The sequence below is a fragment of the Hordeum vulgare genome, chromosome 3H (genome assembly GCF_904849725.1).
Source record: "Hordeum vulgare subsp. vulgare chromosome 3H, MorexV3_pseudomolecules_assembly, whole genome shotgun sequence".
NCBI lineage: Eukaryota > Viridiplantae > Streptophyta > Magnoliopsida > Poales > Poaceae > Hordeum > Hordeum vulgare.
In genome coordinates, this window is record NC_058520.1 from 317,744,858 (window position 1) to 317,889,036 (window position 144,179).

Consider the following 144,179-nt stretch of genomic DNA (forward strand, 5'->3'; position numbering starts at 1 on the left):
CCTCAATTCCTACTTAGAGTTGCAAATGTGAGAAAAAGCACCGGTATCAAATACCCAGTAGATACTACGAGCACTGGTAAGGTACACATCAATAAAAAGTATATCACATATACCTTTGACGTTGTCGGCCTTCTTATCCGTTAAGTACTTGGGGCAATTACGCTTCCATTGACCGGTTCCATTGCAATAATAGCACTCAGTCTCAGGCTTGAGTCCTTTGTCCTTTCTTTTTCTTCTTCCTGGCAACTGGTTTACCGGGCGCGGCAACTGCTTTGCCGTCTTTCTTGAAGTTCTTCTTACCCTTGCCTTCTTGAAACTAGTGGTCTTATTAACCATCAACACTTGATGTTCTTCCTTGATTTCTACCTCCACAAATTTCAGCATTGAATACAACTCGGGAATAGTCTTTCCCATCCCTTCCGTGTTGTAAGTCATCACAAAGCCTTTATATCTAGGTGGAAGCGACTGGAGGATTCAGTCAATGGCCGCATCATCCGGAAGTTCAACTCCGAGCTGAGTCAAGCGGTTGTGCAACCCAGACATTCTGAGTATGTGCTCACTGACACAACTATTCTCCTCCAGCTTACAGCTAAAGAACTTGTCAGAGACTTAATATCTCTCGACAGGGCATGATCTTCAAAAACAACTTTCAGCTCCTCGAACATGTCCTATGCTCCGTGTTGCTCAAAATGCCTTTGGAGCCCCGGTTCTAAACTGTAAATCATGTCGCACTTAACTAGAGAGTAGTCATCACTCCACGACTGCCAGGCATTCCTAACGTCCTGGGTTGCCGCGGGAACGGGAGGATCGCCTAGCGGTGCATTAAGGACATATGCCTTCTTGGAAGAAGTGAGGATGAGCTTTAAGTTACGAGCCAAATCCGCATAGTTGCTCCCATCATTTTTCAGCTTGGTTTTCTCTAGTAACGCCTTGAAGTTGAATGAGACATTTGCGTTGGCCATTGGATCTAGGATATTTGAAAAACAATTTTGGACTAAGTTCATGATAATTAAGTTCATCTAATAAAATTACTAATGAAATCCCACTTAGATCGACATCCCTCTAGTCATCCAAGTGTTACATGATCCATGTCGGCTAGCCAATGTGCGATCATCACGTGAGATGGACTAGTCATCGATGGTGAGCATCTCCATGCTGATCGTATGAACCATACAACTCATGGTCGACCTTTCGGTCTCCCATATTCGAGGGCATGTCTGTACATGCTAGGCTCGTCGACTCAACCTAAGTGTTTTGCATGTGTAAACTGGCTTACACCCGTTGTATGTGAATGTAAGAATCTATCACACCCGATCATCACGTGGTGCTTCGAGACAATGATCCTTCGCAACAGTGCACACTTAGGGGAATACTTATCTCGAAATTTTAATGAGGGATCATCTTATCTTTGCTATCGCCGTTCTAAGCAATAAGTTGAAAAACATGATAAACATCACATGCAATCATATAGTGACACGATATGGCCAATATGATCTTGCTCCTTTGATCTCCATCTTCGGGGCACCATGATAATCATCGACACCAGTATGACACCATGATCTCCATCGTTGTGTCTTCGTGAAGTCGTCATGCCAACTATTACTTCTACTACTATAGCTAACTTTTAGTAATAAAGTGAAGTAATCACATGGCGTTGCATCTCATACAATGAATGAAGACAACTCCAACGGCTCCCGCCAGTTGTCATACTCATCGACATGCAAGTCGTGAATCCTATTACAAGAACATAATCAATCTCATACATCACATATGTAACATCACATCCTTTTGGCCATATCACATCACCTAGCATACCCTTCAAAAAAAGAAGTTAGACATCCTCTAATTGTTGTTGCAAGTTTTACGTGGTTCGTTAGGGTTTCTAGCAAGAACGCTTCTTACCTACATGACAGCAAAAATGTTGATATGCCAATGCTATTTACCGTTCATAAGGACCCTCTTCATTGAATCCGATCCGATTAAAGTGGGAGAGAGAGACACCCGCTAGCCACCTTATGCAACAAGTGCACGTCGGTGGAACCAGTCTCACGTAAGAGTACGTGTAAAGTCGGTTTGGGCCGCGTCATCCCACGATGCCACCGAATCAAGATAAGACTAGTAACGACAAGCAATTGACAAAATCAGCGCCCACAACTTTTGTGTTCTACTCGTGCATAGAATCTACGCATAAAACCTTGGCTCGAATGCCACTTTTGGGAAACATAGTAATTTCAAAAAAAATCCTACGTCATGCAAGGATCTATCTATGGAGAAACCAGCAAGGAGCAAAGGGGTAGAGCATCTTCATACCTTTAAAGATTGCTAAGCAAAAGCGTTGCTAGAACGCGGTTGATGGAGTCGTACTCGCAGCGATTCAGATCATGGTGGATTCCAATCTAAGCACCGAACAACGGCGCCTCCGTGTTCAACACACGTGCAGCTCGATGATATCTCCAATGCCTTGATCCAGCAAGGAGGGAGGAGAGCTTGAGGGAGAGCTCCGGCAGCACGATGGCGTGGTGACGGTGGAGCTACGTGGCACCCCGACAGGGCTTCGCCAATATATGGACCCTGAACTTGTCCAGGTTAAAACATAATGTGTGTCATGTGAGAGCCGAATATGTTAAAAGGAGAAACCATGGGTTAACGTACCTGCTTCACTGAAGCATTACTTGAACCTGATCAGCCAGTCTAAATCGCCGAGTGCCATTGAGCCGTCTTACCATAAAGGGTTATTACACCCATCTATATCAGGGCATGACTAGAGCCTTGGAAGCCAGTCTCCCTACCGAGTCTCACTGAGACGACCTATTAAAACTGAATTGTTGCCATTATATGGTATTACCCTTTCTAGGAAGGATTCAATGTTTTATACCGGCTCATACAGAGCGTCCGGGTTAAAGATTCGTTGCCTTACGATGGCGAGATAAATTACAATAGTGGAAAATTTTAGAAAGGCGACTTATATGGACCCACTCGTCTTGACTTCAACAAAAGCCTGGACATAAGAGCATTATTTGAGTCATATCTTAAGACATTGGCAAGTTCATATGCGATACAAAGAGCTTAAAACATGCACAAAGCCATGGCCTGGACAATCGGTTTTTACAACTCAGAATATTACAAGGCTCCATGGAGCCCAGGATCTTGGACAAAAGTTCATCAAGAATCAGTAAACATCACCGGCTGTCAATTCGTCCAAGTTAAGCTTCAAGCTGATGTCTCATTCAAGGCGCCGCCAGGTCATCTTGTGCCTAGACTTATGGTTCTTGGATATGAAGGATGTCCATATCCTAGTTGCAATGGGTAAAGGCGTGGAATTCCACTTCTTGATTCAAGATGGGGGACGGGGCAACATCAGGGCCAAAGAGATCAGATTCACTGGTTCAAACATGGATGGCTGCACTCTTGTGTTGCTGTCATCATAAGCCGCCTAATATGTCTTCAGATCGACACCCTCAGCCAATCGACAAGAAAATATATGAGATGCCTTCATACAATGGGCATAATCCTCCTGGGTAAAAGCTGACCAATCATCTTTGAGTTGAGGAAACCCGCCAGCTATCTCCTCTCGGTTAAATTCTGATGCATAAGCCAAAGCCCGACTTGGAGTAGCTATTGCCCCCTTACGGGCGGTTGATTTCTTCATTCTTCAATTTGTTTGGGAATCATTGAAAGGTGCTTCAGCACGTCATTGATGAACTTGACTGGCTCTTTATCCCCCATAACAACCTTGATAGTGAACAAGCTCCCAGCATACAATTGCTCAGTAAAAATATAGAAAGCTTTTAGCTTAAATATATTGTTGTCTTGAAGATTACGATTCCGAAGACTTGTGAATCATTCAAGCACATAAGTCGCCTAGCGGGTCTTCGCACAAAGTTTTGCTTGTACAAAGGTATCGTAAGATTCATCAAGAAAATTCTTACCAAAGACAACTTCAGTCATCTACGAAATATGTGGTCTGAGACCCGTGAGCTCTTCAGTAACTGGCTTCAACTTACCTTCGGCGTCTTCCACACGTTTAATCAAGGCGGCTCTCTCAGACTCGATAGATTCTTTATACGCCTTGAAGTCAACTTTGATCGTTTCAATTTCTTCACAAGAGGCCTGAAGTTTCTCATCAATTTAGGCCCGGGTGTCTCGTTGCAGCGCGAGATTCTTCCTTATACAGGCCAATTCTGAGTCAGCCAGACTTACAGTTTCCTGTACAATCAAATTCAAAAGTGGATATTAGTCACATCTAAGCCGCTGGCAAGGTGCATAATGACGCTCGGGGCTGGCATGGAAATTATTACAAGTCTCAAGTAGATTGCAAGCAATATACTTGCCACTTGGGGCCTAATGCATATCAGTTTTTTTATCGTATGAGAGACCCGACTCATCTCCAAGTAAGATGACTCAGCCCTTTGGGGCTACAGGTTCTGAGCATTTTCAATGTGGACCAATATTACAACTTGTGCAAAGGATAAGACCCGGCTCATTATAATAATGACCCGGCCCTTGGGGGCTACAGGTCGAATTTTTACAAGTCACCATGATAAGACCCGACTCATTAAAATAATGACCTGACCCTTTGGGGCTACAGGTTGAATTCTTACAAGTCAGTAGGATAAGAGCCATCTCATTATTCTCATAATGACCTAGCCCTTGGGGGCTATAGGTTGAAATCCTACGTCTAAGCACCAACTCATCTTCAAGAAGATAAGCTGGCCCTTGGGGGCTACACGAGTCTTCATTCACGTTTCCATTTTATCAAGACCCAATTCATCTTCAAGAAGATAACTCGACCCTTGGGGGCTACATAAGGATATATGGAATGCAAGATTAGACTGGACCTACCTCAAATGTCTTCTTCATCATGCCCACTAAGCTGGCTTCCATGTCCCAGCTTGTGGAGAGGCGGCTTAAATAACCAGAGTGAAGTTTGTCAAAGCTGAGTTTGTCGATATTGGGAAGTTCAAGATTAACCTTTTCTTTATCAAGCAAAGGCGTATCAGTTTTGGAGGAATGCTTGGTCAACACAGTGAACACTAGAGTTGTGTGACCTGTCCCAGTAATAACCACCCCTTCCTCATGATAAGCAGCGTCTTTGGTTGTTTTTGGTGGACATGGCGGGTTACGAATAATCTTCACGCTATTTTCCATGGTCAGTTCAATAGCACTTACCAGTTTGACATGTCGAAGCGTGTCATCATCTGCAACCTGATGAGACTCAGGGGGGTCAGTAGGAGTATGAACACGAGTTTCACGAGTAACAAGTGGTGGAGTTGGCCACTTTCTTTCTCTTGGATTTGGCCCTATAAAGCAAAGGTATCATATCAAGATATATGCAAGTGTTAAAATTACATAGCAATATTTGCAAGCAAAAATGCATGAGTTACCCTGGATTGATAATAAGGGGTGGCAGCTTTGACACAGACGAGCCACCCGATGAAGGTGGTGACCCCTGATAAATTAAATCAAAAGGTTTAAGAGGCTGTTGGATAAGACTAGTTTTGGGAAAGAAAGGGTTGGACTATCAGGTACCTCTTTCCATCGTTTACGAGTGGTCGACTTCTGAGGTAAATCAGTTGCAAGGTCATGTGAGGTGCTTCGAGTCTGGCGCCTTGGTGTACACAAAGTCTTCTTCAAAAGGAAATCTGGATCCAAATAAGCTTCCGGGTGAGACAAAGGTATTTTTCTAACAACCCGCCTTGGTGGCCTTGGAAACGAGAGATCCGATTCAGAGGAGATAGAATTTACCTTAGCATCTTCGTCCTGGCTAGCAGCTTCATCATCCTGAGACTGAAGGTGAGTTAGCAAGTCTAAGTTAAAAACAGTTTAAAAGTAAAGGATGTACCTCAGATTGATTATCAACAGTGTGAGACTCATCCATAGCCTCTATGGTCGCCTTGTTTTCTTCTTGCTTGGGGTCGCTTTAGGTTTCTTTCGAGTGACCTTTTGTTGTTTCCTTCTCCAAAATGGAGAGTTTGGATGCACACATTTTGATAAGACAAATATTTGGAAAGATGAAGAGTCTTACAAGCAAAGTGAAAGATATCAAGGTTGATTACCTCATAAGTTGGGTTCTCAGTGTAGAAGGCCTTTAGACCAATTTTATTGCAAACCTCCTTCGGTTCACCCAATAGCTTCTTCACTGTATTGTTCACGTTGCTCGGATCAAAAGTGAGGTTGTTGAAGCATTGTGCATTGTTTAATTCGCCATCATATTCACACATTAAGGCGCCATGCTCGCTCAGGGGTAAGATCCGCCAGGACACCCAACATCAAGTCAGATCAACTCCAGTTAACCCATTAACTTTTAAGGCTTTGAGATTGGACCAGACAAAGGCGAGATGGCTACATTCCTCTGCAGATGCCAAGTCAAGAGGAGAAAGTCCATGCGAAGGCGTTCTACTCTGAAACCCGGTAGGGGATTCTCGTTTGCAGGAGATGTGTTCTTGCAGTAGAACCAGATTTTGGACCATCCTTTAGGATTACTAGGCAGAAGAGCGGCAGGAATACCATAGTTTCTTCGCCTCTGAATTGTGACCCTGCCAAGTTCTAGAATAGGTCCGTTAGCAAACTCTGTCTGGCGGTTGAGATAGAAGAGCTCTGTGAACAATGGGACAGTAGGCTCCATTCCCATATACACCTCACAGAACACTTGGAAGTGGCACAAGTTGGATATGGAATTGGGAGCCAAGTCTTGAGGGTAGGTTATAAAAGTGCAATACGTACCGGAGGAATTTTGACCCGGGAGGAGAGAATCCTCGCTCAAGAAGGTCCGGAAAGACTACTACTTCTACTTCACTGGCTTGTGGTCGTTCCTCCCCAGAGGTGGCTCGCCAAGCAATCTTTTCTGTAGGAGGCAGAGCCCCTAGTTCCACATAATTTGTGAGAGTAGCCTCAGTAACTTGTGAAGGCACCCAGTTGCATGAAACATGTTTGGCCATGGCAGATTAGCCAAGGAGAAAAAGCTCCAAAAGCATAATTGGCGGTTTATATAAGAAGAGGCAGCTTATCCTAAAAGCTAAACAGTGTGATCAGACTACAAGGTTCCTAACGGATTATGGCTGAATGACATGATAAGTTACGGATGAGCCGTTGTTTATTAAGTCACTGTTTAAATAAAACCGACTTACAGATGTGGCGGGTTATGGTCGCAACAATGACCCGGCGATATGAAGGGGACTCATAGCAGTTCAAATTATCTGTTTTTCTACTAAGTCCAGGACAAACAACTTTCTACCGAAGTGTCTAATATTACAGATCTACAAAAGATTCAAAAAAGGGAAATATTTACTAACCCTAAACAACTAGGTATGAAGCAGAGTGATCTTACTAACAGATATCAAAGGAAATATATAAAGCATTATGAGCGAAATGGGGCAACTAAACCTACCGCCATAATACTATGGCCTAATATTATCATGATGGGTGAAGGTGGATGATAATAGAAAGAGCATATGATAAATGCTGACGAACTCCTACGAACAGCTCAAACCTAATGGAGATCAAGGTATGAAGAAGAAGTTACCTGGAGGATTGTTGACGACGGCGTAGATGACTAGCTCCGTCTTGACGGAGTGAGGGAGCGTCGTGTTCCTGGAAAGCTATTGACCGACAGAGGAGAATGGCGGTGACAGCAACGGCGTGATGATCAGACGAGTGCGTGCGCTAGAAGATGAGGGAAAGGGTAAAAATTAAGGGACCCCTCGCGAGTATCTAAAGGCCAAAAGCTGAAGTGTGACCAACACGTGCGGGAATTAAGGAGGTGCAGTAAATTTCAGAGTTAAAGGCGCCTTGATTTTCTGGCCAAACGGATAGATATACAGACCGTTATGATGGCATCACTGAATCCCTATAAGTTTGGGGCGGGTGACGTCACTGATGAGCAGGAAAAGAAAACAGAAGATGAGCCGCCAAGATCAGAGATGAAGGATATTGATATGAATAAATTCAAATCAATCTAAGGCCTAATGTTGGGGAAATAAACCTGCTATATAACATGCCCTATTGGTCCATGTCATTATTATGGCAACTCAACGTTTTTGGTAAGATGAGCCATGACATGCAAGACTAGAGGCGCAAGGCGGGTCACCAAGATGAGCCCGTTGGCAGCCAAGGACATGAAGATGGCGACTTAAGGTCCACGAGGTAAAAGGTCACTCGGAGTTTCCTTTCTTAAGGAGCAAGGAGAGTTAGACACATAACGGGTCACGAATCATAACATGACCTAGACTCTTGTAAACCTAGGGTCTCGACATGTATATATAGGTGAGTCTCTAGGGACGATAGACTTAAGTTACAATCCATCGATAGCTAGGTCAAGCGAATCTGCTCCCTTGTAATCGATTTCATCATCGATACACACAAACTAGGACATAGGCTTTTACTTCTATCGGAGGTGCTGAACCGGGGTAAACTCATCTCTCGTTCCCGATCAACCGCTTTGAGTCACCATGTAGTTGCAATGGCATCATCACTAAGTCCTTTCAAGAGGACATTTGTCATGACAAAACCACGATAGTTAGTGACATCTAGATGTCTCGTGCTAGAATAGGAGGGTCAAGTCTGGGTGTAACTTCCTGTCGACGGGGAAGTCCTTGACTTCCTTAAAGGAGGTGATCTTCATTCGCAGGTGGTCTTCATCCTTGAAAGTGTTGAAGCGAGTCAATGTAGGCTTCTTGATGAGATCTTCCACTTGGCTGAGCTATCCGGGTACGTTTTGTAGTCATCTTCTGCCATTTGTCTTCTTCGTCATGGAGGCATGTTTTTGGCGTGTCTTTGAGTGTTTGGTCTTCTAACCTCTTCATAGCTACTTGTGGAAAATTTTGGGTTCAGTCTCGTCCCTAAGACTAGCTTAGAGACTTTGTGTTGAAACAGATCCTACCACCTAGGAAAGGTTTTGAAGGGGTCCTAGATAAGCTAACTACCCAAAAGTATAGATCGGCCAACCAATCCCCACGGTCTGCAAGTGGGTAGAACCACTCTTGACAGGTTTTCCAACATGATTCGGGCGGGATCACGTCCTTGATTGGACCAAAAAGGGGCTAGTAAAGAAGTCACGACACTCGACCACTCCGTCCGAGGCTTCCCAAGAGAGTATGGAAGTCATGCTTATCGTAGACCATCAAAGAGGTGGGTGAGGGGTGGTATCGACTTCTCGGTTCCTTCCTAGTCAGGAACTGATAGGTGACCATTAACAAGGGGATCTTTAACTTCTCTTGATGTCCAAGGGCTTCATTGTGCTTGAATGTCGGTCCTCCTTGACATGGTCTAGCTAATGTAGCTGGCAGAGGAGTGGTGGTTGACTTCTCTTTCTTATTCTTCCTTGTCATGGTTTCCCAACCGTAGTGGTTCTTCATCTTGCTTGGGTCCAACCTTAGTTGGTCCAATTTTTCATATCTTATCATCCACTCAGAAACACGGTATCATAATCAAGACCATTGGACTATATCCAAGTTACTCCGAACCATGTAGTCTCACTTAACACTAGCACACTATTATGACCACCTATTTAAATCGAAATTTCATGTTCGATGAGAATTTCTACTTGCTACTCCAAGTCATTATTGTAACATCATCACCCCCTAGAAGCACCAATTGACATGCCTCACTTGTGATCATAGTGAGCAAACACATTACAATCTTGATCTAGCACTTGAACTGACGATGCCATAGGTAAGATTGTTTGCCGATATATGACTAGTAGAGAAATGGTTGATATGACTATAATAGATGCCTTCGGGATATAATTAAGCCGCTTCGGTGGATTACGAGATTTTCCTAATGATAGGTGAACTTGGTGGATCAAGTTGATAGAGTAGCATAACTTACTTCTCGCTTGAGTACGTTGGATTTAGTAGGAAAATTACGATCACAAGCTCAAATTCTTGGCAAAATGATAAGTTGACCTTGTCAACTAATATTTACGATGGGTTGCTGATGTTACAATAATGACTTGGAGTAGAATGTAGGAATTATCGTAAAACATAAGATGTGGATTTAAATAGGTGATCATAATAGAGTGCTAGTGCTAACTAAGCCTACATGGTTCGGACTAACTTGGATTTAGTCCAATAATCTTCATTATGATACAATGTTTCTCGGTGGATGATACGATAGGAAAAATTGGAAATTCTCCGGATTTATTTAAGGATCTATATAAGCTTAACGTTGGAGATTACCTCGTCCTGATATTGGCAGTTCGCGGATATAGGGAAATAATAGTCCTTCAAATGATTTGTGGATTGTAGGAACTCTAGGAGATTTTGAAGAATTCCACTGATATTGGATTAGTAATAGTAATGTCCCATGTAATGATTGATGGTATTGATGAACTACTGGATTGAATTCATAGGAAGGAAACATCCTGGGTTCGTGTATTACATGTTTCCTTAACCTAGAGGTGTGGTACCATAGACATCGAATAGGTTAGTTGAGAACTTGGATTTGTAGTGTTTTATTCAAGCTTAGAAGCTTGTATGCTCCACCTGATGGTTTTTATATAAGGATACACGTGAGGTGGTCAATGACATGTGACAATTTGATTTAGTCCTTCTCTCAAAATCGTGGGAATGTGAACATCATGAGTGGTGTTGGAGTCGACTTATATGAGATGATACCTTTCATGATATAGGATGATTTCTGTTTGGAGAAATAGGTAGTATTATTTGCATCTAAGAACTGTGCTCAAGAGTGAGATGATAGACGTTCACTCGTGTGCTAAGCTCCTTGAAACCTCGAAGCATTACTTAACCATAACATGGTCGGATTATTACAATAGGTCTTGGCTCTAAGTCGTTAGACCATGGCCAATACTCCACCTTAAAACCACCAATCATGTCCATGACGAAGGAGGACACAAAGGAATAGATTAAGTTGGAACACATACCCTTGGACAAGTGACCATCCAGAACAAATGCCCGCTTCTCTCACAAATCCCATGAGCAATGTGTTTATATGATAATTGGGGAACTATGTTGTATCCCCCGCAGATGACATGCTTATTTATCCAAGAAGAGTAAGGACACCTTAGACGTATTGGGATAAATCCCCTAGAAGCACCAATTGCCATGATTCTCAAGTGTAAGGTTTTACCTTGAAGAAGTTGGACTCCTCGAAGCACCTTGCCCTATGATAGAATACATTCTCGTGGTTTCCCAACCGTAGTGGTTCATCCAGTCATAGTTGGTCCAATTTTTCCTATATCATCATCCATCGAGAAACATGGTATCATAATCAAGATGATTGGACTAAATCCAAGTTACTCTGAACCATGTAGGATTACTTAACACTAGCACTCTATTATGATCACCTATTTAAATCCAAATCTCATGTTCGACGAGAATTCTTATTTGCTACTCCAAGTCATTATTGTAACATCATCAGCCCATCATCAATATTACTTGCCAAGATAAAGTTATCATTTGGCCAAGAATTTCACCATGTGATCATAATTGTCTTACTAAATCTAATGTACTCAGCAAGAAGTAAGTTATGCTACTATATCAACTTGATCCACCAAGTTCATCTATCATCAGGAAAATCTCGTAATCCACCAAAGGGGCTTATCCTCAAGGCATCTATTATGGTCATATCAACCATTTGTCTACTAGTAACATATCCTCACACAATCTTACCTATGGCATGTAATGTGTTTACTCACTATGATCACTAGTTCCATGATGAATCGAGTGTTAAGCAAGGTTGATTAAAGCTCACTAGTTCTTTTGTAAACCCGTGAGATAAGCATACAGTTAAGGGCTCGACCGGTGTAAATCGTAAGGTCTAGACTTGTCTAGGGGATGATTACTAATCTTGAGTGGGAAAAATATCTTCACTGAGTTGAACTAGGTTGCGTAGGTTGTTGCAAAAATTCCTCAGTGCTAGTTGTTTGTCTAGGTGGATCCCTGGTGCATCTTGTCTTGGTGGTGTTCAGTTGATGAGATGGGGAGAGGGAAAACACCATAGAGGGGATGCCATAAAGGGGGTGGCATAGTGCAAGTGCAATCAAACAAAGGCTAACACATTCATTAAGATAAGATAGGCGGCATAGTTGCGTACATCTTGCCTAGGGAATAAGTGCCACTTAAACCAAATCACAAACAGATGAAAGAAACAAGCAACACACAACACGGTTTCATTTGACCCATCAGAGGGACTCGACTTCACATGGGGATACACGACTCATCCTACTGTAGGGAGTTCTCGTACTCACTAGCTATGCTCTGCCTCATGTCTCGGAAGAAAGGACGCTTAGTCCTGAGTTCCAAGGTTCTCCTCCTGGTTTCTGTGGGTATGTTACACTCAGTTACTTGTTTGGGCACCTAATGAGATGATGCTGAAATTCACCCCATCCAAAACATGTGATGGGAATCCAGATGTTGTTATTCGACGTTGAGTTATGACACCAGTGGTTTGATGTTGGTCCCCTACGTGGTCGTTATGGAAATCTATTCCTATGCCTTCTCCGTGGGGCTTGATTGCAGGCTTCCTAAAGTTCCTCAACTTGTTGCTTTTGGTTGGCGATGTAGACCTGCATGGCAGCAATTTGTTGTTCTTGCTCGACCACGTTCTTCTTCTCGAGGCAGTGGATATGTAGGAGAAAAGGAAAATACTGGCGGGACTTCAGGAATTCTTTAGTAAGGTATGAGAAGGTGATCTGCCACGTCGGTGGAGCATATGTGGAGCTTCAGGGTTGGGTTTTCGTCTCCTGAGAATCCATACTTGATAGGGGATCCTAGTCCACTCTTGTTAGGTAGGTAGCGGGTAGCCTGTTCTTCCTTCATTTTCGGAGGCGATCTCGAAGACGAAGCAGGGAATCGTAGGCTGCATGCTGAATAGCCATGGCTCTTGTTGGCATAGGTGGTCCAACAAAGAACAACCTGTGGGGTTGTGTCTTGTGTGGGACAACCACCTTGGCATATAATTCTGTTCCAAACTCTATGTTGTCAAGTTCGTGTAGGGTATACATCGGCTCCCAAGGATAGTGGCATTGCTGGAGGCAGTTTCTTAGGAGTGGTGGAAATCCGGTCATGAGGAGTCTGAAAGGAGCGACGACCATCTACAAGATGGTCAGAGAAGGGTTAATATAAAAAAGGACGCGGTAAGTATGAAAGTCTTTATAGCTGGACAGATTAGAAGGGGAGAGAAGTGTAATATGTTTTGCAAGTGATCTAGGGGTTTGGAGGCTAGTTCCTGTCCTAACTAGCGTCCATGGTAACTAAGGGCTTCCTATAGTCAGGATCGCTCTCATACTAGCTCTCTGGGGACCCTGACTCGTAAGTCGTGATCACCAAATGTACATGCATGGTGATCCGAGAGATCAATGCTCAGTAAACACACAGAAATTGAATAACAGGTGTCTTACATCCATTACGTACTGGTTTACTCAAATATGGCCTTTTATGGCCGAGTCTTCACAAACTCGCAGCAGAAATCTTCAATGATAGCATGGACCCATGCCATCTACCTTTACCCTACATGCACTCTGACTGGGAAGTGTACTAGCTCCCACGTACGTCACGAAGGTACACTTCATTATATCTTGTGCTTTCATGCCTGGCCAATAAAATAACAAGTGGCAAGCCAATGAGTACTTTATGTACTCGCAAGCAACCCATGTTTGGAACAAGGCAATGACAACGCATGAAATAACACTAAGTAGGTAAGTTCCAGAAAGCTAATTTTGAGGGCAATGACAAGTTCAATCAACTTGTAAATGCATGCGTCATGGGGTTGCAGATATCCATATGAACAAGTTAGAGATATCAATATAAATAGGGCTTGAACATCTCATGTGCGATCATCATGTCAAGTGATGTGATTTAGGGACACCTCTCCAACGTATTGATAATTCAAGCCATGTTTGCTCATGTTTACAATACTTTTATATGGTTTTGATGCACTTTATATGATTTATTTGGAACTAACTTGGACTAATGCTATTTTGAGCAGAATTACCATGGTGTTGTTTTAGTGTGTGATAAATGAAAGTTCTCGGAATCATCCGAAAGTTTTTAACAATTTTTGCTGACGAAATTATCAATATTGGAGCAAAGAACCACCACACGGGAGCCAACCTTTGCTACAAGCCAACAGGGCGCCCCCCTAGGCCACACCCTGATGATTTTTGGGGCCCACGTGGCTCCGTTTGGCGTGATTCCAACGCTAAAAAATCCTTTATATACCAGAAACCCCAGAAATAAAGAGAGAACTTCCGATGTTCCACCGTAACTCTTTGTATCGATGAAAACCCATCTGGAGCCTTCCGAGTACCCTGCCGGCAGGGAAAATCATCTCAAGTGGCCATCTTTATCATTCCGGCGGAGGCCATGACGAGGAGGGAGTAGTTCATCATTAGGTCTGAGGGTATGTACCAGTAGATATTTGTTTAACCTCTCTCTCTCTCTCTCTCTCTCTCGTGTTCTTGAAATGGCACGATGTTGATGTATCAAGGGCCTTGTTAATCTTGTTGGATCATATGATGTTATTCCCTTGCTACCTTGTTGTGATGGATTATATCTTTCCCTTTAAGATCTCGTTATGCTGGATTGAATATTTTGGTTTGAGAACACTTGATTTATGTCTTGCATGTGGATACCTGTAGTGACATTGGGGTATTCAATCGATAAACTTGATATATGTTATGGCATCAACTTGCAGATTCCGGTGACCTTGGGGATCTACACATAGGGGTTGATTGCACGTTTTCATATTATGTTCTCCAATAGAAATCTTAGGGTGCTCCTTGAAGTTCTTTTTGTTGGATTGAATATGATAGATATGAAATTGTTTGATGCATCTCGCATAATTTACCCACGGGTACTTGAGGTGACATTTGAGTATCTAGGTGACATTAGGGTTGATTGATATGTATCATGGGTGTTATTCTAGTACGAACTCTAGGGATGTTTGTGACACTTAGAGGAATAGCATAAAAGATTGATCAGAAGGAATAACTTTCAGTTGGTTCTACTACCTACACCAATTTCATCTTATTGTTGTGTCACACCCCAAAAGTTTAATAATATTTTTATGAAATAAAATATCGCCTAGAATAACTATTTTGAGAAATAACTTGCATCATGACTCTTTTCAAAGCCTATTTCCAAAATCTTTTCTTTTCAAATGGCATTTAAAAGATCATTAGTCCTTGCTTGAGATCCTTTTAAATTCTTTATTTGATAAATAGGGGTATTCTTTTTATTTTGAACATGTTTATTTAATATCTGAATTTCTAGGTTTTCAATTGATTTTTGAACCATTCCTTTTCCCTAATTTATAAAATTATTTCCCAAGTAAATATCTTTGAAAATTATGTTGGAACCTGAGTGCTTGCATCAAAACATTTCTTTTCTTCTAACAAATTCATTGGACATTTTCTTCTTAATATTTTTGCCAAGGTTTCTTTTATCCAAAATTGACTATTATTTACCTTAAGGGCCTGTTTTGCACTACAACCTTTTGACAACAACTTCTAAAATTTCTGTAAGAACTTGAAGATGACCTATGATGTCCCTGGATCATAGTTTTGTAAAAACATATCCAAGTGTTTTGGATAATTTGAGCACATTAACTTCTTCTCTATTCTGTCCCCAATTGGACTTTGTACTACAACCCCTAGCTATAAGATTTCAAAAATTCTATAAATATTTGGGGATGTCAAGTAATGCATGGGATTCCCTTTTGATGCAAAAGCCCAACTTTGTGCTTTGGAAAAAAATAGGGAACCCTATCAAACCCTTAAGTTCCAAAGATGGGATATTTTCGTCCATGTTTTAATAATCTCCAAAATTTGTACTAACAAGTTTGTCCTTTGATGTAACTAACTTTTCCACCTTCACTAGCATCTAGAGATACTCAAGGCTGGAGATTATTGTGGACAGAACAGACCATTTGATTCCTCTAGCAAGTTGTCGAACACTTGGAGTTCATAAGCAGAATTGGCATGAGTGTTAGTCTCCACGGTGAAAATTATTTCAGTGGCCAACCAGTGTGTCCCTCAGCCCCCTTTCATTCTTCAGCTTGGTGTTGTGTAGTACCGTAGGCAGTGGACACACCTGGCATGCTCTCGCATTTCGTCGAGCACTTGTCATGCACGCCTAGAGCATGCCCAGAGCGCATGTTTCGCACGCGCGTGCCCAAGCTGCGGCATCCACCTGCTAGTGGGCCTTGGCTAGTCTCGAGAGCCGCACAACGCTTGCCTTACCCGATCGTTGGTTGCCTCTTGCATGAAGTGCTGAGAGCAGCCGCAGTGCTTTCCTGGGCGGCATGCTCCTGATCCGTACCACATATGTCGGAGCCAACACCGCCCAAGCCACCTCCGGCCACTAGCTGCTCGTGGTCCCTCCCATGCAGCATTCCCTTCTGCTACTGCTATCGTTCTACTCCCTCCGTTCCTAAATATAAGACCTTTTAGAGATTGCACTATGAACTACATACGGATGTATATAAACATATTTTAGAGTATAAATTCACTCATTTTGCTCTGTATGTAGTCTTTTAGTAAAATCTCTAAAATGTCTTATATATTTTGGAACGGAGGGAGTATGTCGCTAGCCTGTCCCTGCTAAGCCCTGCGGCCGCCCGTGTGTGCATGAGCCATCGTCAGCACCTATCGCCGGCGTCCCTATCCACACCTGTCACAGAACCGAGTTAAATCGGATATAAGGAGCCCCGAGCACTTCTAGCACCTACAGCTATCCCTACACAGCCATAAGAAGTCCCCCTCGCCCCAATTTCAAGTGGGCCACCCTCTTCTCCTGCCGCTGACAGATTCAACCACTGCCGTCCTCCGGTGGAATTCGATCAAGCCAGCATAGACCAGTGCCCGTTTCCTTCTCCTCTAGCTCCGTGATGACCCTAGAAATTGTTTTCCCTCCCAGCAGTGCCGGAAATTGTTTTCAGTTCTGCCCGAGCTTTCCTCCACCATGGAGGAAGGGCTGCTCAACCTCGAGCTCCGACGCGACCTTAGCCTCCGAAAATGGATGTGGCACCTTCCCTCGAGCATGTGCATAGCCGGAGCACGTCGTGGAATGCCCTCAGTCACTGGCAATCGACGTCGGAACTCGCCCCCAGCTCTCTATCGTCGCGCAAGTAGAGGAGGGATTGTTGATACTTGGCCCCGCTGGCGCCTGCCCCCGAAGTGTGTTTTCCCCTTGGGAAAATGTGTGCCTGTGAGTGCGCCTTCCCTGCCTTGATAGCTTATTTTTACAAAATCGTTTTCTTTTCTGATTCTTTTAAAAATAGATTTAAACAGGAAATTAAACTGGCCACAACTTTTTATTTATAACTCCAAATCAACTGATTCTTTTTCCTACCTATCTCAAATTTCCTCTAGTTTATTTCAAGAATTATTTCAAAGTATACAAACAACTTTTATGTGCTGTTTTTTATTTGTGTGTTAATTTAGATATTTTACAAAATAGGATTTGGAGAGAGGAGACTCACTTCAAGAATTTGTGGTGCGCATCACCCTCCTCAAACTCCAAAGGCGAGCATCTTGAACTCTGATTTACGTAAAGTTGTGTGATGTTGTTGTGGTACATTGATTGCGTGATTTTAGGCTATATTGATAAAAATCTCGCTTGTAATCATACCTTGCATAAGAGCATGTGATGGATATTTTTGTCGTTAAGTATGTGGAAGGCAAGTGGTGAGTGGGTACTGCCTCATGCCTCGTATGCTATGTTGGTCTGGAAAACCTGGGAGTAAGGTGCGTCGTGGTGGAAATGAGACCATGTCCTCACAGGTCATGGGACGAGAGTGGTGAGTGAAAGCATGTCAGGGTGCGATGGTAGTAACCCTGAGATAATTCCTTCAGCAAGAAGGTGTGGTACTAACCCTTGTAGGAAAATGTTAAACCTCCTAAGTCGACCATAGATTGATTCTTGTCTATATGTCACCTTACACATCGTACTGCCACACAGGTCTTTCCGAGAGGGAATATGGTCTAGTAGGTGGTAAACCTATTACCAGGTACACACCAAGTAGAGAGGCCGGGATGAAGGTATCCATGGCCCTGGACTAGATCTAGTAATCCGGTCAGGGGGCATGGGTGTTTCCTGTCTGGGATCAAGAGGGAATGGCCCTTCCCTTGTAGCGCGCGGTATAAATTTGATCCCATGCTAGTCGACGTCGGAGCCTCCCCATTTTATGTTTTTCCCTGGCAGCGTAGTCCAGGTGAAGCCGGACTTTGCAGGAGTAAAAATGGGTGTGTACTGGTTCAGAGAGTTTACTTCGAAAATACAGTATGCGGGATTAATCCGAATGACTATTGGAACCCAGGGGTTGTGGTAAAGAGTAGACCATCTGCAGAGTCAAAACTATTCGAGTAGCCGTGTCGACGTTCAAGGACGACTGGTTGACTAGTCGAGTGTCGTTCTTCGGAAGAAGTTAAAGAAATGATGAGTCTAATAATGAAATATGGTGGATGATTATAGTATTATTTTAGTGTGGACATATCCCTATGACTATGTTTGGTGAATACCCCTGGGGCGGTTCTACCTCCTGGATATTCAACATTTAGTATTGTTTCTTATAAGCCCTATATGTGGTGTCTCTTAGACGCCCGAATCTCGCATGCTCATTATTATTTCATACAAGCCCTTTCTGTGGTGTCGCTTAGACGCCCGACTATGGCATGTTTACTATTAATATAAGCCCTTTCTGTGGTGTCGCCTAGACGCGTGACTGCGGCATGCTCGCTATTATTTCTTTTAAGCCCTTTCTGTTCTGTCGCTTAGATGCCCGACTGCGGCATTTTATTATTAATATAAGCCCTTTGTGTGGTTTCGCTTAGATACCTGGTTGTGGCAACTGTTATGACTTGCATGTGAGCCCTTTAGGTGGTGTCGCCCCGACGCCCGACTACGGCACACATGTTATTACTTATTCATTGTCACCCTTCCTTGCTTGTTTATACAACATTGGTGGAAACCGCTTATCTGCATGAATGCAACAGTGAATAAATTTGTATGGCATGATAAAGTATTTAATGGATTGTTCATGCATGTGACCTGCCTTACTTATCTATTTTATTGATGTTTGCGAGTGCATTCCAAGTACTCACTAGCTTGTCCCTGGCTATTGTCTTGGCCAGGTTGCGTTTGAAGAGGAGCACGTTGCCGTCAACCCGGAACCTAGGAGTGCAGCATAGCAGCCTTGTGAGATAGGAATTTTTCCAGGTCAGTGGTTCCTTTGGTAATGGAGTCCCATGGGCACTGGAGATTCCTTGAGTCGCTTCCGCCGTCAACGTGACTGTCCAAACCAATAGACCTTTATCGTCATGTAACCCAGATTTTGTATTTTTCTTGGATGTTCTGTATCAAGTGAGTGTCTACTAGCTAACAGTATTCCTCGGGCTAGTGAACACAAAGACCTGTTTTCTAGAAATTATTTTCTGAAAAACCGGTCGCCACATGTTCTCCTCTAGATAAGAACTTTGGAGTGATTTTTTGTTGCACGTCAAGGGATGATCATATGATTCGAGTATGGTAGCATTGTTGAGAGATTGCACTACTGAAAGTATGAACCCTATGCCGTATTACCACACATTTATACACTTTTTTTCTTTCTATTTTACACTTGCTACATTGCTATTTTTGTACTTTCATATTACAAAAACCTATATCTATTATCCATACTACACTTTTATCACCATCTCTTCGCCGAACTAGTGCACCTATACAATTTGCTATTGTATTGGGTGTGTTGGGGACACAAGATATTTTTGTGTTTGATTGCAGGGTTGTTTGAGAGAGACCATATTCATCCAACACCTCCCACTTATTGATAAACCTTAGGTCATCTACTTGAGAGAAATTGCTACTCTCCTACAAAACTCTGCGCTTGAAGGCCCAACATAGTCTACAAAAATAAAGTTGTGTCGTAGTTATGGAGCTCTTTTCTCGCGTCGTTGCCGGGGAGGTGAGTTATTGATGGTATATCCTTAGACGTTGCAACTAAATCTTTTATTTATTGTTTGTCACTATTTTGGTTTTATAAAATAAAATTACAAAAAATGGAATTTAGGTTGCCTTATTTGCTTCGTCTCTATAATATCTTTCGTGAAAATGATGGTTCTGATTTTTTTTGCTCAATTGCTAGAGGAAGAATTTATGAAAATTGAATTCTTTGATGATCCATGATGCTAATGATATGCAAAGCCGCAAGGTTGGGGATGCTATATTTGATGAAGATGCTATTTTTAGTCCCCCAAGTTTTGATGAGCAAATTTATTATGTTGAAATCATGCCTCCTATCTATGATGATTATTGTGATGAAATTTATGCTATAAAGAATAAGGATAACCATGAAATTTTTCATCATGATTTAAATTTTCACATGGATTAGATCGATCAAGTATCTCTTGATAGTTATTTTGTTGAGTTTGCTCCCACTACTATGAATGATATTTTTTTTATTGGGTGGGTAGTAATAAAAAGTCTATGCTTGTGCAGCATGGAAAGAATGCTTTATGTGGTAGTTATATTGTTGAATTCCTTCATTATTATACTAAAAATTATTATGAGAGAGGAACATATGCTTGTAGGAATTGCAATAATATCAAGTTTCCTCCCTTTGCGTTCAATGTTTTGAAGTCATGCTTGTTTTGCCTTCCTATGGAAGTTGATTATTGCTACAATAAATTCTTTTCTTGAAAAATTCCTATGCATAGGAAGTGGGTTAGAATTAAATGTTCTTGTCTTGTGATTACGGATGCTCTCTTGCATGCCTCAATTACTAATTTTTATACGAGCATTATTGAAATCATCATGCCTAGCTAAAAGGCATGAAAGAAAAGCGCTTGTTGGGATACAACCCGAGAGATTGATAGAAGAGGTGTCTAGAGGGGGGTGAATAGACTACTTGCATAAATTAAAATCCAAGACTTTTCTCAATTTAATAGTTGGCTGATTTTACGAATTCTAACAAGTCTAGTGCACCCTACACATGCTAGTCAACAAATATGGCAACGGAAAGTAAAGAGTTTGCACATGTAGTAAGGAGTAGTGTTTAGGAAGATCAAACGTGATGAAGTTGGCACGACAATTTTTGGCATAGTTCCGATAGGTGGCACTATCGTACGTCCATGTTAGTGGAGATTTCAATCCACGGAGGGTAACAACTGCGAGAATCCACAGAGGGCTCCACCCACAAGGGGTCCATGAAGAAGCGGCCTTGTCTATTCCACCACGGCTTCCATCCACACACGACTAGCCTCACTCACGATAGATCTTCACGAAGTAGGCGATTTCCTTGCCCTTACAAACATCTTGGTTCAACTCCACAACACGAAGTAGCCGGCTCCCAAGCGACACTAACAAATCTAAGAGGCACTACCCTCCAAAAGGTAATAGATGCGGTAGAACGATGAACTCCTTGCTCTTGCGCTTAAAAAGATAGTCTCCTCAACACTCAATCACTATCTCTCAGATTTGGCAGGGGTAGGAGAGATTGATCTTGTGGAAAGCAAGTTGGGGAGGCTAGAAATCAAGGTTCAAATGATAGGAATGGAATCTCTTAATATCTACACATGAGTAGGTGGCCCTCTCACAAAAAAATGGATCTGGCAAGTGTAAATGTGTTCTCAGTGCTTCCTCTGCGAATGAGAGGTAGGTGGAGGGGTATATATAGGCATCCCCAAAAACTAACCGTTACAACATTATTGCCCAACTCGGTGGTACCGAGTTGCACTTTTTGTGTAAGATTATTGGTGATATTTCTCCCCTTTATATAGTTTATTGGAAGCTTTGATATTCCCCCCTTTGGCATTAATTTCCAAAAAGGTCAGAGGGTAATGGCTGATTGAGAGAAAGGGATCCTTTATACTTCTCTCTTTGATAAGGGTTCCTTGAAAGTTCTCCCCCTTAGATAGTGGGAAAGGGTTCATTGAGTTTCCCCCCCCCTTTAATATGAGTAAGAGTTCCTTGAACTATCTCCCCTTATGTTAGGGATCCTAGATGATTCTCCCTCTTATATTGTGGGATCATTGAGGTTTTGTCCCCCTAGAGAAGTTTTCTCCCCTTTAAATTTTTTGCTAAAATATCTTTTTTTCCCAAAATTTTCAATAACATCTTAGAAGGAATTGAAACTTGGGATCATTATCTATCTTTCTCCCCCTAAGGCAAAATTCTAGAAAATATCTGAAAATTAAAGGCAGTGATAATATCAGAGTCACCGAGGCGATATGGTTCGGTAGAACCGAGAATGAAAACAGACGTCTGGGAGAAATCGGTTGGACAAAGTTTCCAAGATCGGTCAGACGAAGTTGTAATGAAAATCAACTCCTTAACTGAAAGTAGATAGATAATAATCTAGAGATTATTATAAGATACCAATTGTGAACGAAAAGTAGCACTAAATACTTTTTTCTGGAATATATATACATACATTTAGATGAGAGTTGTATGGTTCCAAGAAATTATGTGATAACAAATGTGCACCATACAATAATCTTCATCTAGATGTGGGGCGGTGACTAGGTCACCTATATTAGAGTATTTGACTTGAGGAGTCAAACAAGAATGCTTGATCATAGGTCATACTCATGATTAAGCGCAAAATGGGGTTACCATTTTTTGATTAATTTTTTTATGTCTTCATATCACTTGAGTTCCTTTACATCATTACTTGGTGCAAAGCTTTATCAAGGATATGAGCACATACCTTCAAATGATGTTGATGACGTGGCATGTAGGAGAACTTGTTGTGGACGATCGAAGTTGATGAATATCATCTTGAGTTGGGTGCTATCCTTATCGTTTTGGTTCACTTTTCACCTACGATGGTTTATCATGCAAGGAAGAACATAATATATCCAAATGTCATGAGTGAATTTCATTATCATATAATTGTCAAGGATATGATTTTGTTGTCCTCCATCTCCGAAGAAGGGATTGTTGATACTTGGCTATGTCAAGATTGCTTTTGATGTGAGTTGATGGAAATCTTGTGAAGTGTAGTTCTTCCAAGTACCTACAAAACATTAGTTGCAATACGAGAGAGCATAGTTTTCCAAGATATAATATGGTATCAAATCAATGGCATCAAGGAATTGACAATCAAGCTCATGCCCTTGCATGCACCTGAGTGAGTCTAGCTGAGGTTTGAAGCATCAATGATGTTCAACTTAGTCCTCAAATGAAAAAACAATCTCATCAAGTGGTTTGGTAAAGATATCAGCTAACTGTTTGTCGGTATAAACATGCTTAAGATCTATATCTCCTTTACCAACATGATCATGGATGAAATGATGTCGTACTTGAATATATTTTGAGTCATCCATAGTAATTGCGCACAACATGATTCGGCGGCTATATATTCCCCTTCAGGAGTAGATAAAGATTCCGAGTTTTGTTACTTGGATGACCAAGACACAAGACATCTTCCAAGAAATTGGCATGTACTAGAGGTGGATTTTCTATCAACCTTTGTCTCTAGCATAGTCCGAGTCGGAATATCCAACAAGATTAAAAGAAGATCCCTTGGGATACCATATGCCGAAGTTTGGTGTATGTATTAGGTATTTCACGATTCTTTTTACACCCAGTAGATGACACTCTTCAGGTGCCGCTTGGTATCAGGCACACATGCAAACACTCAACATAATGTCAAGACGGGAGGCATATAGATATAGCAATGAACCAACCATTGATCGATAAACTCTTTGATCAACCAGTTTGTTCTCCTTAGTGAGGTCAATATGTCCACTAGTAGGCGTGGCGGATCTCATACATTTGCACTCTTGCATATTGAACTTCCTAATTAAGTCCTTGGCATACTTGGTTTGAAAGATAAATGTACCTTCTCCCGATTGTTTTATTTTCAATCGAACCAAGAATTTCAGCTCGCACATCATTGACATCTCATATTTCTCTCACATCAACTTTCCAAACTTCTCACTAAAATGGGGGTTAGTAGAACCAAAGCTAATATCATCCACATATATGTGGCATACAAATAGGTCTCCATTATCTCTTTTAGTGAATAAGTTTGCATCAATTTTACCAATCTCAAAACCCTTTTCGACGAGGAACTTTGTTAAGCATTTGTACCAAGCTCTAGGGGCTTGTTTAAGACCATATAAAGCTTTATGAAGTTTGTAAACTTGATTAGATTTCTTAGGGTTCACAAAGTCGGGAGGTTGTTTGACATAAACCTCCTCCTCAATTTCACCATTTAGAAAAGCACTTTTGACATCCACTTGGTAAAGAGTAATATCATGGTGATTGGCATAAGCGAGAAGAATGTGAATAGCTTCAAGTCTAGCAACGGGGGCATAAGTCTCGCCATAGTCCATACCTTCGACTTGCGTCTATCCTTGGGCTATGAGATGCGCCTTGTTGCGTACAACTTGTTTACCTTCATCTTGCTTGTTCCGAAACACCCATCTTGTACCAATGATGTTGTGTTCATCTTCGGGCTTTTCAACAAGTGTCCACACTTGATTCCTCTCGAAGTACTGTAGCTCTTCGTGCATGGCATTCACCCAATCCGGGCCTTGAAGGGTTTTTTCTACCTTCAAAGGCTCAATGCTAGAGATAACAGAATAATGCTCGCACAAGTTAGCTAAATGAGATTTAGAGCGAGTGATTCTCCCGGTTTGTATGTCAACAAAGATTTGATTCAGCGGATGATCTTTGTCCACTCTTGCTTGAACTCGTGACAACTTCTTCTTGTTGGATGGTGGAGCTTCTTCATCGTCATCGTCTTGCATATTGTCATTAACGTTGTCAACTCCTACAAGTGGTGGTGAGGAAGGTTGAGGTGGATCTATACGATGTACTTATTCTCTTCTTCATCATGCCGTGTACCGCTTGTGGATGCCTCCATGTCGTTTTCTGGTTCGCCTTGACGCGAAGTAGGAGCTTCCACTTGAATTCATGAAGTACTTTCGTTCACCTCCATGAGAGAAATCTTGTCGATAAGTAGATCTTGGATGGCTTCCGATGGTTCCCTATCTCCTACATCATTTGGCAATTGTTTGACTTGTGAACCATTCGATTCATCAAACTTGACATCTACTGTGTCTTTAACTTTTTGAGTGTAGTTGTTGTGGACACGGTAAGTGTCGTGGTTCTGTCACGGCAGATGTCCTCGTGAAAGGACTTAAATATGGAGCCATTGCAACTTGGTGGCGACTCGAAGGGGGTGAGCAAAAGCGAGCCTCAGATTTACCCAGGTTCGGCCCCTCGTGAGGAGGTAAAAGCCTATGTCCTGCTTTGTGTGGATTAATGGTGGTTTCGATTACAAGGAGGGCGTAACTCGCCTGACCTAGCTCTCGATTCTCTCTAACTCTCCTCTGCTTTTCCCCGGGACTCGCCTTTATATATAGGTCGAGGCCCTAGGGTTCACAAAGTCCTGCCATGCTACTCTTTGTGGCTTTCCTTATCTCTAAGTCGCCGTGTCCTCCGCGATCAGGAGCTCTCTTGGTAATCCATCATCCGCACGATCTCTTGAACCGCCATACAGCTTCTGGGCCACGGGACGCGCGTTGAATGGTAAGTCGCCCCTTTTATGACCCGGCCCACTAGGGGCGGGTTATCCGCAGGTAATATCCCCAACATTAGGCCCCAGATTGTCTTGAATTCATTCATGTCAATAAACCTTCACCAATTTGGAGCGACTCTTACCATTTCTATCTTTCGACGAATGATAAGTCGCCACCCGTTGTAATCTTATCTGACCCGCGGTGTAATATTTGATAACATCACCTCATCCCCTTAATTCCGGGGTTTTTAGCACCACAACCATCAACGGATCATTTCCTCCAGAATCACCTATCTCGAAAATCTAGGCGCCATCATCGCAGTCTCTGACTTGTCGCCTCGATCTCTGCCTTGACAACCTCGATTTCTATTCCTACCCTTTAAATAACCATAGGAGAAATGGGGGGGAGGAAGCCTCATCACCTACCTCCATCTCTCCCTCGTCTTCCTCGCGCTCTTCCTCTTCGAACACCAGCACCCCGGCGTCGTCATCGGATCCTGGAGCTCCTCCATCGATCGTGGTATTCCGAGCGCCAAGAAGCACGACGTTTTGCGCTTTCGTCCCCGGCACCGATGTCCTTTCCCCAGGTACACACATTCCCTTATTAGGGTTAAGCCGAGAACACCATGACCATCGTTCCTGCGAGCTAGCTCCGTGAGGCGACGAACGTTCTTTATCTGCCTTAGATCCACTTCATACCTTCATAATAGACTTTAAGCAGTAGCAAACTACGGCCACTTTATCGCGTCTTTTTGTTAGCTTCAGCCTTCATGTCGTAGATCCAATGTTGACGCTGCCTTATGCTCATAACTTTACTCCATTATTTCTAACAATATCCCTTTATTTTGATCCACTCGTAGATCCATAGTTTACTGCCCGTTTTCAGAAACATGTTTGCTCGTCTCCCGAGAATATGCCTAAGGAAAAAAGCACCCCTGAGGGTCGCCTTTAGCTCCAGGTTCCATAGCGACTTAAATATATCACCATAGCTATGACCCCTCTCTTTCCAATTGAAGGGCGAGTTACAATACTTCAAAGATACTTCCATGAATCGCCCGAATAGTGGGTTATGATGTATGTCACCCATTTGGCGAGTCACCAAATCCTTTTCGAACATACTGTAGACCCATACTGGCGAGTTAGAATACTTCATAGTTGTTACTGAACCGCCTCGTTCCTCTCTATTTTGTAGTCATGGCCATTTCGAAGTGCAACTGGTTACCAACAAAAATTGATGATGCCACTCTCCGGAAGTTTGTTAAGGCGGGTCTTCTCGACAATAAGGAAACCATTGGTTGGAGAACTGCCCCGGGCGAGTTGAATCCCAATCCCAATGTAGGAGAAGTAGTCATCTTTACCGATTTCCTTGAATGAGGTTTTAAACTGCCCGGGTCAAAGTTTTTTCGAGGCGTCCTACATTTCCTTAATGTTCATCCTCAAGATCTCGGACCCAACTCCATCAGCAACCCATAGTTCCATTATTTTGGAACTTCTTCCATTTGAATCGCCAGACCGAGTTTCCCAACGGTCCCAACCACGAGCTTGAAGGAGTCAACATTCAGAGATGCCGCAAGCGTGGATTCCCATTAGTTCTTCTTCCCAGCCATCCTAAGGGCTTTGCCAAGTCATGGCTTTACTACCGGGACACGTCTCCACCCGGCGAAAACCCACTCCCGGGATTCAGAGCAGATCGCCTGCCTATGGACTTCAAACTGCCGAGAAGCTCACAGAAGAAGAAGAGTTAGAGTTTATCCCCATTTTCTCCGAGTTAAAGTCTTTGACCAACAACGGGCTCATTGGGATTGATCTGTTCCGCTACTGGGTGGAGTGGAATATTCTTCCCTTGAGTCGCCGAGATGGGCTGATGTATGAATATGATGGTACGGTAGACCATCCGAAGTGCTTCAATTGCAAAAGACTAATGGAGAGTGAAATTGTCGGAATCATCAAGAAACTAACGGGTGAGACTTTGGAAAAATGTGCCAAGATTGGGCTTAAGGCCTTCTGCCGCTCCAACCCAGTGCCGCCAGTAAGAATCCAAGCCGCCTTTCGTTTCTCCATACTTATCAATGCTCTTGGTTTGAAATTTACTTCTATTCACCAGAAACATGATCCATTTTGGTGAAGGGGCCCCAAAGTGACTGCCCAAAATACCACCAAGCTGCCACTAAAGAAGAAGAAGAAATCACGCAAAGGTAAAGCCGCCGCCAGAGATTCATGTGTCGTCGGCGAGTCACGACCTGACGATGAACGCTCAGAGGTAAGACTTCCCTTCACTCATTATATGTGAATTCTGACTTACGCTTATACCATGCGTCTTTATGTGTAGGGAGAGGACAATGAGAACCAAGATGATGCGGTTGAGGTAATTTTTATTTCTTCCAACTCACCTTCTCCTTCTCCTAGACCAGCCAGGCGGATCTGTGGAAAAGTGCCCTTGTCTCACCCATATGCTTATATTGACCCTGATTTCCTTTTGAAGAAAGCAAGATATACCCCCAAGCGCAAGACCCGTAGTCACTCTGGCGACTTAATCTCCGGACTGCCTCAGAAGACAACCGGTCGGAGACGCACCAGCGAGGTACACTTCTGTTTTATCATACCCTTTCTTGTGTAAAATATGACTCGCCACTTCTTTAACTTCAAGCCTTTGTTCTATCAGACTTCTCCCCCTACATCTAGCGACTCGGCAATATCATCTCTCCCGCCGATGACTCGTGTACAAGGGTGAGTATCTTTTTTAATCCCAATTTCTTCTAAACAACGATATGTGCTTTTAATCTTGGTGCCTTTGTCTCAGAGCACAAGCGAAGAGAAGGAAAACCGGCGACATATCTTCTGCTCCCAAAACAACTGACGCCTTAGGCATGAGCACCTCTGTCCCAGAGATTGATGAAGAGCAAGCGGTGGCTCATGATATTCCTATGGACGATATTCCCGATGTCCGGGATGACTCGCCCGTAACTTCGAAGGAAACTACTGACAAACTTAACCCGCCAAGCCCTCTCAAGGCGGCTGAAGATCCAAATGATGTCATAGTCACTGGTACTGGCTACTCCACTCCTCAAGTTGCAGTACTGTCCAATCATACCTCCAAGGACTCTCGTCCTTCTCCTGATCAAGATAGGAGTAAATTCAAGCTCCCCCAGTATGAGAAGCTGGAATTCGACCAACTTTGTTCTGGCTTCGCATGTCATCTGGAGAGGGGTTATGAGATGAACACGAGCTTGATTTAACTTATGAGGGTTACACATGAGGTACGTCTACTTATGTATTTTCCTCCACCCATTAGCCTTCCAAGGGCTGGCTCATCTTTTGAAAGATGAGCCGGGTCTTGAGTATTGTTAAAATCTTCAACCTGTAGCCCCCAAGGGCCGGGTCATCTTTTTTGAAAGATGAGCCGAGTCTTGAATATAGTTAAGATCTTCAACATGTAGCCGCCAAGGGCCGGGTCATATTTTGAAAGATGAGTCGGGTCTTGAATATAGTTAAAATCTTCAACCTGTAGCCCCCAAGGGCCGGGTCATCTTTTGAAAGATGAGCTGGGTCTTGAATATAGTTAAAATCTTTAACCAGTAGCCCCCAACGGTCGGGTCATCTTTTTTGAAAGATGAGCCAGGTCTTGAATATAGTTAAGATCTTCAACCTGTAGCCCCCAAGGGCCGGGTCATCTTTTGAAAGATGAGCCGGACCTTGAATATAGTTAAGATCTTCAATCTATAGCCCCCAAGGCCTGAGTCATCTTTTGAAAGATGAGCCGGGTCTTGAATATGGTATGATTTTGAAGAAAATCATACATTAGCCCCCAAGTATCAGGAGCATTGCTTGCAGTAATGCTGAAACTTGTCTCCCCAAATTTGATGTGCAGGAATTTGTGACCCAGACTGAGTCGGTTTTAGCTGACTTAAGGAAAAATCTGGCTGAACAACAAGATGCACAATCTGAGTTGGAGAGGAAATACCGCTTAATTCAGGATGAGCTGGAGAGGATGAAGGCTGACCAGCAAAATTTGAGAAGAAAGTCAAAGCTGACCAAGCCGCGATTCTTAAGCGTGCTGAGCAGGCTGAGGAAAAATTGGAAGCAGCCCAGCAGGAGCTTTCCGGCTTAAATAAACATATTTACAACATGATTGTCGCTATGTTTGGTAAGCGTTAACCCTTGAGTGTTGAATAATTAATCTGGTATCAAAACTTATCAAATACTGACGTGCCCTTTGTAGGTGCATGAGCCGCCAATATTCCAGACGACTGCATGCTAAAGTTAAAAGCTATATATACCTTCGATGAGCAGCTATACACCAGGGGCGTGCTGCCGATTAAGGCGGTGATGGGCAGCAAGGAGCCAGTCAGAACCATCAAGCACATGCTCGAATATCTGTCCACATTGCCTCCTCAGATAGAGGAACTGAAAAGGTCATCCACTCGGAAGGAAGTCCTGAACACCCTAAGTCGGTGCTTAGCCTATGCCCCGGAGCTCAAACCAGAAGAAATAGCCGCAGGCTACCCCGAGCTATAGGATGACGGGTCAGAATTCACCGAGGTGGACTACCATCGAGTTATCATAGAATCTCTCTTTGCGGTGACTCAACTGGCAGCCAGCTTGGATTTGAGTAAATACCAAGCCACCTATGACGAGAAGAAAAAGAAGGTGACGCCTCCCTCATACGAAACTGCTAGCTTGGTTCCTCGCCGACCCAAGAATCCTTTTGATGTTGACATGGACCTATCTATCTTCCTTGATGATGAAGATGAGTTCGTTGCCCTGTCCAAGTGTAATTGGAAACTGGGCGACTTACGAATCGAAGGCGGAGAGAGCACAAGGCAAGGTGACTCGGCGGCGGCTTGATTCGTCCACGGATCCTTTCTTCACTGGGGGATGACACCCGTTTTGGCCACACGAACCATGTAATAGCTTTGTTAGATTTTGTGGAACAACAATCAGTCAGTAGTACCTTTTGATGGAACCCTTCTGGAACCACTTTTATTCCTCGAATCTATGCATGACTCGCCTGCAAATTTGATGAACCAGGGAATATCATAATTTGACAAACAAGTTTTCACCTTATGTGTTAGGAAAAACATAAGCCGAATCAGTGAGTGCATGGTAATAGACCAGCCCCCTGGATTAGAGAAACAAATAGATCAGCCCTCGGGTTATGGCAAAAAATAGATCAGCCCCCGGGTTATGGCAAATAATGGGTAAAAAATGAGTCAGGGCGAGTTATATTCAAAAACCGACTAACAGATATTTAGGAAACCTTGTGATCTTGCCATCAAGAAGTAAAATTTTATCGACTCAGTGAGTTACGATAGGATAAGACGAGTTTGCAAAACTCTAGTGTTACCCTTCGAAAGCTTTTGCAAAAAGCCTTGTTGTTTTAGACCGGCTGATCAGGCGCGAGTCAAGCTTCCGTGAAGCAGGTTCAATGAACCAATGGTTTCTCTATTTCCCATGTGTGACTCTGGCTGGTAACTTTTATGTTTTAACCAAGGCGAGTTCAGGGTCCATATAACGGATTGACTCGCCCTGAGTACATAGGTCCATGTGGCGACTTGTTCAACACATAGTCCAGTATAACCATTTGTAATGCGGCAATATTTCGCTAGCCAAGAGGGTATTCAGGCTGAACTCAATGAGTGGAAGTCCCCAAGTGACCTATGATTGCAGAAAAAGTCGGGCATAGGATCATAGAAGCATATACGCTATTACCGCGAAACGACTAGGGAACTAGTAGCCCCAAGTAAGCCGACTTAATTCTCAAAACCACATAAGGTGCCTATGTTTGAACTGTGCAATGTGGCTACGTTGGTCCTATTTGGCTTTATCAAAACCCGGTTTTGAAGTAAGTGCAGCATGGCAACTTACGCTCTTTGACCTTGATAGCGTCCATGTTTGGACGACTTATAGAACAATAAAGACTCATGATTTCAAAAGCTGAAACGACAAATTACCCCGAAATTCGTAGGTGTCGGCATTCTTGCTTTCATAATTCAAGGATTACAATTTTCTGAAAACTGGTAAAGGAAAGGCGAAGCTCATGGCTCTAAGTGTAGTAAGGCCGCAGATGGGCTATGTTCCAGGGGTGAGTTGTCTCAGCCTCTGGAGTTGCCGATCTGGGCGAAGATCCACCAAGTAGTATGAGGCATTCCGAAGAGCCTTGCTGATGAAAAACGGTCCTTCCCACGGAGATGATAGCTTGTGCATACCAGTATGATCTTGAATCAAACGGAGCACCAAGTCGCCTTCTTGGAAAGTCCGGCTCTTGACCCGGCGACTGTGGTAACGTCGCAAGTCTTGTTGGTAAAACGCCGACCGTGATGTGGCTAAGTCACGTTCCTCCTCTAGGGCATCCAGCGAGTCCTGTCGCGCCAGCTCGTTGTCCTGTTCCACATAGGCGGCGACTCATGGGGAATCGTGTTTGATGTCACTTGGTAGCACCGCTTTTGCTCCATAGACCAGAAAGAAGGGAGTAAAACCCGTGGAGCGATTTGGAGTTGTCCTGATACTCCATAGTACTGATGACCAACTCCTGCACCCAACATCCTGGAGTACGTTCCAAAGGTACCATGAGCCGAGGCTTAATCCCTCGCAATATTTCCTGATTCGCCCTCTCCACCTACCCATTAGACTGGGGTTGTGCAACCGCGGAAAAATCAAGCCAGATATGCTCTCGTGAATAGAACTCTTGCATTGCACCTTTGGATAGATTGGTACCATTGTAAGTAATGATACTATGAGGATATCCGAATCTGAAAATTAGTTTCTTCAAGAATTTGACGGCCGTATCTGCATCACAGCTGCTAACAGGTTCCGCCACCACCCACTTGGTAAATTTGTCAACCGCCACCAATAAGTGAGTCTTTTTGGTGGAAGACAGTTTGAAAGGGCCAACCATATCAAGCCCCCAGACTGCAAACGGCCAAGTGATTGGAATCAACCGCAATTCCTGAGCCGGCACATGCATCTGGCGTCCAAATTTTTGGCAGCAGTCACATCGGCGAACTATCTCCTCGGCGTCTCCGTGAGATGTCATCCAATAGAACCAATGTCTGAAGGCTTTAGAAACCAAGGATCGGGACCCGGCATGATGAACACAGTCGCCCGCGTGAATGTCATTGAGGATCATACATCCTTCTTCAGGAGAGACGCATCTTGGAAATACCCCCAAGGTGCTTCGTTTGTGTAACTTACCATTGTGTATGACCATGGATTTACACCGACGGACGATTTGGCGAGCTAATAACTCGTCAGCTGGTAACTCGCCTCTGGTGAGATATGCCATGTAAGGAATCGCCCAGTCTGGAGTAGCGTGAAGAGCCTCCACGAGTTGAGACTCGGGGTCCGGTACCGCTAAATCTTCCTCTGAAGGCAGTTTTACCGAGGGGTTATGCAATACATGCAAAAAGACATTGGGAGGAACTGGCTTACGTTGTGAACCGAGACGGGAAAGAGCGTCCGCTGCTTCGTTAAGCCGCCGGTCGATGTGATCCACTGGATAACCATTGAAGTGACCCGCTACATCTGACACAACTCGTCTGTAAGCCGCCATCAAAGGGTCTCATGAATCCCAGGTACCAGAAACTTGTTGTGCCACCAGATCTGAATCGCCCAGACACCAAACTCGCGTGAGATTCATCTCTTTGGCGAGTCGTAAACCATGGATCAAGACCTCGTATTCCGTTGGATTATTGGTACATGGGAACATGAGCCGAAGGATGTAGCAAAACTTGTCACCTTGAGGCAAAGTTATAACCACACCAGCCCCAGAGCCTTCCAATTGCCTGGACCCATCGAAATAGATGGTCCAATAAGTAAGATCGGGTCTCTCCTCCGGGATTTGTAACTCGGTCCAATCATTGATGAAGTCCACGAGTGCTTGAGATTTGATGGTCGTCCGAGGCGTATATCGCACAGGATGGGATCCAAGCTCGATGGCCCACTTAGCAATCCGTCCAGTGGCCTCTCGATTCTGTATGATGTCGTCGAGGGGGGCGGAACTGACGACCGTGATTGGGTGTTCATGGAAGTAGTGCTTTAGCTTTCGACTCGCCATAAACACCCTCAAAACCAGCTTCTGCCAATGTGGGTAACGTTTCTTGGAGAGGGTGAAGACCTCGCTGATGAAATACACTGGTCGCTGGATCGGATACTTCTTTCCTTCTTCCTTCCGCTCGACAACTACTGCCATGCTGACTGCCTTTGAATTGGCTGCAATGTACATGAGCATAGGTTCCTTATCTGTCGGAGCGGCCAACACTGGCGGGTTAGCTAATTGCCGCTTCAAGGCTTCAAAAGCTTCGTTGGCTTCGTCCTTCCAAACGAAATGATCGGTTTTCTTGAGCAACTGATAGAGAGGGATGGCCTTCTCCCCAAGGCGACTTATAAAGCGGCTCAGAGCTGCGATTCGTCCCACCATACGCTGGACCTAGTTAACATTGGCTGGTTTGCCAAGTGAGGTAATTGCCTCAATCTTGTCCGGATTGTCCTCAATGCCACGCTCCGATACCAAAAAACCGAATAACTTCCCCGCAGGGACACCAAAAATGCACTTGGTGGGGTTAAGCCTCATCTGGTAAACGCGCAGGTTGTCAAATGTTTCCGTGAGATCCTCCAAGAGCGACTCTTTTCGGTGAGACCTGACCACGATGTCATCCACATAAGCATGGACATTACGGCCTATCTGGTTGTGCAAACAATTTTAGATGCAACGCTGATAAGTCGCCCCCGCACTCTTGAGCCCAAACGGCATGGACACGTAACAAAAAGCTCTGAATGGGGTTATGAAGGATGTCTTCTCTTGATCCGCCACCGCCATCCTGATCAGATGGTATCTTGAATAAGCGTCCAAGAAACACAGATGTTCACAACCCGCCGTCGAGTCAATAATTTGATCAATGCGGGGAAGGGCGAAGGGATCCTTCGGACAGGCTCTGTTGAGGTCAGTGTAGTCGATGCACATGCGGAAAGTGTCGTTCTTTTTTAGCACCGGGACCGGGTTAGCCAGCCATTCAGGATGGAAAACCTCGATGATGAACCCGGCGGCAAGGAGCCGGGCTACTTCCTCTCCAATCACGTTACGACGCTCTTCATTAAATCTGCGAAGGTACTGTCGAACTGCCTTAACTTTAGGATCAGTATTAAGAAGGTGCTCAGCGAATTCTCTCGGTACACCCGGCATGTCAGAAGGTTTCCATGCAAAGATGTCTTGATTCTCACGGATGAATTCGATGAGCGTGCTTTCCTATTTGGGGTCGAGACCCGCCCCAATAGTGAACTGCTTGGTAGAGTCGCCAGGCGTAAAGTCTATAACCTTGTTGTCGTCCGTTGGTTTAAACTTGAGGGGCGGATCAGAATCGACGGTCGGCCTCTTGAGCGGCGTCATGTCCGCCGGGTAAACATTAGATTGGTGAAACATGAGCTCCTCAGCCGCGCAAGATGACTCACCATAAGCCGCGTCTCCTTCTTCACATTCTTGAACTATCTTCCTGTCGCCGCTGATGGTAATAGGACCCTTAGGTCTGGGCATCTTGAGTTTGAGATAAACATAGCATGGGCGGTCCATGAATATGGCGTACGCCGACCATCCAAACAACGCATGATAGGAGCTCTTGATTTTGACCACTTCGAACAGGAGGGACTCGCTCCTGCAATTTGACTCTGTGCCAAAATCCACGTTAAGTTTAATCCGCCCAATTGGATATGCCGACTTACCAGGGACGATGTCATGGAAGACTGTGGATGATGGCAGGAGGTCTTTCTCCAAGAGGTTCATCCACCGGAAAGTGTCGAAATATAAGATGTTGATGCTACTGCCCCCATCCATGAGGACCTTGGAAAGGGTGTATCCTCCGACTTGGGGAGCCACCACCAAAGCCAAGTCGTCGGGGTTGTCTACTCGGGGGGATGGTCTACCCGGCTCCAGGTTATGGGCTGTTCAGACCAGTGAAGGTACCGGGGGAGTGCCGTCTCAGCTAAGCTGAAGGTTCTATGCTTCACCTTATGATCACGCTTGCAGGTGTTGGTGGTGAACACGTGATACTGCCGCTGTTCAATTGTTTAGGGTTATTCTGAAACCAACCACGATCTTCCTGCCGCTAGGGATCCCATTGCGGGGATGGTTGCTGGAATACTCCTGACGAGTGGTACTGATGATTGTGAACTTGGTACTGCCCAACGTTGGGTTGTGACCCGCCTTGCGGTCCCGGGTTAGGAAAACCACCGAACGGAACCTGGCACGACCCGGATGCGCCGGGTTGTTCCTATTGCTGGCCCTATTCACCACCTTGGCCTCTCGTGAGCGCCTCGGCCCGGAATTCCTGCATCATATAACAATTTTCCCAAGAGTGAGTCGCTGGTCCCTCCGCCGTGGCATGCTACGGACAAGGGCCTTTGAGCATCTCGTGATAATTGGGTGGTTTCTTCCCACTAAAGCCCTGCTTTTTCTGGCGCGAGTTTCCGTTGCCGGTATTAGTATTAGCGTTAAATTCTGTAGGACCCTCCTGTTGTCTCTTTTTTTCATGCCCGCCATGATGGTGGTTGCCCCGGCCCTAAAACTGAGAATGGCCCTAGTGTAACTCGCCCTTTCTGGCGGTACAAACTTTGTCATCGTCCTCCCCGGGATCCTTTGTGTCGTCCGCCTCAGTGTACGTAGTAAGGGTATCCATTAATTCGCCCATGTCATGTACTTTCCGTTTTAGCCACCCTAGCTTTAGTACCAGAGGTTCGTAATGGCAGTTCTTCTCCACGATCAACACCGCCTGAGCCGCCGAGATGCCTTCTGATGAGTGAATAACTTCCGTGACTCGCCGGGTCCAATGATGGGCCGACTCATCCGGCCGCTGAACGCAGTGCTGTAAGTCGACAATGGTCATCGGACATTTGCAAGTCCCTCTGAAATTCTTGATAAAGTACTCCTTTAGCTCCGCCCAAGTTTTGATGGAGTTGGGCGGCAAGTTTTTCAACCACGCATGTGTCGTCCCTTCGAGCATCATAGTGAAGTACTTAGCGCAAACCACCTCGTTTACGTCGAGCATGTCCATTGCGAGTTCAAAGCTCTCGATCCATGGCCCTTGTTCGGCATTTGCTCGTTGCGCAGAATTGGTGGAAGACATGACACACTTATGTGCTTGCCTCCGCTGTCCGGGGGCGCGGGAGGCGACGACGTGTAAGCCGGGTAGACCTGACCCGCCAGGTTGTTGTCTCTATCTGACGCGCAGCTCGTGCCGCATCCACGATATCTTGAGCTCGCGTGTCGGGCATCCCGAGCGGGTTAGGTTGAGGGAGTCGCCGCGGTCCGTTGGTTACCGCGGGTAAGTCCTCGTGGCGACTCCTGGTGTGGCTCGCCTGAGGTGTGGATTGCAGTCAATCGAGGCTATGAGAGTACTGCGTGTGCTGGACCACGGCCGTCTTTAGCATCTCGATGGCGTTTCTAGCCTCTATCTCGGCCGGGGAGTTTCCGTAAATCGGAAGGGACTCCAAGTGGCGGGTTGCTGCCAGCACATTGTCCACGGGATTCGAGAAGTGACCCCGTGGCGTCTGGAACCGAGTCGCATTGTCATCCATCTGTTGAGGCGGTGGTGGATTGGGCAGCGGAACCGGACCTTCCCTTGGAACAGTTTGTAGAGGCCCATCAGGACCCGCCCCGGGGGTGTGCGGGGTGTCGAAAAGGCGAGTTGGATGTAAGTCGGTCGGGATTCGCCCATGGTGCCTCCTTTGGTGAACGGCGTTGGACACATGCTACTATCTCTCGAGCCGCCAGCCTTCGGTGTTCAGCCGCTCCGTCTCTGCTGCGATCGCGGCCTGCTGCGTCTCCACCCTAGCGGCCTCTACTTCCATGTCCCGCTGCGCCTTGGCCATTGCCTCCCGCAGCTTGGCTAGCTCGGCGTTGACACACTCCTGATTCTCGGACGTGACGGTGGTTGCCATGAAGCTAGCAACTTCTACCGCTAGTTCCGCCATGGTTTGGGCTGGGGGTTTGGACGTTCCATCAGTCTCATTATTGCCAGTAGGATTTTGCTGAGGCTGCGCTGACCCCGCCATGTAGATGGCGATTTGTTGGCGGGACCTCTCAAAGACCTCAGGATACATTGCCAACGACAGCCCTCTGAGTTGTCCTTCCTAGAGAGGGTCGATCGAATCTGTCTCACCCAGGGATGACTCACCATCAGAATTGACGGGGGTAATCTCCTGGACCACCACTTCGTCTTGTACGACGTTTCCCTGTGTAAAACCGACGAAACCGTGGCGACTCCCGTCCCGCCGTGTGATGGGGAGGGCGTACCTGGCCGGCTCGACGATGTCGGTGGAGGTGTTCGGCTCAGGCACGGGGTCCCAATCATGCCGATGAAGACGTTGATTTTGCCGAAGGGGACTCGGTAGCCAGATTCGACTGAATCGGCTTCTGACTCCCACAGCGAGTTGTCGATGTAATACTTCCCACGGCCGCTCTTAGTCATGATGCCGACCACATAGCTTTCTAACCCCGGTAGGTCTCCCTTCGAGAACTCAACTCCACCGTGCGCTAGCCCCAGGGTGGGCGCCAAGTGTCGTGGTTTTGTCACGACAGATGTCCTCGTGAAAGGACTTAAAGATGGAGCCATCGCACCTTGGTGGCGACTCGAAGGGGGTGAGCGAAAGCGAGACTCAGATTTACCCAGGTTCGGCCCCTCGTGAGGAGGTAAAAGCCTACGTCCTACTTTGTGTGGATTAATGGTGGTTTTGATTACAACGAAGGCGTAACTCTCCTGACCTAGCTCTTGATTCTCTCTAACTCTTCTCTGCTTTTCCCCGGGACTCGCCTTTATTTATAGGTCGGGGCCCTAGGGTTTACAAAGTCTGCCATGCTACTCTTTGTGGCTTTCCTTATCTCTAAGTCGCCGTGTCCTCCACGATTAGGAGCTCTCTTGGTAATCCATCATCTGCACGATCTCTTGAACCGCCATGCAGCTTCTGGGCCACGAGCTCTCTTGATAATTTATGAAGTATTCATGTCATGTTTATCTATGTTTACAATACTTTTATATGGTTTTCATGAACTTTATATGACTTATATGGAACTAACCCGAACTGACGTTGTTTTCGGTAGAATTACCATGGTGTTGTTTTTGTGTGGAAAATGGAAGTCCTCGGAATCACCCGATTTATTTTTATAATTTATCCTGGAGGGAATAAGAAATATTGGAGCAAAGAACCACTGGAGGGGAGCCAGTTGTGGGCCACAAGCCAACAGGGAGCCCCCTAGACTACGCCATGATCGCTTGTGGGGCCCATGTGGCTCCGTTTGATGTGATTCCAACACCGAAAAATACTATATATACCAAAACCCCAGTAACAAAGATAGAACTCCTTCTCCGTCACCGCAAGTATTTGTATCGATGAAAAACCCATGTGGAGCCTTTCCAATATCCTGTCGGAGGGGCGAAATCATCTTCGGTGGCCATCTTCATCATCCCGGCAGAGGCCATGATGATGAAGGAGTAGTTCACCCTCGGGGCTGAGGGTATGTACCAGTAGCTATGTGTTCAATCTCTCTCTCTTGTTCTTGAGATGGCACGATCGTGACGTATCAAGGGCCTTGTTAATATAGTTGGATCATATGATGTTATTCCCTTGCTACCTTGTTGTGATGAATTTAATCTCCACATTTAAGATCTTCTTATGTTGGATTGAATTTTTTGGTTTGAGAACACCTGATGTATGTCTTGCGTGTGGATACTTGTAGTGAAATTGGGGTATTCAAGTGATTCATTTGATATATGTTATGGCATCAACTTACGGATTCTCGCGAGCTTGGGGATATATGCATAGGGGTTGATTGCACAATTTCATACTATAGAAATCTTGGGGTGGTCCTTGAAGTTCTTTGTGTTGTATTGAATATGATAGATCTGAAATTGTTTGATGCATGTCGCACAATTCACCCAAGGATACTTCATGTGACATTGGATTGTCTAGGAAACATTAGGGTTGATTGATATGTATCAGGCGTGTTATCCTAGTATGAATTCTAGGGCTGCTTGTGACACTTATAGGAATATCGCAAAAGATTGATCAAAAAGAATAACTTTGAGGCAGTTCTACCACCTACACCAATTTCATCTTATTGTTCTCCGACAGATAGGAACTTTCGAGTGATTCTTTGTTGCACATTGAGGGATGATCATAATATTCTCTTATGTTAGCGTTGTTGAGAGAGTGCACTAGTGAAAGTATGAACCTTAGACCTTACTACCATGCATTTATACAATATTTTTCTCGCTGTTTTACACTTCCTACATTGTTGTTTTTGTATTTTTAGATTACAAAAATCAATATCTACTATCCATACTACACTTGTAGCACCATCACTTCGTTGAACTAGTGCAGGGTTGTTTGAGAGAGACCATCTTCATCCTACACCTCACAAGGACTGATAAACCTTAAGTTATCCACTTGAGGGAAATTTTCTACTATCCTACAAAACCCTGCGCTTGGCGGCCCAACAGAGTCTACAAGAATAAAATTGTGTAGTAGACATCACCTAGCTCAAGTACATTCTTTCACACACACACACATACCAAGTTTTGTAAACAATGGAGGTAGCCTAAGAGCAGTCATCCAACTATATTTGACGGTGGACACGGCTATTCGAATAGTTTTAAACTTTACCCACAAGACTCGGGAAACTTCTGTGTCAAGCCACGACTCACGGTATTGTTCATACCCGAGGTAAGTACCCGAACAATGCCTTTCCCATGACGATACTAACAAAGAGTCCACTCGTTGGTGCCATCCCTTGATGACCCACAAGTGTAGGGGCTCTATCGTAGTCCTTTCGATAAATAAGAGTGTTGAACCCAATGAGGAGCAGAAGGAACTGACAAGTGGTTTTCAGCAAGGTATTCTCTGCAAGCACTGAAATTATCCGTAACAGATAGTTGTGTGATAAGATGATTCGTAGCAAGTAGCAAGTAATAATAGTAACGAAGGTGCAGCAAAGTGGACCAATCCCTTTTGTAGCAAGGGACAAGCCTGGACAAACTCTTATAGGAGGTAAAGCGCTCCCGAGGACACATGGGAATTTCTGTCAAGCTAGTTTTCATCATGTTCATATGATTCACGTTCGCTACTTTGATAGTTTGATATGTGGGTGAACCGTTGCTTGGGTTCTTCCCTTACTTGGACAAACATCCCACTTATGATTAACCCCTCTCGCAAGCATCCGCAACTACGAAAGAAGAATTAATACAAAGTCTAACCATTGCATTAGACTAGTGGATCCAAATCAGCCCCTTACGAAGCCACACATAAACTAGGGTTTAAGCTTCTGTCACTCTAGCAACCCATCATCTACTTATTACTTCCCAATGCCTTCCTCTAGTCCCAAATAATGGTGAAGTGTTATGTAGTCGACGTTCACATAACACCACTAGACGAAAGACAACATACAACGCATCAAAATATCAAATGAATGCCAAATTCACATGACTACTTATAGCAAGACTTATCCCATGTCCTCAGGAACAAAAGTGACTACTCACAAAGCATAATTATGTTCATGACCAAAGAGGTATTGAATATCATTAGATATCAGAACATATGATCTTCCACTGAGTAATCCAACTAGCATCAACTACAAAGAGTAATTAACACTACTAGCAACCTTACAAGTACCAATCGGAGTCGCGAGACGGAGATTGGTTACAAGAGATGAACTAGGATTTGGAGATCAGATGGTGCTGATGAAGATGTTGATGGTGATGAGTCCTCTCCGATGAGAGGAGTGTTGGTGATGACGATGGCGACAATTTCCCCCTCCGGGAGGGTAGTTTCCCCGGCAGGACGGCCCTGCCGGAGCTCTAGATTAGTTTTTCTCAAGTGCCGCCTCGTGGCGGCGGCGATTCCTCCCGAAAGCCTCCTCTTGATTATTTATGGAACGAAACCCACCTTGTAGCAAAATATGGGAGCCAGAGGGGCAACAGGGGGCCCACAAGCCACCTAGGCGCGGCCAGGGGATAGGCCGCGCCTGGCAGGCTTGTGCCCTCCTGGTGGCTCCCCTCTAGTACTTCCTCCGCCCAGTATTTTTTATAAAAATCCAAAATAATTCCTCTTTGATTTTCACGGCTTTTGGAGTTGCGCAGAATAGGTATCTCAAACTTGCTCCTTTTTCATACTAGAATTCCAGCTGTCGGCATTCTCCCTCTTCATGGAAACCTTATAAAATAAGAAAGAAAAGGCATAAGTATTGTACCGTGAAGTGTAATAACAGCCCATAAAGCGATAAATATCAACATAAAAGCATGACGCAAAATGGGCGTATCAACTCCCCCAAGCTTAGACCTCGCCTCTCCTCAAGCGAAAGCCGAGATCAATAAATATGCCCACATGTTTAGAGATAGAGGTGTCGATAAAACAAAATACGGACATGCATGCATCATGATCATAATTAGAACAACAATATCGTCATATAATCTCTTATGCTGAAGTGAAAATTCCTTCACGAAATAAAGTATGGATCAAGAACCTTATTGAGAATTAACAACCAATAGCCTTTAGTCATTGAAGCAATTGCAATTTATCATAACATCGGAAAGAGTCTAATAAGAGCTTGTAAAGCAAATCCACATACTCAATCATCCTTTCGTCTTCTACAATTGCTAAAACTCACGTGGTACTCATGAGATCAAAGTTTCAGTTGGACATAGAGAAAGATAGGGGCTTATAGTTTCGCCTCCCAACTACTTACCTCAAGGGTAATGTCAACAACAATAATTCATGAATACTTATTTCCAAGTTGACATATGAATATAGATCTTTCCCTAGCACATGACGTTAGCCAAGATAAAGGCGAAATAAGGAACTGGTGTCGACCACCATGACTCTTTTAAGGACTAAAGTAAAGGTACAAGATAGGCCCTTCGCAGAGGAAAGCAGAGGTTGTCATGCGCTTTTGAGGTTCGGATGTGTGACCTCTTAGTGTGAAGAATTGTCACTTTATATTGCCTCTTGTGATAAAGAACTTTATTATGGAGTGTGTTGCTTTTATGTCTTCCTCATCACAGGTTCGTACAAAGCTTATTTTCCACACACTAATAGATCAGACATATTTAGGGAGCAATTTTTATTGCTTGCACCGGTGACAACTTACTTGAGGGATCTTATTCAATCCATAGGTAGGTATGATGGACTCTCGTGGCAAAACTGGGTTGAAGGTTTATGGATGCACAAGTAGTATCTTTACTTAGTGCGGAAGTTTTGGTTGATAAGAGGTGGACGCAAGCGTCACATGTTAAGGTATCTCTAGTCATATAACATTGTTCAGAACCAGGCAAACATAATTCATTATGTTGTCTTCCTTGTCCAACATCTACTTCTAAGCATGTAATAGTTTAATGAGTGTTCACAATCATAGACGGTGTCAAAGATGATATATTTATATGTGAACCTCTCTTTCTTTATTACTTCCTAGTAATTGCAACAATGACCAAGATCTAAGTTTGTCCACCTACAACAAGTTCAGTCAACATTCTTTTTATATGTGAAGTCATCACTTCCCATAAGATCATTACATGATCTTTCATGCTTTTGTTCTCTTATTATTCTTTTCTTTAGATCATGGCATGAGGCAAGGCCCTTAACTAAAACAATCTTTATTATATGACTCACGAACTCGATTACATTGGGGGTGACACAAAGCAAAACTCAAGCCTAGAACACTAAGAACTTTATTCTACTAGAGAAAGATAAAAACAAAAAGGATCGAACTAAGAAAAAGGTAAAGGAAAAAGATGTGATGGTGATACAATATCGGGGAAACTCCCCCAAGCTTGGCACAAGCCAAAGGGATTGCCCATACCCGTGCTTAATTGTCTTCCTTCGAAGGTCATTGTGGTGGAGTTGTTGCAACCTCGGTTTGATCCTCCGTCTTCCAAGGCATAGGTGCTCCATCATGGAAAGATGATCGAGTCTTCGGAATCCTCAAATCTGCAGCCAACCGTATTGATTTAAATCTATACTCATACTCACAGTTTTGGTTCTGCAGGTTATAGATCTGGGCTTGAAGGTGATCAATTATGTCATAGAGCCTGGAGAGGTGCTTCCCGATGTCGTTGGCATCGATCTTGTGCTTTTTGGTGAACTCCTGATCATCATGTGGTTGGCGTTGAGTCCGCGTTCCACCATCCCTTGGCACTTGAAGACCTGTTGCTCCATTGCTTCGAGCCTAGTCTCCAATCTTCCGGTCTTCTTGGGCCCCTCAACATCACAGATGTGCAGCACCCCCTCATGCATCTCGACAGATTGTGGGTGTTGCAGCACTCCCGCGAGGTAGGGATTGATGACCTTCTCGAATAACTTGTCCTTCAGAACTTTTGCGGATGCCATAGCGATCTAGATCTGTCTGCACAGCAGCTCGAAACAAAAATAGAGGATATTTGTGTGATACGAGGGTCAGACCTGTCGGGAGAATATATAATGAATTTTTCCCGACCAAAAGGAGTACTCCGAAGAAAACGGAGTCCGGGAGGCACAGGAGTTGCCCACAAGCCACCCACGCGCGACCAGGGGGTAGGTCGCGCCTGGCAGGCTTGTCGCCTCCTCATGCACTTTCCGGACTACTTTAAATTTTTCTATTTTTCTAAAAATTCCAAAACAGAGAAAAATTGCTACTAGAAAAGTTTTGGAGTCGGTTTACTTACAGAATCACATACCTCTTCGTTTTTGGAGTCTGAAACAGGCTGATAAATATCCCTTATGTACTCCTCCGGAGTTATGGTATTAATAACATTGCTTCCAATATTTATGGGAGTACGTGAGATATAATGCTTGATTCTTTGCCCATTTACCACTCTCGGAAAATTACCTTCAGTGTTGTTGATCTTGATGGCACCGGAACGATATACTTCCTCAACAATGTAAGGACCTTCCCATTTAAGAGAAGCTTGCCTGCAAAAAATCTTAAACGAGAATTGTATAGCAAGACATAATCACCTACAATGAATTCACATTTTTGTATCCTTTTATCATGCCACCTCTAAACTTTTTCTTTGAACAACTTGGCATTTTCATATGCCTGAGTTCTCCATTCATCAAGTGAGCTAATATCAAATAACCTCTTCTCACCAGCAAGTTTGAAATCAAAGTTGAGCTCTTTGATTGCTCAATAAGCCTTATGCTCTCGCTCAAGAGGTAAATGACATGCTTTACCGTAAACCATTTGTATGGAGACATGCCCATGGGATTCTTATAAGTTGTTCTATAAGCCCACAATGCATCATCAAGCTTCTTAGACCAATTCTTTCTAGACCTATTAACAGTCTTTTGCAGAATTAGTTTAATCTCTCTATTACTTAGCTCTACTTGACCACTGGACTGAGGATGATAGGGAGATGCAATTCTATGGTTGACATCATACTTAGCAAGCGTTTTACGGAAAGCACCATGAATAAAATGTGAACCACCATCAGTCATCAAATATCTAGGGACTCCAAATCTAGGGAAAATAACTTCTTTAAGCATCCTAATAGAGGTGTTGTGATCAACACTACTAGTTGGGATAGCTTCTACCCACTTAGTAACGTAATCAACAGCAACTAGGATATGAGTATACCCGTTGGATTTTGGAAAAGGTCCCATATAATGAAAAACCCAAACATCAAATGGTTCAATGACAAGTGAATAATTCATAGGCATTTCCTAACGTTTACTAATATTACCTATTGTTTGACATTCATCACAAGACAAGACAAACTTACGGGCATCCTTGAAGAGAGTAGGCCAATAGAAACCTGATTGCAATACCTTGTGTGCAGCTCTATCTCCCGCATGGTGTCCTCCGTAAGCCTCGGAGTGACACTTCTGTAGGATCGGTACCTGTTCATGCTCACGTACACAACGTCTAATAACACCATCTACTCCTTCCTTATAAAGTGAGGATCATCCCAGAAGTAATGTCTCAAATCAAAGAAGAATTTCTTCTTTCGCTGGTATGTGAAACTAGGTGGTATATATTTGGCAACGATATAATTTGCATAATCAGCATACCACGGTGTACTACGTGAAGCATTGATGACACTGAGTTGGTCATCACGAAAGCTATCATCAATAGGTTGTGGGTCATCAGGAACATTCTCCAACCTAGACAAGTTATCTGCTACGGGGTTCTCAGCACCCTTCCTATCAACAACATGCGAATCAATTTTTTGTAGCAAGAGGACCCATCTGATAAGTCTAGGTTTAGCATCTTTCTTTTCGATGAGATACTTAAAAGCAGCATGATGAGTGTGAATAGTAACCTTGGAATCAACAATGTAAGATCTGAACTTTTCACATGCAAACACGACTGCTAAAAATTCCTTTTCAGTAGTAGCATAGTTTCTTTGGGCACTATCTAGAGTTTTACTAGCATAATAAATAACATTCAATTTCTTGTCAACTCTTTGTCCTAGAACAGCACCAACAACATAATCACTAGCATCACACATAATTTCAAAAGGTAAGTTCCAATCAGGTGGTTGAACAATAGGTGTAGTTATCAAGGCCTTCTTAAGTATTTCAAAGGCTTCCTCACAATCATCGTCAAAAACAAAAGGAATATCCTTTTGCAAGAGATTGGTGAGAGGCCTAGAAATCTTAGACAAGTCTTTAATGAACCTTCTGTAGAAACTAGCATGACCAAGGAAACATCTTATACCTTTGATATCTGTAGGGCTTGGCATTTTCTCGATCGCATCAACCTTAGCCTTATCGACTTCAATACCTCTTTTAGAAATTTTATGTCCTAGGATGCCTTCATTAACCATAAAGTGGCACTTCTCCCAATTCAAGGCAAGGTTGGTATCTTTACATCTTTGTAAAACTCGATCAAGGTTGCTGAGGCAATCATCAAAAGAAGACACGTAAACGGAGAAGTCATCCATGAAAACCTCAACAATATTTTCACAAAAGTTAGAGAATATAGCCATAATACATCTTTGAAAGGTAGCAGGTGCATTACATAAGCCAAAAGGCATACTTCTGTAAGCAAAGGTACCGAAAGGGCAAGCAAAAAGTGGTTTTCTCCTGATCAGATTGTGCAACAGGTATTTGGGAGAAACCAGAATAACCATCTCGAAAGCAGAAGTGTGTGTGTGTTTAGACAATCTTTCTAGCATTTGGTTAATAAAAGGCAAAAGGTAATGAACTTTCCTAGTGGCTTTATTCAATTTCCTAAAATCAATCACCATCCTATAGCCAGTAATAATCCTGTGTGGGATCAATTGATCTTTATCGTTAGGGACAACGGTAATACCTCCCTTCTTAGGGACGCAATGCACCAGACTTACCCAATCACTATGAGCAACAGGATAGATAATACCTGCTTCCAGGAGCTTTAGTATTTCTTTTCTTACTACCTCTTTCATCTTAGGATTTAATCTCTGTTGATGATCGGCAACTGGTTTGGAATCAAGATCAGTTTTAATTTTGTGCTGGCATAGAGTGGGACTAATGCCCTTAAGATCATCAAGAGTATATCCAATAGCAGCACGGTGCTTCCTCAGAGTTTTCAATAATTTCTTTTCTTCATCCTCTGAAAGGCTAGCACTAATAATAACAGGATATATCTCTTTTTCATCAAGATAAGCATACTTAAGAGTATCAGGTAGCTGTTTAACCTCGAACACAGGATCACCCTTTGGTGTGGGTGGATCTCCAAGCTGTTCAACAGGCAAATTATTCTTAAGGATAGGATGTTGTTCAAAGATAACTCTATCTATCTCATTCCATATGCATATGCAAATATTATCCATATGCATATCATTCTCATGCTCAAGCAAATATTGCTCTAAAGTATCAGTAGGAGGCACAGCAATAGAAGCTAGGGCAATAATTTCATCCTTACTAGACAATTCTTTTTCATGAGGTTGCCTACCAAACTTGGACAAATTGAACTCATGTGACACACCTTCAAAGCCAATAGTGACAGTTTGCTTCTCACAGTCAATATGAGCATTGACATTATTGAGGAAAGGTCTGCCAAATATGATGGGACAAATGCTATCTTGTGTGGTAGAAAGAACGAGAAAATCAGCAAGATACTTAGTTTTACCACACAAGACTTCAACATCTCTAACAATTCGCAAAGGGCAGATAGTATCTCTATTGGCAAGCTGAATAGTGACATCAATAGGTTCCATCTCGACAGGTGCAATCTCGTCTTTAATTTCATCATATAAAGATTGAGGTATTTCACTAACACTAGCACCCACGTCACATAAACCATGATAACAATGATCTCCTATCTTAACAAAAACAACACGCGTGCCAACAACAGGCATATGTTTGTCTCTAGTATGAGGTTTAGCAATTCTAGCAGCATCTTTACAGAAGTGAATATCATGGCCATCAACATTGTCGGACATGAGATCTTTGATAATAGCAATGCTAGGTTCAACTCTAATTTTCTCACAAGGTGTAGGTGTTCTAATGTAGACCCTACGTATCACAGTTGAAGCTTTAGAATGATCCTTTATTCTAACAGGGAAAGGTGGTTTCTCAATGTAAGCACTAGGAACAATAGGATCATTATAAGCAATGACTTTCTCTTCAATTGGATGGGGTTTAACTACATTGACTTCTAAGGGAGGATGCTATTTAAACCACTTCTCTTTAGGGAGATTAATATGAGCAGCAAATGATTCACATAATGATGCTACTATCTGAGAGTCAAGTCCATGTTTAGCGCTAAAATCACAAAAAGTATTTGTTTCAACAAAGGATTTAACGCAATCAAACTTAAGATTCATACCTGACTCCTTACCTTCATCAAACTCCCAATCTTCAGAGATGCGTTTAATTCTTTCCAATAAATTCCATTTGAAGTCAATATCTCTCTTCATAAAAGAACCGGTACAAGAAGTGTCAAGCATGGTGCAATTATCATGAGAAAGCCGAGCATAGAAGTTCTGAATAATAATTTCTCTCGAGAGCTCATGGTTGGGGCATGAATATAACATTGATTTAAGCCTCCCCCAAGCTTGAGCGATACTTTCTCTATCACGAGGCCAAAAATGATAGATATAATTCTGATCACGATGTACCAAATGCATAGGATAATTTTTTTGATGAAATTCCAATTTCAATCGGTTGTAGTTCCATGATCCAGTATTATCACATAGCCTATACCATGTCAATGCTTTATCCCCAAAGATAAGGGAAAGACCTTCTTCTTGACCTCATCCTCCAGCAAACCTGCAAGCTTAAATAAACCACAAACTTCATCTACATAGATTAGATGCAAGTCGGGATGTGATGTTCCATCTCCTGTAAAAGGATTAGCCAGCAATTTCTCTAGCATACCCGAAGGAATTTCATAACAAATATTTTCAGTTGGTGCAACAGGTTGAGGAGCAACTCCTTGTGCTTCCATTCGAGGTGAATATACCCCGAACAAGCTCCTCAAAGGATTAGTTTCCATATTGACAAGTGACAATAAATTTCAGCACACTATATAAATGTTTCCTTACCAAATTCCACTTACCAAAGGCGCTTCACTCCCCGGCAATGGCGCCAGAAAAGAGTCTTGATGACCCACAAGTGTAGGGGATCTATCCTAGTCCTTTCGATAAGTAACAGTGTCGAACCCAATGAGGAGGAGAAGGAACTGACAAAGTGGCCCAATCCCTTTTGTATCAAGGGACAAGCCTGGACAAACTCTTATAGGTGGTAAAGCGCTCCCGAGGACACATGGGAATTTCTATCAAGCTAGTTTTCATCATGTTAATGTGATTCGCATTCGCTACTTTGATAGTTTGATATGTGGGTGAACCGCTTCTTGGGTGTTGCCCTAACTTGGACAAACATCCCACTTATGATTAACCCCTCTCGCAAGCATCCGCAACTACGAAAGAGGAATTAAGACAAAGTCTAACCATAGCATTAAACTAGTGGATCCAAATTAGCCCCTTACGAAGCAACACATAAACTAGGGTTTAAGCTTCTGTCACTCTAGCAACCCATCATCTACTTATTACTTCCCAATGCCTTTATCTAGGCCCAAATAATGGTGAAGTGTTATGTAGTCGATGTTCAGATAACACCACTAGAGGAAAGACAACATACAACACATCAAAATATCGAACGAATGCCAAATTCACATGACTACTTATAGCAAGACTTATCCCATGTCCTCAGGAACAAAAGTGACTACTCACAAAGCATAATTATGTTCAGGACAAAAGAGGTATTGAATAGCATTAGAGATATGAACATATGATCTTCCACTGAGTAATCCAACTAGCATCAACTACAAAGAGTAATTAACACTACTAGCAACCTTACAAGTATCAATCGGAGTCGCGAGACGGAGATTGGTTACAAGAGATGAACTAGGGTTTGGAGATGAGATGGTTCTGATGAAGATGTTGATGGTAATGAGTCCTCTCCGATGAGAGGAGTGTTGGTGATGACGATGGCGATGATTTCCCCCTTTGGGAGGGAAGTTTCCCCGGCAGGACGACCCTCACTACTAGGAAAAGGGCTGTAGATAATATAGACACTAATGGCGCACCAAACAAGTGGTGCGCCACTACTACATAGCAGTGGCGCACCATGTTGCACCATTAGTGTGATGGACACTAATGGCGCACCACACACACGGTGCGCCACTACTAACAAACTCTTTTTTCCAAAAGTACTAATGGCGCACCGGCGCAGAGTGCGTCATTAATAGTTTAACTAGTAATGGCGCACCACTCACCTAGTGCGCCGCTACTATAATTTTTTTTTTTTTGCAAAACTACTAATGGCGCACCTCTCTGGGATGCGCCATTGCTACAGCTCTGACTGAATCCCCCATCACCACCGGACAGCTACCGCCGACGCCTCGATCCCTCCCCCTCCCCTCCCCTCCCCTCCCCCCTTCCCTGACGCAGCCGCCCCCTCCTCACCGCAACATCGGTCGCTCCCCCCTGCCGCCTCCGCCCCGTCCGTGATCTCAGGCCGATTGGAGGTACGAGCTTGTTCAATTGCTAGCATCCATGAATCGATCCCCCTCACACAGATTCCTCTCCCCTCCCCTCCCTCAACCCCACCCCCCAAAACTCAGGCACCATCCAGCACCGGCCGGTCGCGCAGGACCCAGCTCGGCCAGCTCGGCGGAGGGAGGATGGGGGGGCCGGGGGCGGTGAAGGCGGGCAGCCGACCGCCATGGCTGGGGCTAGGCGCGGCAGTGTGCGTGCAGGTGGCGGGGGGAGCCAGCTCCACCTTCGCGCTCTACTTGCACGCCGGTTCTGCAATTCTACTTGCATGCACCGGCAGCGGCGGCCTCCTCCAGGATGAAGAGCCCCAACCAACATTTTTTAAAGAACCCCAACCAGATGCCCCCTCACCGGTTCTTCTTGCCGCCGCCGCTCTCCTGAGGACGGACGGAGGGAGGGAGAGCTCCTGCTGCTGCTTCATCCTTTCCCGTGAAGCTGCCGCCTCTTGCCTGAGGCAGGGGAGGCCATGGATCCGGGCGCCGATGACGAGGACCCGGGCTTGTGGGACGTGTTCCGGCACTACGACGAGCTCTACTTCGTGATTGGATGGATGCCCTGTTTTTCGTGATTGGATGGATGCTATCAACACTTGCCCCTCCGAGGATCACGTAGTTAGTATTCTCTGGCAGATATGTTCGTAACCATTACAGACCACTGATGATTCTGGCTTTTTCTTGCACCACCCTAATCTGCAGAGACCGAGAGGTGGCTACTGTATCACAACTACTCATGATTTCAGTCAGGCTAAATCCTGCAACATACAGGGTTTTTTGTGGAAGGTACTACGTACTTTCCACGGTTCTCTTTTTAGTGTTTTCTTTTGTGTTGTTAAATCTCCATCTGGTTTACCTCTTACTGGCATGTTCAATGTTTGAAATTTCAGTGTGAATCATGTGGCCATACACTTGTGAGGGCCAAGAAGCTGAAACCTCCATCTGATTCCTCCTGTATCGAGAATGTTAGCGAACATCTAACCTATGGAAACATGCCTTGGCACTGGCACAGGTAAGACTGCATAAATTTACCCAGACAAATAACTCACATTCTTGATTGTACGTCACACTCTTAATTGTTTTCCTCACACAAACTCGATAAGATATACCACTGAAGGCTTGAACTCTGGATGGTTCGTTACTTTTTGAAATTTGCCTCTGAATCTGTTAGATGCAGAATGACGTCTCAAACTCGTAACTAGATGCATGTGCCATTTGTTTGTTATTTTTAATACTCTCAAAGCCTTCTGTTTCTAGATAATATCTACTTTCGACTAATGTTTGCATGGTGAACTTTGAAGGTGTATGTGTTGGAATAAACTTCAAAGATGTATTGACTGATATTATTTTCTGCAGCCACAAGATGGATTGTGGTGGTACATATGTGCTGACCAAACCACCAGTGACACCACAAAAGATGGCTCTAAAAGGTACATGTCACTATGTCAGAACCAAGTAGGAGTAGTATCTAATACGCCGTTGGTTATGAGCTCTAAGCTAACCATAACAAGTATAGAGGTCAAATTTGGCTATCGTGCTTTAGTGCTACTGTGCAACTTGCACCAGAACCAGCAGAGCCGACCCAGAAAGAAGGCGACCAAGGCATAGCGCTGCACCGTGGGCTACATCAAAGGCATAATGGCGTAATACACCTTCTGCTGATATGGCACACATGTCGCAGGAGCATTCAAACACGACAAGTGGGTCCCACCTATCGGTGAGATAGAGGGGCATGTGTGTATGATAGGGGGTCCCACCTGTCATCGTCCTCCTCGCTGTAGGGAGTAAAAGGGCCTCACCGCCGTCAATGTGGGGCCCGGGGGGAGGAGTTGACGACACTGTTGGCCTCGGGGTGGAGTCGTTGATCGGGGATCGTGGGAGTTGGTCACTAGGGGTTCCTGAGTGTAACGCCTAAGATGTGGTCCTATCCTTATTTTGTCTCGAGGGCCTCGATGTGGATCATTTTAATGAAGCTACGGTTAATTAGATATGACACAAACCGTTTAACATGGTATTTGCACAAATTAATACAAACAGCAAGTTGAAACATTTTAAACATAGCTAAAATGCCTTATTGTCAATCTGCACAAAATTCTGAACATTTTTCATATATAAAACATTTTAATCCTATGCAGTGTTAATTTTATATTAATATTTTATAAACATGACATTTTCTGCAATTAAAAATGTCTAAGTTAACTAGAGAAATTTGAAGACACTAAAAACAACAACAATGGGCCGAATCTGAACAGTGCATGGGGCGGAAAATAACTATCTAACGCTCTGGTCCACAACATAGTATACATTGCCTACGGGGCACAACCCATCTTCACAAGTGAGTGGTGGATAGCAAATACCTCGGGATGGCAATTTTATCCATGGATCCGGATACCCATGGATACCCACCCCGGTTGGGAGGGGGTATGGAGCGCATTTCTTCCCATGGATTTATGGATTTGAATACCCACGAATAGCCGGGTTGCGCACAGTTGTAAGTTTTGCACCATGGATATCCAATTGATACTCGTATGACACATGCTTCCTTATGGTAGTGGCATTAAACTAAGCAAATGTCCAACCCCAAGTCACTCGGGGTCACAGAAGGTCAAAGTCCAACCCATGTGTCCTAATCCCCCACATCTCTAGTAAAATAATTATTAAACCTAATTTTACTTAATGAACGATGATGAGTTAATTTGATCTTTGGGAAGGCTTCGTGATGATTTTTATATGACCAGGTAGCTCCATGGGTATCTGGATACCCAATGGCTTTGGCATGGGCACAATATTTTCCCATGGATGCTTTGGTGGATGGGTAGAGGGTAGGAAGATGGGTCATGGGTAGTATTTGGACCAGCTCCACCCGCTCCAAATCTGACACATTGCCATCCCTACGAATACTTCTCATGGGCGTCTAATAACAAGTATGAGTCCATGACTGGCTCGCGGGCTTGCTGCGGAGCCAGGCGTGCCTTGGGGCCAACATGGATGAGATGTTGCAGCCCACGCGTGACCGGACACTTGAGCAGCTAGCCCCTGGTCAAATGGTGTGGCTTGGTCCTCCCAGGAACAGGGCAACAATGACAACAACATGGCAACATCGATGGCTCAATCTCCAGCGAGGCGGCGGCCTCTGGTGAGCTGGGATGGCAGGGCTGGCCAGAATGGGTGGATCAAGGCAGATTAGGTGATGGGACGAGCGCTGGCGGTGGCACAGGGCAGGCGTGGATGGGCGACCATCATCCATTTCGAATTCCTGCGAGAGGAATGCGAGGGAGAGAGATTACATGGAAGGAGAGATAAAAGTGGAAGGATGGCGAGGCGCCAGTGGGGCAACATGCTTGAGGTCGGCATCCGCGGCTTGGGTGACCGGCCTGCGAGGTCGCGATGAGGTGGGGTAGCATGAAGGGAGCTCGGGCTATTCTCCTGGGGCTGGAGGCATACACTCCTTGTGGGACTGCGCACGGGAGGCGGCTACGCGGTTCGGGCTGGGGCCGGGCCAATATGGGCCACAGTGGGCCTGGCTTTGGAGGTAGGAGGAGGAGCCGTGGGTGGCAGCTAGGGAGTGGAAAACATGGATAACGAGGCGGGTCCATCTAGGGTTTCATTTTAGGTAGGGTAGGGGTGCTTATTTTGGCTCGAGGGCCTCAATAGGGATAGAAGCGAATCTTGTCGTTTTACAAGAATGGATATCGTCAAAAGTACATATAAAGAGGAGATGAGTATATATCATGCCCTATGTTTTTCCTTATATTACTAGGTTAATATAGCTCAAAAATTAGGACCAATTAAATCTTTTGTGTGTGCTTGTGATGCTTGACTTGATTGTGTTTCTTTGGTTGATTGTGATCTAAATCACAAAAATCCTCCTACTCTAAAAACTCATCTTATTGCTCCAAATCTTTGCCCAATGACCATGCCATGTGTATAGGACCTAAAAAAAATTTCACAAAATATTATGTTAACCAAAAAGGATTTATTTGATTTAATCTTTCAAAAACCCGTGAATCGAGGTTTGTACTACAAGTCATCATATTAGGAGAAATGTTTTTCCCAAAATATTTTATTTGGATCCTATTATCAAAAAGACTTCCCAAAGCCACAAAATTATTATTTTAAAAAATATTTTTGTATTTTAATTAAATACCTTTTTCTGAGGCTAGAAATGGTGTTTTATATGAAAAATAATTTATATGCTTCAAAAATATTTAAGAAAATTTAGGTAAACTCAGTGGTCATATATGTTCCGTATATAAGAGTTTCAACACATAGTCATGGTCAAAATATTGGACAAAACCCTCCAAAACCTTTTCTGCTTATTTCAGGCATTAGAAATATTTCTATAAGAAATAATCTCAAATAATTCGAAGAAAATTCTAGCAAGTCACAAATGATTAATGTGTCGATCTCACCAACTTACATCTCAATGCAAATTAATTTGATTCCCAAAATATTCCAAAACCTTCTTTGTCTAGGATCAAATTTGAAAGACTCTACATTGCCAAGTTTCCCAATTGATCCCTAACTTTTTGGGCATTCTAATCACCAAATAATGGCTCCACACCAAGTGGTGCATTAGGTGGAATAGTTTTGCATGACTAGTTCTACAGAAACCCAATTTTGCCCATTGTTAGGTTTACCAAGTTTACATTGGATGGTTCCTTTAAATAAGCCCAAATTTGGTAATCCCTCTCATTTCTATCCCCATTTGACCCTGTTAAATATCATGGCCAGTAATCTTTTACCTTACCCAAAACAACATCACACACCATCCGGTGATTTGGTAAAAAAACACATTTTGACCCCTTCCACTTTTCTCCTTACTCTCAAATTTTTACATCAAATACAAGTTGATCCCTTTTACCTCGAGTAAGCTTTGCATGGCCTTGGCTCAATTATTGGTGTGTGAAAACCTACTTTTACCCCTTTGGACAACAAAATTCTACCTCTCTCCCCACTTTGCTCTTATTCTAAGGAACCCCACAACATCCAAAGCCTTCCCCAGATAGTTTACTCCTTCCTCGACCTCCTACACACAAGTGATCGCCTCCAAAATGCTAGTGGCATATCGTGGCATGCGAAATGATTGCTCTGGAGCGAACCACAATGCGCATCCGCACTGTATCCGCCGCCATCCAGTGCCCCGACAACCTTGGGACTTTCCCTCACGTTGCCCGAGGTGCCCTCGATGTCCGGAACACTCCTCCCAGTCGCCCCCATCCTCTCTCTTCCTCTCTCCTCTCCCTTCCGCACTTGCTGAGCACCGCCACCACGGCCAACGAGGAGGTTCCACTAGTGCAGAAATTCCTAGCTATGATGTGGCAAAAATGGCCTTGCTGGCGTAGACACCCGACACCACCAATATCGCGCCATAGTTAAAAAATACTGCTGGCGTTTGGCCCTATGCCAACAGTATTTGGAATACCTATGGCATCAAATTATGTTTTACACCAGCATTGTGATCTTTACCTATGGCGTCAACATTATTCCTACGTCAAAAAATCTAAAAAACATTAGAGGCGAGGTAACTTGTCAGTATGCCATTAGTTCATTCGAAAGCATGAGAAAATCACTCCCACAGCAATGGGAACACGAACCTTCACATGACAGAATAAGTAACAAGTAAAGGCATTCAAAGACATTGAAGATAACTATGTAACATCGTACATAGTGCTTAAATAATTAGTTAAGCTAGATAGCTAGTCAAGTTATAATCTACAATAATACAAACATGTAGCAGATTGAGCTAGTAGTATTGTAGAACCAACAACATAGGTAGCTGACACAATTTATTACATGTGGTGGATCATTAATGTATTTCTTTGACGGATCCGCAACAGACACAGGACCGTCAGCATCAAGACAGTGCTTCCGAAGGTTAGCTTTTATCTCCTCCGGGCCGGATGGTGTGTCGCTATGAAAACCCTGGCATGGTCGATGACATCCTTGTTGAGGATGGTAGCAAACTTCACCTGGACGCGTCTGAATTCATCTCTGTTATTTCCCCGGCTAATTTCCTCCATTTTATTCCCGTGTGCGATGACGTCTGAGTTCTTTTTAAGGCGTTCTATCTCCCATATGTACTCCTTCATGTGGTGGACGACGTAGTAGCCATCTATATCACTGTTGTCTGGCTGCTGCATGCAACAAAAGTTTGTTTTGTGGCCGAAGCATACCACATTAATTTTGTCGAACTTTAAATATCCATCACTGATCACTCCTTCCCATCTGGTATACTTAAAAAGTGCTTCATCCAAGAACTTTTTTTATGTCTGTGTAGTCTTTTTTCACTATCCTCATCGAATCCAAGAAATAAGTTTTCGTGAACTTCAGGGTAAGAACAATGAGGACACAATGTTCTCGATGTAAAAAAGTCGAGATGTGGTTTTATGTGGAATCATGCACAACGAGATTGTACAAAATAGTAATCTAGCTATACAAAATGACTTACTTTGGATAGTACGGCACGAGAAGGCTTGTCGGTGCTCAGGGCGGTTGACATTTATCTCGTGCATTAGGTAAGGGTCCACTACCATGACATCGTTGTTAAGATCACATTTGGCAGTGTAGGCAGTATTGATTGCACATAGGCGTACTAAGGAAGAACTAACCTTCATTAGATGGAACTTGTTGAACATGTCTTTGAACGACACATAGTATATTTCCGTGGGGAAATCATCGCACAAACCAAGATTTGGTGGCACCATAACTGAAAAAACGGGGCTAAATACACCTTCAATAGAGAATGCATACTTCTCCCGACATAGAACAGTGTCATGCAGAATCCTCAATTCTATCTGTAGAAGATCGTTGAGCTCATTCGGAAGGATGGGATCACCTGGGAATGATAATTACACCATGCCCTGTGTGGTGGCACCTATGTGTTTGGTGGCGTGCAGTCCTCACTGAACAGACTATTCTGGCAAGGAATAACACATTCATTTTGAACCAACAAATGAGCTAGCATGGATGAGAATGGTTCGACATGACCACAAGACATAGGCCCATCAAGATTGCACTTGCTGGCAAATGATTTCTGATATTCATCAATCATGAAGTATCGATTTATAAGTAGATTTTCCTCACTGCCGAAATCCCCACCATTGACATAGCCTTAACTGTTGACAACCACATTGTCGTTGTCCTAACCAACATGCACATTGTCGTTGTTACTAACTTCTGGTTGAATCTGACCCAAAGGAGATGGTCCTTGCCCACATGTGTTGTCATTGTTGATCTATTGCGCGGTTCGGGAGATTTGAACGTTTCCTAGCCGATTTTGATTCTTCGGCACTACATTGGCCAACCTAAGCATCATGCAAGGGTCAACTGGCTATCCGCACCCGGAGGTTGTATCGGAGGAGAAACCCCTTACAACAACACACAACTCAACTTTGAACACCCTCTCTCGCATCGGCACTCCATGCATCATTGTATCTTTTGGGCGAATGATCGACCCAATTGCAACTTTAACCAGTTCATCATGCACATAAGCTAAGAGACTACATGGAGTGTCTTCCGTATGTGCAGCATCCATTGGTGATGGGTTACCAATGAAAGAGACACACGGGCAACTATCCTTTGGGTAATTTTGGATGACAACGTTTCCCAGTTCATCGTTCTTGATCCAATTCTTCACGCTCTCGATTATTGAAAGCAACATGGCTTGGGCGTGGGCTTGTTTTTGAAGGGCAGTGTTTGTTGTTCTTGATCCAGTGTTTGTTGTTCAATGCTCCGCTTGTTCCATGTGCTTCTCTGTTGTTGCAGCTTGCGATCCTTGCCAAGGCTAATGTTGATCGACTGATTAAGAGGAGTGTTCCACCTGTCCGACGACCCTTGCGAGCTCTGGGGTTGTGCATGTTGCCTTGCCAATTCTTATCCTAGTTTCCTTGTTTGGTGGTTCGCGGTAAATTCTCTTGTCACGTGATCATAATGGTACCGCCCCTTGACATAGTTATATTCGTGGGGGTCCTTAAATTGTGGGGGTCCTTAAATTGCGTGAAGTGGTTTGGGATGCCCTTTGATGCAAGTGCAAGATCCTGCTTGCCCCATAGGGCCTTCTTCCCAATAAAACCTCGGCCATCGAGTGTGTGGTTACTTAATGTCCTTGATACCATTTCCTTCCCCCATAACGACTGGGCCATCACCGAGTTCTCTTGATTTTGAATCTTGAAAATGTTACGATCATCTACACCCATGGTAGGCCACTTCTGCTGGATCTCGGAGATATCTATGTTGGGTTTCGCTGCAAACTCTTTTCTTGCTGCAGTTTTCCAAGAACTCAAATTCTTCGAGAACTTATGGATTGCATGGTTTTTTACCTGATTCTTTGGGTACTATAGATTGTCATACTCGTCAAGAAACTTGAATCTTGTGTGCACCCTTCTGAGGAGTTTCATAGATTAGCTTTGTCAATATCCCTTAAATTTGTCTCGTTAATGGAGGAAACTTCTCAAAGGATGACACCTAGGGACTTGTCGTAGTGAGCAATGGCTTCATGTGGACTAACAGGCTCACCAGTCTCGATAACTTGTGTGACGACAAGCATGTCGGTGCTGATAGTATTTTGGCTCCTAGGTTTCTAGTGCCACTTGGATGTTGAAACATGCTCATTCACCTCAACCTCTTCCTCGGGAGAGTACTCGTCAGTATCCTCTTCATCCGTGCCCTTATCAGGATTACTCTCCGCACCAGGAACACTTGCATAACCACTGCCTATCACATAGAACTCATTAGGACTAACCTTCCCATGATCATAATCTTCCAGGTCCTGGGCGGCCATAAATACATCTTCACTGTTTGTTGAATGTGTCGAAGAAGAGTCGGCCATGTCGTCCGTTTGATTGGACATCTACAAAAACAAATATGACATATACTTATTAATTAATAAAAAAATACAAATTTTTGGCATGACCTTTGCTAAAAATAGGACATATTGGTTGCCAGAAATTTGACGAAACAGAAATTAATCAACATTTCGCCAAAACATTGCCAACACTATGCATTCACTAGAAACAATATACACATTTCCATCGAAACAAAATTTCAACCACATACATACATTTCAACCACCTACATTTCCTCAAAATTTCAATCATTCTGGCGGAATCGAGGTGTTGGGGAGGTCGGCAGGAAGGGCGACGTCGTTGGGGCCGACGGGGGAGGGAGTAAAGAAGTCGTGGGTAGGTCGACATTGTTGGGGCTGGAAGGGGAGGGAGTAAAGAAGTCGCGGAGAGGTCAACATCATTGGGGCCGGCGGGGCAGGGAGTAAAGGCGGCGGCGAGGTCGACGCAATTCCGGAAGACTGGAGGGGAAGATGGGCGATGGCTCGGAGGAGGTAAATTAGACACGACGAGGTCGAGGTGGATGGGGCCGGTGACACGAAGGCGGCTGGGGGCAAGAACGAGGGTGGTGGCGGCAACACGAGGAGCGGTGGGTCTAAGCGCGCGGAACGAAAGTGTTGCTGCGAACATTCCCCCCCCCCCCAAATTGGCAAAGACAAGGGGGAAATAGCTATGGTGTAGGCAATGTCACCAATGCCATAGGTATCTTTTCTATGGCGCAGGTGACGTCACCAACGGCATAGAAATTTTCCTTCCAAAATTACGTACAATTCAACTTTCAAAGGTGAATATAAAAATATAGAATGATAAAATATGCTCAACACAAAAATGTTAAAATACGGATAATTATTACATTAATATTATAAAATATAGTCGAATGCTACCGAATTAATAATAGATAGATAAAATCAACTACGACGTTGTTTCTTGATTTCTCTTGCTTCTGCGGGGACTCTAAACGGAGGTTTCTGCATCTGACGTGCTTCTTTGTCTTTTCTTACACTTCCCTTTCCAAATAAAATTATATTCTTCTTGATAGATGTCAGATTGGTCATACTGATCTAGATCTTCCTTCTGCTTTGACAGTTCTTTATCCTTGTGTTCTTCCTGCTCATCGATGTGGGTTTTGTTGAAATCGGGGCTCCGCAGACCCAAGGAAAGGTTCGAACACTAGGGTGCACTTCCTATCCATCCCTCTTCAGCCTCTCAATCACACGGTGGCCCTATGGTAGTGCGAGCTAGGCACACGAACGAAATCACATGATAATTACCTAGGTTCGGGCCACCTCGCGATGTAACGCTACGGCAGACGAACTAAATCACACGACAATTACCTAGGTTCGGGCCACCTCGCGATGTAAAACCCTACTCCTGGTTGTGGTGGGGTTGCTTGAGGTGCAAGACAAGTACAAAGGTGGGTTCTTGCCCTTACCCAAGGGTGAGGTTGGATCCCCTTCTATGGAGGTCGGCCTCTCCTATATACTGGCCTTGGTCCTCTTTTCCCAAAAACATTGGCAGGAAGGGTTGCCACAACGACCATTGTTTGAAAGGGGGCAGGACTACAGTCAGCCATTACAAAGGTGGTCTTCACTTGCAAAAGCTTCTCTTTATGTTGCACTGGTGGGCTCGGGGGTGACCTATGTCCTGCGGACCCTCCAACTTTAGTCTCCTTGCATCGCACGGGAAAACCGTGGGAGTCCCTTCACGTGCATGCCAGTTGTCCCATCTTACTCCGCACGGAAGGAGAAACTCTCTCCGTATGAAATTGCTAGCAACGCTCATGTGCCGCCTGCGCGACCTACCTCAGCCATGACAAGGAGCTGGGCCACAGGACCCGACCAAGTCGCCCTCGGCGGGCTCGCTTTGCAGGTGCCTTAAGAGAAAACCTTGCGACGGACGCTCTCCTCAGGCCCTTGGCAACGATCTTTAAGTGCTCACCTCACGAGGGTCCTTTTCGCCATGCGCCCCGATGGGCCTAACCAGGCTTACCCTACCACCTCATGCCCGGGGCTGCAGGACGACGGTCCTGGGTACCCCCGGTCCCATGGGCCCGACAGTAGTCCCCGGACCCGTGTTGAGTACGACTCCTCCTAACGGGAGGGGCGATGCGACGTGGGCCCCAACTGCTTGCGGGCCAGGGTTGATGCGTGGCGTCTGACACGACGTGGGGCCCTTCCTTCCCACAATGCCGTGGGAAGTGCTCCAGGTGAACCGCGGCAAAGCTCATGAGCAACGCCTACCATCATTGCTCCTTACTGATGCCATCCACTCATGCTGCCCCACGAAAATAGTTGTTTGGGAGAATGAGCCGGCACAAGTTGGAACCGCCCATGGGCCAACCATGGCACAAGACGCACAACGGGGACGGGTCGCCACTACTCCCACGATGCCTTAGGGGTCGTGATGATGGTTATAAAACGTCTGCACCCGGGGCGTGCCACCACACCGCCTCTTCCTTCTCCTGCGTTGTTCCTCCATCCTTGTGTGAAAGTTTCCTCCTTTCTTCCCCCTCTCATTCCATGGCGACTTGAAGGGGCGCTCCGAGCAACGAGGCGCATGCGGAGCTGTTAGGGCCTCGGCTGGCCCCACAACGATGATGCTGGGCCGCGAGCGATGAGTAAGTACACTACTACTGTTGCTTCTTCTCACGTGTCTTGCTTGGCCTGACATACCCTAACCGTTGGACCTTTCAAGGCGCCTAGGTCCGAGAGGTGCCACGTGAGCCCGCTGGGGGCGTCTCGTGCGCCGCCTTCTCGGGAGGCCTCCTCCTCCACGCACGGCCAGATGAGGCATGTGGGACCCGCAGCCCCCCTCGAGCGCCAACTAGGCCTTGGGACCATGCAACCCAACTTTCTATGTCTAACCCTCATGGTACCGGGCGCGAGGTGGCCCCGGGCGATAGCGAACCTGCCCGGCAGGAGGATCGCCTGCATCTTAGGTGCGAAGCACTCCAGGAGGAGATGGTCGTGCTCTCGACCGAGCTGAGGGATGCCTAGGCCACACTTCAGGACGCCCACACGGGTGACGAGGGTGCCAAGAAGGAGAAGGTCGCGCTCCAGCCCCAGATTGAAGAAGTCGTTGATGCCATGTAAGCGACCAAGGACGACGCGGCACATGGTGGATGATGGAGGCACAACGCGCCAAGCAGTTCGTCGAGCTCATCCTTCGCGCAAACGGCACGTTGTGTAGCTTCATCACGGATGCCCCGCCTCTGCCCCGCGTTCATGTCGATGGAGGCTACCTTGACTTCGTCACCAAGGTGGTTGAGGCGCTAGAGACGGGCGTCTCCAAGGTGGACGATGATATTGAGTCTAGCACGCAATCTCCTAGGCGATGCGCTGACGCGTGTCTACTCGAACCTGTGCCGTCGTGACCCTCCGTTCGATCTCCCCCTCTTGACGGAGCCGGTGCCCGAGGACCTCTGGGGACCCCTCAAGGACGAGGTGCACGAGCACGTGGAGTCCCTGGTGGAGTTGTTCGTCCGAGCGGAGACCGCCGAAGCTAGCGGCAGCCCCGACACCGGGGCCCTCGAGGGCCACGATGAAGATAGCTCCTCCTTCGCCTAGGCTTCCCTTTTCTTGGCTCGGGCATCTAAACTACTTCGTGAAGGAGTTGGAGGATCTCATACCCCTCGGCTTGTGACTGCAACTGGACGGGTGTTGCAATGGGCCGAGCTGGGTGCCAACGCAGTTGAACTCCCTCGGCTTCTTATTCCTGAGGCGCGGGTGGAAGTTGGTCACCCTCGCCAATGCTTGCGGGACGGGCACATCCTCCACTTCAAATTTGATGGGGTCGCCACGCTTTTTGTGAAGGGCTTTGAGAGCGCTAGTGGACGCCGGGGCTGCTGGATGGAGGACAGCAGGGGCGGCAGTAGTGGCTCCTCCACCACCGATGGCAGTGGCAGCAGCCCCTTCTCCGGCGGTGGTGGGGCGACAACGACCCCGATGACTCCCTGGGCGCCCGCATGAAGGAGGAGGTGGACTAAAACTGAGCGCGTGCATGCCGCCAGCACCGGTGTCTCCAGCCTTGGTGCTTTGAGGGCCCGTCCTTCTTTTTCTTATGCCGTCTTCCTTTCCTGCAATGCAACACGCTGGCCTCTCAGGGCTTGTAAGAAAGATTATTTTCTCCAGAGCTTGAATCGGAGGCTATTTTGATTTGTAAATGAACTTCTCCCCGTCATTTTCCGCCAAACTCGGGTCCATCCCCCGAGGCGTAACGCCCACCTCGCGATGCCTCGAGAGTTTGTGAGGCCTCTCGAGGAACCCTACAGGGTAACGCCTTGGCATGTCGGTGTGCGTATGCCTTCCGGTGCCTGGTCTTCGCTTGAGGGGTTTATTCCGTGCCCTTCATGAGGTGGCGTGCGCATTGGGTTTGACCGCAAGCTTGGGCACGACCCCCAGGCCTCTTACGTCGTCACAGCGACCCCAGGCTAAGGCACCATGCCCAGCCCCCGCGAGCGCGAGGCCTAGGGCTGGATGGCAGGTGCATGCCGTGATGGCATTTCCTTTCCATCGTCGTTGTTTTCAAGCAAGGTATGGGGCCTCCGCTGTGCGCGAAAGTGGCGAGGGAAAAATGAACCAAAGGAATTCTGAAAAATCGAAGACCAAAACTTTCATTCAAAACCCAACGCTTACCTGTTTGCGAGCGCCAAAAAGGGGGGTGCGGCTGCTGCATCAACACGGATCAGCCTGGTGGGATCAAACGCGGATCAAAGAGAAAGGCGAATGAAAACGGCTGCCGTATTCAGTACAGGTCAACCTTAGAAAGAAAACAGTGTCGTATTCGGTATGGTTCAACCTTAAAAGAAGTGTGTGACTCGCAAGGCGTCTTTTTTGATCGATCCCAAGTGCGATGCAAGGGCTTTCACTATGGTGTGGGCATATTCGCGGTTCGACAGTCATTCTGCCAGCACAGAGCATAGGGACTTCAACTTGGACGTCGGAGGTCCCTGCACCGCGGCCATTGCATGGCTCGTCATGGGGTTACGCATAGGAGGCACGGGCATTTACAGCCCCCTTGTTATTACGTGAGCATCACGGGCGACGATAGTGGGCGGATACCCCATGAACAAGGCTCGGGAGTTCCTAACCCGATCTTCAGGTGCGCTCCTGAGGCCCTAACCTGAGTGTCATTCATACCCAACGTACCCCCAGGAGCGTTGTTGCGTGCCCCCAAGGCCCAAGTGTGAGTGTCGTTCACACCCCGCGTGTATGAGGGAGCACGTCATCACGAGGATTGTCGTGTGGAGACGCGAGGATCCAGTCCAGCTCCGAGTCATGTCTTCTTCGCCTCATGCGTGCCGTCTTGTTGAGAGGGAGCGAAACTAAGGACTTTGGCGAGATGGCTAACACAAGTGGCCAGCCGGTGAGACACAGATCAATCACTTAGATTTTCCGACGATGTGAGGACGAATCCTGCACAAACGCCATGTCTTGCCCCTCACTGTTAATCCTTCATTTGCCGATTGCATGGGCGCGTCATCCCTCGATGGTGTCGGAGCATCATAGCTTAAAGTACAAACGAACCATACCATTTCAAGCGAAGGTTAATCGGGTTAATATATATTCGGAAAATGCCAGCTTGAGGTGAGACAAAGTACATGTTATAGCCCAAGTCAGGCAAACCAAAAAATCCTTGGCGGCCACGCTGCCCCGGACGCATTGGGCCTCTTGATGACGTGTATTGCCAAGGCCTACCGCAATGGGAGGGGAGGGCGACTAGTCCAAGAAGCCGAAGCACCTCGCGAGGACGACTGCTGAGGCACCAAGGGCCCGCGGGGCCCGGCCCTTCGCCAAGCGCCCGTGTTCTCACATCGTGCTATTCGCCAGACCTTGAATGATGATCCCCTGTGTCCCTGGTATCCCATGCCACGCTCGCGGGTTGAGGCGGTCCTCCATGCGATTCAGGCGGTCCCCGGGCGGGAGCCCCCGTGCCCGGCCCGACGAGAGCGTCGGGCGCAGCCTCCTATGCCAGGGGGAAATGCGAGCTAGTCGAAGGCGCGAGGCGCGTGGTACATGTGCCTTCCGCGGCTCTCGTGGCATGTGGACCTGAGAGTGGGCCCGATGGTGGGCCACGCGCATCTCCCGGGTAGATTCGCCCAATCAGCAGTCTCTTGTGCCATGGGAGCGCGCGTCGTCGTGAGCGGCGAACTACGAGTTGTCCCTTTCGGGCATGCCCATGCATGGTTCTGGTGGGGTCCCTGGGCTGGCCACTAAGACCCGGAGGAGCAAGAGCACTGCGCTGGATGCGTCTCGCACACGGGTGGTGAGGGCATTTCGCCCCCCCCCCCCCGCTTGTGGCGCTAGGGGACGAAGCGGGGCGTAGAGCGCTAAGGCCCGGCTGGCGATGGCAACATGCCCGACGATGTGGTCCGCCCAGACGTCATACCCTCTGTCAGTCGGACGGTGGCAGAGCAACTCGCCCGCCATAAGCAGCGCGTCCGCGTGTTCAAATCTTCCACGCGAATGCATGTTGCAGCGTCTACAGCGGGGCACGCGGTAGAGCGGTCGCCCTCCAGCGTCGTGTTCCATGGCGAGCCTTGTTGCCCGTAGGTGCCGGCACGAGCTGTGGTCATGTGGCCGCCATGCCAGTAGCAGCCGCTCGACGCTGAGCCCCCGAGGCGTGCGTACCGAGTGTTGACCATGGAGCCTGTGAAGCCGATCAAAACTAGAGCGGGAGGGCGGATGCGCACCCCTACCTGGTGCGCCAAATTTCATAATCGGGGCTCCGCAGACCCAAGGAAAGGTTCGAACACTAGGGTGTGCTTGCTCTCCAGCCATGTTCAACCTCTCAACCTCACGGCGGCCCGACGGTATTGCGAGCTAGGGAGAAAAACTGAAACGCACAAGAGTTACCTAGGTTTGGGCCACCTCGCAATGTAAAACCCTACTCCTGCTTGTGGCGGGATTGCTTGAGGTGGAAGACAAGTACAACGGTGGGTTCCTGCCCTAGCCTGGGTCTGAGGTTGGATCCCCTTCTATGAATGCTGGGCCTCTCTTATATGGTGGCCTTGGTCCTCTTCCCCCGAAAACCTTGGAGGGAAGAGTTGACACAACGACCATTTTACGAAAGGAGACATGATTGTAGTCCACCCTGACAAAGGTGTTCTTCGCCTATAAAATCTTCTCTTCGTGATGCGCTGGTGGGCGTGGGGGTGAGCTCCATCCTGCAGAGCCTCCAACTTTTGTCTACTTGCACCGAACGAGAAACCCTTCGGAGTCACTTCGGGTGCACACTGGCAGTCCCATCTTACCTAGCAAGGAAAGAGAAACTCTCCTCGTATGCAATTGCTGGCACCAATCATGCGCCGTGTATGCGGCCTGCCTCATCCATGTGAAGGAGAGGGACCGCGGGACCTAACCAAGTCGCCCTCGTTGGGCTCGCTCCATGGGAGCCTCAGGGGAAAACCTCGCGACGGACACTCTCCCGAGGCCCTTGACAATGATCTAAAGTGCTCGCATCGCGAGGCTCGGGCCCTCGCAAGGGTCCTTCTCGCCAGGCTCGTCGATGTGCCGAACCAGGCTTATCCTGTCGCGTCAAGCCCGGGGTCGCAGGCCGATGGGCCTAGGTACCCCCGGTCCCATGGGCCCGACAGGTTTCATTTTTTGAAACTTTCTTCACACCTTCTCACTCATCATCATGTACCGCCCCTTCGACTTCGACATCCTCCTCTTCCTCACTATGACTTGTCCACCATGTGTAACCAGGCATGAAATCATATTTCAACAAGTGCATCTTCACATGACCAATAGAAGGGTCAATCAAAACTATGTTTTTTTCACTTCCTACATGGACATAATATTTGTGTTTCCCATTTCCGATTCATATCTTCCATCGCGAGTTTGAAGAATCCATTTATAGTTTGTATATATATAATACATATATATATACATGTTAGCACTCCAATGTCACGAGAAAAAACTACATGCGTTTTTTCAACACCATTTTGAACTCCTGTTTTTAAAACGTTTCTCGGAGCGAGGCGTATAATATACCCTTGGATTGCTTCGGAAAATTTCCAACTTTGTCATGTTGAACATTTGTCGAGATTCGTCGCGGGTCGAGAGCCGTTTCAAAAATGGTGGCCGCATGACGGGCTGTAGGGTGCGTATTTTCATGATTGTTTCTAAACCGCTTGTCGGAATGAAGAAAACAATATGGCCTTGGAAAGATATCGTCAAGCCGCATCTTTTTCATGTAGATTACTCTCTCTAATTCCTTATATTTTGAGAGTAATTTCAAATTTACTAAAAATGGAATTCTGTTTTTCAAAAAAATTGATTTTTTCGTAATGTTTTTTGATGCAGTTTTTAAACAGTTCGTCGGAAAAAGGCGTATGATACGGTGTTGAAAATCTCTGGAATAGATGCAACTTTCTTATGTTGGCCATATGTTGACATTCCTCGTGGTTTTAAATAAATTTTAAAAACGGTGTGGCTGCCTACAAGTTACAGGAAACATATTTTCGTAAAATTTAAAAAACCGTTCATCGGAACGATACAAATGATGCGGTGTTGGAAAGATACCGACGAGGCGCATCTTCTTCATATACAACACTCTCTCTAATTCCTTACGGTTTAAGAGCAGTTTTGAAATTACCGAAATGTGAAATGCGAATGACACTATATTTTCCCAACTGCATGCTCAACGTTAGTGCACTACATCCCTACCAAACGAAACACGTCAATGTCACGAGAAAAAACTGCAAGCTTTTTTCGACACTGTTTTTGCTCTACCTTTTAAACTGTTTATCGGAATGAGGCGTATAATATACTGTTGAATTGCTACGGAAAATCCCCAACTCCATCATGTTGAACATATTTCACGATTCCTCGCAGTTTTGAAAATGGTGGACGCATGACGGGCTGCAGTGACCGTATTTTCAGGATTTTTTTCTAAATCGCTCGTGGAAATTACGCAAACAATATGGCACTCGAAAGATATCGTCAAACTACATTTTTTCCTGTAGATTACTCACTCCAATTATTTTGGGTTTGAGAGTAATTTCAAATTTACTAAAAACGGAATTCTGTTTTTTAAATTATATGAATTTTTTGGTACTGTTTTCGATGTAGTTCTTTAACCGTTTGTCAGAACGAGGCGTTTGATACGGCATTGAAATGTTGTGAAATAGGCGCAACTTCCATATGTTTGTTATTTGTTGAGATTTCTTACGGTTTAAAGCAATTTTGAAAACGGTGCGGCTGCCTACGACTGGAGCGGGCATGTTTTCATAATGTTTTTACAAACGCTCGTCGGAACAATGCGAATGATACGGCGTTGGAAAGATATCGCCGAGACCCATCTTTTTCATGTATAACACACTCTCTAATCCTTACGGTTTAAGAGCAGTTTTGAAATTACCGAAATGCAGACAATCTTTTTTTTGCGACACCAAAATCGACGCGTGAACCGCATCAGTGAACCGCATTAGAGAGAGGAACGCACTGCTTCAGACCGGAGACCGCACTGCATTGAACGGGTAAGCGATCTGCATCATTTTAATTTTTGAGACGTAAATTCTCTCAAACGAGAAAAGGAACTTCATGTTTTCTTTTGTCACACGTAAATTTTCCCACGCGAGAAAATGTACTGCACTTCACATCGGGTGGAAGTGGAACCCATTAGTTTCTTTTATCGGTACATGTAATAAAAACTTACTTCTTTGAGATGTTTTGCTTTTGTTTAACTTCTTTTGTAAATTCATCTAGGCTACATGATCAATATTAGTGAGCAGCATGAATGGGACAAGTGGTCTAGAATAAAATTACATTGCATTAACCAGCAACATTTCTTTGAATATTTTATCAAACAAACGATCCACACAAAACAACAACAAGAGACTGCATTAGCAAGCTAACCAAACTACACACGCATTTTTTGCTTTGGACCACTGTGTATGACTGCTGATGACGCTCATGAACACATGAACACAATACATCCATCCATTATTTTACATTGCACGGGCATTCTTCGCGAGCTGCACATGTAGGAGCATCTATGGAGTGTAGGTGCACTGGTGTGCAAGCACACACTAGCGCACTGCACATCGACGGGCTGCGGGCTGCGGGCTGCACATGCTAGAAACATGGACTAAGATGCGACCTCCGGGAGCATGGACTGCATCGTTGTTCACGGAGGCATAGAAGGCGGTGAACTACAGTGGCGCGAGGTGGGAACTGCACGCGGCAGAGGCAAAACAGCGTTGTCCCGACGACCTCACCTTGATCCGGCGACCACCTCTAGCCATCGCCCATCTTTGGCTTTAGGTGCAGGTGTGCGGCAATTGTCGGTTATATGCCCACGAACCGGTCATCCCGATGGATCCTATTGGTGAGAGGCGGACTGATCTGGTGGCAGACCCACGGCGCGTTAGGTGCTCGCATGCAGATGGCAGGCGAGGCGGCGGTGGCGGTAACCGGATCCAGTTTCGGGCCGCCGCACGTGGGAGGTTTGGTGACGGCACGTCGTGCAGGAATTGACCGGCGAGAGCGGGCGCTGCAAGGCTGCGATCATTGGGTGGCGTCAGCTGGGCCATCGGCGAGGAGGAAGGCGGCCCGATGTGGTGGCAGGGATAGCAGGGGAGAGATGTGTCTGCGGGTGAAGAGGTGGAGGCGGACATTCGATGGAGGGTAATGCGGGAGCAAGCAATTAAGAGGGTGCTTGGATACGTTTTAGTCCCATGACTAAAAGTAATGAGACTAAAACTTACTAGCCTCCCCCATGCCTGGATCCAACAACTAAAGAGACTAAAATCAAGTTAATGAGCATTTATTATCCTCCAAACCCTCCATTCCAGAACTTGCATAAGGAGTTAAATGAGGAGAGAGAGGACTAATGCACATTTTAGTAGAGGTACCTCTCACTAAAAGATTTTAGCCTCAAGACTAGTTTTAGCCTCTCTTTATTCAGGGGTGCTTGGAACTTTAGCCTCTTAAAGAGACTAGTTTTAGTCAGACTAGTTTTAGTCTCTTGGATCCAAGCACCCTCTAAGCAATGGCAGTGAGAAATGTGACAGCTACGATTGAAGAATGAAGGTGTAGGACCGCAGTGCGCCAGCAACGGTAAGTGTGACTGTCAGAGTTCCTGATGGTGCGACTGCACAACAGTGGTAGAAGGCGTGGGGGATTTGGGGGTCGTGGGCTCTGACCGTGAAAGGTGGGAGGTGGATCGGGGGTAAGTGGGTGCGGGATGAGGGGATGTGGGCGGCAAAATTGACAAAAATGACCCCTGGGGGAAAGAACTCACGGAGTGACCCCTCGGGGAAAATATGTCACCCGGCTGACCCTTTTGTGTGGCGCCCGACACCTAGGCGCCACACTACACTGTGTGATGCCTAGCCGTTCGGCGCCACACCCCCTGACCACCTGGCAGGGAGGGCCCACCCCCGAGGCCGTGTGACGCCTAAGGCTCAGGCATCACACATTGTAATGTGTGGCGCCGAACGCTTAGGCGCCACACATTGACTTAACTGGCCACGGGCTAGCCCCCCTCCCCACCCCCTCCCCATTCCCCTCCTTCATTCAAACAAAAACAGCAACGGCGGCAGCTGTCTCTCTTCGAATCCCTAATCCCCTCCCCCATCTCCTTCAGATCTGGTGATTTCTTCCTTGGATTGATCCCCCAAGGTAATCTCCTCCCCCATCCCTTCCGTTTCCCATCCTTTTATCCAAGTGTAATAGGTTTTTGTTGAGTAGATTGATTTGAGTAGATTGATTTGAGTAGGTTCTTAGGATTTGACTAGTTAGGATATGAGTTCTTAGGATTTGAGTAGTTAGTATATTAGTAGTTAGTATATGAGTATTAGGAGTTAGTATATTAGTAGTTAGTATATGAGTATATGAGTAGTAGCAGTTCATATTAGTAGTTAGTATAAATAGTTAGTATTAGTAGTTAGTATTAGTAGTTAGTATATGAGTATATTAGTAGTAGTAGTTCATATTTGTAGTTAGTATATGAGTATATGAGTAGTAGTAGTTCATATGAGTTCTTAGGATTTGAGTAGTTAGGATATGTAGATTAGTGGATTAGTAGATGGGTAATTTTTTGAATATGAGTATTTTTTTGTGATTTGTAGGATGGTGTGGCTTCTGAATAATGTTTATGACGTTGAACACCGGGCCTATTTCATGTCGGAAAAGAAAATGGTAAGTAGAAAATGATTAGTAGATGAGTAATTTTTTGAAAATGTAATAAGCACTTGATATCTTCTTCTCCTATCTATTTGCAGGAGCTTACGCCCTTGAAGATCCGGTCTCATAGGGCATCGTCTGTAATGCAGTACGATGAGCGGTACACCCCATACATCGAGATGATAGGACTCCTTCCATTCGTGCCGCTTGTGAGTCGGTCAACGCCCAATCTGAACGCTGCGGCAGTCACAGCACCTATTGATCGTTGGAGGCCGGAGACATATAGTTTTCACCTCCGGACCGGAGAGATGACGGTTACTCTTCAAGATGTTTCCATGATCACCGCACTTCCGATCGAGGGAAAGCCTCTTTGTATGAGCACTGATTCCGAGGGATGACGGCAACAAATGGAGGCTCTTATTGGTATGTCGCCGCAGGAGCCGGAGGTAGAAGATGGAGGGAAGAAAGATAGAGTCCCGGCCGGCGCTCCTTTCACTTGGATTGCCGCGAACTTTGCTCATTGTCCTAAGGACGCAGATGACAAGGTGATCCAGAGGTATGCTCGCGTGTACATGTGGTACGTTATCTCTAGGACTATCTTTGCTGATGGCACTGGCAAGAATGCTTCATGGATGTGGCTGAAGGCGTTGACTGTTTTCGACAACAAGATCAGCTGGGGATCGGCCGCACTGGCTTACTTGTATCGGCAGGTAATAAATTGTTAGTATTAGGTACTCTCTGTTATCTTTTTCTGCTAAACTGATGCATGTTTGTTGTTACTTGTAGTTGGACGATGCTTGTCGCAGGACGACAAAGGACGATGGAGTTGGTGGTTGTATGCTTATACTTTCAGTATGGACCTGGGAAGGCCTACCTGTTGGACGCCCTAAAAGCTCACAGTGGAATACCTGGGATGACCACGGCAACCCTGTACGGCAACCTACATGGGCTTACAAGTGGGACTTGGTATCGGAGGTGGCAAGCGAAGTGAACCTATTGTACAAGCAATACACCAACGAGATGGATTCGCTTACCCCCGAACAGGTAAGATGGTTTCAGAGTTGACTTCCAGCTTTTATGTTGTGAGTAAAATGAATTGTGCCTTTTATGATGTGTTGTAGGTGGAATGGCAGCCATATGGTGTCGGGCCAAACTTTGGTGATGCACACACGTTCGAGCTCAATCCACTATGCATGCAGGAAAAACATCTTTGGCTAATCTGTTGTTCCCTTATATGCAATTGGGCGGTTGAGTTTCATCTCCCGCATCGTGTGATGCATCAATTTGGGTTCTTTCAGCCACACCCGCCGGAGTGGGTGGACACGGACACACAGCTTCACAGGTAACAAAAAATAAGTATTGATTAGTTTTGTTCTTAGTGTTGAGCGAGCTACTGATGGGTTTTGTTAAAAGCAGGTTGGATAGGAGGAGGCAGCGAAAGATCAAGGATTCGCATAAGCATCATAAGAGCTATGTCATTATGTTCGAGCAAAGTGTGCAGGCAGCTTCGAGCATACAACGAACCTAGTACCGCCAGCATTGTCCGTTTGCGTTCAACAACTACCTAAGATGGTTTTAGGAGAGTACTCGTGTCGAGATTTGTCCGCCGGCTTACGAGGAGGACATATTGGAAGAATCCACTGAGTACGATGCACTTGCCCAAGGCCGTTACAACAAGTTAATTCACGAAGGGTACCAAACTTCCTTCGTCCCTGTCCTGAACTTTGTGGTAAGTGTGCTCACCTATGTTAAGTATGAATGCTAGTACACCTATTCACTTGCATGTCATTTTCTTGTGATCATAGCGCAAAGAGGTCAAGAAACAAGCTGATGAGTCCGAAGATATTCTAGAGAAGACACCTGGAGGAAAAAAAGGAGAATCTGCACTTCGTATTTTCATAAAGGTGTTGTGTCATTATTATTATTTTGCCCAAGAATGCAACATACGGTACCTTATATATGTCATTTATATTTGAATCTAACAGGAACAGGGCAAGAAGTTACGGCGCCTATCCAACATTTTAGGTTGCCGTGACCCTGAATATGTTTCACCTTAGAGATCCGGTTCATCCGAAAGAAATACTCTAGACGATTCAGCTTCTTCGGGCGCTCGTATGGACGATGGTGACATTACCTCGGTAGCTAATACCCAAAGAAATACTGTAGAGGATGATGTTGACACTCCTGAGGTATGACATAGCCATAAAACATTTTGCACTTTCAACCTTCAACTTTGAACCTTGAACCTTCAACCTTCATATGTATTAGGTTGCGGACGGGATGACGTTGAAGGCTTTCCAACGCTCCGCTTACATGTTGAAGCCTAGGAAGGAATTTAGGCGGTACTCACCGGATGATTATGCGAAAGGAAAGAACCCGGTCGCCGTGGGCTCTCGTTTGTCAAGTATGAGAAGCATGGACGATGAGGATGACGATTACGATGACGATGAGTCGGATGACCCAGAGCAATTTGTAGTTGCGAGAAGAAAGAAGCTAGTTTCTAAGAGGGGACGAGGACCCAAGATGTGAACCGGAGCCATTTGGAGTTGTGAAGCATTTGCACTTGTTGGTGTTGAACCATTTACATTTGTTGTGAACCATTTCGAATTGTGAACCATTTAGTTGGTGTTGCACTTGTTGTGAACCATTTTCTTACGATGATGATGATGCTGTCAAAATATATGCTTTCAATTTCTGTCAAAATATATGTTGTCTAAATATATGCTGTCAAAATGCTGTATTGCTGTCAAAATTCAGCTTCCAGCAGGTTTTCACATGTATGGCGCCCAAGTCTTAGGCGCCACACATCTGCAACGCCCAAGGCTTAGGCGCCACACATGTGAAAACCTGCTGGCATCTGAAAGCACACTATTTCCCGCCACCTTTCCCTCCTCCGTTCCCGCCAAAATTTCCACGTCTTCTTTCTCGCCAAAATTTCCACGTCTTCTTTCCCGCCACCTTTCCCTCCTCCGTTCCCGCCAAAATTCCCACGTCTTCTTTCCCGCCAAAATTTCCACGTCTTCTTTCCCGCCACCTTTCCCTCCTCCGTACCCGCCAATATTTCCAGTCTTCTTTCCCGCCACCTTTCCCTCCTCCGTTCCCGCCAAATTTTTGACGTTTCCTTTCCGGTCTATAAAATGAGGCATTGGACTGCCTTCCTCCGTCATCCAGTCTCACTTGAGAACACTACCACCGCTTTAGTCAATATGAGTTTGCCTTGCTCGGATCAAAGCATCAGGCCTAAGAAAATGAAGAGTGCGAGTTTGCCTCGGGGGGTGGAAGCAGTTCAATGTTGGTGCGGTGATCTCTGCAAGGTGAAGGAGGTGGAGGATTTTTCAGATTGGTTGGGCATGAAGATTTTCATGTGCGCCAATTATGAATCTGATCCACCCGAATCTATTTCTGCATACATCAGGCCTCGGGTATGCTCAAGTCATCCAGATTATTGTTTACTTGATATTATTGTTTACTTGAATCTGATCCATCTGGTAGTCTCCTCCTCCTCTCTGCATGTACTATCGTTGGATTCACACGGAAATGCCGGACTGGGCGGTGACCGAGAATCGTGAAAGAGGTCGCCGTGCATGGGCTAGCTGGGACTTGGAAGAGCGCCGCGAGAAGGCTGAACCAGAGGAGAAAGTAGCGCAGAAGAAAGAGTGGGAAGAGTACTGTGTGGAGCAGGGGGCTTTTCTTGATGAGATGATAATGAAAAATCAAGAAGAGAAACTACGGCTGGAGGAGGTTTACAGACAGTGGGAACAATCCCGTGAAGCTGAGAGGGAGAGAAAGAGAGGAAGAGCTCGTGCGGCCAAGGCAACAAAAGAAGCCAGTGATGGAAAAGGAAAATATCCACGTTGGACTCAGTAGATTTCAAGAAGTTGTATGAGCAAGTTGTATCTTAATTTCAGCAAGTTGTATCAGCAAGTTGTATCTTAATTTCACCAAGTTGTATCTTAATTTCCGCAAGTGGTATCAACACTTGAGAAGACTAAGATATGGATAAGGATCAACAGAGTCTTGATGAAATGAGAAACATAGTCTTGATGAAACAGAGTAACAAAATGCAAGACATATCCTCATGAACATAGTCTTGATGAAATGAGAAACATAGTCTTGATGAAATGAGAACAAAGTGAAACTAAGACCAAGATATCAGCAGTTGAGAACATAGTCTTGATGAAAGGAGAACAAAATGAGAACAAAGTGAAACTAAGACCAACATAGTCTTGATGAAACAGAGTATCAGCACTTGAGAAGACTAAGATAAGGATCAAGGATGAGCATTACTCATCAAAAGAGTATCCAAGTTATGTGGTACTCTGTTTCACATGTGTGGCGCCTAAGGCTTAGGCGCCACACATGTGAAACAGAGTAACAGAAAGTCGACATTTGGGATGCCAGTAGGTTTTCAATTGTGTGGCGCCTAAGCCTTGGGCGTTGCACATGTGTGGCGCCTAAGTCTTAGGCGCCACACTATTGAAAACCTACTGGCATCCCAAATGTCGACTTTCCGTTAATCTATTTCACTTGTGTGGCGCCTAAGCCTTAGGCGCCACACATGTGCAACACGCAAGGCTTAGGCGCCACACATTCTGGCATGCTGAAATCTGCAGCACATAGTGGTCGAGGAGTTCAAATATACATCACAAATATGCACAAATATACAACACAATAATACTAGAGTTAAAACATACAACACAAAGAGGATGGAGTTCAAACATACATAGGGTTCTTAAAGAACATACGTCCAAAAGTGCATACATAGTGGAGTTTCATAGTAAGAAAGCATGCAAGCGAACAAGGTTCAACAACACATAGGGTTCAACAACACATAGGGTTCGAAGATGAAAGCGCGCATGAGAATAGAAGCATCCGGCTCTATTGGGTCGAGCAAGGCCCCTTTCCCTTCTTCTTCTTCCTCTTCCTCTTCCCTTTTGCGCATTTTTGAAGCCTCTTCCTTAACCCTCTCCGTGAAGTGTTGATGCTCCCCTCTCTCTTTGCTGCGCCCTCTGCCCACATCTTCTTAAAGTTAGCTTCATATTCTTTTTTACGTTTCTTTAGCGTCTTCCTGTCATTCTCCTTTATCCTAGCCTCATAGCTCCGGCGCTCAAGGAACATTTTCCACTCCTCATCCATCTTTGCCTTATGCTCCTCATCCTTCTTCTTTCGCGCTTCGGCTACATCCTCCTCTCTCAACTTCTTTGCAGCCCTCTCCATCAACCGCTGCTCCTCACTGGCTGCATCCTTCTCCTCCCCCCACTCCGCTTTTGCCTTGTTGGGTTGGGAAGCGGCCATACCTACAAAACAGGCATCAAAGCACATAGTTAGTAAAATAACACACAAAGGAGCATGAAAAACAACATGATAAAGATAAGTCAAATATGTTACATACGGAAATGGTCCTCGTAGGTATCCACGCATACCAATACTAGTAAGTCCACCACCTATCCCACCACTGCCTCTAGCAGCACCACCACCTATCCCACCCCTGCCTCTAGAACCACCATGACCTATCCCACCCCTGCCTCTAGCAGCACCCTTGCCTCTACCACCACCACTGCCTCTAGCACCACGTCCTCTTGTAAGCCCAAGTCAGCTAGGAACATGTTGAGTAGGAACTTGTTGAGTTGTGCTTGCTTGACCCGTCCCTTGTTGGCTCGTGGTTCCTTGACCCGTCCCTTGTTGGCTTGAACTTGGTTGGCTAGTACTTGGTTGGCTTGACCTGGAATCATTGTTTTTGGACTTCTTCTTTCGCGTTGTACACCTTCTTGTGTTGTGCCCTGTTACACCGCAATCTCCACAATGTGATCTCTCAGTAGGCTCTTGGAATTGGTTGTTCCCCATTTCTCTGCCACCACCATGGCCCCATCCATCCATGTCTCCTCTAAAACGCTTTGTCTTTCGTCTTCCCAGTTTCACAACCTTCCACTCTGGTCGGGCCATAGTTGTACTCCATGATACTCCGGCCATTGTGATTGGTCAAAGTATGGTTCAAATCTAGGAGCCCATGTATGCTTCGTGCTCATGATCGAGAACTCGGACTCCCTCACGGTTAGTGGATGGTTGACGTCCACATTCCTACTACAAGGTGCCGTGTACAAATGCGAGCATGCGAGATGAAGCAACCTTGGCCTCCCAAAAGAGCAATCACACAAGGATAAAGATACCTTGAAAGCCCTGTTTCCGTGTTGCTGGCCATCGTTTGTCGTTCCTTCGGGCTCATTCACTTGGTATGTCCAATCCTCGTTGTTGTACAGAGTAGCCGTTTGGGAGTCAGCCTTCCGTGATTGTAATACCATCCATTTGTCAACCTTTGGTGGAAACTGGTACTTATACTTTTTCTTGTTCTCTCCCGCAATCTGATCATCTGTTTCTTGCGAGTACTTTAGAAAGTATGCTCTCAACTTGTCGAATGTGTATTGAACTATTGCCGTCACCGGCAACGCACGGACACCCTTCAACACCCGGTTGAAGCATTCTGCCATGTTACTTGTCATTTGACCATATCTTCGGCCATCTTCGTCATAAGCTCGTGCCCACTTGGCCCGAAGTTCAATGTGCCTGTTCAGAAACTCAAGCCCACCTGCATCAAGTTTTTTGTTTACAAGCAAAGCATTGTACAATCTTGCAAATCGTTTGTCCGAAAATGCTTGACAACAATCTTGAAGATCATCCGCCAACTCCTTGCTACCACATGCCCGGTAGAAGTTTGCATAGAAATGCCTCATGCACCATCGATGATGCAAAGGAGCATGGCCGAGAATGACAATGTCAACCGCGTTAAGTATGCCTTGATGGCAATCCGATATGACACATATTTCCCTCTCAAACGGTAATACTTTGGTTCTCAAAATATGCAAGAATCATTCCCAGTTAACATTCTTCTCTGCCTCAACCAAAGCAAAAGCCAAAGGCATCAAACGGTTATTGGCATCACTTGCTATTGCAACCAACAAAGTGCCCTTGAATTGTCCGGTCAAAAACGTGCCATCGATGGAGATGACAGGACGACAGTGCTGGAAAGCCCTCACACATTTCTCAAATGCCCAAAATGCACGGCCAAATACGCGGACCCTATTTCCATTGAGAATCCTTGTTTTCTCCCCATACGGCTCGACCATATGAACCATGCCCGGGTTAGTGTGGGCAATAGCTCCCAACAACCTAGGTATGCGGTTGTATGCTTCCTCCCAATCACCATACAACATCTTGAATGCGACTTGCTTTGCTTTCCATGCCTTACCATATTTCACCTCGTAGTGAAAGAGGGCTTTCACAAGGTCTTGTGCGCTTTTTATGCTCATTGTAGGAAGAGAGGAGATGGAGTTGGAAAGCCTATAAGCGATGAACTCGGAGGTGAGTTTTCTATGGCTTTGCGCCGAAAGGGCACCATCAACCCTCTTGCCTCGACACATGTGAGGCATACAACTGACAATGTTCCATCCTGGCCCTCCTTTCCATGGTCTTGCACGGACAATCCAAGGACACCCTCTATCCTCACATGCAACCGTGTAACGCAGCTTCATGTTTGAATGAACAACTTTGTGTGGCCTATAATGCGTAACAGAATATTCATCCAACCACATCTTCAGTTCAAAGAATGTTTCGAACTTTGACCCCGGCAAAATAATATTCTTCCCATGTGTGTCCCGATGAGAAGGTGGCCTAACTCCAAACAATATGCCTTCGCCTCCGTCAACCACGGCTTCATCCGCAAGGCTAAGATCCTCGAACAATGGTGTCCGATGATCACGCTTTAATACCTTCGTGAAAGCTTCAGCCTCCTTTGCCGTGAACCTTTCCTCATCAACTTCTTCATTGGGACCCTCATCGTCAGACTCAGAGGCATAGCCACGTGAGTACGGAATAGAATGGTCCATTGTCTCTTGCAAATTATATTTGTCCAAATCACCAAGATTGTTGTCATGAAGAACATTACCATCATTCTCATCATCATCGTGCTCATCATTAGCCTCTACTAATGGTTCATGTTCAATGTTGACCTCTTTGTTGGCCTCATCGACACAACAAAGAGGTTCAATGTTGGACTCTTCGTTGATGGGTGCAGGAATAGCTTCAACAATCGAAGAGGCAACCCGGTTCAAATCCAACAAGTTAGGCACATTTATTTTGATGGCAAATAACTCTAGAGCCTTGTCTAGTGATTCGGCCACCGTATCCTTGTATGCAAGCCAACATTGCTCGGAGTTGACACGCATGGTCTTCTAACGAATGTGCATTCCGAATCCCACATTATGCCTACCATCAAACTCAACTACATCACTAGGGTCCATCCAATTCAAATCCTTTCGGACTTGTTCCAATAATTCACCATAGCTAGGACACAAATCGAACACCATGTCAAGCTCATCCGGGTCCGGATCAATATTGCCTTTTAAAAAGGCATCCTTGTCCACGTGATGAACATAAACACATGTTCTTCCCATCCCTAAACAACAAAACATAGAACTTTTTTTATAAGCAATCATACAATTACAATAACCCTAGCCTAACTTCCAAACAACCATAACCCTAACCCCATCATAACCCTAACACAACCAAACATCCATAACCCTAGCCTAACCATAGCCTAACCCTAAAACAACCATAATGCGAACATCCAAACAACCCTAATCCTAACCCCATCATACCCCTTATACTAACATACAAACAAATACAACAATATCATATACATCCCACATTTCATGAAAAACTAGGGTTTCCTCAAATTTGCAAAAAAAAAAGACCACAACAGATTTTTCTTTGGATGAGAATGAGGGGAGAGGTGGGGATTAACTTAGGGGAGTGATTGGACAACAAATGCCCGATCCAAACTTTCAGATTTGGTGATTTAGAGAAGGACTTGAGGGAGGGGCCAGTGGCTGGGAGAGGGGGCTGGGGGAGGGGAATGAGGCGGGGGTGGGGAGGGGGTGGCGGGGGGCTGGCCCGTGGCCAGTTAACTTAATGTGTGGCGCCTAAGCATTCGGCGCCACACATTACAATGTGTGACGCGTGAGGCTTAGGCGTCACACGGCCTGGGGGGTGGACTCTCCCTGCCAGGTGGTCGGGGGGTGTGGCGCCGAACGTCTAGGCGTCACACAGTGTAGTGTGGCGCCTAGGTGTCGGGCGCCACACAAAAGGGTCAGCCGGGTGACATATTTTCCCTGAGGGGACACTCCTTAGTTCTTTCCCCCCAGGGGTCATTTTTGTCAATTTTGCCGATGTGGTCAGCATTTTCCCCACTAGCTTTGTGGAGTTCGACGTAGAGGAGGCAGTTGGTGCGGCGGCGCAGAGGAGGCAATTGACGCGTCGGCACCATTCGGACGATGGTGGACCACGGGGGGAGAGAGAGGAGTGGGTGGTGTGGAGAGGATAAGGACGGGTGGTGTGGGTATTTTTATTGGCATTTGTAATTTTTGGGTTGCAATGCGGTCTGCTTGTGGTGGATCAAGTAGTACAAAAGTGTTAGGAGAATAAGCGTGGGTGTTAGCAGAATAAGGTCTTAAGAAGTGTTATTAGAATAGACCCACCCTATATATATATAGCTCTCAAATGATCCAAGCAAAAGGTCGTCGTTCGTCTATTTGTATACACACATAAAAGAGTACCGCTATCAAGAGATTGACTATGTCATTAACGAGGTCGGGCTCACTACCTATATATATATATACTTATCGCGTTCTACATATAGGAACACTACCATAATATCCATGGACCCCTCAAAGTATATCTATGGCGTGCCATCCATGTGGCATGACACAATTACGGTGCATAGTGCTGGCGTAGGAATTTAGGCTACACCAACAATAATATGTGAAAGATGAGAGCACTCGGGTCCACATGCATGTGACGTTTGGCACAATTTCTATGCCACCACTATGTTTGTAGCAATAACATACAAGTTTAGCCAATGCCAGCACTATTCGGGAATATTAGTTCTAGCTTTGGTGTGAAATGGCACACCACCAACACGAGTTGTGGCTAGCTATTTATCCACTAGTGTTCACACACGCGGTCCCCCTGGCCTCGCCTTGCCCCCCTCTCACTATCAGCACCCTGGAGTACCCCTATAAATGTTGTACAACAGCTCTAGTCACCTCCCATAGCCTCCAGGGCCGTTGTCACGGACGTTCGCGAGCACCGCCAATGGCACACCAGCGCCGGACTATTTAAGCCACCCCATCCTCACTCTTTTCCTTCAATTGGCCCCCAGTACCCGCTCAATCGACCTCTAGAGTCACCCGAGCAAGGTCCTAAGGCCTCTGTGCTGAGGGTCGAGCTAAGCGCTGCCGCTTCTGGTCGCTGGTGTTCGTGTGGTGAGAACCCTCTCCGCCGCTTCTCTACGCCGATATGGAACCCCCACATCCCCTTGATCTGTCTCCCCTCTCATACGTCATTTTGTAGTCCAGATCGACTGATTCAAGATCCTCCTAACGCCCCTTCGACATGGTTGCTCATCGTCGGCGGTTCCATGCGCTCTGGTGACCAACTTCGACGCCACCCGGATGGCGGCTCGACCCTAAGCATGCTAGTGCCCTCCTTTTGCCTTGCGTGCCCCGTAGAATCACCGGTGAGGCCCCTCCCATATCTGTCCCAAGGAAGAAGATGACGGGTGCGGCTCACCCGTCATCCCTTCCATTCCCTTTGTTTGACTGACAAACGGGGCCTACCCATCAGGTTTGAAAGCGCGCCCCGGCGTATACCTCTTCGGGCGGAGACGTCTTCCCTGAATACATCTTTGACGTGTCTCCTTCGTGGAGGTGTGTTGTACCTGGCCAATTTCCTCTCGGCTTGCTCAGCTCAGTCAATTTAGCGCCCACGATGCAAAGTAGCATTCCTCTAATTTTTATTTGTCCAATTCTTGCAAAAATTCCACATACTTGAATATTGATCCAAATGCAATGATTCCAACTCCTATAATTTTCTAAAATCCCAATCTATTTAATGGTGCAACTTCCTCATTTTTCCATCACACTTCCATGTACACTTCCATAAAATTTGAAGACCGTTAGGGCCACTTTGCAAATTCATAGAGAGCTCAAATCAACTCCAAATGGATTGATCCAAACTCCTAGATGTCTATAAAATCATGTAATATTTATCTAGTTATGGTTAACATTTTTCCTATGATATATTTTGGTTGAACCAAATAAATAGCCCCATTTTCCATTTATTTCATCTTAATAAATTGATGGGAAATTCATAGCAACTCCAATTTCAGTGAAATCACTTTCTAAATTCTTCTAAATCATACCCTAATTAATATGTACACCCACTCATTTTTGTAACAAATTTTCTGTAGACTTCTTATAGGATCATCAATTCCTCCATTTCCACCACTCAAAATCTCTCGTGATTCAAATCCAGTAGAGCAACTTTAGGTATTTTTCTTGTGACCAGAGGTGTCGAAGAAAAATAAAACCCCTATTTTAGAAGACTTTTAATTCTCTGCTTGTTGTATTGCTTATTGTGGGTGGTTCCGATGATAGTTGGCGAAGTAGATGAAGTGCGTGGAGTTGGACTAGAACCTCATGAAGACCTAGAAGACTTTGCTGAACCAGACAAGGATCCCTTTGAACATGTCTAAGAAACCATTTTATGCATAGCATATATGACTTTATTCTGTTGCATTAAATCATGATGAATCCGTCACCACCATGGTGGGTTACCTCCATTACTTTCCTCGTTGATACTTCCACCGAGCATGACCCTACCTTCATATGAGGGTTGTGCAGGGTGGGAACGAGTTACGATGCTAAGTAGTTGCTACACAAGCGGGGTGATAATATGCAGGGTGTTGGTAAAATAAATGATTTCAAATACTTTTCGCAAACTCCGTCGGGTGCCAATAATGCCCGAGGGATATGGTGTTGAGCTAGGTAACCACTTGAGAAAGAATTGGTGTACCAAGGCAAGTGACTGTGTTGTTTTTGAAAACGACTAGATATAAGATCTTCTAACCAACCCAACCTTAGATGTGCGACCACGATACTCCTTCATGGGAAGGGGCCTTGTTGATTACCTTGGTCGATGCTAGAAGAGAGCCCGCATTACTAGTGGTGAGAGGGACATAGTTACTATCTTGATACGGGGTCTTGCCAGGTAGGGCGACCATGGGATGTTTTTGCAAACATCGGGCACACCGTTGTGTCCCCTCACGGATGGTACGATCTGGAGCGAGTCCTGTATGATGTACATCACGAGGATGTCAGCCAACCAGTGGACTCTTTGTTTAGTGTCGTCAAGGGAAAGACAATGTTCGGGTGCTTACCTTGGGTATGTAATATACCGCGACTCGTGGATGACATGGAAGTTCCCCGAGTCTTGTGAATATAGCGTGCAACCTCTGTAGAGGGTAAAACTATTTGAATATCCAAGTCCATGGTCATGGACAGTTGCAGGTTGTGCTTAGACTATGCCCAGATGTTTTCACAAACTTCATGGTGTGTCTGCGAGAAAGATGATACTTGAGCTAAGTAACATGACTTGACATGATAATTAAACATGAGATGTTCAACCCGTGCTTATATTGATATATGTAACTTGTTCATATGGATATCTACTACCAGTTGATGCATGCTTTTAGAAGTTAGTTTCAACATGTCATTGCACTTGGTACATTCAAAGTAGTCATTGGCTTTCCACTAGTTATTTCATGGGCGAGGCATGAAATAACAGGATATTGTGAAGAGAACCTTGGTGACGTACGTATGATCTAGGACGCTTCTCAGTTAGAATGCATGCAGAGTTAAGGTAGATGCCATGGGTCCATGCTATAATTGAGAATTTCCGTTGCAGATATATGAAGCCTTGGCCATAAAGGTAATATTTGAGTAAAATAGTATGTAATGGATGTAAGACTGTTGTTATTCAGTTTCTGTGTGTTTATGACCATTGATCTTTGGGCTCACTATGCACGTACATTCGGTGATCACGGCTTATGAGTCGTGGTTCCCATCGTATAAGGAATTGTCTTACACTCGCCACAAGCTAAATCATGATCATCTCAATACAAATATCCATAGAAATCATAATACATAAAAGTAGGGTCCAACTAAGAACGTGATCAAATGATTAAACCGACATCCATCCTTGCTAATCCCAGGCAGCCATCCTGGAACCCATCCTATTATCGATCAAGTAGAAGAATAACTCCAAATCAAACAAGCATCATGTTCATGTCAAAGCATAGCTTTACCTATACCTACAACTATTGTTGTAGTAATCTATGAGCCACAGGGACTCAACAATCTCATTTCCAAGGGTATCAAGACTAGCAGAGCTTAATGGCTGAGGCATGGTTAAGTGGTGACGCTGCAGCAAGCACTAAGCATTTATTTGAGTGACTAACTTATGTGTACAAGAATAAGAAGATTGATCTACAGATAAACTGGCGTGAACTAGTAATGATCAAGAAGTTATCCTGAACACCTACTTACGAGTCAATTGTAACCCCAGCATGTTCTCTTTCCAAACTCCTTCGAAAAGAGATGGTCACGGTTGGTGTATTCCATTTGAATTTACTTTAAGTTTGTTATGACAAAATGTTAAACATATTTCCAAGTTGACACATAATAGCGGGCACAACTCTTAGTAAGATTTAACCCTGTAGGTATGCTCCAACTCATCCATCACAAACTAGCTACAAGTTGCGTTGAAAAATGTCAACTTCTAGATAGCCCAAGGTATCCTTGAAATCCAAGTGCACAAGACATTCGAGAATGGTATAACAAATCCAGCAAGGCCGTCCAACGTGTCGACAAGCCCGATAGTTGCCGCGTATCTCATTCCGAGGACACGACCAGATGGGTGACACTATGAGTAGAACCAAGGCACGAATTTCCGAACGGTGGCCCTGTAGTCGGACCGTTTCGGACGAGCACCATCAGCACTTGTCCCGTATTATGCTGAATTAATCTGTGGATAGCACTAACTCCATATGCTTTAATAAAGATGTTCAGTATTATTATGTTGAGAAAATATAATACCAATGTTGGGCCTTGCCGGAAGAGTTGTATACCAAGACGAAAATCAAGGGAGTCCCCATAACAACCCCAAGCATGTTAGGAGTACTCAGTATGGAACCTAACACCGGTACACAAGTAAATAGGGTGGAAAATTTGGAACAAAACACCAAGCAAAAGGACAAGGCTTCCACCTTTTACCAAGTCTATATGTGCATTAAATTAAATAGCAATAATACTGTGATATCCCAAGACATTCATGTTGTCACATGGAAACAACTTGCACGTGCAACTAGCAATGCTATAAGAAGGGCTCAGCAAGCGGTAACTTAGCCAGACAATGGTTTGCTGGTAAGGTGGAGGTTATAGGCTTATCATGGCATTTTGGGAGGCTTAAGAGAGAAGTGGTGGGCAGCGAGACATAACGATAAAAACGAGACAACTAGCATGGTAATGATAGTAGTGGTATCCTGGGAAATATTTATCTTGTGTGAGATCCCGCTTAGAAGAAGAATGAATCCGTGAAGTAGATGAACGGGAGTAGTCGAACGAATCCTCACACTCCGAACACTTTCAAAACTATATCGAGAAGAAGCAATCGAGAAATAATAAATGACATGGTAGACACCACAACATGTAACATGATGCTTAAACAAATATGATGCATGTCCATTTAATTTATGCATGGCATGCAAAACACAACATCAAATTATACATGTTAAGTGAACCTAAATTTGCAACGAATTGCATATTGATGGAACTCCACAATCAATTCATTTAGTTGACTCCCTTTTATGTACTCATCAAAACTAAATGTTGTTTAACATGGGTACTCATGGCCTAAGGTGAAGATGGAATAAAGAAATTTAGATGGAGAAGGAGAGCATATGCATAACACATTCGTGACTCTCCATAGTAAGAGAAATGTGGTTAACATAGTTTTAACTAAACAATCATTTTAAATGTTGTTAATCATGGCAAGAGGTGAAGCACAAATAGGCTATATATCTAGGCAAGTTTAAATGACGCCGGATCAACGAATAACAATTCCAGAATGTCCCCATATATAATTACCGAATTAGTTACTGTTTTGCCTAGAACAAAATTTTAGCGTTGTTAAAAATCAAAATAAATGCCACCATGTTAATCTACATGTTTTTCAGATCAAGTTACATATGTGGATCATTTTAATCACACCTACGGTTAATTAGATATGACAGAAATCATTTAACATGGTATTTGCACAAATTAATACAAACAACAAGTTCAAACATTTTAAACATGGTTGAAAGTGGTCTCTACACAAAATTCGGAACATTTTCCCTATATAAAACATGTTAATACAATGCATGGTTAATTATTTATTAATATTTTAAAAACATGGCATTTTCTATAATTAAAATGTCCGGGCTAACTAGAGAAACTCGTAAACACTACAAAAACAATGACAAGCCGAATCTGAACAGTGCACTGGGCAAAAAATAAATATCTAAGACTCAGGACCATAACATAGTCCATGTTGCCTACGGGACAACGCCCATCTTCACAAGTGAGCGTTGGATAAAAAATATGGCTCATGGACGTCTCGTAAAAAGGATAAGATGGGCTTGGGGTGCTCACCATGGGCCAAGGCCCGCTCGATAACGCTGGGTGGAGCAGGCTGTCGGATGCCATGGCTGGCTTGCGGGGTTGCGGCTCGGGCTCGGGTCCCTTGGGCCCGACGGGGGTAAGTTGGCGCAGCCGAGTTGGATCGAGCGCTCGAGGGCCTAGCCCTCGGTCAACAGCCAGGGCTTCGTATTACTAGGAACCCTAGTTTTAAAAACTGGACCGGACTAGCGGTCGTACTGGAAAAAACTGAAACCGGCAGCCTCATCGGGTTTTTAAGCTAATAAGACCGTTCTGCAATCGGACCGAAGAAAACTGGTCAAATCAGCCGGTTTTCTGGAAAACCAATGAAAAACCGGGTCACTAAGCCGGGAAAAACTAGGAAAATATTTTAATAGGAATTGGGAGAAGTAGGATTCGATCCAAGGTTGTGTGAGCAATACGCGAGGCCTGCCCACGGCCCTATAACCAACTCGGCTATCCTACTTTGTTGTTCACTACATGAAAATAATTTTATTTGACCATTGTGTCACACTATATTAGCACATATATTACTCAAACATTTCTTATTATTTTCCTAAAAAACAACAATCGAACCGGTAAACCGACGGTCCGACCGGTAAAAACCAGAACCGACAACCTTTCCGGTTTGATTTCCGGTTCGGTTCTTTAAACTATGCAAGGAACATGGCAACAATGACAACAACATGGCAACAACGGAAGCTCAATCTCCGGCGAGGGGGTGGCCTCCGCGGAGCTGTGGCGGCGGGGTTGGCTGGAACGGGCGGATCTGACCGGATCCGGTGATAGGGCGAGCGCTGGCGGTGGCGGTGGCTCGGCGCCGGCATGGATCGATGACCATCATACATGGCGGGTTCCTGCGAGAGGAACACGAGGGAGATATATTACACAGAGGGAGAGAGATGGAGCGACAAGGATGGCGGGGCACCGATGAGGGCGACCTGCGGGAGTTCGGCAGCGACGGCTCCGTCGACCGGCCAACAAGGTTGTGAGGAGGCACGCGGCACGAAGGGGGCTAGGGCTCTTTACGCGGGGATGGAGGCAGACGCTCTCCTACGGGCCTGCACATGGGAGGGGACAGCACGATTCGGGCCTTGGCGGGTCCCATCTGGGCCATGGCAAGCGTGGCGCTGGAGGTGGGAGGAGGAGTTGTGGGTGGCACATGGGGAGTGGACAGCATGAAAAACAAGGAGGATCCGTGTGACAGCCCGAGACCAACGCTCCAGAAGATTCCCCTTTTATTCCGTTGCTGTCGTCTGATTATTTGTTTGTCGCATTCATCATCGCATCATGCATATCATCAACATTGCATTGGCACTTTGTTGGCGCCAGTTTTCAAAACTTGCATCCGTTATTAGTTGTCGGTTCTCTTCATTTTTGTCGTTGACCGTTTCGAGTCCAACCACACACGCACACGCTCCCAATTCATTGGCACCCATATCTCGTCGAGTTAACAGGGCCGGAACATTGTCGTGGCATCGTTTCCGTTTTGCCGCCATGATTCCCTTTCGTTCGCCGTGGCGACACATGCTTCATATCCTCTTGTCATGTTTTCATAAACTTTGCATGCATGTTGCATTCATGGCATAATATCCTCTGTTCCACATATCTCTTAAGTGTAGCTCCGTTCAATGTTCTTTGTGTTAACCGGCTAGTATGTTGTGTAGAATCACATGCTTCAAACCTTGCGATGCTTAAGAACATTTAATATTGCGTGTAAATAACGAGAGTGAACTAAATAATTAAATGTGGAGTTTCGTCAATATGCAACTCATTGCATATTGATCTTCACTTAATGTGTAGCGTTATTGTTGTGAATAGCCATGACATGCCTTCCATAATTGAAATGGGCATGCATCATATTAGGTTGTGCATCATATCGTGCATCTGCCGTGGTGAATATCGTGTGTTGGTTCTTGTTTTCGGTTTGCTTCGCCTCGATAGAGTTCCGCAGACGTGTCGGAATGTGAGGATCCGTTCGACTACGTCGGTTCGTCTACTTCACGGAATCGTTCTTCTTCCAAGCAGCATCAGAGGCAAGATGATCATTTCCCTAGATACCATTAATATCATTGCCATGCTAGATGTTTTGTTTCTATTGCTATGTCTTGATGCCTACCACCTGTCTAACAAGTCTCCCGACATTGCCATGAAACCTTCAACTATTCTACAACCTAGCAAACCACTGATTGGCTATGTTACCGCTTGCTTAACCATGTGTTAGCATTGCTAGTTGCATGTGCCGTTGCTTTCATGTGATAACATGTGTTCCTTATTATATCACCATAGTAATTGCTATTTAATTTAATGCACCTATATACTTGGTCAAAGGTGGAAGGCTCGGCTTTCTAGCCTGGTGTTTTGTTCCACCTTTTTTGCCTTAGTTTCGTCTACCGGTGTTATATTCCATTTTGAGCGCTCCTAACACGGTCGGGGTTGTTATGGGGACCCCCTTGATAATTCGTCTTAGTTTAAAACTGGTCTGGCAAGGCCCAACTTTGGTACTACATTTGTCGAATAACTAATGAATCACATAGGGAGTAATTAACCCGAGGAAATTCAATCAACCCCTGGGCCAGTGCTCCTCATGAGTGTTGGTCCAACCCAGAGCAGCTTATTAATGCCCCCCGGGGCAACCCGGTGTTTAGGCGTGGTAACCATAGCTCATCCATCGTGTCCTAAGAACGAGATACGCGGCTCCTATCGGGCTTGTCGCCACGTCCGGTGGCCTTGCTGGATTAGTTTTACCTTTGACGAAATATCTTGTGCATTGGGATTCCGGTGATCCTTTGGGTTATCTTAGAGTTGAGGTGTTCCACTAAGGAATCCGAGGAAATCACGAGTTTCATGATCGAGGCTTTATATGTGGCTTGTGGTAATTTATGATGGATTTGTTGGAGCATCCCTGCAGGATTTAATCTTTTGGAAAGTCATGCCCGCGGTTATGTGGCAACGTGGAAACTTTGTATAACATCCGGTTCTAGACGACCTGAAGTAAACTTAATTAAAACTTTCCAACTGAGTGCGTAATCGTGACTGTCTCTTTTGTGAGATCCTTCTCCGATTGAGGACACGGTGGGATTATGTATGGCGTAAGTAGGTGTTTAGGATCATTCATTTGATCATCATTAATTCATGCCTGTTATGCGTAGCTCATCCCCCTCTTTTATTCTTGTACTCGTTAGTTAGACAACTCAAATAAATGCTTAGCCGCTTGCTTCAGCCTCACCACTTAACCATACCTCACCTATTAAGCTTTGCTAGTCTTGATACCTTTGGAAATGAGATTGCTGAGTCCCTCTGGCTCACAGATTACTACAACACCAGTTGCAGGTACATGTAAAGTGATACTTTGACGTGAGCATGATGATTGTTCTATTTGGAGTTTTTTCTTCTTCATCTTCATCGATCTAGGAAGGGTTCCAGGCCGACATCCTGGAATAGCAAGGATGGACGTCGTTCTTTTATCGTTTGTTTTCGTCCATGGTCGGACCCTCCTCTTCTACATGATGATTGTATATGGTTGTATTAATGTGAGCTTGATGTAGCTTGTGGAAAGTGTAAGCCAACTTCTTATACTCATCTTTTCAGTACCTGTACTTGTAATGATAACAATTCTTGTGAAACGACGAGATGTGTTTCTATCCATGTCGAGGCCCTCACGCCAAAATAAGGATAGGATTACATCTTGGGCATTACAAATTGGTAACATAGCAGTACCAACCTAGGAGCCCCCTTGAATGATCGAACTTGGCCGAGTCGGGTCTAGTGAAAAATTGCTTTGTGTCTAGTTATATATCGGAGAGTAGGATTCTTTTTCTCCTCTTCTATGCTCTGGTTAGTAATCTTGAAGAAATAATTTTAATTGTACTCCTCTTCTCACTCAAAATATTTTTAGGATCACACGGATATTTTTAGAATCTATATGATATCGATGTGACACAGTTCTGACTTGGTGCTTCGTGCTGTGTTGATTTTATTCCGGGGAGTTGAGCTCGAGGGGATTCTTGAGCACATCATTATCATTCAGATTTCTTAACATCTCAGGACGAAGGTTGTTCGAAATTTCTTCAATACTAATAGTGGCGAGATAAGCCCGGCATCCCTAGTACTAGTGCTTAGAGTTCGGGGGTACGGCCATACTTAGTATCGTTGTGATTACGAGGGTCTGAGATAGATGAGGTTCAGAGATTCTGGTTATGTGCTAACGGATGTGATACAGTGGACGGCTAGTGTTATTGCTAGGAGTTGAGCGATGGATTTTACTCCTTGTATCCGTGGACCCAATTGCATGACCAGAAAATTTCGGGAGTTCTTAGGTGGGAATTCAAGTAATTACTTATAGGACAATCTTCCTACAAATGCATGCTGTGAGGTTGGGGTTTGACATCTAGTGGATTCGTTTGTTCATGGACATCTTACAGCGGTTCTCGTTTTGTCTTAAAGAGTCCTTGTAGCTTGCTATGACTCGGGGGGTGCTTCGTATGTCGTGTGCACTGCCTTGTACATGATGGCTGCTGTAGGATAGAGCCCGTGTGATCCTTTCCACGAAAATATCGAGCGGAACCTCGGCCTTTGTTTTGTTGGAGTATGGTAATTCGAGTTGCTTCGATGTAAAGTGGTGAATTTATAACTTTCCAATAGGTGTTCTCATATTTTTATGGCAATGCAAATTATTTTCCTCAGTCTAGTTGTGTTATCAATTCTTTTCAAACCGGAGTCGTCGTGTCAATTGTTTTCCAAACAGTGTGCTTCTCTTCAAGTGAATTCAATCTATCCTATCCGATATTCGCAAGATCAATCTCTCATTTGTTTTCGCAATTCGTCACATTTGTCCCAAGTTGTCTTTGTTTTTCCCCGCCCTCTCGCCCTTTTTTCTTCGATGATTTAATTATCATCCAAGTGACTTCTTTGCATTCTTTCTTCCGCTATCTTCTCTCCTGTGTTGTAACTGGTGATTCTTTTAGAAGATTCTCAGCAGTTTTGAGTTCATCATTCTTCATTCTTGTTTTCTTCTCTAGTGGATTCAATTCAAGTTATAGGTGTTCATCATATCCTTTTCATCCTTTAAATTATTTCCCATGTTTGTAATTCATATCAAGTATTTCTTGTTTTCATCTCTCTCTATTCTATCCGGAGTGTTCAAGATATCCCAGAGTTTCTTGTTTTCAATCCTTCCAATTAATTTGAGGTGCTTACCTCATCAAGTTTTCATTTGTACGGGTGCAATATCTCTCTTTCCAATCAATTGTTTCAACGGTGTTTTCTTTTAGTGGGCCCATAACCCACATGTTTTCCCACGATCTTACCTGGCTCTTCTAATCTTTTCTGGAGATCCCAAATTCTTTTTTAAATATGACGTAAGACTGAATTCCATCAGTCATATTCCTTCCTCAATGTCAATCTGAATTATTTCATCATTAACTCAACTTTTCATATTCTTATTATGGAGTGTCTTAGTTATTCTTATGGTGTTCTCCTCATCATTTTCAGCTTGGAAGACCGAAGGAGTGTTTCTCTCAAATCTTGGTCCATTCTTTTGAAGATTTTCATCTCATCTTCGTGTTATCTTCTCAATTGTTTCCAATCATGAGTAATCCTTTCTTGCTATCCGGTGCATTTCAAATTTGTTTTCATTCTCGATCCTCCGAAGGCCATCATTTCAGAAGATTTCTTCGTTCTTCGCTTTCATCTTTCATTCTAAAATTCTTCTCAATTGTTGTTCCTTTGTTCGTTTCTCAATTATTATTATGCCTTGTTGAAGTTTACTATTAGGCGGCTCAAGATCTATTCATTCTCAAGGTGTCCTTCAAGATTCTTGTGGTAGTACCTCAAGTATTCTATCTCTTGCATTTCAAAGTGCAATTCTTCCTCCTTTATCCTTTGAGGTGGTGTTATAGTATTCTTGTTAGTGAAGGAGTCTCGAAGAGAATTTGTTTCAAGAATGGGATAAGTAAACCCACCGATTCTATGATCATGAGATATTTTCAAACCCATGGTTTCTTCATTGAGCTATCTTGGTTTAGATTTCACCTAAAGCTTTTCCTAAGGATTGTTGCTTTTATGGTGATTATTTTTTATCCAAGTTTTCAATGTTTCCTCTTGGTGTAAGAAGTTTTTATATCTTGTTGCTCTCAGTCAATCCTTGTTTGTGTTAGTGGCTGGTTGTCAACTCATTTTTTGAAATGGTTTCGATAAGCCCGCAACAAGCTTGTTCTTTTCGTTGTTGGTTTTCCAACAACTCCGTTCGATTCTTCTTGTAAGGCTGCTTATCAAATGCAATTGTGGTAGTAGTTTGCATTTTCTCCTCCATTTTCTTCTTCCCAATGATCTAGTTTCTATTCTCTTGTTCTAGAGTTGTTGTGACGTTGCTCTTTTTATATCAATCATCATGTTCTATGAAGATCATGTTCTCTCCTTGCTTGTTCAAATTAGTTAGTTTGTTGTGAATCTCTCAAGATCTCTCCATCTTATCAAAATTTTATCTCAATTTCCTACTAAAGTGCTGCCGAAATTTTGTGTGAATTCTTGCTTTTTTCTCATATCATTCTTCATCTCTTTGCAACCTTCAAGGGTCGTTCGTTTCAGTCGTTTGTCAAGAACCGACTAAGTTTTACCTCTTACTCTTTCTCCTCCTCTTCCCTTTTCATTCTTAGATCTTGGGGCGAGATCTCTTGTTAGTGTAGGAGAGTTGTGACAGCCGGAGACCGACGCTCCAGAAGATTCTCCTTTTATTCCGTTGACGCCCTATGATTATTTGTTTGTCGCATTCATCATCACATCATGCACATCATCTGCATTGCATCGGCACTTTGTTGTCACCAGTTTTCAAAACATGCATCCATTTCTAATTGTCGGTTCTCTCCGCTTTCGTCGTTGACCATTTCGAGTCCAACCACACACGCACACACTCCCAATTCGTTGGCATCGGTATCTCATCAAGTTATCGGGACCAGAACGTTGTCGTGGCATCATTTCCGTTTTGCGGCCATGGTTCCCTTTCGTTCGCCGTGGCGACACATGCTTCATATCCTCTTGCCATGTTTCCATAAACTTTGCATGCATGTTGCATTCATGGCATAATATCCTCTGTTGCACGTATCTCTTAACCGTAGCTCCGTTCAATGTTCTTTGTGTTAACCGGCTAGTATGTCGTGTAGAATCACATGCTTCACCCCTTGCCATGCTTGACAACATTTAATATTGCGTATAAATAACGAGAGTGAACTAAAAAATTAAATGTGGAGTTTATCAATATGCAACTCGTTGCATATTGATCTTCACTTAATGTGTACCGTGTGATTGTTGTGAATTGCCATGCCATGCCTTGCATAATTGAAAAGGACATGCATCATATTAGGTTGTGCATCATATCGTGCATGTGCCATGGTGAATATTGTGTGTTGATTCTTGTTTATGGTTTGCTTCTACTCGATAGAGTTCCACAAGAGTGTTGGAATGTGAGGATTCGTTCGACTACGTCGGTTCGTCCGCTTCACGGAGTCGTTCTTCTTCCAAGGAGGATCACACGCAAGATGATCATTTCCCTAGATACCATTACTATTATTGCCATGTCAGATGTTTCGTTTCTATTGCTATGTCTCGATGCCTACCACCTGTCTAACAAACCTCCCAACATTGCCATGAAACCTTCAACTGTTCTATGTGTTAGCGTTGCTAGATGCAGTTGCCGTTGCTTCCAAGTGATAACATGGGTTGCTTATTATATCACCATAGTAATTGCTATTTAATTTAATGCACCTATATACTTGGTAAAAGGTGGAAGGCTCGGCTTTCGAGCATGGTGTTTTGTTCCACCTTTGCCGCCTTATTTTCGGCTAAGGGTGCTACATTCCATTTTGAGCGCTCCTAACACTATCGGGGTTGTTATGGGGACCCCCTTGATAATTCGTCTTAGTTTAAAACTGGTCTAGCAAGGCCCAACTTTGGTAATGCATTTGCCTAATAACTAATTGACCACATAGGGAGTAATTAACCCGAGGAAATTTAATCAACCCCCAGGTTAGTGCTACTCATGAGTGTTGGTTCAACCCAGAGCAGCTTATTAACGCCCCCTCGGGGCAACCCGGTGTTTAAGCGTGGTAACCATATCTCATATGTCGTGTCCTGGGAACGAGATACGCGACTCCTATCAGGTTCATCGACATGTCGGACGGCCTTGCTGGATTAATTTTACCTTAGACGAAATATCTTGTGCATCAAGATTCCGGTGATGCTTTGGGTTATCTCAGAGTTGAGGTTTTCCACTAAGGAATCCGAGGAAATCATGAGTTTCACGGTCGAGGCTTTCTATGCGGCCTGCGGTAATTTGTGATGGACTAGTTGGAGCACCCCTGCAGGGTTAAATCTTTCGAAAAGCATGTCCACGGTTATGTGGCAACGTGGAAACTTTGTTTAACATCCGGTTCTAGACAACGTGAAGTAAACTTAATTAAAACTTGCCAACTGAGTGTGTAACCGTGACTGTCTCTTTCGTGAATCCTTCTCCGATCGAGGACACGATGGGGTTATGTCTGACGAAAGTAGGTGTTCGAGATCATTCATTTGATCATCATTAATTCACGTCCGGTATGCGTAGCTCATCCCCCTCTTTTATTCTTGTACTCATAAGTTAGCCACCTCAAATAAATGCTTAGTCGCTTGCTGCAGCCTCACCACTTAACCATACCTCACCTATTAAGCTTTGCTAGTCTTGATACCTTTGGAAATGAGATTGTTGAGTCCCTGTGGCTCACAGATTACTACATCACTAGTTGCAGGTACAGGTAAAACAATACTTTGACGTGAGCGCGATGATTGTTCTATTTGGAGTTTCTTCTGCTTCCTCTTCATCGATCTAGGAAGGGTTCCACGCCGGAAGCCTAGGATAGCAAGGATGGAAATCGTTCTTTTATCGTTTGCTTTCGTCTGTAGTCGGACCCTGCTCTTCTACATGATGGTTGTATATGGTTGTATTAATTTAAACTTGATGTAGCTTGTGGCGAGTGTAATCCAACTCCTTATACTCATCTTTTCAGTACATGTACTTGTAACGATACCCATTCTTGCGAAACGACGAGATGCGTTTCTGTCCCTGTCGAGGCCCTCGCGTGAAAATAAGGATAGGATCGCACCTTGGGCATTACAATACGGTTAGCGATTCATTTTAGGCAGGGTAGGGGGTGCTTCAACAGGAAGGGGTCTACGTTAAGGGGATTTGCACCGTTTTCAGACCATCTAATCGCAATCGAACGATTCCGGTTGCGGGTGTAGGCTAGATAGGCTAGGTTGAGCTGTATAGATGGGCCAGTTTTAGATAAGAGAGGGAACTTTGCGGCCCGTAACATGTTTTTGAAAGACCGAAAACGTCCAACGAATAAACCGGCTATAGTACCGCTATAGGTTTAACCGTTCGGGTATCAAAAGACGTACGAATGCGAAAACATTTGGCAAGCGGTCTACCTACCCTATATTAAGACAACACTCCAACTTACGACCCATTCCAAGAAAGTTTTATACACACTTTCAAAAACAATAATTTACAATGTCGTGGACGCGTGCGTGTGTGGTTGGTCATAAAACGGTCAATGACGTGAACGGAAAAAATCGTCGACTACGACAGTTGCAAGTTTTGAAAAAATGATGGCAACAAAGTGCTGATGAAATGCTCAAGATGGTAATAATGCGATAATGAATGTGGCAGACGAATAAACCACACGGGAAAACTGGAAATAACTAGAAGGCATCTGGAGCGTCGGTTCTGGGATGTTACACTAAGTCACCGGTGCTGAAGAGTAGGGGCGCGGTGCTTCGGACGAAGCTCAATCACGTAGCGCTTAGCTAAAATCAAAGCTACACTCGTGGTATGTTTTCAGTGCAGACTTCCAAACCCTCACAAACTCGATCACCCGGCGATCCATAATTGACTATTGGATGCTCTAGACCATGATGCCTAGCCGTTTGGAGGATACACAGTCCTCAAAGGTAACAAGCGTCGGTTCCACATAGGAATAACTTCTTAAGTGATGCTCAATCAATTGGGTTTTTGTTTGGGTTTGGTTTTTGGAGTATTTCTTCACTTGATGATTTTCACTCGAAGACTCTGAGGAATTTGGGTTGCTCTAAATGACTAATGTCAGTTTCTCTTGGAGCAGACAACCAGCAAGTGGTTGTGGGGGCGGCTATTTATAGCCTGGGAGCATCCGGGCATGATTTGACATAAATGCCCTTTTATAATATGACCATTGGGTGGATAAGATCTATGACAGGTGGCGCGTGGCATGGCAACGGTCGGAACTTTCAACAATGGAAGTCCTCATGTCTCTCATAATCATCACTTTGAGGCTTTGGTACATTTAGGCTTGGGTTGAGCATCATGAGGAAATTTGTTCCGTAGTTTTACCTCAACCCCCTTTAAAAGTACGGTGTTCCTATGACTCATGTGTAAAGAAAATGAAACATAAATAGTAAATCATCACGCTCCAAAGTCTTCAGAATGTTTTCTTTAGAATACACCGAATTCCTCATCTTCAATATCTTCATGAGGAATATCAATCTCTTCGCAATTTCTTCGCGATCAAAGTCTTCAAGGAATGACCAAAGTCTTCACCCGAATACATTCATTTTTAGGGGTCCATATTCCTCGAATAACTCAAACTCCTTAGCGACTTATAGAGCATGTGTACACTTACAAATATATCAGTCTCTTAACCTATATGTCTTCAAACAACCAAAATCACTAAGGGGCACTAGATGCAATTACAATCTCCCCCTTTGTGGTGGTTGATGAAAAATAGGTCAAGTTTTCAACGGGGATAATAATATAAGATATAAGTACCGAGTTTGAGGAATCTGAAGTCAAGATACAGAGAAACTCCCCCGGAAGATGTGCATATTTTGAAGAATTTGCTTTGAACAGCAGACGCACATTGATGATTTATATCATGGACTTCTCCCCCTATATCTTGTGATTCATGTATGCATTTGACATATAGTATGAGGAATTAGAGATTCATGATGAAAAGTGGTGTCTGACGAATTTTAGCATGCATGCATTAATTAACTTTGAGGAAAAAGCATGCGAGGGGAAACGTTCAAACGTATTAGAACACCATCGGGCTTAAGTTACAACTCATCACATCAAAAATTCAGAAGAACCAAGAGTTTGTAACTTAATAAAGTTTATAAGCCCATAAATAAATCCCGCTTGAAGACTAACTCTCACGTTTCTCCCCCTTTGTCATCAAGTGACGAAAAGGGACGAAAGTGAGGACTAACGCCCATGAAGAATTTCACTTGTGTGTTGAGGAAGAGCCGCGAGCAGTCTTCGAGTCAGACTTCCTTGTTGGGCCTGTTGCAGTATCCTCAGGTTCTTCATCGGAATCGACAGTGCATAATGAAGAAAATGAGCTATCCACCAAGTGAGGAACTGGAATAGACTTAAATTTCTTCTTAGGTTGTATGACTAGTAAAATGCGCGAGAGAATTCCAATTCTTCAAGTTCCCCCGGAGTCTTCAGGTGAGACATAATCGCCCAAGTGCGATCAAATACCTCACGAAGATAATAGTGATTTTTCTTCACAGCATTCTGAGTCTCGTTGAGGGTTTTCACAATGGAGCCAAACTGGTGTTTTACCCACTTGTGATTGTGATCGACTTTTTGGTGAAGACTGAGGAGAAGCTCTCTATTAGTGATCACACTTGGGGCCGTTGGGCTTGAAGGTTCTTGAGTGGCAGTGTCATCATATGAGGAATAAGAGTCAGCCTTACGAAATTGACCATACATGGGCCGATTTCCTTCATCAATCACTGACTTGCCTTTGCCTTCAACTGGTTCAAAAGATTTCTTGATGACTTTGATATGCAGCAGATAACCGAGGTCATTCTGAAAGTCAGCTTAGTAGTTGATGGCAGATCTATTCCTGATGAATCTCATGATCCAAGGCGCATAAATCTTCAGCTCAAATGGTGACAAAGCATTATCGGCGAAAGTCCTCAAGAAGAAATCATGAAGATTCATAGGGATGCCATGGATGACGTTGAACAGGATATTCTTCATGATGCCTACAACATCTTCTTCACTGTCATGTCCTTTAATAGGTGCGAAGGAATATGACAAGATCTGTAGACAGTTCTGGGCTCATACTTCAAGTTCTTCACCAGGAATCTTGTCCTTGGAGGTTGGCCCTGAGCCAAAGGTTTCATGAGTACTTCCATGAGCTTATTTGGCAGTTCCCTTTCATCATACATTATGACTGCATCTTCTGAAGGACTTGATATTGGAAGAGCTTGAAGCAATTCTGTGGCTCGAGCTTTGTAGTGAGTGTGCTGAGTCATACAGTCCAAGACCCACGTGTTGACGTCTTTGGGGTGACGTGAGATATGCAGTGTGGCATAGAATTGAAGAATTATATCAGTATTCCAGTCCTCGATATATGTACAGAATGGCAGTAGCCCTGCTTCATGAAGAACATTCAGTACTAGGGTGAAGCAAGGAATTTCCTCCATGTCACAGTGAGGAATGTGGGTGTGAAGAAATATCTTATTTCTTCCATAGAGCACAGAAGCATAGTAGTTGAGTTGAATTTTGCTCCAAAACTTTCTGTGCCTGATGCGAAGCCTATCATAGGGATTTTTTCCTGTGAAGTAGTGACGTTCATCATAACAAGCTTGTTTCCGAAACTTTGGCCTCTTTGAGAAGGGCTGATGAGGCTTTGGTTGAAGATTATGCTGCTGTTCATTTTGACGAGTTGTGGCCGCCGCAATTGCAGTTTCAGGATTTACCACTATAATTGTAGTTTCATCATTTTGAGCAGGAGCTTGTTTTTTTAGCTTGAGGAATTTGTTGATCCGGGGGAGCAGATGCAGTTTTTGGTGCTTTAGTTTCTTCAGCTGATGCAGCTGATTCTTGGTCTTGTGCTAATTCCTCATGTGAGCTCTTTTCATCAGAGCCAGTCAGAATCTCAGTGCCTACAGGAGTCTGAGAAATTGGAGCTGTTATTAGCGAGTTTGGATGAGCCTTTTTCCAGAACTCATCATGGATAATAGGTGTGTTGCATCCAATGTCTTCATCACCCTCCATTTCTTCAGCAGTTATTAGAGGTGTTGTGACTTGAGGAATTTCTTCTCCTTGAATTTCCTCATCCATTGGCGTGGACGCAGCAGAGCAATTATCGTCCATTTCCTCATCATGTTCTGGAATGATGTATTCTTCACCAAATGGAACAATCATATATGATGGTGCTACATTGAGGGGAGTAGCATCCACAGGAGCTGATGATGAGGTAGGCATAGTCTTCAGGCATTTCGCCTCTAAAGACTCTGAAGTAGTTGAAGCCTTTATCTTCTTGGCTTCTTTTTCAGTAGCTTTTGTTTTCTTCACATCTGCTACAGATGGAAGATTCACTTTCTTCACCTTTGAAGACTTAGGTGAAGGAGCAATTTTATCACGCGTTGCTTTGGCAGTGTCTGGCCTCGCAGATTCTTCAGCTGAAATATTCTGAGTAATTTCATTAGCAGCTGGTTCTTCATTTTCATCAGCCATTTGCACAGTATAACTTGGCTGACGTTTTGTTGGCTGCTTTGGAGCGGCCATCCTGTTGTTCTATTCATCAATTGTAGCATTTGTTGCTTTGACAAATTGCACTTTCACACCCTTTTGATCCACATGAGGACTTGTCTATCTGTCAGTGAGGGTCCTCGACTCTGCCTTAATAGAAACAAGTTTCTCAGGCATCAGGTTTAGGATGTTTTTCTTTAGAAACTTCTCCTTTTTAACCTTTGCAAGCCTAGCTTGTTTGGCTTCCTGGTCCTTCCATTTTCCTTCATTGATGAATGAAGCAACCATATGACTGACTCCATGAGGAAGCTTCTAATCATAAATTGGAGTATTTTGATCCTCATGCCAAAGATCGATGAAGTTCAACAGTTCTTTCAGATCCAGTGCGAGGGGAATGGTGCTACCAGTAGCATGTGCAACTCTTTCTTGCTTGTTTCTGATGATGGCTTGAAGAGTTTCATCATCATATTCTTCACTTCCTTCTAATGCAGAAGGAATTTTGACAACTTTGCCTCGGCTTGGCCTTGTACCTCTACGAGCAGCTATCTTTGTCTTCAGCACACAACCTGAAGATTTTGGAGCTCAGCCAAAGGCATATGTCACAGAGAAACTAGGTTTTTCTGATTGAAGCTTACTGAGTTGTTTCTACGGAGGAGGTGAAGACTTTGCTGCAGTTGAGAATTTGGCAGTTGTTGCTTCTTTCTGAGGAAGTTGCTCTTTTGATACTGCTGATGAGGCCTTCGGCTTGAGACTTGGTTTCTTTAACAGAACCTTCTTCTGAGGTTTTTCTATAGCAGAAGCCTCAACAACACAAGAAGTGGCAGCTGTAGCTACAGCAACCGAGTCCTCATTAAACTTTGTAACATGAGCTTTAGCCTTTTTCTGCAGCTTACACAAATACTTGTCTTTTTAATCAGGGTAATCCTCAATTGTGGCTATGCTTGAGGGATGTGCTCTTGTTGATCTCCCTATGGCAACCTTTTGCAAGGAGGCTTGAGGGCAAATTCTTGGCATATTTTGGAGTGACATACCTATATTTCATTCACTCCTTTACCCATCTACGTTCAATCTTTTGAAGCCTTATCTTGCGTTTGTCATGGTCTCTTTACCATGAATTTCCTCATCACGCATGCAGTACTCATCATAGATCTCCTCACGGATCTCGAAGGCAGTGTTCTGTTCCAGCTTCTTGCCACCCTTCTATTTTTTGCCTTCCTCCATTTTCTTCAGCTGAGGTTTTTCCTGAGGAATCTGTATTTTTGAAGAATCTGCAACACGGGTAATGTTTCTTCAAAAATGCTGCAAATGAGTTAAGTTGATGAGAACCTAGTGATTCATCAGCTGACATTATGTACCTTTGAACAGCGTATAGGTGCGAAGGATTTGGAGAGGTCATATGCGTTCTCAGATTTGAGGAAATTGAAAAAATTCTTAAGTTGAGGAATTTTCCGAGTGAGTTGAGGAATTTGATTAAGCATTCTGATCTTGGGTTCGAGAGTTGTGCAAATTCAAAAAATTACACAATTGAGGAATCTCGTGAAGAATTTAGTGGCTTAGTGAAATTCATCAAGTGTTCTAGACATGGGTGTGCAAAGCTGAGATATTTTCTGAGGAAAAACTGATTTCACAAATCTTAAGAGAATAAAAAGATCAACAGGGGTAGTAAATGGGATTTTAATTACCGTGTGCGAAGAAAACGATGAACTGGGGTAGTAAAAGTAGAAGTTCTTCGGTTCAGATCTTCAGTGCCCTAACTTGGAGACTGAAGACAGCTACGGCGGTGGCAGAGGAAGATGTTTCGTAGTCGGCATGAGTCTGGCGACGGCTAGGGAGAGGCAGTGACGCTTTTCCTCGCCGGCGACGAAGATGCTAGCGGCGACGCTAGGTTTTGAGCTCGAGCGGAGAAGACGAGAGGGAGGAAGAGTTTTTGACTGAGGGGGGTAAAGGGCTATTTATAGCTGAGGTGAAAGTAGTCTGAAGAAAATACTTCGGACGGAACTGCCCTTGCCGCTTCGTCTCCGCACGACACATGCTACCCATGATCGGCGCATCGGAGATCGTGGTTATCTGTTCGTGAGTAGTGGGTGCGGTTACAGTGGTAACTGAAAGTGCATACTATGCCCCTAATTGTCTTTTGGTGTTAATGACAACACATACATAGGAAACTAATCCTATTTGTTGAGTGTATCTCAGGACGGCAAGTACTTTAGTAGATTAAGATTTATGTGCCAAAGGTTGCCTGAAAATATTGGTGATTCATATTTCGAGAAGACTCGGGATTAAGAAGAGATGCTGTAGAATAGTCCTGTGAGTTTAGTGATATTGAGTATAGGGATTCCGCACTATTAAGAGGGGATCACTGGCTTTGCGATAAACTTGCTCATACCACATCTCTACAACCATATCAAACACCACATACTGTCCACTATCTACAACTCAATATATGTCCAATTACCTCGGACATCCGGCTCCCTCCGGACGTCCGAGGGCCGGACGTCCGGCTGGCTTTGGAAATCCGCAGCCAGACACCAGTAGTTTGTTGGAACTATATCTCGGAAATCCGGCTACCTCCGGACGTCCGAGGGCCGGACATCTGGCCAAGCTCCGGAAATCCAGAGGTCAACACCAGTAGTTTGTGTGCACTATATCTCGGAAATCCGGCCCCCTCCGGACGTCCGAGCGCCGGATGTCCGACACCCGTCGGAAATCCGAAAGCCACCACCAGTAGAAATTGTGTTGTATAACACGGACTTCCGGGCCACTCCGGTCGTCCGGCTGCTGATGAATTCAAATAGGTTCATGCACATCTACATGCCTTGGACGACCGACCACTGTCGGACGTCCCGCCGCTGATGAATTTAGAAGAGCTCCAGTCATGCCTACAGGTCTCGGACGTCCGACTCCCTCCGGACGTCCGGCCCCTCACGGACGCCCGGACATCCGACAAGTGTCGGACGTCCGGACCCTCTTTGACTTATTGCACCTCCAACGGCTGGATTTCACTCCACACTATATATACTCTTCTCCCACCTCGTGAAAGGGGATTCAACACAGCTAAGATACATCCAAGAACACATTTCCTCTCACTCACTCTTGTCTACACTAAATCCTAGATCCCAAGAGCATTTGTGAGTCCTTTAGAGTGTTGTTCCAATCAAAGATAGATCGTCTCCCTCTCCTCCTTCTCACCAAAGTGGTTTGTGATTTGAGCAAGTTTTGAGCAATCCCCGTGATCTTGTTACTCTTGGAGGTTGGAGACTCCTAGGCGGTAGGAGTCTTTGGAGAGGAATCAAACCATTGTGATATCCCCCGGAAAGTTTGTGAAGGTTTGGAAGCCACATCAAGGCTTACCACTAGTGGTTGAGAAACGCCTTCGTGGAGTTATCTCAAAGGGAGAATAGGGTGAGCCTTCGTGGCGTTGGTGTGCCTTCGTGGTAACATCTGCCCCTCTAATGGTGACGTAGCTTCCCTCCAAGGAAGTGAACATCGGGATACATCCTTGTCTCTCTCGGAGTTTCGGTTATTCCTAACCCTAACTGTCTACTTGTGTTAATCCTTATTACATACTTGTATTTGCTTATTGTTTACCGCTTGCCTTGCTTCACTCATAATAGCTTACTCTTTGTCATAGCAATTATTAGGCTTACACTTATATTTCGCACTTTAGCCTAAAATTGCTAAGTAATTATTAAAATTTGGATTTGTACCTATTCACCCCCCCCCCTCTAGGTCCATCTCGATCCTTTTCAATTGGTATCAGAGCCTCGTGCTCTATTTGTGTGGCTTAACCGCCCTAGAGCGAGATGGACGTGGATCCAGCTGCAGTAGCTCCAGTGGAGAGGGACGGGACTTCCGCGGAAGTCAAGTCTTTCACCTCTGAGGACCTGGAACGGGCCCTTGCCAAGCAAAAAGAGGAGCATGGTGCTTCTATTGAGTCCATAATTCAAATGAGAGTAGGAGCACTAACCACGAGGACAACCACGTCCCCGAGGGCCTCAGGGCCCCACGTGCATGGTACTTCATTTGGCCAACCTCCTCCGAAGAGGAACCAAACCAGTGTTCCATGGCTTTATGCTAAGTCTCAAATTGAGAAACCTAAGTACAATCCTGGAGGAAAACCTCCTTTGCTTGATGACAATTCCGATTTTGCTTTGTGGAGAGTTGGTATGCAGGATCATCTTAGGTACGCCAATGATGAGATGCTGGACATCCACGAGTATGGGTACAATCCTGTTGATCCAAGATGCCTCACGCCCAGAGAAACTTATGACAAGCATCTCAATGACACTGCGATCATGTGCATAAGAAAGGGGATGAATGACAAGCAACGAAGACCTTACATTCACATCACAAGTGCCAAGGAATTGTGGGACAGCATCATAAGGACCAAGACCGGTACCTCCACTCTTCGGCTTGCTCAATATGAAATTGGCAAGGGGCAATTACAGAATTTCGGTATGGAAAAGGGTGAATCTCCCAAGCAACTACTAGAACGGCTCATGACTCTCGCCGCAGACATTGAGTCATGTGACTGTGACAAGACGCAAGATGGTTTCAATCTGACCAAGAGATTTGTTGTGGACAAGTTACTTCATGCTCTTGCTCCATATCACCATCAAATGGTATGGGACATGAGGCAGCATCATCCTTTCAAAGAAATGACTCCAGATGACATCATATCCACTTTCCAATTATTTGAAGAGTCAAAGGCAAATGCAACAAAGCACCTAGCCATGCATGGCACTTCAACATCAAAGATCAATCTTGCTTTGAAAGCCAAGCATGAGTATGACGAAGAAGAAAGTGAGGAAGAAGAAGGTGATGATGACTGTCAAGATGGTGATGATGTTGACTCTGATGAAAGCCCATCGTTTGAGGACATTGCTCTCTTTGTGAAGAAGTTCAGTGCAGGGAAGTTCAAGGGAAGATTTCCAAAGAAGAAGGTAAGAAAATGCTATAACTGTGAGGAAACCAACCACTTCTCCAACGACTGCCCTTATGAGAAGAGAGAAGACAAACCAAGGTTTCCAAAGACCTTTGTAAAGAAGAAGTTACCAAACCCTATGAACTCCAAGTCCAAGAGGACAGATGGAAGAGCAATGGTTGCACAAGAAGAATCAGATCCAGAAGATGTTGGTGGAGTTGCCGGAGTAGCTCAGGATACACAGAGTACCTTGAGGCTAGTCAACAAAAGTGGTGATGTTGTTCACTACAACTATATGAAGGACTACAAGGGCAATGCTCACAAGTGTTTGATGGCAAAGACTGCCATGGGAGATGGGCAAGACCAAAGCTCCCATGATAAGGTTAAGGTAACCCCACGGTTAAACTCTTTCAGTCTAGTTTCTACCTCTTCTGATGAGTATCTTGATGCGGAAGATCATTATGAGGATAATGATTTAGATCATCCCATGTTTGCTAAAATGAACAAATTTATGTGCTCTCTCAAAGGAAAGAAGCTCACTATGTTTCGCATACTTATGGAAATGGTGAGTAAGCACACCAATACCATCAATGAACTCAAAACCGTCGTCACTGAGGAGAAGGAGAGAAATGAACTCCTTGAGCAAAAAGTCCTTTATGAGGAAGCACAAAATGATGCATTATGTTCAAAAGTAGGTGAAAACCTTGATAAACATGCTAATGATCTTGCCTCCTTGAAAAAGGCTGAAAATGTGTGCACAGAATTACTAAATGATAAAGACCGACTTGTGAACTCTCATGCTTCTCTTTCTAAGGACTGTGAGCGTCTATCTGTGTCTCTCAAAGACAAGGAAGAGAAACTCACTGTTCTTACAAAGAGCTTTGAGGCACTTAAGTTCACTTATCTTGACACTCTAGCTAAGGCCTACTCCTCACCTATTATCAATGTTGATACCTGCACTACTAACCCTAGTAGTGAACTGACATCTATCCTTGAGGAAAACTGTTCATTAAGGGCACAGCTAGACAGAGGTCTCATGACATGTGCACAAGGACAAAAGACTCTCAATGAGATCTTAAGTCGACACAATGGAGGTGTCGCAAAGGAAGGGCTTGGGTTCAACCCAATTACTGCCAAGAAAAGTGCATCTGCTCTGAAGTGTACCAATCCTCTTAAGGAAATATTTTTACGAGAGGGACACACGGAGAAAGGTAAGGTTGTGAGTGGATCGGCCACTAGGGGTCCGTCTACTCACAACAAGACAACCGAATTCATGCCGCCATCCTATGTACTACGCAAATCAAAGGAAGGAGAGGTCTATGCTAAATTCGTTGGTCAACTTAATGCATTTCGATTCTATGCTATTTGGGTCCCTAAGACTCTTGTAACTAATGTGAAAGGCCTCATGACAAAATGGGTACCTCAAACCAAGTCTTAATTCTTTACAGGCTATTTTCTCCGGTGGAGCAAAATGGGTGATCGACAGTGGATGCACCAATCATATGACCGGAGATAGTAACTTACTCTATGACTTCATGCAAGGCATTCGACCATACATGAGCATTGTATTTGGTGGAGGGTCGAAAGGGCAGGTAATTGGGTTGGGCAAGGTGGCAATCACTAATGACATGTCTATTGCAAATGTAATGCTTGTCCAATCTCTTCAATATCATTTACTTTCAGTTCGCCAATTGGCTTCCTTCGGTTATGACACACTATTTGGACTAATGGATGTGGAAGTCCTTAAGAGAGACACTCTTGAAGTGGCTTTTATTGGAGAGTTGGATGGCAACCTTTACACGGTTGATTTCTCGAAAGAGAGCACTTTCCATACAACTTGTCTAATGGCCAAGGCCGACATGGGATGGCTGTGGCATCGCCGGCTCGCCCATGTTGGCATGAAAAATCTTCAAAATATCTTAAACAGTAATCACATTCTTGGACTAACAAATGTATCTTTTAAGAAAGATCGTGTGTGCAGTCCATGCATAGCTGGGAAGCAACATCAATCAAGACATCCACCCAAGAATGTTGTATCCACTTCGAGGCCGTTAGAGCTCCTTCATGTGGATCTATTTGGGCCTCCTTCATGGGCAAGTCTTGGAGGGAAAAAGTATGGCCTAGTCATTGTTGATGATTACTCAAGATATACATGGGTGTTCTTTCTCAAGTCCAAGGACGAGACAAAGGTCACTTTCATTGATTTTGCCAAACAAGCCCAGCGGAAGTTTGACAAGGACATTAAGGCAGTAAGAAGTGATAATGGCTCTGAGTTCAAGAACTACACCCTAGAAGAATTTCTGAGTGATGAGGGGATTGAACATCACTACTCTGCACCTTACACTCCCCAACAAAATGGTGTGGCAGAAAGGAAGAACCGGACACTTGTGGAAATGGCAAGGTCCATGTTCGATGAATACAAGTCTCCACATAGCTTTTGGGCTGAGGCCGTCAACACAGCATGTCATGCATCAAACCGGCTCTTCCTCCGATCAATACTGGAGAAAACTCCATATGAGCTCCTAACTGGGAACAAGCCCAATGTTAAGTACTTTCGTGTGTTTGGATGCAAATGCTTCTTCCTCAACAAACGAGAACGGTTAGGGAAATTTCAATCCAAAACAACTGAAGGGATTTTTGTTGGCTATGGGTCAAACTCTCACGCCTACAGAGTCTACAACAAATCCATTGGATGTGTTATAGAAACCTGTGACGTGACGTTTGATGAATTTAACCGCTACCATGGGGAGCAAGTTGATCTAAATGTTGCAGGTGAAGAACACTCCCCACAAGATATCTTAAACATGGGTGTAGGTGCACTTCTGCCTATGGAAAAAAGACCCCATGATGATGATGAAGATGATGAGAACATATCGCATCCTCAAGACAGTTCACTACCCATACCTCCATAAGATATTAGCACACCCATCATGCCAGTTGTTGAGGATCAAGTAGGAGATAACACTCAAGAACAAGTTGATCTTCAAGAGGTAGACCAAAGTATGGGTATGCTTGATGATGAACCTCAACAGGTGCAACGCGAAGAGGAATATCTTCCTCCGCACATAAATGATCCATATGTTGAGGACATTGATGATGGAAACAAAGTTGAACCTCGTGAAACCTTGACCTCCATCATGGCACGTGTGGGCGGTCTGTTGATATTGATCAAATCCTCACAGGCGTATCGGAAGGTAGAGTGACTCGTAAACAATTAACAAACTTTTGTGCTCACTTTTCGTTTGTCTCTAGTACCGTGCCACACAGGGTTCAGGATGCACTATGTGACAACGACTGGCTACTTGCTATGCCAGAAGAGCTAAACAGTTTCACACGCAATGAAGTATGGTCATTGGTAGAACGACCAACTGAAGAACATAATGTCATTGGAACTAAATGGATTTTCAAGAACAAGGAAGATGAGAACGGGACTGTTTTACGCAACAAGGCAAGGTTAGTAGCACAGGGGTACTCCCAAGTTGAAGGTTTGGACTTTGGTGAAACTTTCGCCCCTGTTGCTCGTCTTGAGTCCATTCGCATTTTATTGGCCTATGTTGCTTTCAATGGTTTTACCTTGCATCAAATGGATGTGAAAAGTTCTTTTCTTAACGATCCTCTACAAGAAGAGGTATATGTATCACAACCACCTGGGTTTGTTGACCCTCATCACAAAGACCATGTATATAAACTTCACAAGGCACTTTATGGTCTTAAACAAGCACCCCGTGCTTGGTACGATCATCTTAAGAAGTTCCTACTAGATGATGGCTTTGTGGTGGGGGTGATTGATCCCACTCTTTTTACTAAGAGGGAAAATGGTGATTTGATCTTATGCCAAATCTATGTAGATGACATCATTTTTGGTTCTCCTAACATCCATTTGTGCAAGAAGTTTGCGGCCTCCATGACCCGGACCTTTGAGATGTCACTCAACATGGACTTGAAGTTCTTTCTTGGTTTTCAAATACAACAATTTCAAGAAGGGATTTTTTTGTCTCAAACTAAGTATCTCAAGGATTCCTTTTGACCCATCTACTTATCGCTCCATGATTGGTTCGCTGCTTTACCTTTGCGCATCTAGACCAGACATCATGTTAAGTGTAGGAATATGTGCTAGATTTCAAGCTTCCCCTATGGAAAGCCATCACACGGCGGTTAAGCACATTCTTAGATACCTTGTTCACACCCCAAAGTTAGGCTTATGGTACCCTAAGGATGCAAAGTTTGATCTTATTGGGTATTCTGATGCGGATTGGGCCGGTGATAAAGAGGGACGGAACTCCACTTCCGGTGCATGTCAGTTTCTTGGACGCTCGTTGGTAAGTTGGTCCTCGAAGAAGCAGAACTATGTTTCTCTCTCCACGGCCGAGGCCGAATATATTGCAGCCGTAAGCTGTGCTACTCAATTGCTATGGATGAGACAAACACTGAAGGATTATGGTATCATGTATCGACACGTTCCTCTTCTCTGTGATAATGAAAGTGCCATAAAGATCTCCGTAAACCCCATTGATCAGCCTCGCACAAAACATATTGATATTAGGTATCATTTCTTGAGAGACCATGTGCAAAAGGGTGACATTGATATTACCCATGTGGGTACCGACATGCAGTTAGACGACATTTTCACCAAGCCACTTAGCGTAGCTAGGTTCTGTCAACTTAGGCGTGAACTTGGTATCTTGGAGCTTGACAACATATCTTGAAATCTTGCACACATACATACACTCACATTATGGTTGTGTCTTGATGTGCGCATATATTTAGGGGGAGTGCGTCGTAATTCTATGTGTTTTTAAGCTTACAACGTACGCACAGATCATTCCATGCATGTAATGCTTCTAGAAAAACAGTGCTCATAGTTTGTTTTATATATATATACCATGCAAGTCATCATCATCAAAACAAAATTACCAGAACTCCCCCCCCCCCCTCCTCTCTCTCTCTCGGAAGTCCGGCTCATCTCGGACGTCCGGCGCCAGAAAACCCTCCGGACGTCCGACGCCTCTCGGACGTCCGGTGCCAGAACACCCTCCGGACGTCCGACGCCTCTCGGACGTCCGAGGCCTCGGGGCCCCTATATAAAGCTGGGCGCGGGGGCTGGGCATTTTCCCTAATCCCCTGCGCCCCCTTTTCCCCAGCCGCCGCCGCCAGCCCTGGATACCGCTCGAGGGGCTCCTCCTCCTCCTCCCCAGCGCCGCCACCTTCGAGATCGAGCCGATCTCCTCCGCGGATCCCCTCCTTCTCCGTCCGTATTCTTCACGGGATCCATCTCATGTTGCTCCTCCGTCTTTTCTCGCATTGGATTTAATTTCTCCCATGTCTCTCCTTGTTCGTTCCTCATTTGGGGAATTTTTCATCCGCGTAGGGCTCCATGGGCAAGACCAAGCACACCGCTTGGAAGACCGTGGCCGGCTCATCCTCTCGCATCCCTATGAACACGGGGTCGGAATCGGATGAGCCACACCGTCCCTTCAAACGGGCTGCCCGGCGTTCTCCGCCCCGGCGGTCGCCGTCTCCCTCGTCGTCTGATGATGCTGACCCCGACTTCGAGGAGGAGCTTGCCGCCGAGGAACTTCCTCAACCCGTCGCTCGAAGGTCCAAGCTCGGGTCTCGCAGGGCATCCTACATGCCACAACCGCCTCCTGCCCAGCCTGAAGGTGAAGCTCGTCGCATCTCTTTAGAGCCTCCTCCCACGTTTGGTCGTAATATCACAAACTTTACCACACTTGGGGCAGCTTCCTATCTTACTTTCCGCCGCGACGTAAATCAATACGAGGTCGGCAGTGATTCTACGGATTCACGTTTTCGCACAAACGTCCAGGCAGACGTCTTTTCCACGGTCATAGTTCCTAAGGGGTTATCTAATCATATTTACAATATTATTGAGCATATTCGCAAGCACCCGGCGAAATATCCGGGTGCCTTTGAGCTTATTGAGTCTTCGGGGCTTGCCGCCCTGTTTGCTTTTCATTGCGACTATAATGCTGCTGCCATTCACCAGTTCTATGCCACATGTCATTTTGGCTCCGACAACACTGTCACCTGGATGACCTCTGACGTTCGCTTCAAAGCCACTTATGCTACTTTTGTTGCCGCTCTGGGTTTTCCCCATTCCGGTCATAAAATACATAAGGATGATCCTAACCATGCGCCTAAGAATATTGAAGTGTGTGGACACCTCCTCAAACCACTACATGAGCTTGATGAGGATGAGCACCAGAAGGACCTCAACCAGGTATCCATCTGGCGCTCACCTTTCTTCATTATCTTTCAGTGTGTCATCCGCACCATCTATCCCAAGATGGGTGATAAGGGTTCTTGCAGTGGCTATTGTATCGATATCATGTACCACTTGTTCGAGAACCCCAAGACCAAAATCAATGTGCCCCATTTCCTATGGCATGAGATTCGGCTTGCTAGCTTTCAGTACAAGCGAGCCTTTCCTCATGCTCCTTTCATCCAGGCTCTTATTAACCACGTTGCTGATTTCTTTGTGGCTACCACTCACATCCATCGCAAGTGGACCATTCCCGCTCACATGGCGAATGATTTTGCTCCCAAGAGCGCCCCTTCTTCCTCTACTACCACTCGCCGCACTGCTGCACGGGCCGCCACCCCTTCATCTAGCTCCGCGTCTCTCGGTCGCATTGCCAAATTCCTTGGCAAAGCTCACTCTGCGCTGATGAAGGCTGTTTCCTTTCAGTGTGGTCAAACCCATGATGTGGTTTCCCGCTTAGTTTCCTCCCAGAATGCCCTCAAGGCTCGTCTGAGAGCCTCGGGAGATCTTGATGTGAGTGATGATGAGGCCCCTCCTGCTGCTCCTTCCATTGATTTTGGCTTCCCTTCTGGTCCTGAGTGGTCTGAGTTCTTTGACGAGGCTCGGGGCAGTGGTTTGGCTGATGATGCCGATGATGATGGTGATGAGCTCTGAGTTTGGTTGGTGTTATTGATGGCTCCCTTTTTGGTACTTGGTGCCAAAGGGGGAGTAATGTATCGTAGTTAAATTTTTATTCTCGTCATTTTTAGTCTTTGGAGATTTAATGTAATGGATAAAACTCATGTATGGCTACTTATGGATGGTTGTGATTTGCTATGATATCATCATAGACTACTATGTCTTGATTCTTTGTTTCTATGATGATCTGTTATACTTCCATGTTGATCCATTTGGAGCTTCGATTTCTTTATCATGCATATCCTAAGGGGGAGCTCCGTACTAAATATCTCCTAGACTATAATGTATGGTTAATATTTTGGAGACCTATGTATATGTTGTCATCAACTACCAAAAAGGGGGAGATTGAAAGTGCATACTATGCCCCTAATTGTCTTTTGGTGTTAATGACAACACATACATAGGAAACTAATCCTATTTGTTGAGTGTATCTCAGGACGGCAAGTACTTTAGTAGATTAAGATTTATGTGCCAAAGGTTGCCTGAAAATATTGGTGATTCATATTTCGAGAAGACTCGGGATTAAGAAGAGATGCTGTAGAATAGTCCTGTGAGTTTAGTGATATTGAGTATAGGGATTCCGCACTATTAAGAGGGGATCACTGGCTTTGCGATAAACTTGCTCATACCACATCTCTACAACCATATCAAACACCACATACTGTCCACTATCTACAACTCAATATATGTCTAATTACCTCGGACATCCGGCTCCCTCCGGACGTCCGGCTGGCTTCGGAAATCCGCAGCCAGACACCAGTAGTTTGTTGGAACTATATCTCAGAAATCCGGCTACCTCCGGACGTCCGAGGGCTGGACATCTGGCCAAGCTCCGGAAATCCGGAGGTCAACACCTGTAGTTTGTGTGCACTATATCTCGGAAATCTGGCCCCCTCCGGACATCCGAGCGCCGGATGTCCGACACCCGTCGGAAATCCGGAAGCCACCACCAGTAGAAATTGTGTTGTATAACGCGGACTTCCGGGCCACTCCGGACGTCCGGCTGCTGATGAATTCAAATAGGTTCCGGCACATCTACAGGCCTCAGACGACTGACCCCTGTCGGACATCCGGCTGCTAATGAATTCAGAAGAGCTCCAGTCATGCCTAGAGGTCTCGGACGTCCGACTCCCTCCGGACGTCCGGCCCCTCACGGAAGCCCGGACGTCCGACAAGTGTTGGACGTCCGGACCCTTTGTGACTTATTGCACCTCCAATGGCTGGATTTCACTCCACACTATATATACTCTTCTCCCACTTCGTGAAAGGGGGTTCAACACAGCTAAGATACATCCAAGAACACCTTTCCTCACACTCACTCTTGTCTACACTAAATCCTAGATCCCAAGAGCATTTGTGAGTCCTTTAGAGTGTTGTTCCAATGAAAAGATATATCGTCTCCCTCTCCTCCTTCCCACCAAAGTGATTTGTGATTTGAGCAAGTTTTGAGCAATCCCCGTGATCTTCTTACTCTTGGAGGTTGGAGACTCCTAGGCGGTAGGAGTCTTCGGAGAGGAATAAAACCATTGTCATATCCCCCGGAAAGTTTGTGAAGGTTTGGAAGCCACATCAAGGCTTACCACTAGTGGTTGAGAAACGCCTTCGTGGAGTTATCTCAAAGGGAGAATAGGGTGAGCCTTCGTGGCGTTGGTGTGCCTTCGTGGTAACATCCGCCCCTCTAACGGTGACGTAGCTTCCCTCCAAGGAAGTGAACATCGGGATACATTCTTGTCTCTCTCGGAGTTTCGGTCATTCCTAACCCTAACTCTCTACTTGTCTTAATCCTTATTACATACTTGTATTTGCTTATTGTTTACCGCTTGCCTTGCTTCACTCCTAATAGCTTACTCTTTGCCATAGCAATTATTAGGCTTACACTTATATTCCGCACTTTAGCCTAAAATTGCTAAGTAATTATTAAAAATTGGATTTGTACCTATTCACCCCCCCCCCCTCTAGGTCCATCTCGATCCTTTTCAGTAACGTTAAAATAATTTTTTGAATTTTGAGGATTTTGTTTCAAAGTCCTCAGGTGACTAGGACTCGGTGAGGATTTTGAACAAGTGTCAAACATAACGCATATGAAGAATTGAGAATAGACTGGGTTGAGCTTAGCATAGAGGGGAGTCGCGTCCGATCACATTCACTTAGAAGAATACCAAATTGAAGACTGAGCAATAAGTGAATGTTGTTGAGGACATTGAAAGCTCATTATAATATATATAGTCATATGAAGATCATCACAGAAAGTTTTGAAGATTTTGAAGATTTTGAAGACTTTGGAAATTTTGAGGAATTTGTGAAAAAGTCTCAGATTGAAGAATTTCCAACTTGAGGAATTTCAAAGTTGGGTGGTGGCATGACCCATCGTATAAGAATGATGAGTTCAAGCGCCACGTACAATTGTTGTAGGACTGTGAGAACCAAATTCTTCATTTATTTCTTCACACTTAGAGAGATATTCTTCATTGTTTGAAGAAAATTGTAGTTTGTGTGTTGCACATCTAAGTCATCAATTTTGCATAAGTGTCAGAATGTGTGCATGTTTACAAGACATTTGAAGATCCTAGGATGTTTAGCTCACACCGCAACTTGCAAAACCTTCTCTCATCCAAGGGCTTTATGAAGATTCCTCTAGGTGGGCATAAGTCTTCACATAGTCGATGATGATATTTCCCTTGAGTACATGGTCACGAAGAAAATGATGACGAATATGGATGTGCTTAGTCTTTGAGTGTTGTACCGGGTTGTAGGCGATCTTGATTGCACTCTCATTGTCGTAGTAGAGGGGTAAATTCTTCATGTTGATGTCGTAGTCTCTGAGGGTTTGCTTCATCCATAGCAGTTGAGCACAACAAGATCCAACATCAATGTATTTAGCTTCGGAAGTGGAGAGTGATACACTGTTCTGCTTCTTTGAGGACCAGCAGACTAATGAGCTTCCGAGGAAATGACATGTGCCAGATATTGACTTGTGATCCACACGGTCACCGGCATAATCAGAATCAGAATATCCAATGAGGTGAAGATTTGAGCCCTTGGGGTACCATAATCCTAGTGTTGGTGTGTGAGCTAGATATCGAAGAATATGTTTCACAGCCTTATGGTTAGATTCCTTCAGTTTTGCTTCAAATCATGCACACATGCAAACACTGAGTATAATATCTGGCCTACATGCACATAGGTACAATAAAGAGCCAATCATAGAACGATATACCTGCTGATCGAAATCTTTACCATTTTCGTCAGTGTAGAGGTGGCCGTTGGTAGGCATAGGAATCTTGACGCTTTTGCATTCATGCATGCCGAATTTTCTCAGAACATCCTTGAAGTATTTCTCCTGAGATATGAAGATGCCATTGCATTGTTGATGAATTTGCAGACCTAAGAAGAATTTCAGATCCTCCATCATGGACATTTGATATTCTTCACCCATCATGTAGGCAAATTCATCACTGTAACGTTTGTCAGTACAACCAAAGATAATGTCGTTGACATATATTTGGCACACAAATAGTTCATTATCATAGGGTTTTGTGAAAAGAGTAGGATTGAGTGAATCGGGTTTGAATCCTTTTTTCATGAGGAATTCCTTCAATGTATCATACCACGCTCGAGGGGCTTGCTTGAGGCCATAGAGTGCCTTTTTGAGTCTGAAGACTTTGTCAGGATTCTTTGGGTCTTCAAAACCTGGGAGTTGAGCAACATATACTTCTTCCTCATGCTTACCATTCATGAATGCACTTTTCACATCCATTTGATATAGAGTAATATTGTGATGGTTAGCATAAGCCAGTAATATTCTAATAGCTTCAAGTCTAGCAACAGGTGCAAAAGTTTCATCAAAGTCAATTTGTTCAACGTGTGTGTAGCCTTGGGCTACAAGTCGTGCCTTATTCCTCACAACCTGACCATCCTCATCTTGCTTGTTTCGGTAGATCCATTTGGTGCCGATGATATTGTGCTTGCGAGGATCTGGACTATTGAAGTTTCCATACGTCATTTAGCTTGAACTGAAGAAGTTCATCTTGCATGGCTTGAATCCACTCAGGTTCCATGAATGCTTCAGCAAGTTTTGAGGGTTGTGTGATAGATACAAAAGAGGAATGCCCACAAAAGTTAACTTAATGTGAAGCTTTTGAGCGAGTGAGTGGATCTCGTGCATTGATGTCATCGAGTATTTTGTCAAGTTCTACTTCATTTGCAATCCTTGGATGAGCTGGTTGAAGACTTTGGTTGGGCTGATGAATTTGATCTGTAGCATTTTCCCGAGGTGCACCTGCTTGAATTTCATTAGTGTTGGGGACGAATTCTTCAACAAGGGGTTGTTCCTCGGTAGGAATTATATCTTCAGTAGCTTTGATCTTGATGGCTTCCTCAGGAGTCAATTTAGCTAGCACAGGAGGCAGTTGCTCTCTTTGCGAGCCGTTAGTTTCATCGAACCGAACATCTACAGTTTCAACAACCTTGTTGTGAGAGGTGTTGAAGACTCTGTAGGTGTGCGAGTACTTTCCGTAAGCAAGCATAAAATCATCATGTGCTTTAGATGCAAACTTTGAGCTATGGTGAGGATCTCTAATCCAGCATCTTGCACCGAAGACTTTGAAATAACTTACATTGGGTTTCTTATTAGTGAGGAGTTCATACGAGGTTTTCTTGAGGAATTTGTGAAGATATACCCTGTTGATGATGTGGCAAGCAGTGTTGATTGCTTCAGGCCAGAAGCGACGAGGAGTCTGATATTCTTCAAGCATTATCCGTGCCATTTCAACCAGAGTCATGTTCTTGCGTTCAATGACACCATTGTGTTGAGGCGTATAAAGAGCAGACAATTCATGATTAATACCAAGTTCATCAAGATAATCATCAAGACCAGTATTCCTGAATTTTGTACCATTGTCACTCCTAATGTGTTTGATCTTGACGCCGAAGTTCGTCGAGGCCCTTGACAAAAATCGTTTGAAGACTTCTCGCACTTCAATTTTATACAGAATGATGTGTACCCAAGTATAGTGACAATAGTCATCAAAGATGACAAAGCCATATAAAGATGTCGCATTGGTTAGAGTAGCATAATGAGTAGGTCCAAACAGATCCATGTGACGCAATTCAAATGGACGAGTAGTAGTCATGATAGTCTTTGATGGGTGTTTGGATCTGGTCCTTTTTTCAGACTCACAAGCACCGCAGAGATGGTCCTTGAGTAATTTGACGGATTCGATGCCAATGACATGCTTCTTCTTCGCCGGTGTGTGCAAATTCCTCATGCCTGCATGACCAAGTCATCGATGCGATAGCCAGACTTGTGAGGTTTTTGCTAGTAAGCATGGGGCTAGTTGAGGACCTATGGAAAAATCAACAATATACAAGTCACCTCTCCTAAAGACTTCAAAGACTTTGGATTTGTCAGATTCCATGATGACTACACATCTATGTTTTCCAAAGATGACAATCATATCAAGATCACAAAGCATTGAGACTGAAATGATGTTAGACCCAAGGGATTCGACAAGCATGACTTTGTCCATGTACGGTCCTTGGAGATAGCCACTTTACCAAGTCTTAATACCTTGCTTTTACCTTTATCAGCGTAGGTGATTTGCTTGAGTGGTGATGGAGTGAGTGGCATATTCATCAATAAGTTTTTATCACCAGTCATGTGATTTGTGCAACCACTGTCAAGAACTCACTCTGCATTCTTGGGTTTGTCATCCTGCAGATGAATTAGTACAACTTACCATCTCATATTCTTTAGACTTGAAGAATATGATATCAATTTCATCAGATAATAATTTCATCACAAACAACAAATTTGAGGACGCGTGAAATGTTAGTTCATTTCATCATGTTTTTAGCTTGCGTCCAATCAAGCAATTTCCTCAGGTCTCCAGCAAATTCTTCAAATGATGACTTTCATCTGGACACCTGACATGCAGATGTGATTAGTTCATTTTCTTCACCACCCACATCTGAAGGGGTGGCAAAGAGTTCATCATCCTGTGAGCACCATATGAGAATGGAGGCATTGAAGCTAATGCACTTCTTTTCATAGTACGGGGTTAGAGTACTCAAATGAATAGGCATGGAAATTCTTTGAGGACTTATGAACATAATGATTTGAGGAATAACGCTCATATTCATGTCCCTTGTAGTTTCCCTGCATATCAGAAGCATTAGCGCGAGTACAAGAATAATATTTACGATTTGAGGAATATGATGCTCGTGAAGACTTTGGTCCACCTGAGGAATTTGATCTGGGTTCTGGTTCTTCACTCGTGGTGTCATGACGACATTCACCTGAAGATTTTTTTCCAAGCAACTTTCGGGAACCCAGATTTTCCTCAAGGGTGGTCCATTCCTGCATTTAGTTCCAACATATCGAGCAAATACTTCACTAGATTGATTTTTGAACAGTTTATAGTTTGAGTCAAATGACACATCAGAGGAATAGGACATTTCACATGCAAAGCCTATTAGAGTAGATGGGTCAATGGAAGGGCCTTTAGCAGCAACCCATGAAGTTCTGGGATATTTCTCAGGTTTCCAGTACGATCCATCAGCATTCAATTTCCTCTTGAAGACTATCAAATCTAGTCCCTAGAATATGAGGAAGTGTGGTTTGGTACCTTTGAACCTTTTGCCATGAAGCAATAGGTTGGAGCGAAGTCATTAGCATATTCATCAGTGTAGATAGCGTGGTCATTTTCTTCAAGGTTAAAGATTGACTTGTTAACGAATGTGGTAGCCAGTGCAAGACTTGCCACACCACACTCTGACTCCACTTCAGAACCTTCCTCTTCATCACATTCCTCAGATTCTTCTTCAGAATCCATTTCCTTGCCAATGAGTGCCCGAGCCTTTCTGAAACTGGTCTTCTTGTGCGATGAGGACTTTGAAGATGAGGATATTGAAGATTTCTTCTTTTTCTTCAAGTCATCAGAACTTTCATCCTTCTATTTCTTCTTCCTTGATTCTTTCACCCTGCGAGGACAGTCAGCAATGTACTGACCAGATTTTTTGCATTTGTGGCATGTTCTTTTCTTGTTGTCCTCAGATGAAGATTATGATTTCCTCATATCTTTTCTTGAAGATTTTCCAAACTGGCCATGCTTTGTGAACTTCTGGAATTTCCTCACGAGCATTGCAAGTTCCTGTCCAAGTTCTTCAGGGTCACCAAGACTGCAATCTGAGTCTTCTTCTTCAGATGAGGAAACAACCTTAGCCTTTAGCACACGAGGTCTTGAGTAGTTTGGTCCATACAGATCTCTCGTTTCTTCTTGTTGGAATTCATGAGTATTGAGTGTCTCATGTATATCAGCAGGATCAAGCATCTTGTAGGCTCTTCGTTCTTGTGTCATCAGAACCAGTATGTTAAATGATGGGTCAAGAGACCGTAGCAGTTTCTTCAAAACTTCATGGTCACCATCTTGTAGGCCCAGTACTTGCAGTTCATTTGCGATACTAGTGAGGCAATCAAAGGTATCTTGGAAACTTTCATTGTCAAGCCTCTTGAAGCGATTGAAGAGATTGTGAAGAACATCGACACGAGAGTCACGCTGTGTTGAGACTACCTCATTGACTTTGGACAGCCTATCTGAGATAAGCTTAGTTGTGCCCAAAGCACTCACTCCGCCATACTGACCTTTGCTCAGATGACCGCCGATGATATTCTTCGCTTGCGAGTCAAGTTGTTTGAACTTCTTCACATCAGCCACAGAGATAGTAGCGGTGATGGAGGGAATACCAATTTCCACAATATACCAGAGATCATTATCAATTGCGTGAAGATGCATTTGCATCTTGGTCTTCCAGTAGGGGAAGTCCTTTCCTTCGAAGGTAGGACATCCTGCAGTAACCTTGATCATACCTGCGGTCGATGTAACTAAAACTCCACGTGGTTAAACCAAAATCACACAGAACCAGGGAGTACCTTGCTTTGATACAATTTGAAAGTGTGTTATATCGAATAGAGGGGGGTAAATAGGAGATTTTAACAATTTCATCACTAAGGAAATTCCTAGTGAGGAAAGTCCTTAGTCGTGAACTAAGTGCAGCGGAAGTAGAACCAACTCAGTGGCGCAAACACGTCTACAGCAAAGTACTTAGCGAGATTTCAGAGATTCGGTTTGCATAGGTTACAAGTAGAGGATAAGCAGGTGAAGATCAACTCAAATGAAGAATTTGAGGTTGAGGAAATTCAAAGAAAGTCTTCAGACAAATTCTTCAACAGTTCAGATGAAACTCTTCAACGTACAATTGAAGAAATGAAAGAGTTGAAGAAATAGAACATGTAGCTTGATGAAGTTGATGACCTGGTTCCAACTGTTGTGACAGTTGTACGTCTGGTTCGGAGCGGCTTGGTATTGAAACCAAAGGACACACAGTCCCTATCGTATTCTCCTTAACCTAAGGGCACACAATCCTCGCCCAACACTCGTGGTAAGTCTTCAGGGTAGACTTCCAAACCCTCACAAACTCGGTCACCCGGCGATCCATAATTGACTGTTGGATGCTCTAGACCATGACGCCTAGTCATCTGGAGGATACACAGTCCTCAAAGGTAACAAGTGTCGGTTCCACACAGGAATAACTTCTTCAGTGATGCTCAATCACTTGGGTTTTGTTTTGGGTTTGGTGTTTGGGGTATTTCTTCACTTGATGATTTTCGCTCGAAGACTCTGAGGAATTTTGGTTGTTCTAAATGACTAGTGTTAGTTTCTCTTGGAGCAGCCAACCAGCAAGTGGTTGTGGGAGCGTCTATTTATAGCCTGGGAGCATCCCAACATGATTTGACATAAATGCCCTTTAATAATATGTACGTTGGGTGGATAAGATCTATGACACGTGGCGCGTGGCGCGGCAATGGCCAGAACTTTCAAATGTGAAAGCCCTCATGTCTCTCTTGTTCCTCACTTTGAGGCTTTGGTCGATTTAGGCTTGGTAGAGCATCATGAGGAAAAAATCGTTCTGTAGTTTTACCTCGACCCCCTCTAACAGTACGGTGTTCCTATGACTCATGTGTAAAGAAAATGAAACAGAATAGTAAATCTTAAGTCTTTAGAGTGTTTTCTTCATAATACACCGAATTCCTCATCTTCAATATCTTCATGAGGAATATCAATTTCTTCGCGATCAAAGTCTTCAAGGAATGACCAAAGTCTTCACCCAAAGACATTCATTTTTAGGGGTCGATATTCATCAAATAACTCAAACTCCGAGGCTTATAGAGCATGTGTACACTTACAAACATATCAGTCTCTTAAACTATAAGTCTTCAAACCACCAAAATCACTAAGGGGCACTAGATGCACTTACAAAATGCACTCTTCACATTCATTGGATATAATTTGAAGTTATGATGTGAAGCAAATGCAAGAAACATGTGAATGGATTAAAGGCGAGCGACGAGAGCAAAGGTTTCACCGTAGTCAATGCCATCGACTTGGGATTAGCCTTGTGTTACCAATCTTGCCTTGTTGTGAATGAAAACACCGTTTGCATCTTCCTTGTTCTTAAATATCCACTTAGTTACAATGACATTGTGGTTCTCCTTCAGTCTTGGCACCAACCGCCACACTTTGTTGAGTTCATGATGCACGGCTTCAAGCTGTTCCATGTCTTCGAGCGCTTCCTATATCTTTAGGGGTTCAATGCAAGAAACAAAGGCATGATGTCCACTAAATTTTGTTAATTGTCTATGAGTGGTTACCCCTATCATCAAGCTGCCATAGACATTCTTTAACACATGTTGATTCTTTTTAAGCTTGACAACATCCTTGGCGGGACATCTTTCTTGGATCTCCTCCATGAAAAGTTGAGGAGGAACCTTTTTGTGACCTTGACCACCATTGTGAGCTTGCTCTTGATATTGAGCTTGGTCTTGATCTTGAGCTTGCTCGGAGGAGTGAGCTTGATCAAGGACATCACTTTGTGAAACACCATCATGAGGTTGATCTTGTCCTTGATCTTGATCACAAGGTTGAGGGCCTTCACCTTGTTCTTCGAAAATGTGTGGGTCTTGCGTCGGTGATGGTTTCACTGGAGTGGAACATTGTCCTTCTCCTTTGTCCACAAGGGGTTCCTCAACGGGTAGGAAGTGACCATACACATTCATCTAATGGCTTGGGGAGTAATTTCATCACCTACATGACAAAGACCACTTTGCTCCACTTGGGAGCCATTATTTTCATCAAACTTCATGTTACGCGTCTCCTCAATGAGTCCATTGGACTTGTTGAGGACACGGTAAGCATGAGAGTTCGTAGCATAACCAACAAATATGCCCTCTTGAGCTCTAGGTTCAAATTTAGATAAACGAGCACCTTTCTTGAAAATGAAACACTTACAACCGAACACCCAAAAGTACTTGAGGTTGGGATTGTTATCAGTAAGAATTTCATAAGGAGTCTTGTTCAAGCCTTTGCGGAGGTAGAGAGGATTATATGCATGACATGCGATGTCGATGGCTTCGGCCCAAAAGTTGTACGAAGATTTGAACTCCGCCATCATGGTCCTTGGCATGTCCATCAACGTCTAGTTCTTCCTTTTCGCTACACCATTTTGTTGAGGGGTATTTGGTGCGGAGTATTGGTTCTTGATCCCTCCTTTACTAAGAAACTCATTCAAGGTGTAGTTCTTGAATTCGGTGCCACTGTCACTTCTACTCATCAAAATCTTTGCCTCATTTTGACGTTGAGCTTCATTGGCAAAGTCGATGAAAATTTGTTGGGTCTCAATCTTCTCTTGAAAAATTATACCCAAGTATACCTTGACTAATCATCCACTATCACTAAGAAATACTTTCTTCCCACAAGACCATCAAAAGATAGAGGACCAAAGAGATCCATGTGGAGGAGCTCCAAGGTACTCTTTGAGTATATGGTAGTTATGGAGCGGTGAGCTATCTCATGTAGCTTTCCTTTAATGCAGGCACTACAAGCACGATCTTTGGCAAAACACAAATTTGTTAGTCCAAGAACATGATCCCCTTTGACGAGACTTTGCAAAGATATCATATTGACATGGGCTAGCCGGCGATGCCAAAGCCAACCCACATCGACTTTAGCCATTAGCACGTCCAGGTCTTAGTGGGTCGCGCCAAGAAGTTAACCACATAGAGACCATTCTAGACATGTCCAACAAAGGCTACTTTAAGAGTCTTGCTCCACAAAATAGCCATGGAGTCAACACCAAAGAACATATTAAAACCCATGAGTGCAATTTGATGAACAGAAAGTAAATTGTATGTAGGGGCCTCAACAAGCATGACATTCGCAATGGAAAGTTCCAGAGAGATAACCACCTTGCCAAGAGCCAATACCTTTGAAATTGCATCATGACCAAAAGAGACTTCGGTAGCCATGGATGGGTCGGGATGAACATCCACCACCAAGTCCTTCCTTCCGGTCATATGATTTGATGCTCCACTATCAAGAAACCTGACACTCCAGCGGAAGCAAACTCCTGCATAAGATAAATGCTTGGATTTAGGTACCCATTCTTTAATGGGTCCTTTCAGGTTAGTAACAAGGATTTTAGGAACCCCAATAGACCATTCAATGTACTCATAAGGAGAACCAACAAATTTAGCAAAGACATTTCCATCAATAGCACGGCATAAAACATAACATGAGTTAAATTCGCGGGCATTGTTGGAAGGGAGGGTTTTCCCCTTCTTGGCCTTACCGCCCTTAGCTTTGCCCTTCTTATTGTCATGAGTACCCTCCCCGGCTTTAACAAAGGTTTCCTTAAGCGGGGGAGGTTGCTTGGTCTTGATCTTCCTGTTCTTCTTGGACTTGGGTGCAAACCCAAGTCCTTCCTTTGCAACCATTTCCTTTGATTGCTCAAAAGATCATTTCACAAGTCCTTCCTTTTTGCCTTGGATGCATTTCACAAGGCCTTTCTTGAGTTGCTCTTTTAATTTGGCATTCTCCTCCACACGATGCACATGCTCACAACATGGGTTAGTAGCATGGGCATTATCAACTAATACAAAAGGAGAACATGTGGTTATTTCCTTAGTGAGTTTCACTTGGAGTTGAACATGAGACTCTTTTAAAGAAGCATGAACACTCTTCAAAGCCTTGTGAGCCTTGTCAAGTGTGGCAATGTTGGGACCCCGATCCTAAGCCATAGTAATCTAGCCTGTAACACGTCGCATCTCTTTGCGGTCTCACGCACGGTTATCCCCACGGCTGCAGCCTTACCTTAGCCCGGACCGTTTGCGCCTTTTGACTCGCGTATGCGATTGTGTCGCTAGCAATCCAATGTCAAAGAACCCGGATCGGCATGTCTAGTCATAAACTAAAGTGGAAGATTCGTACAGGGACAAGCATACATGACCCAACAAAGCAGGTGTCGGTCATCAACGAATGTAGACGAGTCGTAGAAAGCTACAAGGACTCCATTACAATGCGTGACATTTCCCAAAGGGACAGACACAGCAGCTAAGAAGGACACATGTCGGTCAACCAATGTGTCCGGAGCAGTAGCGAACTACCATGGCTCGATGGAATCACAAAGGGGCATTTCCCCTTAAGGAGTGCTACTAAGGCATACGACTAGGTATTCGAACCCCATACATATCAAGTACAACACACGTACGCATGGCATACCGATATGTATAGATAGATCGATGGCATCACAACATAACCATAAACATACAAACTTTATTTAAAAGGCACGGAAGAGCCTCACACATAATATTACAAGGTAGGGGTCTTACGAACCATCATCACAAGTCATACACGCAATTCTTACAAGCTAGCGGAAGATTTAAAACTGTCTGAGTACCGACAGATGGAAAGACAAAGGCACATGGCCTGACTATCGACAGACCCATCCTAGGGCCATATCGTAGCTGGGATACCAGCTACTCGTCGTCGTCGATGTGTAGGTAGAACCCTCCATTAGGGTCATTAACAACCTCTGCAACAAATATTAAGCAAGCGTGAGTACGAAAGTACTCAGGAAGACTTTAGGAAATCTATCTACTCATGCAATGTATCAACAAGGAGTTGTGGGGTTTCATGCAGAAAGCCAGCATTTGACTCTTGGCTAGACAACTTGCATTTTTAAATAGTTTTTACAACTATGTTTCTCGCACACGAGTCCACTAACACCACAACAATACTCCATCGTGGAATCATTCCGTCTCCCTACGGAAATGTCGTCCACGACACTCACACTTATCTTGACAATTTTATGAGTAGCCATTATAGTTATCTATGAACAACATATGCTTCCAAGTAGTCCATATCCGCGGACGCGGCCATTCGAATAGATCATAACCCTACAGGGGTGTACTTCTTCACACACGCTCTCGCCACTTATCGCCATGTGCATGTCATGCACCTCCGGATCCTTCAAGCGGAAGCGCAGCGAGGGAGTCGGCCACGACCGTTAACCACGCTAATACTTAGTCCAGGTTTATCGCCTATCTGAGGGTTACCCGCACGGAAGTCCGGCCGAGGTTTCCGCCACGGCCCCAAACGATGTGCACAGGGTTCCCAAGTCCACCATCCGGGTGCCACTTGGTACACCGTGCCACCGCCTACCGCATCATAGCCAACCTCTAAGGTCAGCGCTACGCAGGGCTTCCACCATGACTATAAACACCAGAAACTACTTGCAACTCCTGGACCGAGTACTAAGTGGTTAATAAGTTGAGCGGGGTCATATTTCAGGGCCCAACATGTGGTAGTATCTTGTCTTGGATTACATACACGGAACTCAGTTCCTAAGGACGGTTCCAATGAAACAACCCGCCATGTACTCCTTCATAGCCTTTCACCGGTACCTGTACCAAATCAGGTTCAGCACACCACCTTTACTTGCTGAACACATTCTCACAATTCTATTCATCACCCAGATGACAGACCATACACAACTCTAAGCATAACATGCATAGCAGGATAAGGCACATCATGGCTCAAGCATCTACCAGGTATCCTAGGTTGCAAGGTTTAGCTATTTACTGTGACAAGGACAGGTCATGCAAAGGAAGTGGGTTCAACTAACGTGATAAAGCAGTGAAAGCATTTTGACCTAATGCAATAAGTAAGAGCAGGAGCGAGAACATGGGATTTATCGGGATGATCAAAATGGTTGCTTGCCTTGTTGCTCAGCACAGGGGTGATATCCACCGGTCGGGTAATCAGACGTATCCGGAGGGGCGGAGCCTACCGGAATAACAACAATCAATCAATATCAAAACATATGCAACAAAAATGATGCATGAAATGCAATGTAGCATGGTTTGAAATGACTAGCAGAACACTTTGGGGTGATCTTGATTTGACATCATAATTCAAATATCATTTGAATTATAATTTATCAAATTCTTTTAATTGATTTGACTTTGTTTCATAACTTTGTTTTTCATGCATGAAAATAGCACCATTGGATTCCTTGAATTTTTTGATCCATTTACATATATTATTTGTCAAATTTGGAGTTATATTTAATTTTCTATGAATTTCCAAAGTTTTGAACTTATTCTGGAATTATTTTTAAACAGAAAAGCTTTATTGCATCAGCATGACATCAGCAGGTCCAACTGGCAGTTGAAAGTCAAACCTGACCAGTGGGACCCACTCGTCAGTGACTCTGGCCTGTTTTAATTTAGATTTAACTTAATTAGTTAATTAACAGAGGAGGACCCACCTGTCAGTGTTTGTTTAAGTTAATTAAATAAGTTATTTTTAATTATTACTAAACTTATTTAGCCAGGGGCTGGCCCCACCTGTCAAAGGCTCAGGGGGGTGAGATCCACCGGCGGCGAGGTCGATCTTGCCGGCGGTGAGCCTCCGGCGACCACCAGAACGGCGGAGGGGCTCGGGAATGCATCTCCGACGACCAAATGCACGGCGGAGGGCACCAAACGAACCAGCATACAACCGCGGTTCCATTTCTGCAAAGACCCTAAGCTAAGATGGTCGGAGATGACGCTGGCTACAAGCTTGGCGGCGGCCAAAGCTCGGGCATCATTGGGGTCATCGAAACAGAGGGCATCACGCACGGGGTTGGGCTCCTACAACATCTACGAGACGCACAGAAGCCATTGGTGGCCTCAGATGGACCAGCCGATCACCGGAGAGCTACCGACGACGAGGTCCCGCGGCGGATCTCGTCGGGCTCTGGTGGAATCGAGGCCTAGAGGAAGGGATCGAGGGGGAAAACTTAGGGGAAAGAACCCTGAGCTCACGGGGAGTGCAGAGGCGTCGAGACTGGGCGCGGGGATGGCCTGAGGAGGGAGAACGACGGCGGCGAACTCCGTTGACCCGAGGAAAAAGACGATGGCTTCACGGCGTCTCAAGGGTTCTTGGCGTTGCGCGACTAGTTGGGAGCTTCAGCGAGCGAAGGCGAATCCGTTCCATGGCTCAGGAGAGAGGGAGAGGGATAGGAGCGATGGCGAGCTCAAGCTTGAGCTTGCGGTCATGGCGGCCGAGAGGGGGAGAGAGAACAGGGTGAATGGGGAGGGGATGAGCTCGGTGAGGCCTTCGGGGAGCTTATCCCCGTTGCACCAGTGTGACGCGGCGGCCTGGCAGACGCACAGGTGCGTGGCCGCGCCGGAAGAAGCGGCGGCCACCTCCTGCTACTCGCTGGCAAGGAAGACGACGGGGAGCAGCTGGGCCTGGGCCAGGTGAGCGACAGGTAAGGGTTTTCCATTTTTCTTCTTTTCTGTTTTTTGTTTATTCTTTATGTTATTTGTTTTGTTTTATTTTTGGCTCCAAACTATTCGTAAAATAGTTTGAAAAATACTAGAGTGTTAGTTGGAATATTTCCAACCACTCATAAAGTTTTCAACATTTTTGGAAACTTTAAATTATTTGAAAGGAAATATATAATTGATTTCAGTAGCTTTTAACTTAAAATTAAAATGCCAAAAGTAGTTAGAGAATAAGTTCCATCTCTGATATCTTGTTTTCTATATTTATGAGAAAAGATGAACTTTTCTTAAGGCCATTTTCGGTTCATTGATTTGACATCAATTTTGAAATGCTTTTGAATGAGGGGTTGCTAGGGTTTTACTTTGGTTTTCTTGCTTGCTTTTGGGTTTTCATTTCATTTCCTTGGATGCATTGAAAAAAGATATCAGCACAAGTTACTAAACCCTAACAGGGAATCCAGGGATGTGACACGCAAACTCTTCCTTGAGTCTATCAAGGTCAAGCCCAAGTGCAACCTTTTCGGATTGGAGCACATGAGTAAGAACAAAAGCATGATCATGACCCTTTTGTAATTTAGCAAGGTTGCTCTTTCTCAAGAGCGATGGAAAGATCCGCTATCTCATCGGCATAGTCACGACTATGTCCTTGTAACATAGAGATAGTTTCTTCATGAGTTTCAGTGAGGTCACTCGCCTCTCCTAGTCGTTCCAAGAAAGCAAAAAAATGCTTCTTGGTTTTACCTTTGACCTATCTCATGAATCTATCAAGGAAGTTTTCTTGAACATTTACTTCCTCTTGTTCATCTCCACTATCCATAGGAGGAGGGGTAGTGGAAATGGTAGTTTCGATGTTCGAGGTTAACTTTTTGGTTGCCTTGGCCATAAGGCACTTGGCAATGCGATTCTCGTTGGGGCGTCGAAGAGAGACACCTTGCTTGGGGAAGAGGATGCGATGGCCACCGTGGCCATTCCCATTACCTCACCACTTTTGTCATCGTCATCATCCTCATCAAAGAGGTACTCCTCTCGAGCGACCAACACCTTTTGGGACATCTCCTTGGAGAAGTTGTTCTTATTGGGGAAGGACTTGGCTTTGTCTTCGCGAATAAGTTTTCCACCATTGTCTTCCCTCTTCTCATAAGGACAGTCTTCCACAAAGTGACTCACAATGCCACAATTGTACCAAGTCCTCACATGTTGCTTGCCCTTGGACCCACTCGAGTTGTTCTTAGAGAAGTTGGGCCTTGAGTTTCTCTTGCTACCCCAAAGTTGCCTTGACGCAAGAGCCATGTGCTTGTGGTAAGCATATTTGGTGTCTTCGGGACAACTTTCATCTTCTTCTTCTTCTTCTTCCTTCAAGGAAACCTTGCCTTAAAAACAAGGTTGGAGGAGTCTTTTCTTGACCGTTGGACACGAGCAAGAGCATTATCGGCGGTCTTGTTGAAAATGTTCATTGCTATGAACTGATCCAACACATCAATTGAGGACAATGAGTGAAAGCCCGACCTTTGTCAGATGACGGAGGACATGGCCTTGTTGAAAGGCATGATGGCCTTGAGAAACTTACTCTTGATCCAATTTTCATCCACATCTTTGCTTTCATAATCTTGAAGAGTAACGGCAAGAGTTTTCACTCTTCGGTAGAGCTCACGACGGTCCTCATCTTCTATCATCATAAATTCATCGGCTGCATTGAGAATCACTTCATAGTTGGACCGTTGAATACTTGATCTTCCCTTGTACATGGAAATAATGTGCTCCCAACAATCTTTGGCACGAGTGAAGGGACGCACGTGAGCAAGATCTTCAATGGGACATTTGCTTGAAGGATGAACAAGGCGGAGTGATTGAGCTGATTGTTGACCTCTTCTCATGCTTGACGTTGCTTGGATCATGTGGGTAGTAGCCTTGCTCAATGATACTCCAAAGTTGTGTTGAATGTGATTCAAATGAGCCTTGGTAGTAAAAACCCAATTAGCAAAATCATTCTTAACAAGTTTAGGAGGAGGACTGAGGTTAATAATATACGGTGGGTGAACCAGTCCTCCATAGACTGCGGGACAAGGAACCAAGGCGAAGGATTTGGCCCACTCGTTCCTTGAGGCAACTTATTTTTTTCACTACTAGCATTCTCCTTCTCGGAGTTGGTCTCTGACGCCAAAGTAGTGGGATTAACCACATACAATAGATCGATAGAAAGTTTGAAGCCTTCAAGGAAATTTGTTAGCATGGTTTTGACATTGATAGCCACTGAGGATCTAAGAGAAGAAATAGCCTCATTTAGATCCTCTCAGGTGACCGAGTTCACAACACCAGCCTCACGCAACTCCACAACCCATTCCCCGTCATCAACCATACTCTTTGGATGGTGCAACCCTTAATAAAGAGATTGGCTCTCATACCAATTGAAAGAATCGAAATGGTTGACTAGAGGGGGGTAAATAGGCAACGAACAATTTTAAGCTTTTCTTTAACAAATTAAGTTCAGCAACAAATAGGTTGTCTAGATATGCAAATAAGTGAGCTACCTATATGATTCTAGCAACAAAAATAACAAACAAGTAGCTAATACAAATAAAGGTAATAAGTAACCACAAGTGGAACCGATGAAGATGAGGATGTGTTTCTGAAGTTCCTTCCATTTGAGGGGAAGTACGTGTCTGTTAGAGCGATGTGGAGGCACAATGCTCCCCAAGATGCCACTAAGGCCACCGTATTCTCCTCACGCCCTCACACTGCGAGATGTCGTGATTCCACTAGTGTTGCCCTTGAAGGCGCCGACCGAACCTTTACAAACAAATTTGGCGCAATCTCCACAACTGAATTGGAGGCTCCCAACGGAACCACGAAGCTTCACCACAATAAAATATGGCTTCAAGGTGACCTCTTCCGTCTAGGATGCTCAAACACCCAAGAGTAACAAGATCCGCAAGGGATTAATGGTGGGAACAACTTTTCTCTTTGTGGCAGTGTAGATCAAGGCCTTCTCCTCCAAACCATAGAGCATCAACAAGAATCTATGGCTAGGGAGAAAGATCGGGCAAGACTAAACTTAGGAGAAACAATGGAGCTTGGAGAGGGAGAAGGTGAGGTCCCTTGGGGAAAGAGGGCCTATATTTATAGTGGGAAGAATCTTATCATTTTTGTGCGAAAGTCGCACTTAAACGGTAGTACCGCACAGGGGAGTGGTACTTCCGCTTGCACGGAAGTACGAGCCACCACAGGCAAAAGTTCATGGCCCGAGAAGTGGTAGTTTCGCACGAGCGATACTACCGCCCAGCACCAAGCGATACTTCCGCTCAACATGGTTGACACGAACCAACTATACCAGAAGGAAAAAATAAGCGGAAGAAACCGCTCGAGCAGTACTACCGCTCCTCCTCAAGCGGTACTTGTGCTCAAAATGAGAAGAGACCCGAAGATGCAAGAGAGGAAAAATAAGAGTAAGAGGGGTCGGACCCGGCGAGCGGCAGAAGCGCTGGGGCGGTACTACCGCTCCTTAGAGCGGTACTTTCACTTAAGTCACTCTGATGGCCTAAGGGGCAGAATAAAGGCTCCATTGTGTCGGGAACAGGATGCGGTGCAAGTGTGCACGTGTTTGTTCCTCCCAACCTTTCCATACACGTATATCCTCTTGATAGTATGGGTTTACCTATGACTCAAGTCCACCAACACTAAATCGATAGATAAACATTGTCTTCTCTTTCAACCACTAAAGGGTAAATAATTGTCTCGTACCACGTGATAATCTCTGAAATGTTAACACACACGCTTAGTCTGCAAGGGGCATCATCATCAACCACCAAAACTAATTAGGATAAATTGTGCTCTTACAGCAGGCTTGGGGCGTCCTCCACAAAGTGGTTGTGCGCCCCACAAGCTCGCACTACAAGATCAATGTACACCTTGGTGTCCTGCGACTCCATCATCCCTTCAGGTGGGAGGAGTCACTCAACTCCTCCTCATCTTCTTCCTATCCCTCCAGGTGGGAGGGAGCTAATGTTTCTTCGGACTTAGTGTCCGGGGGACCCTTCGACCGAAGACCCTCCCGGATCTTCTTCTTCCCCTTCTTCTGTTCCTCCTTCTCCCTCGTAGTTGTGTATGGCTTCTCGGCTAACATGGCTACAAGCAAAGGGGTCATGGTATCATGGGGCAAAGGCGCTGGACAATTAATCCTTCTGGATTTCTTCACCCAGATCTGAATGTATTATGGGAGGAAGGAATGAGTGCCTTGTTAAAAAAGGAAGGGATGAATCTAAAAAATATGGTAAAAACATTACCAGTCCCCCAAGGTTGAGGAGGGAAAGGCCTTCGTCTTCCTCCTCGCGAGGCCAAGTATTTTGCAACTTGAAAACTGCCTTCCACAACTTCTCGAGTGTAGTGCGGAAAAAGCTCTGCACAAGGCCAGTCGGACTGTCCGGATTCTCCGGATCATATTCCCACATCGGGATGGGCCGGTGCTGGCAGGGGAGATGTCAGAGCCCTAGCTCAGCATTGTTTGCCATTGCATACTCATGCATGCATTCTAAATTCAAAAGGTTTTGAATTGAGATATGATCAAGTTTCATAAAGAATTTTGTCAAATGACCAAGATAAAAATTACTTCAAACAACTACAGGGAAATGTTCCTGATTTTCCAATAAAATATTGGACTTAAGATAAAAATGACAACCAATATTATTGAATCACAGAATCATTTCATATTGGGCATTTGAATTAGTTCAACACTATTTGCATTGGATTTATAAATGCTATAAATAATTTTATAGATCCAATAATTCTGGAAATTCATGAGTGGTTCTGAATATATTATAAGAGGCCACATATAAATTTTCAGAATTTTATTAAGTGATTCGGTATTTTAAACAAATCAAAACAAATGTCACATATCAGAAAACACGAAATAACAAAAATATAAAAGAGAGCAAGAACTTACATAGCGCTCACCTTCGGCCCAACCCACCAGGGGCACTGTTGTCTTCTTCCTCCTGCGAGGAGGAGAAGCAGCTGCGTGCCGATGCGCCACCGAACAAGGTCACGTCCCGCGGCCACCTACTGCTTGCCCTGAGCCACGTAGATGACGGGGATGAAAACCCCGTGCACGCCTCTTCCTCTCCCTCGAGTTCATCCTCTCCCTCGCTCTCTTCTCGCCGTGCTCGAAACGGCCATGACCAAGCCACCACCGTTGCCATAGCCCCGGCCTCCCCTCGCCTCTCCGAGAAGCCCAGAGGATCCGCTCCGTCCCCTGCTCCTCCTCGTCGAAGGAATCGAGCCCTCAATCCCTGCTTCGCCCTCGCCTCTGTCATCTTCAACCTTCGGCCGCCGGCAACGTCATCGTCAATTCGTCTGCTAGAAGACTTTCTCGACCTCCCCGTCACCACAAATGGAACCGCCGTGAGATCATGTGCATTTCCCCTCCCTTTCCATGCTCTCCCGTGCTCCATAGCCCCGCTCCCTGCTATGGCCGAATCCCACCGCCGCGCGAGCTCATCGCCGGCGCCTCCTCCGGCCACCCCAGCTCCCCTGCTTACCCCTAGAAGAACAACCGCTTTGCCAGCTTCACGTAGCCGCAAACCACGCTCGAAACCATGCCTTGTAGCGCCGCATAGGCCATCTCCGGTGAGCCCTCCGCCGCGGCTATGGTCGCCGGTGACCACCCTCCGGTGGGGGCTTCGTGGCCAACCCATTAGCCACTAATCCCCCCTATTCACTAACAGAGGGCCCCACATGGGGTCAAAGCCTAGTTAGTCTCTGGTTTGACCGGGGATTAGCCCTATTTCACTGACTGGTAGGCCCTGGCTGTCAGGTTTGACCCGGCCAGCCCAGTTGACCTGCTAACGTAACTGCTGACGCAATAATAGTATTTCATAAATAAAATAATTTCAAAAAATGTTGTAAACTTTGAAAAATCATAGAAAATAAAATATAACTCCAAATTAAATAAATAATATATGAAAAATGATCAGAAAAATTCATCGAATCTGATTATGCCGTTTTCATGCATGATAAAACAAGTTATGTCTGAGCATCAGGTCAAATCAGTTAAAAGGGTATTTGAAAAATACCTTGTTTGAAGTGATATTTGAATCTTGGTTCAAATCAGCTTCAACTTAAGAAATGGTAGCTACATTAGCCCTGCCACTTTTCATTTTCATGTCATGATCATGCATCATGGTGTTGCATTTCTGTGAAGTAAATGTTGTTCTTTCTTGTTTGCCGGTGTTGTTCCCTCTCGGTAGACGATGGTTCTGACAATGTGATCATTGACACTGAGAAAGACTCATTGCTATCTTCAGAACTGTCAGGCAAACAAACCCCCTTGAGCATATTGATATAAACCAACTTTCTCGCTCATCCTCTCTTTTATTGCATTAGGACAAACACGATTCAACGGTTACATGTTCTCTTTAGTTGAACCCATTCCTCTCCATGACCTGATTTTGCCAGAGTAAATAGTTGAAACCACTTAGCATGAGAAGCAACTGCTTGAGCCTTGTTGTGCTTACTCATCCATGCTTGCTTATTGTGCCTGCTATGCTTAGAGTCGTGTCGGGTATGATCCATCTGGATGATGAATCGGAATGGTTGTGTTCATGTTCTACACTGTGAGAGCAAAGGTGTGAATCCGATTTGGTAATGGTAGCGTTGAGAGGCCGTGTAGGAGTACATGGTGGATTGTCTCATTGGGACCATCCTTAAGAACTGAGTTCTGTGCATGTTATCCAAGAAAAGATATTACCACACATTGGGATACTTGATTGACCCTCTTGGCTTATTAATCGCCTAGGTATCTGTCCAGGAGTTGTAACTAGTTTCTGGTGTTTGTAGGAAAAGTTTTGGTGGCCGTGTTTAGCTCTGCCCGATGGGGTAGGCTTCAGTGTGGTAGATACACAGTGGCATGGTGTACCAAGTGGAACCCGGATGGTGGGCTTGGGAACCCTGCGCACATCGTTTGGGGCCGTAGAGGAAACCTCACCCGGACTTCCTTGGTAGTTCAGTCTCAAATAGACGATAAACCTAGACTAGGGTCTTGTGTGGTTAATGGTCGTGGCCGACAGCCACGCCAGTGCTTGCGCTTGAAGGTTGTCGAGATGCATGACGTGCATATGGTGCTAAGTGTTGAGAGCATGTGTGAAGAAGTATACCCCTGCAGGGTGAATTAATCTATTCGAATAGTCGCGTCCTCGGATATCGACTACTTGGAAACATTACGTGGTACATAGACAATTGAAATGGATACTCTAAAATATGCAAGATAAGTGTGAGTGCTAAGGATGGTTTTCTCGTAGGGAGACGACAGTGGATCCATATTGGTGTATTGATTTGTGAATATGTGGACTCGTGTGCACTGTCCCATGTCAAAGAAAGAACTTGTAGTCGTAGTACAGGTTAGCCAAGAGTCAAAGCCGGCTTGCTGCAATTAAACTCCACAACCCCTTCATTGATACTGATGCATATGTAGATAGTTCTGATGTAAGTCTTGTTGAGTACCTTTGTACTCATGGTTGCTTTATTTATGTTTTTTGCATAAAAGACCTTATTCTCACTAAAGGTTCCTACACGATGTGTTCGATCTTGACCGGAATAGCTTGGGAATCCCAGACAGAGGTTTGGTTCCTTTGGTAGGGTCGTGGTAGCTTTTCAGGCTCCTGCAGCCATTTTTAGTAGATGTCTGTACCCAGACATGTTTGGCTTCTGCTTGATGTTTGTATGACTTGATTGTCGGGTCACGAGACCCCTGTTTGTAATATCATACTATGTTGACTCTTATGAGTCTTAATAAAAGCTTGAGTCATAGAGTTATGTTGTGATGCCATGTTGTATCTACACATATCGTGCATATTGCATGTACGTTATGAAATGCATTATATGTGTGGGATTCGACACCTAGTTGTGTGCCTTTAGTAGTACTCTTTACGGGGAAATGCCTCTTTGTGCTACCACCGAGCTTTGGTAGCTTGCTACTACTCCGAACACATTGATTGACCGACATGTATCCTTCTTTGTTGTTGTGTATGTACCTTCGGAAAATGTCACGCGGTGTAACGAAGTCCTTGTACCTTGATACGACTCGTCTACACACGCTGATGACCGACACCTGCTTTGCTGGGTTATGTACGCATGTCCTTGTACGGATGTACCACTTGGTTTTATAACTAGTCATGTCGAACCGGGTTCTTTGTTGTTTGAATGCTAGCGACACATTCATATACATGAGCCCAAAGATGCAAACGGTCCCGGCCAAGGTAAGGTGGCAGCCGTGGAGTTTACCGTGCGTGAGGCCGCAAAGTGATGTGATGTGTTACAGGCTGGGTGCTTATGACTTAGGATCGGGGTCCCGACAGCTTTGGTATCAGAGCTTGACTGCACGTAGGATAACCAAGCCAAACTGGTCGATGTTGTGTCTAGCAACTCTTTTGTTATGTAAGGGAATTGTTTGTGGAAGGGAACGTAAGACCCTTTTTACTCCTTTCCTTGTGTTATTCTTATTCTGAGTCATCATCTTCCTTATTCTATGGGGTTTAAGAATTAGGCCTTCTGATCTATTCATTAGGATGACGAGTTACTATGCTGGAGACTTATAGAAAAGTCGTTGTCTTCCTGGATCCGTGTCTTCAAAAGAATTCAATTGTTATGTTGTCAGTTTTCTTGCAGGTTGCCTCATATTTCATGCTCATGCAGTCGTTATGTTGTCTAAGTTTTCGAAGGTTTCTAAATAATCTGATGCAATTGCAAATCCTCTCATCCCGAGTTAATGTCTTTTGGGCCAGACAAAGCACACTAATCATTGTGGTGAGGTACTCTATTGCCTTGACATATTTATTAAAGTGTTAGGAAACCATGTTACCTCCGAAAACCACCCAAGAGTCTAGATGTGTTTTGGTTCCTAGTGTGATAATTCTTGCCATCATTTTCAAAAACATCCCGTGATGTTATTTAGCTAGTAGGTATTCTATTTCTGGGTTCTTGAACCGAAGGATCATTCTGCTCACTTCTGTTGATAGTGTTGCTAGTTCCTTTATAATGATTAGTAGCCTTGTTGTAGTTCCCAAGGTTCATGGTATATCATTCTTCCAACACCATGGACCATCTCTGGCAGAAGTTCTTCGTGAACTAAAGATCATAACAAGAGTGCTCGTGATGAGTTCTCTACTCCATATTGTGATTCTGCCAACTCCGCCCTTCTGCATGGGTTATCTGGAAGAATTATGTTGAACTCGCTTGACACGCTAATCTATGCATCCACAACTCAGAAAAATCATGTCCTCTTGAGTTGCCCCTCTTCAATTGTTTCTGACCTTCATCCATGAGAGGATAGTTAAGAGTAGTTGTGCATTCATGTCATCGATGCCTGTTATTCCTGTGGTCTGGCAAGTTGTTCTATTTCATAATGACTGGGAGAAGCAAACTCCAGTACGTCATTCATTTCTTGGATTGGGTCAAAGTAGTTGTAATCCGCAGATCAAAATTCCAATCCTGCTTTTGCTCTGTTCTACCTTGGAGTATTACCCTCTTTTGTCAAGAATGTCGTGAGAATTGCACCATATCTTATGAGTTCTTGATGTAATGATACTTCTCGACATCATTATTCATCCCTCGGTTTCCGTGTTGGTTGTAACCGAAATATTGACAAGTGAACCATGATGTGTGAAATCAATACTCCTAGCAATGCCATTGCTTGGTAGCTAATGGACAGTAAATTAACTCTTATGGTGATGGTGATTGAATCGTCATACTAAGATTGACCGTGCTACCTAGTACATTTTTCATGGTGCACTTTTCAATCAATGAGCTAGGATTGTGTCAATCCTTCGCTCTTTGATCATATCATCTTGCCTTGAAAAGCGAGATTCCTCCCAAGCTTAATAATATATCGGTGGTTCATGATATTCTGAATATCTTCTCAGAAGTATTACCAGGTTGCTTCCTCACTGTTATGATAGAGCTTGTGATCAAGTTGGTCTTTCTATAAACCAGCCCCTTCTCCAAGAATCCGTGTTGGATACCCCAAGCTAGTTGGTTAATCTAAACAACAACTTGGGGAGTTGGAAGATAAATGCTTCGCCTAAACTTAGTTCATTTTAAAGGGATGTCTTTCCTGTTGCGTGAGTCTTTAAGAAAGATAATATTGTCATCGGTTGATTCGTGGGATCAATTGTTGCATATATTACCTTGTCTAATTTTGATTCGAGTATGGGCTATTGTCAAATCAAACTCAGAACCAAAGATTTCCGTAACGGTGTCTTACTCGTGGATTTCCTTGGGCATACACCATTATATTCTTTGATCTGACCAATGCTATTATCTTGCTCACATAGTTGTGGAAATCCATTTATATGGATAGCTCGATGAATTTTTGTTGAGTCCATCGGCAACATTTTCATTTGCTCCATGATTTATGTTGGACATTAAGCTAGTGTTGGAAACTTTGTAGACATTGTTTTCATGTATATTCATGAAGAATATGTTAGGTGTAAGAAGTAACTTCCTCTAGTTCATGTGCATTTGATGCAAGTTGCCACCATGAATTCGAGAAAAGTTATTTTGCTTCCTATGGAATCATCCCAAGTTAATCATACATGTGCGAAGTATTCTATGGTTTGATAGACTGATCATCTCCACTCCATACGTAATTCCTAGCACCCCAAGCCACTGATTGGTTTGTTCAAGGAAAAGAAGTTAAGTGTTATTCCTGAAGGTACCAGACGTACTTGCACATGGCTTCGTTATCCGCAATGATGATTCCCACCCAGAACTCGGTAGTGTTTTGTTGTAAGATTTATATGTGTCCACATTTGTCTTGGACACTGTGTTCACATGGGTCTTGCAATCCAGCTCATGTTTTGGAGTTGGCTTCCATAGTTCATCTCCTGAGAATCTCGCAACGTTATCTCGTCAATTTGTGTTGCAAACTTTCTTTTCAGACATGCTGAGTCTGAAACATCATGTCACCAACCAGATCTGAATCTCAGGCTAATGGTTGGAACTTCTTCCAATAATTATAATACTGGTCTCTCTATAAACCGGTAAAGTGATGTCATGGCTACACACCTAGTCGGAAGACTTATTATTATAATATCTTGCATCAACAACTTTAGCTATCTCCCCGTGAGGTCTTGGTATGACTCATTTTGGAAGTTGTTCCTCATGGACCCCCTTGGAGCCCCGAAGTCAGACCTATACTTGATGTGCTAGATATCAAGCATGACCTATAATTGGGTTGTGCTAGTACGTCAAGGAGAACATTAGAAGCGGAGTGCTAAAAGTCTCTTGGTCGATCGTCCAGATTTCGTTCCCTTGGCATAGCTAAGGTGAAATATGAGAAAGTGTTGTCTTCCTTTGCATCTGCATCCTCCACCATTATTCATCATGGTAATATGATGTGTCACCAGGATCCTTGGCACGGATGTTGGTAAACCTTGATGAATATGGAAATTCTCAAGTTCTTGAGAGCACGCTCAGACACTACGTTATATCCTCGGTAGTAATTGGAATGTGTCTTCCATTTGCCGAGTTGTTCTATAACCCTGGTTTCTTTCCAACCTGAGTATGCCATTCTTTCAAATTCCTTAAAACGATCAATTGTGAATTTCCATATTCTGGTATGAAGAGTTTCAATGATCTTTGGATCAAAAGTAATTCTTTTTGCCACTTAAGGGAATAATTCTGCGAGTCACCCTCCTAAGGTGCCCCGTTATGGTATGAAGGGCAATTTAATCCTTGCTACCTTGAAACCTGGTCACCGTTTATTTTAAGCATGGAATTGTTGCCTACCAATTGAATCTCTGTCATATGCTTCATTTCCTCATTCCTGTTATGTGTTTTGTGTCTCAGCTCAAGGGGCGTTCCTACGTCTCATTCTATGAGTTGATCTTGAGTTGCTCGATCTTTGAGGAGATCGAATCTTGTAGAGTCTTCCTGTTCTTTTATCGTCGTGATTAGATGAAGACCTCGAGATAAAGATGTCAAGATCAACATGGTGCAATGAATCAACATTTTCAGGAAGGGCAATTGGATCGTGAAGATTGCAATAGTTTAGTGTCTCCTCTTCCTCCTCCCGACTATGCTTGAATCTCGGGACGAGATTCTTGTTTAGTCGGGGTGAGCTGTCACAGCCCTAGCTTAGCATTGCTTGCCATTGCATACTCATGCATCCATTCTAAATTCAAAAGGTTTTGAATTGATATATGATCAAGTTTCATAAAGAATTTGGTCAAATGACAAAGATAAAAATTACTTCAAACAACTAGAGGGAAATGTTCCTGATTTCCAATAAAATATTGGACTGAGATAAAAATGTCAACCAATATTATTGGATCACATAATCATTTCATATTGGGAATTTGAATTAATTCAACCCTATTTGCATTGGATTTATAAATGCTATAAACAATTTTATAGATCCAACAATTCTGGAAATTGGTGAGTGGTTCTGAATATATTATAAGAGGCCACATATAAATTTTTAGAATTTTATTAAGTGATTTGGTATTTTAAACAAATCAAAACAAATGTGAGAAATTAGAAAACAGGAAATATCAAAAAAATAAAAGAGAGGAAGAACTTACCTAGCGCTCACCTTCGACCCAGCCCATGTGGGGCACCGTTGTCTTCTTCCTCCTGCCACGAGGAGAAGCAGTTGCGTGTCGACGCGCAGCCGAGCGAGGGCACGTCCCGTGGCCACCTCTTGCTTGCCCCGAGCCACGTAGACGACGGGGATGAGTACCCCGTGCACGCCTCTTCCTCTCCCTCGAGTTCATCCTCTCACTCGCTCTCTTCTCGCCGTGCCCGAAGCGGCCATGCCAAGTCGCCGTCGTTGCCATAGCCCCTCCCTCCCCTCGCCTCTCCGAGAAGCCCAGAGGATTCGCTCCGTCCCCCTGCTCCTCCTTGTCGAAGGAATGGAGCCCTCGAGCCGTGCTTCGCCCACGTCTCCGTCATCTTCAACCTCCGGCCGCCGGCAACGTCGTCGTCGATTCATCGGCTAGTAGACCTTCCCGACCTCCCGTCATCGCAAATGGAACCGTCGTGAGCTCTTGTGCATTTCCCCTCCCTTTCCACGCTCTCCCGTGCCCCGTAGCCCCGCTCCCAGCCACGGCCGAATCCCACCGCCGCGCGAGCTTGTCGCCGGCGCCTCCTCTGGCCACCCCAGCTCCCCTGCTTACCCCTAGAAGAATGGTCGCTTCTCCAGCTTCGCGTAGCCGCAAACCGCGCTCGAAACCATGCCCTGTAGGGACGCTTAGGCCATCTCCGTCAAGACTTCCGCCGCGGCTATGGTCGCCGGCGACCACCCTCCGGTGGGGGCCGACGTGGCTAGCCCATTAGCCACTAATCCCCCCTACTCAGTGAGAGAGGGCCCCACATGGGGTCAAAGCCTAGTTAGTCTCTCGTTTGACCGGGGATTAGCCCTATTACACTGACTGGTGGGCCCTAGCTGTCAGGTTTGACCCGGCCGGCCCAGTTGACCTGCTGACGTTAGTGCTGACACAATAATAGTATTTCATAAATAAAATATTCCAGAAAATGTTGTAAACTTTGAAAAACATAGAAAATAAAATATAAATATATGAACAATGATCAGAAAAATTTAGGGAATCTGATTATGCCATTTTCATGCATGATAAAACAAGTTATGTGTGAGCATCAGGTCAAATCAATTAAAAGGGTATTTGAAAAATACCTTGTTTGAAGTGATATTTGAATCTTGGTTCAAATCAGCTTCAACTTAAGATATGGTAGCTACATTAGGCCTGCCACTTTTCATTTTCATGTCATGATTATGCATCATGGTGTTGCATTTCCGTGAAGTAAATATTGTTATTTCTTATTTGCCGGTGTTCTTCACTCTCGGTAGACGATGGTTCTGACGATGTGATCGTTGACACTGATGAAGACTCATGGCTATCTTCAGAACTATCAAGCAAGCAAACCCCCTTGAGCATATTGATATAAACTCACTCTCTCGATCCTTCTCTCTTTTATTGCAATAGGACAAACACGATTCAACTGTTACATATTCTCGGTAGTTGAACCCATTCCTCTGCATGACCTGATTTTGCCACAGTAAATAGTTGAAACCACTTAGCATGAGAAGCAACTGCTGGAGCCTTGTTGTGCTTACTCATCCATGCTTGCTTATTGTGCCTGCTATGCTTAGAGTCGTGTCGGGTATGATCCATCTGGATGATGAATCAGAATGGTTGTGTTCATGTTCTACACTGTGTGAATAAAGGTGTGAATCCGATTTGGTAATGGTAGCGTTGAGAGGCCATGTAGGAGTACATGGTGGATTGTCTCATTGGGACCGTCCTTAAGAACTGAGTTCTGTGTATGTTATCCAAGACAAGATACTACCACACATTGGGATACTTGATTGACCGTCTTGGCTTATTAATCGCCTAGGTCTCTGTCCAGGAGTTGCAACTAGTTTCTGGTGTTTGTAGGAAAAGTTTTGGCGGCCGTGTTTAGCTCTGCCTGACGGGGTAGACTTCAGTGATGTAGATACACAGTGGCACGGTGTACCAAGTGGAACCCGGATGGTGGGCTTGGGAACCCTGCGCATACCGTTTGGGGCCGTAGAGGAAACCTCGGCCGGACTTCCTTGCGGGTTGAGTCTCAAATAGGCGATAAACCGGGACTAGGGTCTTGTGTCGTTAACGGTCGTGGCCGACACCCACGCCAGTGCTTCCTCTTGAAGGTTGTTGAGATGCATGACGTGCATATGGTGCTAAGTGGTGAGAGCATGTGTAAAGAAGTATACCCTTGCAGGGTGAATTAATCTGTTCGAATAACCGCGTCCTCGGATATGGACTACTTGGTACATAGACAATTGAAGTGGATACTCTAAAATATGCAAGATAAGTGTGAGTGCTATGGATGGTCTTCTCGTAGGGAGACGAGAGTGGATCCATAGTGGTGTATTGATTGGTGAGTATGTGGACTCGTGTGCGCTACCCACCTCAAAGAAAGAACTTATAGTCCAAGTACAGGTTAGCCAAGAGTCAAAGCTGGCTTGCTGCAACTAAACTCCACAACCCCTTCATTTATACTGATGCATATGTAGATAATTCTGATGTATGTCTTGTTGAGTACCTTTGTACTCACGGTTGCTTTATTTAAGTTTTTGCAGAGAAGACCTTAGTCTCATTAAAGGTTCCTACGCGATCTGTTCGATGTTGACCGGAATAGCTTGGGAATCAAGACAGAGGTTTGGTTCCTTTGGTAGGGTCGTGGTAGCTTTTCAGGCTCCTCCAGCCATTTTTAGTAAATGTCTGTACCCAGACATGTTTGGCTTCCGCTTGATGTTTGTATGACTTCAATGTCAGGTCACGAGACCCCTGTTTGTAATATCATACTATGTTGACTCTTTATGAGTCTTAATAAAAGCTTGAGTCATAGAGTTATGTTGTGATGCCATGTTGTATCTACACATATCGTGCATATTGCGTGTATGTTATGAAATGCATTATATGTGTGGGATTCGACACCTAGTTGTGTGCCTTTAGTAGTACTCTTTACGGGGAAATGCCTCTTTGTGCTACCACCGAGCTTTGGTAGCTTGCTACTACTCCGAACACATTGATTGACCGACATGTATCCTTCTTTGTTGTTGTGTATGTACCTTCGGAAAATGTCACGCGGTGTAACGGAGTCCTTGTACCTTGCTACGACTCGTCTACACACGCTGATGACCGACACCTGCTTTGTTGGGTTATGTACGCATGTCCCTGTACGGATGTACCACTTGGTTTTATAACTAGTCATGTCGACCCGGGTTCTTTGTCGTTTGAATGCTAGCGACACATTCATATACGTGAACCAAAAGATGGTGGCACCATGGAGTTTACCGTGCGTGAAGACGCAAAGTGATGTGATGTGTTACACGCTGGGTTCTTATGACTTAAGATCGGGGTCCCGACAGGAGAAGGCCGCCATGGATCATCACCTAGACCATATTGGTGAGTGATATGACTCCATCGTATCTATAATTTTTTATTGTTCCATGCCAATATTATAGAACTTTCACATATTTGTGGC